Raw genomic sequence first — 112,857 nt, 5'->3', positions numbered from 1 at the left:
CACACTATGTAAAGAGCCGCGCACGTTCTCGGCTGCGCGCAGCTTAAATTCCGAGTTTTTAGCTTAATTTCCATCCACCAGCTGTCTAAAAACTCGGAATTTAAGCTGCGCAGAGTTTAAGAAGTGCGTGGCTGAAAACAGCTAGCCTGGTTAATAAACCAGACCGAATCAGCCGTTGGCAAAAAAAAGTTGCATACCGCGACAGTGTTGTGTGATATTAGTCTGGCTTATTAGCCAGGCTAGAAAACAGCCACCCTGCAAGCTCACAAGCTCTACAATGTGTCCCAACACAACACATTGTGAGCTTGTAGATCTGCTATTTTCTGTGAAGGTTTTCCCCACAATATTGATGCTGGGGTTTAAGTGGTTAGTTATAAGCCCTCATTGATAACATTTTACTGAAAATGATGTTGTATATAAATAACCACATTTGGTAGAACTTCTATTTGTTATCTGATGATATGAACTTATAGTGGAGCAGAGGGAACACACTGTGTGTTATCTGATGATATGAACTTATAGTGGAGCAGAGGGAACACACTGTGTGTTATCTGATGATATGAACTTATAGTGGAGCAGAGGGAACATGTTATCTGATGATATGAACTTATAGTGGAGCAGAGGGAACACACTGTGTGTTATCTGATGATATGAACTTATAGTGGAGCAGAGGGAACACGCTGTGTGACGATAAAACAAGCAAAAATAAAGTGCATTTTGAAACTACCATGCAAGTTCTAAGTAACTTGAATGTGCACTATGGTATGATTGAACCATTGTTTGATGGTGGAAAAACATTTATGGTGTAATAGTACTGAGAAAACTGTTTCACTGTTGCACCTTTCTTCGTCCTTTTTTTTCTTTCCAAACTTGACTACGGTAGCGGTGGTCTCAAAAACAACTTTGACAGGAAAAGACTCGCTCGCCGTATAGAAAATAGAAGTAAAACTCCTTAAACTGAGACTTAGGAAAATATTTTTTCTTTATTTTATCATGCTCATAAAGTGCTCTGTGCTCAAAGTGCAATTAAAAAGCAAACGTTTCGGTCCGAGGACCTTCGTCAGTGCTATATGTACTGACTCAGTTTAAGGAGTTTTACTTCTATTTTCTATACGGTGAGCGAGTCTTTTCCTGTCAAAGTTTCCCTGGTGTAATAGTAACCAACATAATTATATAATATTAACATGATACTCACCAATCTCTTGTAGTCAGACGATCAGAGATCTCTGCCTACTTAAACAGTACATTGTGGGAAATCTAAATTCAATAAATCGGTGGAAACAATTGGGAAACTAAATGAATCACAATAGCATCACATAACCAATAGAAAGACTTTAGAGCGGTCTTCCATATTGGGACAGGATCAGGATTGGTTTCCAAAGCATAGGGCGTAGGATGGATGGTTGGTGAGGATTTCTGGTGGTACTCCAGCAGCGCCCACATTGAATGTACACCAGATGTATCCGTATACAATGTCTGATCTATGCAAGACTAGATATTCCCCTGTCCTTTGCTCTGTCTGTGACCTTATGGGCCTACTGTAGATCCTATGGGCCTACTGTAGATCTACTTCAGACTCACATCTCCAGTGCATAAATGTGTCATATTGTACAGATATGAAGAGATTCATAAGAAACATTCCATTCATCTGTCACATGACATGCCAACTTTGTATACTTTTTCTTTTAACGAGTACCGCCAGTTATTAGTGCAAATAAAGACAGGAGAAAATAGTTTGGGTTCTGTTCAGTGCATTTGAATATTTTTAGTTCTTTCACAATATGAAGAAATGAAGACCAAATTCTTCCAGTTTTTTTTAGTCTTTACCACAATACAAGTGCAGTGCTTAGTAACTAATTACTGGGTTACTAAATTAAAATAAATATTTTTTCTTCAAAACACGTTTTGCTACTTCTGTGGGGAGGGTGATAATTGTCACTGCACGTAAAGCCACAGGCTGGGGCAACACCTGTCAGGCTGGGCTCCTCACTGGCACTGCACGTAAAGCCACAGGCTGGGGCAACACCTGTCAGGCTGGGCTCCTCACTGGCACTGCACGTAAAGCGACAGGCTGGGGCAACACCTGTCAGGCGGGGCTCCTCACTGGCACTGCACGTAAAGCCACAGGCTGGGGCAACACCTGTCAGGCGGGGCTCCTCACTGGCACTGCACGTAAAGCGACAGGCTGGGGCAACACCTGTCAGGCGGGGCTCCTCACTGGCACTGCACGTAAAGCCACAGGCTGGGGCAACACCTGTCAGGCTGGGCTCCTCACTGGCACTGCACGTAAAGCGACAGGCTGGGGCAACACCTGTCAGGCTGGGCTCCTCACTGGCACTGCACGTAAAGCCACAGGCTGGGGCAACACCTGTCAGGCGGGGCTCCTCACTGGCACTGCACGTAAAGCCACAGGCTGGGGCAACACCTGTCAGGCTGGGCTCCTCACTGGCACTGCACGTAAAGCCACAGGCTGGGGCAACACCTGTCAGGCTCCTCACTGGCACTGCTAGACCACCAACTATATTTAAGATTAATAAGCTAGTGTTTTCTGTCATGAGACCTTTGATCCCTTCTTAGAGAATTTGCTCTCCATATTTCTCTCTCGCTCTCTGGTTGGCAAACCGTGGCATTCTCCATCTCTAAGCCAGTACATTAACCAAATGAAGATTGTCTCAGGATCTTATTACCAAATGTTTTATTAGAAAACATTTTACAAGTAAACGCAAAGCAAATAAAGCAGATACAGAAATAACCTTGGGTGCGACCGGTTGGTAATCCTCCTGCGGTTTGTGTCCATGTACACTTACGACACTCACTCACCACTTGTAAAACTATAGGTATTTTAAACCAGTGTTCTAGAACTATGGCCACTATTGCCACAGCTATACCTCATGTTTCGTATCTTAATTTCAGGTGCAAAAGATACAGATACACCCGAATCTCAAAAACTCTTGTTCAAAAATAATAATGATTCTAAGCTAGACTGGTTCTTTCTGGAATGCATGAGTTTCAGGGATAACTAAGATGTCAGTGACATTGTTGTAGGCAATGGTCGCACACTGGCAGTCAAGTATTTCAATAAAACAATCATTCAATCTCATTGTTCCGATGTGGGTTTCTTGTAAAATATGACATATCTGTTCCCACAACATAACATAGCATGAATACCTTATCCCATTTTGGGCAGGAACCCCTTTTGGTGTTTTAAACATTATGTTGTAATTTAGCTATTAAAAAATAGCAGATCTACAAGCTCATAGCTTTTAGGTCTGCTATTTTTGAAAAATCATGAAAATATTTATTTCAGAAAACTGGAGGATTTAGAAGATTTTTTTTAAATTTCGACATCAAACTAGCCATTTACCGCTATGCTATGAAATGCCACTGAACATACTCGTAGAATGGAGCTATGCCAAACTTAATACAACTTAAAGTCTTATTGTCATTTGTCATGCTATATTCATAATATATTCTGATAACCATTACTATAGTGTTTGTTCTGTAATGTGTAACAGGGATCTCCCAGGCGGGTCATCACTATGCGATGGACGTTCAGTTTCCTGACCTGAATATGTATTTTCTGTTTTACTAAAGAGCTGGGGAGACACCTATTACTGAATACACTCTATAGTAATGATTACTATTGGAATACAGAGCTATGCAACACTTTATTAAACAAAGAAAATATCAGGTACACCTCCTTTAAACACTGCACAGTCCATTCTACTAGCCAAATAGAAGCTTATCCAAGTCTGGATATTCTCAGTTAACAGCATGTTCACACCAGCATGTTCACACCAAGGGTTGGGTAGCCTCGGAGACCCGGTTTTAAGGGTTGGGTATTTTTAGTTAGCAGTATGTTCAGTCCACACCAAAGGAACTGTAGCAGGCAATACTGCCAGATTGCATGGTAACTTCTAAAAAAGAAAAATGTGTTTGCGTGAGAAATAGAACAAGAGATGTTAGAAGTTGTCTGCCAGGTCCATGATTCTCTTCTGTTAGAAGTTGTCTGCCAGGTCCATGATTCTTTTCTGTTCAGCCTCTTTGAACTCCTGGGTTTTCCCATCTCCGATGCTCTCAGCGTACTCTGCAAAACACAACAGGTGACAGTTGATTAGCTCACCACTGGCCATGTTGAGTTTCAATCAAGAGGACGGGAGAGACATCAAAGCTGGTTTATTCTGTTCATATGTAAAGCAATAAGGAGCTTACTCATATTGAATGCGGGCAAACACATCCATTAACCCATCCAATGCTAGGTAACAATAGAGAGTATGCGCATGCTTAAAGTGAATGGCACATCGAGTGGCAAAGCAACAGGCAAAGTGAGTTTAACATTGTTTAATGTTGTTTCATGCAATCAGATAAGACTTTTCTGTTTGTATGTATGGGCTGTCAAGGCCAGAAAGTAGGCGTTCCTGCATAACTTCCTGGTTTGATGATGATGTCACACGCATACCCTCAATATGTGTAGGGTGTGTTTGGTATTCCAGTAACATTACCTCTCATGATGTGTCGAACCACTTTGACAGAGCCTCCTCTCAGATTGAGAATCTGGTGAACCCTCTGTTGCAGCTACACAAAGACACACACACACAAAAACAACCCCACATTAAACACATAGGATTTGATTGATTGAAGTTCCATCAGTATCAACTCAACATTTTTTGCAGAGCAAAACATGTATAACGTCTGACATGGTTTATGTACAGTACAATTGATGCACACAAAGTGAATACTGAATAGGTCTATGGTTTCCAATTTGAAAAACAAAATTCACAACTAGAAGAGAACAATGATTACCCAGCACTAAACTAAGCTCTTATGTTAGCCTGACACTCAGTCTGAATCTCATTACCATAACATATTTTCCTAATGGGCGTGGCTAGCGATTCAGGGCTGGAGCCAGGCTACTCTTATGTACCAATAATGTACAAACGCTGTGATGCTCGGTGTCAAGTCTGTACCCAAAACAAACGGAAAGATTACGTTTCAAAATGAAACGTGGGCTTACTGAACCATGTGTGCCTGTATGCCACAAGTATGCATGTACTTTGTGCGCACGTGCAGGTGTGTGGAGTACTGCATGTGTACAGTATGTGTGTGGAGTACTGCATGTGTACAGTATGTGTGTGGAGTACTGCATGTGTACAGTATGTGTGTGGAGTACTGCATGTGTACAGTAGGTGTGTGGAGTACTGCATGTGTACAGTATGTGTGTGGAGTACTGCATGTGTACAGTAGGTGTGTGGAGTACTGCATGTGTACAGTATGTGTGTGGAGTACTGCATGTGTACAGTATGTGTGTGGAGTACTGCATGTGTACAGTATGTGTGTAGAGTACTGCATGTGTACAGTATGTGTGTGGAGTACTGCATGTGTACAGTATGTGTGTATACCTGTGTGTGGAGTACTGCATGTGTACAGTATGTGTGTGGAGTACTGCATGTGTACAGTATGTGTGTGGAGTACTGCATGTGTACAGTATGTGTGTATACCTGTGTGTGGAGTACTGCATGTGTACAGTAGGTGTACAGTATGTGTGTATACCTGTGTTAGGTGTACAGTATGTGTACAGTATGTGTACAGTATGTGTGTATACCTGTGTTATCCCAGAGTTGCTTATCTCTACCATAATGTAGCAGAGCAGCTGCAGAACAAACAGGCCAGCGTCCAAACGACGAAGATAAAAGTCGTCCTCCAGCTGGTCGTCCAAGATCTCTCCACGTCGCACCATATCCTACACACATGCTAAAAGTTGTCAGTATACCAAGAACACCCACTTACACCCCCCCCCACACACACACACACACACACACTTACATGTTTCTCTCCTTCTATTCTCTTGTCAGCCTGTGTAACAGCCTCTAGGTACTTAAAATGCAACTCCATCAGTCGATCAACCTGGGGATGGAGAGAAGGGTGGGGGGGGGGGGGGGGGACAGCAATGTATGATTTATTAACCATTTAAGCTCCATTTATTTTCCTATAGTGGAAATAGCCAATCGACAATCTTTATGTGTCGTGATGTGACACATTGTGAGCTTGTAAACTGGCTATTTGCAATTTATATAGTGGATATATAGTTTACTACATACTTAAACTTAAAGGAGAATTCCATACTAAAAGGCTTTGTTACCTTTCTTTGTAGTTGTTACGTCCCCACCAAAGAGGTCCAGGTGTTATTTTGTGCAAAAGCTCCTTATTGGCTATTTCCCCTACCATAAGCCCTAAATGAATTGCATTAAATTGAATGGGGCAATTTGCTTATTTCCATCGCTCAAAATTATTATTTTCTTGTATATATCCTCTCTTCATAATAGCCCTATTCAATTCAATGCAATTCATTGAGGGCTTATGGTAGGGGAGATGGCCAATAAGGAGTTTTTGCACAAAAAAACACCTGGACCTCTTTGGTGGGGACGCAACGACTACAAAGAAAGGTAAGAAAGCCTTCTAGCATGGAATTCTCCTTTAAAGGAGAAACGCCCATAGGCATGCACACAAACATGCACACAAACAGCTACCCGGACAGGAGTTTACTGCTTGAAGTCATGAAGCAGATCCAACGGAGAAACTGACCTTTTCACAGTCGTTCTCAGTAAACTTGTTGAGAAGTCGCGTTCTCTGTTGAGACTTGAGGTTTCTCAGCATGGAGGCGATGATGGAGCAGACATGTTCTAGACACAACATACAAGAAGAAATTCATTTGACAAACTGTGGCCATCCTCATCAAGACCACCTGATCAAACCTGGACCATTTCTCAAATATTGAACTCAAATACTACTAAAGTGTCAGTGCAGTGCAATGACACTTTAGTAGAGGTTTGGATTGAGCATTTACCTTACAAGATAGAAATCGGAATAGAATTGGTTAGAAATCTATCATAAAAACCTGTGAAACAGCTCTGTCACAATTTTATCAAGAAAACAAATGCAAATCAAGTATAAAATCACAAAACCCATTACTGTCTTTTTTGTGAAAAATAAATGCAGTAGGGTGGGTTTTGTGTCGGATGTTGTTATATATTGGCAGAATCTGATTGGTTTGCAATCATTTATGTGTTAAAGAAGTGACTTTGAGAAGTTTGAGAGCTACTTGACTGTGCAATGTTAAGTCAATGAGGAGACAATGTTTTGGAATATCAATTTCTAATCAACGGAGCAATAGAGAAAGACATCAGGCCAAGGTAACGACACAACCAAAACTTCTACCAAAGTGTTATTGCGCTTTAAAGATATGCTCAAAGACATTATTATTCCAAACAAGCAACGCCAACATACTGATAGACTAAAATGTTGAAGTTCGTTAATGCACCAAAAGACATTAAAATTACGTTCTTATCATATCCTGCGTTATGTTGAGAAAAACTCGGCGGCACTATATAATAATCTCGGCGGCAAATAATTCATACTATATGAATTAGTTGATTCAACTAATTACACAATAGTCAAAGTAAATGTAAAAGTGTGTCTTTGCAACTTTGGCCTTCAATGTGTCCATTAGTCTTCATGTCTTTGCGCTAGCAAATCATCCTTGTATATGTTGACTAACCCTCGTGCTCCTTCTCGGTCATGCCAGCCTTTTTCATCTTCTTCGGTGTCTTCATGAAGAGGGGAAAGATGGTTCTGAGGCCAAGGATGTCTACAAATTTATGGCAGTTGTCAGCCCCCTCTGCTCCAATCATTCCATGGTCAAGGACCTTCAGAGCGCTAGTCCGAGAGATTTTCTTTTCACTGGGAAATGAGGAAATGTTTTTTTTTGGTTATAATTGTCAGAGACAATTATAACCAAAAGAATGTCCTTATTCTGAGCCTATTTTGTTGTAGCCCACAATAAAACTTCTAGGTCCTCTTACCGGAGCATGAGATTCATGAGCTGAAGACCCTCCCCCTTGAGAAAGCGGTCTCTATTGGCAGCGAGCATGAGGCAGGAACAAAGAGAGTCAAACAAATTCTCCATCATCTCCTGCTCCTCAGCTGTGGCTGGGTTGTGACGCTTAAACACCTGAGAAAGGGGAGTACAAGGTATCACGGTAAACATATTCTTAGGCTTTTTCGTGTGTATGCCGATGAAACGTGCGCAAAGATTCTGTTCTTCAAAGCGACTGTTGGTAAGTCTTAGACTGGTTTTAACACATTATGCCTGATGTAGATTCTGTTCTTCAAAGCGACTGTTGGTAAGTCTTAGACTGGTTTTAACACATTATGCCTGATGTATGGGCCTGTCGGAGACACGATGCACAACCAGGTATAGGTGATAAATTAGCCTGCTTATAATATAGTTAATGAACTCCTAAACAAGCAGAAGGTTAACGTTATGTTAACAAGGAACTTAAATCCCATTTAGTGTATTCTATATATAAACCGCAGTTTTATAACTCCTTTTATTTTTAATGGCATGGCTTTTAAAATGAACAAAAGGCTGTGCTGAAATCATAGCTAGTGTCAACTAGGAACTAGGGCTGTCAAATGATTAAAAATTTTAATCAGATTAATCACAGCTTCAAAATTAATTTAATCATGATTAATCACCATTCGAACTATGTCCAAAATATGCCATATTTTCCTGTATATTGTTGTGGAAATGTTAATATAAATGACAGAAAGCGGATATAAATTCGTTTTTTAATGTTTTTTGTTTTTCTAATGCATTTATATATGATGTGAGCATTTGTAGGCCTAGCCTACACTTTGAGTTAAATTAACACTGGCTTTTGGCCATGTAGACTGGGGTCCCCCATGAGGAAGTCACTAATGTTGCTCTGGAGAGGGAAGTCTGGAACACTCTGGTGGAGCTGTTGCCCTGCGACCCGACCACGGATAAGCGGTTGAAGATGGATGGATGGAGACTGGGGTCCCAGTCCAGAGATAAAAATCATAATGAAATGGCCTAGGCTACTTTCTATCAATTTAATTTGGGGGTCCTTGAAATTAAAATGGCTGAGAATCAATGGGTTAAACTGTAGACTATAGTTAATTCACAAAATACAATAACATGGCACATAACCATTTTTGAAACAGGGCTTGATTTAGAAAAGCCTATATTTTGCGCTAAAGTAAAATATTGAATAACATATAAATGTAGGTTTTAAGGCTAGAATGGCATTGTAGAGAAGTGGACTATAGTGAGAGACGAGATTTAATTGTCTCTCTTACATTGCGGGACTGCAGGACTGCAGGACTCTGGAGTTAGTTGTGAATGATCAGCTTCAGTCAGTGTTTTGGTTCGTACCTGGAGTTGTGCATTATCTGCGCTGTGCACAGCAGCACAGGAGAACTGTCTTTATATCCATGGTCGTTTTCAGTTGCTTTCCATGCGCGACACAAAAGTACCATGTGTTTGTTTTGGTAATAGCCTACTGCAGGCGCAGCCATGCTGATTCACGTAATCGCGTTGGACAAAACGAAACCAGGCGGACCAACGTTAATGGCTTAATGCACGTAGGACCCGCATTTTCAAACTGTCCACAAGTTGCGACGGACCCGACGGTACTATAAAATGTTGTGAGGGATTCTTGCAGCGCGCTGCGTCTGAGCCTGATAGCTACACACAGTACACAGCACTAGTAGTGTGCGTGTGTGCATGCGTGCGGAGGAAGAAGACTGGAGGAGGTGTGTGTGTGTGTGTGTGTGTGTGTGTGACTGTGTGTAGCCTAATGATGATCCAAAGGGGCTTTGCTAGGCACTGTAGGCAGACAAAGTAACGCAACAGAGTTACAGAATCAAACCACTTGGCAACCCATTGAACCCAACAACAATACACAAGCTACAGTGTATCTCTCTAGTGTTGTTCAATCATGACTGTGCGCTACACAGTGACAGATTTGTTATGCACTGGACGTTCCTGAGCCGCGCACACGGGCGCACGTTAGGGGCTTATACTCTAAGGTTAGGGGGAACACTGCGCATGCGTTAATTGCGTTAAATATTTTAACGCAATTAATTAACGCAATTAATTAACGCCGTTAACGCGTTATTATTGACAGCATTACTAGGAACCTCAGTTCACTGAGTAACATAAGTGAGTGTCTCACTATGTGAATGTGCAACCAACCACTGCGTAAATACATTTTAGAAGAAACCCATTTTATATACGTGTATATTTATATACATGTATATACTACATATATAACTTACAGAGAGTTGCTGCAGTAACACATCGATGCCATCCATCTCTCCTAACAATTCTCTGGTGCCTAAGAGGGAGAAAGACAGAGGGAGACGGAGTGAGAGAGAGAGTACAGACAGAGTGAGAGAGAGAGAGAGTACCAGAAGAGTACAACAAAGAGAGAGTACCAGAAGAGTACAGAAGGAGTGAGAGAGAGAGTACCAGAAGAGTACAGAAGGAGTGAGAGAGAGAGTACCAGAAGAGTACAACAAAAGGGCGGAAAAGTAAGAAAGAAGAATGCAAAGAAACCGGAGCAAGATTGGATGTAGATTGTAGAATAGGAGACATCAGCAGAGCTCGGAGGGAAAAGAAAAATGCACTTTATATCGGAGACGACGGAGAGACTGCAATAGAATAAAATGAGAGGGAGGGGAGAAAGAGAGAGATGTCTCGACCAATATGAGCCATTATCTGACTTCAGCCATCAGTAATGGCTATTATGCAACCTTTATGTCCCAATTTGTATTCCTATTCTATCCCTATTTTGGGCATATCATAATAGCCGATTTTTCCCCTATATTCAGCTATTAGATTTTCGTCTTACAAAAACATTCAATTCCCATCGACAATGAATCGAGAATTCACGTCATATGTGGACGAGCAAATCGACATGCTAAGAAAAAGATCACACCCGTGTGAAGTGAGGGGCGCTCGATGATAAGAGCGCCCCTCACTTCACACGGGTGTGATTTTTTTCTTTTCTTTTAAACATAACAGAACATTTAAAAATGTACAAAAATAGCATATGTACAAGCACGGCACGAAGTGACGCGACGTGAGCTTGTATATCTACTATTTTTGAGAACCACGGTTCTAAAACACTGTTCTAAATCCCAAGTGTTCTCTGTAAAAGCTGTATTTAACCCATTCTGACCTGAGATCAGATTCTATAAATGTCTTCTACATCCTGACAGTTTTCTGAAAAAGCTATGTTTCTATGTCAGTGGTTCTTCGATTTTTCAAAAATAGCAGACCTACAAGCTCGTAGCGCGCCACTCGGTGGCGCGCTATGAGCTTGTAGATCTGCTATTTTTCAATAGCTAAAGCATAACATAATGCTATAAACACCAAAAGGGGTTCCCGCCACAACATGGGATAAATTATACAGCTCAAATCTAAAATGACACAGATGACGAGTGAAGGGGCAAAAGGAAGAATGCAGAGGAAAGAAATGAACAGGATGACGTGAGAGAAAACAGAGGGAGTGGATGTATTTTCACTATTTTGTTACGTGAGAACAGTCAGTAGAAGACTCACTGTCGTTGTTCTGCAGCAAGATTGCCAATATTTCACTGCAGTACAACTTGTTAGCATCAAATGGCATCTTTGCCTGAGTGAGGGAAAGAAAGGGGAAGATTAAATCATTTTAATTACTGTACATCTCGTCCATAAAACATACTTATTTCATTACAGAGATTGGGTGCGTCATGTAGTTCTAGTGGTATACGGTATCGTCACTGATTAAACTAAATTATGAATAATATAGACCTCATTTGGAAATGTAGCAATAAATTAATATGTAAACCTGTAGCTTGTGGTTGGGCAGATTTATTATAAAAAAATGCTCATGAATACAGAACCAACGTATATGAAATAGGACAGAAGCTAGTGTGAGGCCCAAAAATACAAAACTGAGGAATTTCTGTGACTGTGACACAGTCTCACATTTATGACTGTGTCTGACTGATATAATTATTAACATAAATAATTCACCTTGATTCTCTTGAGCAGCCACTGCATGAGTCCCTGTTGAGCTGCCTCTGTACACAGGCCTGGTCTGAACTCTGCCATGTTCTCTATGATGGCTGGTGGGTAGAAAGAAACAACACAGTTACTTAATGGACCTACATTCACGGAAGGCGTAGATTAGAATATCTAAACAGAGAGTGGTGAGCAGGAGAACACCACCCAAATCCTGTTACACAGACATGAAGAATACCCAGACCAACAAAGAGTTGCCATTCCATTTGCTTAATTTTCTGTAAGGGCAAAACATTAAGACGAGAAACGTCTTAATGAGGGTGAAAATGAAACATGTTTGCAATTGGCCACATGGCGGGGACTATAATAAAGGTTAAACTATAAAGTTTAAACTTCTATGCACTTTAAAAGATCGTAACTCTCACATCGTAGAAGCATCTGTGCATTTATGCCAGAAATAATGCCTTTATAAGGGGGGGGGGGGGGGGGGGGGGGGGTCGACTGACACGCCTAGTATTTCATTTTCAATGAGAGGCGTGCGTTTATTTTGGACGTGCGGAGAAGTTCAGGAGGCGATTACAGTTACACAAGTGTATTTTCATGGGCTCTGTCCCGTGAAATTGTCATGTACGTGCTCGTTTCATGAGAGCTGGATTGTCATACTACGTGCCCTGCACCCCTCATGAGCAGACCTGTGTGCTGATCCAGGTGTCATGCTACGTGCCCTGCACCCCTCATGAGCAGACCTGTGTGCTGATCCAGGCGTCATACTACGTGCCCCACGGCCCTCATGAGCAGACCTGTGTGCTGATCCAGGCGTCATACTACGTGCCCCACGGCCCTCATGAGCAGACCTGTGTGCTGATCCAGGCGTCATGCTACGTGCCCCACGGCCCTCATGAGCAGACCTGTGTGCTGATCCAGGCGTCATGCTACGTGCCCCGCACCCCTCATGAGCAGACCTGTGTGCTGATCCAGGCGTCATGCTACGTGCCCCGCACCCCTCATGAGCAGACCTGTAGTGTGTGCTGATCCAGGCGTCATGCTACGTGCCCCACGGCCCTCATGAGCAGACCTGTGTGCTGATCCAGGCGTCATACTACGTGCCCCGCACCCCTCATGAGCAGACCTGTGTACTGATCCAGGCGTCATACTACGTGCCCCGCACCCCTCATGAGCAGACCTGTGTGCTGATCCAGGCATCATGCTACGTGCCCCGCACCCCTCATGAGCAGACCTGTGTGCTGATCCAGGCGTCATGCTACGTGCCCCGCACCCCTCATGAGCAGACCTGTGTGCTGATCCAGGCGTCATGCTACGTGCCCCACACCCCTCATGAGCAGACCTGTGTGCTGATCCAGGCGTCATACTACGTGCCCCGCACCCCTCATGAGCAGACCTGTGTGCTGATCCAGGCGACAATGCCTGTGTCACTTGCTCTCTGTCTGAAAGGACCAATTATGGAGGGTCACAGTAGCAACAACACAGGCGTACAAATGGTACCGCTGCAAAATATAGTGAGAGTTGGGATTAGGGATGGGTATCGTTAGGATTTTTGTGAGTCCGGTACCGATTCCGGTTCTGCTTATCGATTCCGGTTCTTAACGGTTCCCTATTTCGGTTCCAAAATGGTATAAAATAACTTAAATAAGAGGTCAAATATTTATTTAACAAAAAAGCTCAATGTCAATTTAAGACATGTATATTTGAATAGTAGTAACATCCTCTCCTTTATTGAGCCATGTGTGGATAATATAGTGATTATTTTAAATATAATATATCTATTCTGTATTTACCCAGGGCAGTGTTGTAGGCTACTTCTCTTACTACTAACTACTGACAATAACAAATAAAAGCATGTCTGAGATCTGTGTGTGTTGTACACACACAGACAGTGTGTTGTACACTCCGTCTGACTCCTCCTTCACCTAGTCGAGATGCATCATGACCTTACCCAGTGTGTTGTACACTCTGTCTGACTCCTCCTTCACCTGCTCATCATGACCTTACCCAGTGTGTTGTACACTCTGTCTGACTCCTCCTTCACCTGCTCATCATGACCTTACCCAGTGTGTTGTACACTCCGTCTGACTCCTCCTTCACCTGCTCATCATGACCTTACCCAGTGTGTTGTACACTCCGTCTGACTCCTCCTTCACCTGCTCATCATGACCTTACCCAGTGTGTTGTACACTCCGTCTGACTCCTCCTTACCTAGTTGAGATGCATCATGACCTTACCCAGTGTGTTGTACACTCCGTCTGACTCCTCCTTCACCTAGTTGAGATGCATCATGACCTTACCCAGTGTGTTGTACACTCCGTCTGACTCCTCCTTCACCTAGTTGAGATGCATCATGACCTTACCCAGTGTGTTGTACACTCTGTCTGACTCCTCCTTCAACTGCTCATCATGACCTTACCCAGTGTGTTGTACACTCCGTCTGACTCCTCCTTCACCTAGTTGAGATGCATCATGACCTTACCCAGTGTGTTGTACACTCCGTCTGACTCCTCCTTACCTAGTTGAGATGCATCATGACCTTACCCAGTGTGTTGTACACTCCGTCTGACTCCTCCTTACCTAGTTGAGATGCATCATGACCTTACCCAGTGTGTTGTACACTCCGTCTGACTCCTCCTTACCTAGTTGAGATGCATCATGACCTTACCCAGTGTGTTGTACACTCCGTCTGACTCCTCCTTACCTAGTTGAGATGCATCATGACCTTACCCAGTGTGTTGTACACTCCGTCTGACTCCTCCTTACCTAGTTGAGATGCATCATGACCTTACCCAGTGTGTTGTACACTCCGTCTGACTCCTCCTTACCTAGTTGAGATGCATCATGACCTTACCCAGTGTGTTGTACACTCCGTCTGACTCCTCCTTCACCTGCTCATCATGACCTTACCCAGTGTGTTGTACACTCCGTCTGACTCCTCCTTCACCTGCTCATCATGACCTTACCCAGTGTGTTGTACACTCTGTCTGACTCCTCCTTCACCTGCTCATCATGACCTTACCCAGTGTGTTGTACACTCCGTCTGACTCCTCCTTCACCTGCTCATCATGACCTTACCCAGTGTGTTGTACACTCCGTCTGACTCCTCCTTCACCTGCTCATCATGACCTTACCCAGTGTGTTGTACACTCCGTCTGACTCCTCCTTCACCTAGTTGAGATGCATCATGACCTTACCCAGTGTGTTGTACACTCCGTCTGACTCCTCCTTCACCTAGTTGAGATGCATCATCATGACCTTACCCAGTGTGTTGTACCCAAGAGGAGAATTAGCAAGAGAGACCACTTTGCTTTACTTCCTGTATCTGCGTGAGGTGGGCGGTAACATTATTAGGAGACAGGAAGAATGTTGGAGTCTATTCATTTCCAATGGGAGAGTGAACGTGAACACAGCTTCTGAACCATTCCTTAACTCCATGGTCACTGAACTAAATACTGGACCAAATCATCACAAGGCACACAATATTTACAAGATATTCATAGTAAAATGGCTTCTTTTAGCGAGACAAATCAGAAGAAAATCGACTTTGTTAATGACATTTCTTTATCCCAGCAACAAACTCTCGCGAGATTTGAGATGAGTCCGGAAGCCTCTCTCTGTCCATCTGCAATTTCACGGACAACACATAGGGGGCTCTGACCCCATATTTAAGATGATAATATGTGAATATTATAATGTGAAATGAATGGACATATTTAAAACGATTATAAATGATCCTTATGTGCCCAAATTAGAGCTGGCATACTTGGTCTGCATATTGAGACAGGCAGATATGTAGGCACGGTTGAGGAGGATAGATTATGTAGTCTGTGTGATCTAAAGGAAATTTGTATTGTCCATTCTACAACTCTATTAGGGAGAGACTTTTTAATGAGATAGATCCAAATCATGAATTGATATGGTTGGAGGACTTCGAGAAACTAAAACGACTATTTCAAAAGTACACCTTGTCAGTTGTTTTCAATGTACTTTGTTAAATGACTTGTCAGTGTTGTTGTCTTCTTCTTCTATCAGGTTTCATGGCGGTCGGCAAACCTAAATGGTGCATTACCGCCACCTACTAGACTGAGTGTGGAAACAGTGTTGTTGTCAGGGGGGGAGGATGGAGGTCGGGGAGAAGCAAACCACGCCTACCATATTTAGGAGACCATTTGTAGGCTTTGTGTACCATTTAGCCTCTAGTGGATCCAATGAAGATGGCCCATCTTCATACATAAACCATCTTTGGTTGTACACTCTGTCTGACTCCTCCTTCACCTGCTCATCATGACCTTACCCAGTGTGTTGTACACTCTGTCTGACTCCTCCTTCAACTGCTCATCATGACCTTACCCAGTGTGTTGTACACTCCGTCTGACTCCTCCTTCACCTGCTCATCATGACCTTACCCAGTGTGTTGTACACTCCGTCTGACTCCTCCTTACCTAGTTGAGATGCATCATGACCTTACCCAGTGTGTTGTACACTCCGTCTGACTCCTCCTTACCTAGTTGAGATGCATCATGACCTTACCCAGTGTGTTGTACACTCCGTCTGACTCCTCCTTCACCTAGTTGAGATGCATCATGACCTTACCCAGTGTGTTGTACACTCTGTCTGACTCCTCCTTCACCTGCTCATCATGACCTTACCCAGTGTGTTGTACACTCCGTCTGACTCCTCCTTCACCACCTCATCTAAGCGCTCCATGTTCTGGACCAGTAATGCCACCACCTGACCCTCCAACTACAGAAGAGATGCCCAAACAGAAACCATTAAGCAAGGGAAGAGGAATGTAACTTTAAATACAAGACAGAAGGTTAAGGCCTGACTCACACGTGCACAACAGATTGATGTATAGCTGATGCATGAGACTTGTTTACTGATGCAAGCTCGCAATTCATTTCCAATGGGAGTCACATGGTTTGACACAACATTTTTGTTGTATGAGGGGGAGGGGGGCAGTCGAAACTCAGCCGAAAGCCGTACAACAAAACTGTTGTGTCAAACCATGTGACTTCCATTGGAAATGCATTGGGGCAAGATGTAAACAAACCCTTTGTTTACATCTAGCATGCATCAATGTTGTATGCTAGATCGAAAGGTGTGAGTGAAGCCTTAGACAATAATTTATACCATTAGATATTTCAATTCTCATCAATCTGATAAATGGGAATTGTTCTTTACATATTGAGTGTGTTCCTGCTATATAGTGATAATATCCATTTATATTTATATACCATATTTGAATTAATTGCAACCAGTGTCAGAAGTGGACCAGGTGAAATTGTCAGCAATTGTAAGAAGCCTGATATTCAGTCAAACAGCAACACATCACATTCTGATACGAGTGGGTGGATTGAAAGTTGTGTACTAGAGCAAGACTGATATCGGTCATCATTTGACTTTTTTGATGACATCGGTATCTGCAATAATGCGTGCCATGCTTTGAGACTGTTGGTTTGTCCTGAATGCATTTGTATCCACAAATCTGTTAAATAAAACTCTCTTAAAGGGTAAGACCACTTTCTTTTTAGGTTTGAGTTGTGTAGTTACCTTGCCATGATGTAACTCCACATGTGGACAAGAAATTAAAAAAAATGTTCCAGTGATCAGAATTGATAATTCAAAATATGCTCCTCATTGATTTACATTGTATGCTAAAACACTCTCAAAGTCACTCTTTTAGTACGTAAACAAACACAAACAAAGTTGATTCAAACAATATAGAGCATCACCAAAACTCATGGGGGGTTTTTTTTTCATAAAAATGTTAACTTCCTGTTGATTTGTCCATTTTATTGGGAAGAAAACCCGGACTGGATCCGTGGATCGGGGATCCAGATCTTCAAATAGTAAAATCAACAGGAAGTTAACATTTTTATGAAAAAATAAAACCACATGAATTTTGGTGAAGCTCCATATTGTCTGAATCAACTTTGTTTGTGTTTGTTTACGTACTAAAAGAGTGACTTTGAGAGTGTTTTAGCATACAATGTAAATCAATGAGGAGCATATTTTGAATTATCAATTCTGATCACTGGAACATTTTTTTAAATTTCTTGTCCACATGTGGAGTTACATCATGGCAAGGTAACTACACAACTCAAACCTAAAAAGAAAGTGGTCTTACCCTTTAAGTTAAGATACGATCTGTACTGCAAGCTTGAATTTTCCTTGACAGGGATAAATGCAGAGGACAAAATGCATTCAAAGTAGATGCAAAGATACATTGACAAAGAAATACCCCAAAGCAAACGACACAAAAAACAGCATTAATAATAACCACTCATAAATGCAAGTGCAACACTCACCAGTGTGTCTATGAGTACCTCAGCCCCCTCCTCGCTTTCATTGAGCGTATCAATATCCGTCAGTTCCTGGAGCAGGTCCACCACTGCTATGGCAATATGTAAGACCAGCTATTAAGGACAATGACTAGTTGCTGTACTTCTTCTTCCTAGAAATGGACATTAAAGCATTTCTGTCCCCTACATATTATAAGCAGTAGTATAAAATTAAATTAACCCATTCTGGGCGGGAACCCCTTTTGGTGTTAGCATTAGGTTATGCTTTAGCTATTGAAAAATAGCAGATCTACAAGCTCATAGCAGGTCTGCTATTTTTGAAACATCGAAGAACGACCGACATAGAAACATAGCTTTTTCAGAAAACTGTCAGGATGTAGAAGACATTTTTAGAATCTGATCTCAGGTCAAAATGGGTTAAAGCATTTCTGTCCCCTACATATTATAAGCAGTAGTATAAAATTAAATTAATACATGGAATTATTTGTATTAAAGACAGTGAGGATATCAGAGTTCTCGTGGCTGAGGAGACCCAGTAAGGAATGGACAGCATTGAGTTCCACCAGTAGATGGTACAGGTCTGGCATGGTGGCGATCACGTGCATCTCCTGGAGGATGTCATTCAGGTCCAGCTCCGTTTCCATGAACCTAGAGCAGAGAACATGCCACATTAACACCTTGTAGATTATAATTGCAATTTATAATGGATTTAACATCATCTTGTAGATCTGCTATTGTTGAAGAATCTTGAAAAACCGTTTTGTGCAGATATTTGAATACATTTTTTAAGCGATTTTTTAAAACTCAAATCCTTGCTTCTGTTGGTCCCTGGGCCTGGAATCAAATATTTTTGATGTGGGGGGTCTGCGGCCAAATTACAAATGATCTCAGGGGTCCAACTGTAATTGTCATTATCAACCAGTAGGTGTCCTACTGACACCCCCTGGTCTAAATCATGTCTCAATGGAAGAAGAGTATAGTAGGGAGACCACCTCGAACCACTGTGGATGTACTAGTTATATGGTATTATTACATGGCTTGGTTGAATGCTTGATTCTGATTGGTCAATCGCTTAATTCAGCGGTGAATTATGTGTCGATAATGACCGCTGCCTAATCAAACCCTCTGAGCACCAGCTGCGCCCTCTGATTTACTGCGGTTTCCAACATGACAGCCATGTAAACACACACACACACACACACACACACACTAGTGACACACAATGTAATTTACAGCTAAACATTGCTCTTAAAAAAAAATTTGAAAACATTTGAGCGAGAAATAGACGAAGCAGGACCCGAAAATGGATTCTATTTGATCAACTCACTTCCTTGTTTTCCGACAGTCCTGCAGCTGCAGACGCAGCCAGCGCGAACTTATGGAATACTTTTTTTGTTGTGTTTTGGGTCAATGTATTAATTTATGTTAGTTAGCCATGTAATTCACCTTCAGGGAGTGTAACCACCTCGGCTTCGCCTCGGTGGTTAAACTCCCTGTCGGTGAATTATCTCCCGATAATGACCACCTAGCCAGATATTATCCCGCTTATTACATGGCTAACTAACATAAATTAATACATTGACCCAAAACACAACAAAAAAAGTATTCCACCTAGCCAGATATTACTTAACAAACTCTACCATAAGATCAGTTAAAACATTGAATTCATTCAAACTAGTCCCAGATGCTACTTACATACATGCAAATAGCATAGACTGGTGCTTCAACATGTGCATTTAGGAAATACATTCTGCAGATATCTTCAAAAGACTGAGTCAATAGTCAACTCACTTCTCTGGGTTGTCTGGAAACTTAATCCTCAATTCTTGATTTTTGTATGACCTTTTCTCAAAGGTCAGGATCATTTTCTTCACTGAACTCTCGTCGACTGGCTCTGCCTGTTCATTTCATAGAACAAGTGGAGAAAGAGGAAAAGACAAAAACAAGATAACAGTTACTACTAGAACACCAAATATGGTGGGCAACCTTTTCAGATTAAATTGATTAGTATGCTGATTGATGAACTTAAATAACACAAAAACATTTTGCAACCGACTCAAGTTTCTCATCCCCATCATCACCCACCTCAGGTTCCTCGTCATCCTGCTCCATCAGCTTGTCCAGGATCCTCCTCTTGTCTCCATTCATCTCGTCTGTGTTGTCAGTCTCTCCTCCTGCTCCTCCTTTCGCCTCCCCACTGAACCTGCTAAGTCCCTTCCTCCCTCCCCTGGTCTCCTCCTCTCCTCCATCCTCGTCCCTGGGACGCTTTGCTCCTCTATCAGGCTGCAAAGGTGAAAGGAATGGACAAAAAACAAGATGAATACAGACAACAAGCTGATCAGACGTCTGCGTCCAGACTCCCCAGTCTTGACAAATATATGTTAAACAATGAAATGTCCTGGTTTTCAGTGCGTCACTATCAAATTGTCCCCATTTTCACTAAGCCTTAAAGAAATAGTCCCAATCCCGATGAAAATGCCCGGTGAAAATAACAAAGAAATTCAAAATGTCACAACATTTCTAAAACAGCGGACACTTTGAGCTTGTAGATGGGCTAGGTCTCCATCTCGTGGAAAAGAGAATATTTCACTGAATACACGTTTTCTGTCACAACTTTCAAATGGAAATGATACAACAAGTAACGTAAGTATGAATGACTTCTACATGCACAGTACATCAATATCTGTATCAGACCTTCAACATCTTGTTTATGCCCAAAATTATTGGATAAATAAAGAGGTTTTGTAGCAATTTGTCACAATAGTAGAAATATTGAACCTTTATTGGCTAAAAATAAAGGTTTATATGCTTTACATTATTACTTAAGACATTTTATTTATTTACTTACATTTTGGGGGGAAACCCCAATTTTACATGACAAGAGTTGACTCCATGTTAGAGCATGTATTATTGCGTGGCAATGTAGTTTGCCAATGAGATTAATTCCTCCATGAAACTGTATTGGGTGTTCTATGGCTGTATATGAATTTGGAATACAATTTCTATGTATGGAATATCAGCCATTCTAGGGTCAGAGTAGCCCGTCTCCGGACCCCCGGGTTGAGTTCCTTTTAACGTAGGGTTCCGAGAGGGGCTAGGGTCAGAGTAGCCTTGGAATGCTTGGATCAAGACTATTATAGATGTGAAATGAAATGAAATGATTACTATATTTACCCAGGGTATCTGGGCTAAGCTCAAGAACTTGTTTCCAGCCAGGCCCTGCTCATAGAACATTTCATCGTAGTGGTTCAATGCCTTGTTCAAGGGCACTTCAGCGGTGGTAATTTTAACGTGTCGGACCGCTGATTCGAACTGGCGACCTTCCGGTATCAAAACCGATCCGCAATCCGTTCGGCCACCGCTGCATTTGGTATAGTCTGACTTTTACTAGACTCGATCAAATACATCTATGATAGTAAGTCTTGATCAAAGGCTAGCGATTGAATGATTTAAATAAAATACTGTATTAACAGTTTGCAAATATAGGCTACAGTATAGCCCTAGCTCTGATCCATAGCTCTAATGCGTTGCATTTAGAGCTATGGATCAGTATTAGCCCTAAATAAGCGCTTGTTTGTTTCCAATGGGTCAAGTCAGTCAGAGTCAAGTCAGAGTAACTTGTTATGATTAGAATTACACGTTTAATATTACACGATAGTACATAATGTAAATGTGTGTAGGTGATATATATTTTGTTAAATAGCTCTGTACTTTTTATTTATATCGCTACTGCTACTACAACAGTGTTGCTTTGCTTTCCAAAAGCAAAAATAAAAGATTAAGCACGTTATCTTGTAGATCAGTTCCCTTACTCCCTTTGGCCAGCGACAGTCCAACATTATTTAACCACTGTATGCATCCTCACGACTCACGAGGATGAAGTTGGTAAACTACATTTATTCAAATGAATGCAATGCATGTCGCCTGAGCCTCGCTAAGCTAGTCGCTATCCGTTGTCATAATAACACTGGAAACATATTCACCTGATAGTTCAGGAGTTCACCAACGTCCATCTTTTTTGCTTGTTTTTCTAGTTTAAATCTTTCCTGAAACTGAAAAAGTAGTTTGAACCAAACGTCATGGACACATGAATTAAATGAGATGTGAACTGTGTGCAGATCAACATTAAACACCAGCGGGGAGAGCTTGCTTCAAAAACGTTTTGCCGTAAAGCGTCTTGTTGCACAGTCGTACTTCTTCTCATAGATATATATAAGAAAGCTAGATGGCTCACCCGTGCTCTGGCCAATGGATAGCGACGTTCCTACGTGGCGGCCATCTTACCTCGGGGCCACATAACTCTGGCCCAATCTCAATTGCATCCCTCAAGCCCTGAGCCCTGAACCCTCATTGACTTTAGTGACGTCAGCTGTAAGTGCTTGAGGGTGAGCGGCTGCAAGGGCTCCAAATTGTTGTGAAAGGAATGCATAGAGGACAGCACTTTGAAGATATGAGTCCGCCATTCATGACACTTTGCATCACTTCCTGCCTACTGTACATGCTTGGCCTATTTATGTCTATCATGTCTATTTTAGTATTTAAGCTGGTCATTTTATTATTAGTTTCATAAATACACTTTCCTGTGTGATAGGGGTTGTAATATTCATATATAATAATATTCATTATAAATTGCATTCCCAGATTCTTTTACTTTGCTCATTAGTCATTTCTCATCATGTTTCCCTTATTATTATTATTGTTATTAAATATATAGCCTATCCTTCCATTCTGTCTCCCTTTGAGAACAGTGAGAAAGCACTATTGTGTTTGTTGACATTCTAACCCCGATACACAACTAATTTGCATACTTAAATGATTGACGTTCGGAGGATCCCCCTCATTCCCCTGGTAACGCTATGAACTGTGGGTAATGTCTTTGCCAAAGTCAGCATCGATGCTGACTTTGGCAAAGGGTGCATAAAGGGGCGGGGCTGAGCCCTCACTGACTTACCCATTTCAAATGGGACATCCCTCAAGCCCTCGCAGACTTCACATGAACGTGCAGCTAAATCAGTGAGGGCTCATTGAGTCAGCAAGGGAGTGGATTGGGATTGGGCCATTGTGTCTATGGGGCATGTACTCTTAAGGCACATACCGTATGCTTAGCCTATAGCCTGTAAACTGCATCATGGGTGCACGGGTTCAATTCGGCCTTCGATGTGTGTACTCCCCATCTGCTGTCCTATCTTCACTGTACTATCCAAAATATAGGCAGATTTATTCATTTTTTATTAAAGAGAAAAGAAAGAGACAGTCACATCGCAATCCTCATAATTTCATCACTACCGGTAATATCAAGGTTGGTAACAGGGAAAATAAATGTTCAAAGTTTCCCTACACAAACACAATTGCAAATGTCTTCAGTGTGCATGATAGATTATAGTAAGTAAGCAAATAAGTAAGTACATTGTAATTCTAAAGCACACATGTAAAACAATAATATATTTGTGTTTTTTTAATGAATAAAAACAGTACTATAACATGAAAGTATTCGTATAAATGCATGGTAGGGAAATGTTTTCATGGCAAGGACTGTAACATTTACACTTATTAGCCCACAGACCCCCATTTGAAAAGTATGAAAGACCCCAGTTTGACATGCAGCACAGAAAGTATGGGCAGTCACACAGGTATTCCCAAATGTATGTACAGTGTGGGTAATGTGATGTAATAGATCATATTATTGATATATGTATTTTGAGGAAGGATTGCTTTAATATAGTGGTGAATAGACTTGTTCACTGGAAATGGAAAAACAGTAGGCCTACATTATAGTCATACATAGAACTGAAAGTCTCAAACAGTCGTCGTGTAGTAATTGCATTTATGTATGTATATAGTTTGATGCGTGCACGTGTGCGTTGCGAAAGTAGTTGCGTATGGAAGCTTTTTGGGGACTTAATTCAACTTGTATTTTTAGGTCTCGTCACTTGTGTTTTAAACCTCGCAAAATACACGTCGCAAATGTATTCACTGCTTCACTTGTGTTTTCACTGCTTCACTTGTGTTTTCACTGCTTCACTTGTGTATTCACTGCTTCACTTGTGTTTTCACTGCTTCACTTGTGTATTCACTGCTTCACTTGTGTTTTCACTGCTTCACTTGTGTTTTCACTGCTTCACTTGTGTATTCACTGCTTCACTTGTGTTTTCACTGCTTCACTTGTGTATTCACTGCTTCACTTGTGTTTTCACTGCTTCACTTGTGTTTTCACTGCTTCACTTGTGTATTCACTGCTTCACTTGTGTTTTCACTGCTTCACTTGTGTTTTCACTGCTTCACTTGTGTTTTCACTGCTTCACTTGTGTATTCACTGCTTCACTTGTGTATTCACTGCTTCACTTGTGTTTTCACTGCTTCACTTGTCTGCAAATTACAACTCGCAAAGACTTGCACGCCTTCACTTGTGTTTTATAGTGTTCGCAAACAACGTAATTATTTATTTATAATTTACACATTGTGTCGATTCAAGGGGCTGTCCCTTCAATACAAATCTGAATCTTGTGTCTACAAAATGAGTTGTCTGAGATCCAGATTTATGTTAATTATTATAACATATTTTGCCAAGAAATGTTTTCTGTTATTTTGGAAAAATGACTCTAGTCTCCGCCCACTTTTAAGATGTTTCAAGATCAGATATATCAACTTCTTCCACTGGAAGAGTTACGACTTCTCCGTTCACTTCATGGGGCCAGACCAATGGCGGCTCTTCTACATAGACTTCTATTGGCGAATAGTGGCAAAGGCCTGAACTGAAAGTTTACAGAATGCATTGGAGTCTATGGGCTTTATAGTGACAAACGAGTTACATGAACCTCGTGACCGGGCTGTTTTCTGCCCCTCAATGTCGTAACTCTGTCTTACTCTATGGCTCTGATCCGACCGACCTCGATCCAGGCATGGATGTGACTTCTTCGGGACAGTATAGACGTTTTTTCCAGAACTCTTCCCTACTCTGGTAGACAGCGAGTGTGGAGAAGACGCTCATGTCTCTTCATACTGTCTGACCGAGTGAAGCCAATGTCGCACTGGCCACAGTGGAATGGTTTTCCTCCGGTGTGGATATGCTGGTGTTTCTTTAGACTGTCTAACCGATCGAAGGTCTTTTCACACTGCTCACAAAGGAACGGTCTCTCCCCGGTGTGGACACGTTGGTGTGTCCTCAGGTGGGTCGACTGATTGAACGTCTTGTCGCACTGTTTACAGTGAAAGGGTTTTTCTCCGGTGTGGAGTCGATGGTGGGTCTTCAGGTGACTCAAAGAACTGAAGCTCTTGTCGCACTTTTCACAGTGTAAGGGTTTTTCCCCGGTGTGGAGACGCTGGTGCTGCTTCAGACCGTCCAACCGGATGAAGGTCTTTTCACACTGCGTACAGACGAATGGTTTCTCTCCGGTGTGGATACGCTGGTGTTTCTTTAGACTATCTAACCGATCGAAGGTATTTTCACAATGCTCACAGAGGAACGGTCTCTCCCCAGTGTGGACACGCTGGTGCGTCTTCAGGTGGCTCAATCGACTGAAACTCTTGTCGTAGTGTTTACAGATGTGAGTTTTCTTTTCTGTCCTGTATGTCAGCTGATGCGTTAGTTGTACTTGCCCTCCTGGCTGAGTAAAAGTTTTGGTAGAATGCTCATCGCCATCAGATTGTGGTTCATCTGTGTCTCCTTTTTGTCTCTTGCTAGTTACAGGGCTGGTGTTTTGCTGACAGGCTGCTGAGGGGATCTGTCCATTTCTCAACATTTGCTGGTAGACGTTATTGTGGCTCCTCTTGGTGTGTTTATGGAGGAAGATCTCAGATGTGAAGCCGTACGGACACTCCGAACAGGATAAGACCTTATTGTGGCTCCTCTTCGTGTGTTTATGGAGGAAGATCTCAGATGTGAAGCCGTACGGACACTCCGAACAGGATAAGACCTTGATGTGAAGCCGTACGGACACTCCGAACAGGATAAGATCTCAGATGTGAAGCCGTACGGACACTCCCAACAGGATAAGACCTTGGGATTCTGGGGAGATTGGGATATCACTCCTTCCACGAGTGTAGGTCTGGTATTTAATTTACAAAAGGTTTGAGTTTCATCGGTATATGAAACCTTGGAAATGGTATTTCTCTTGATATTTTACATTGCAATCTGTGTGGTCCGCTGTTAAGTGGACCCACAGTTGCATCATCAGTATGACATCAGTCATACCCAAATATGGAGTTCCATGTCAGCTTATGGAGCTCAGACTGGCCCCAAAGAACTCTGACCGGGGATATCGGGTAACCATGGCAACCTGACAACAATGTCAAGTCAACATGTCAACAAGCATGGATTGTGTGAGGCCTTTTTAACAACTATACCGAGTACGGCAGTGCCCTTCAGTCCTTCACGCATATCAGGAACGATGCAAGTTAGGAACAGACCTTTATACAACACGTCTTATATTATTTGACGAAATTAAGTACCCCGATTATATTAGAGTGGAAAACCATCTAACAAGGAGTATTTGTATTTGTTATATTTTATAGTTGCACGCTCTGCTCGCGCACAAGTAGGCCATTCATGGCCAACGATAGAGTGCATTTCTAGTTGTAACTGTACTGCATCATTTTGACTTTTAGAAGCCTGCACTTATGGCAGAGTCACTTTCAGTCATTACAGATTCACTGCCACTATATACGTTACGAGCAACCCGATCTCACAGGAATAGTAAGAGTTGCCGCGTCGAGTGTTGCAAAGTTTGGTAGAGCCGACTCAGCCCCTTCCGAGTTGTTCCAGAATAGTTCCAGAATAGTAAATAAAGTAAAACCAGTGTGTTATTGTATAAAATAAAACCTGTGACAAGATGCATTTATATTGGCCACATGCCGTCTCACGCCTGGCTTAAACAAACAGTAAAAGTCCATAGACTTGGCTGCCATGACGTAAAAAGCCAGGCATTGGACAGGCTAGTGCCCCTTGCGGCCTCAACTAGAAATTCTTGTTGTGAAAGCAATTGAGGACCTCATTGTAAAGTACTCTGGCATGTCTACCAAATCCATGCAGTTTTAACATAATTATGTTAAAACTATGTTTCAAGTTTCAATTCAATCGTGTGGCCCTCCATTCACTTTATCAAAGTCAGTTTGGCCCTCTGGAAATAAATACTGGCCACCCCTGCTCTATACCATTTTACAGCAATACCCCCTACAGTCAGATTAGGTGTACTTAAATATGGGTACATTGATTGATTGATTGAAGAATTTATTAACAGTTTGCAGAATTACAGTACATTTCAAGCACAAACTCAATACAAAGGCTGTTAACTGTGAGTGGACGACCCAATTAAGCATTACACTTGTTTCCAACAGGGTCCACCATGTTCAAATCATCAAAACATTTAGAGACGTACAAATAGACACTTCTATAGACAGAACAGGAATTCATCAAAAAGGAGGTAAAAAGGGAAAAGAAATATATACAGTGAGGGGAAAAAAGGGGGGGGGCGGGGGGGGGGATTCAGATTTTACGGGGGCCAGTTTCGAATTGCAGCCATCCGTAGGTGCCCTTTGAGAGCGGTTTTGAAGGAGTCAAGGGATTCGCATGTCTTAATGACAGTTGGTAGGGCGTTCCACATTTTGGTGGCATAGGAGCGAAAAGAATTTAGTCCCTTGTTTGTGCCGAATCTGGGTTGTACATGGTTCGTTGCACTCCCTCTGGTGTTGTGGGTGTGGACTTCGTTAACATTAAGGAAGTATCTAGACAGGTACATGGGTATCTTGGTGGTGTATCGAATCTTGTGGACCAGACCCATTGCAAGATGCTGTGTTTTTGTTGACCAGTGAGGAGATCCTGTAGAGGAATCTTGTTCTATGGTTGACTTTTTTGATTACGTTGGTGGCCATTTTATCACCGGAAAGATTAGCCTCCAGGATGGAACCTAGGTAGGTAATTTCATCTTTACGTGTGATAACATTGTCACCCACTCTAACCAAGAAGCCATTTGCCTTGCTGAGATTACTAATAGAGCCAAAGAGAATGGATTCAGTTTTTCCCAGGTGTAAAGATAGTTTGTTATCAGCGAGCCAGGTGCAGATTCTACCGAGTTCAGAGCTGAGGGCATTTTCAACCTGCAGTTTGTCCCTGTCCGAGACCAGCAGTGCTGAGTCATCTGCGAACAGGAACAAGTTGCAGTCACAGGCTGAAGTCATGTCGTTTACATATATTAGGAACAGTAGAGGCCCTAGTATGCTTCCTTGTGGAACGCCACAGCTCACTGGGAGGGGGGGGGACAGTGTTCCGTTCACTTCCACCATCTGTTCTCTCCCCTCCAGGTAGGATTGCATCCAGCTCACTGATGTGAGCTTGGTACAAGAAATAATCCAACAACAACATCTGTGGAAAATCCTTGATGTTGCAATATGAAACAGTCCAATGAGTCAACTGGTAGAGAGTCCTAGTTAAAGTGTAACCATAGACACATTCCAGTGGGAGTGCCTCCCCTTTATAAGTGAAGTCTGGCATCTCTGTTCATAATATAGGCTCAGAGACACTTTGTGCTCAAGACTCATTTAATTCGACTACCACAATGATATTGTTACCTGTGCTCGGCATGGCCCTGCTTGGCCTGGCGTGTGTGTCTCATGCTCAGAATGGCGCAGAGCCAGCGTCCACATGCTCGGCCTGCTCCTGTGGGTCAGAGGTGAATGTCTACACAGAGCTGAGGGACCTGCGAGCACTGGTGGGCGAGCTGAGCACTAAACTCACCACCACACAGGAACTACTACAGCAGCAGAGTGCAGCTGTGGCTGAGCTCCAGAGAGAGAATACAGGTGCAGCATACAATACTTCTTCCATTACCTTCCAGATATTTGTAATTATGGGTTACTTTTCTTAGCAATTATTCCATTGATTACTTTTTTATTTAATCAAATAATTTAATTTAATCAAATAATCGATCAATTTTAGCTGTGTGTCTTTTTTTTAAATCGCTAATCAATTTTAGATTGTGTGCTTTGTATCAGATAATAGCTTGCTGTAGTGTGTGTTGGTTCTGCATATTTGTAAGACGACAAACGGGGTACACTGCAAAATTGCATCGTCCCATTGCGACATGTTTCGACTTTGTAGATCGGCTAATTGTGGTATGAAGGTTCCAAATGACTGATGCCAGACTGATAATGTGGATTCACTCACACGTCGCTCCACGGTATCAGTCTGGACTTCGGCCTATATAGGCAGAGAGTATGAGAAATCAGAAAATGAGTTCCGCTTTTCACTAGTTGTACGGACGGACAGCAGTTGAAACGCAGTCACTAATCCGACCCGATCATTTTCTGATTACCGATAGTTAATAGTTATCAGTCTGGCTAATGCCAGGCATGCCAGAACTATGAGGAAGTATAGGCTACTGTATGTATACATGCAGGACTTAAGTTGTTAAATCTGTAACTGGTTTGTTTTGTAACACCAGTGTCACTTGAGACTGAGAGCTTCATTCCATTGATCACACTTTCCACTAGCGTTATAAGGCATTGGTTCTCAAAGTGGGGTCCGGGGACCTCCAGGGGTCCTTGAGGGGGTCCTCCAGGGGACCTCCAGGGGTCCTTGAGGGGGTCCTCAGCAAAACTAGTTAATATACCATAGCAACAAAATCAGTTGAACCACTTTAACCCACTATAAATTGGCTGTTTGAAAATAGCCGATCTACAAGCTCAAAAGTAGTCGCAAATTCTCGCAATGTGATCTGCTATTTTCCAAAATATCTTATTTTATTTTAATATATATTTTCCATTGGGTATCCAGTCTATCCACTGGCAACCACTTCCTTGACATAAAAAGTTTGAGAACAATCCTGGTCTCTAAAACTACCTCCCCCTGGCCAGACGGGGCGGGGCGCCTGATGGAGGGGAAATGAACTCCCCCCCCCCCCCCCCCCCCCCAGGTTGGCAGAGGAAGTGTAGCACCCAGGATTACATTAGATAATTGGCACTGGGTGAAAAAACTGGGTTGCAAAATCGTGGGATAAAAATTAAAAAAAAAAAGAAAAGTTTGAGAACCACTGTTATAACAATCTGGGATCCCAGTGGCAAAACAAATGAAAAACAGCCCCCTCTTTTTAGCCTTTGAATTTGAGTCAACCCCTCTGTCCCCTTTGAGTCAACAGTTTGTCTCGACTCTCTCTCGACTACTGTTATAAGGACATAATAAGCCCAAGGCGTAAACCTGTCAGGATGACAAAGGTGTTCTGCTACACTACAGAGCGTCTAAAGGTGGCCTTCTCAAAGGGATTTGTTCTGCTCCACTACAGAGCGTCCAAAGGTGGCCTTCTCAGCTGCCCTGTTGTCCAGTGAGGACAAAGACTATGGCCTCATCAACACTGAAACAAACCTGGTTTTTGGTAAAGTGCTAACCAACGTAGGCAACACCTATAACCCAATTACAGGTAAGATACTGTATCTACCGTTTAGTGCAATGCAATTGTATGAAACATTATGAAAATTCACATGTCTTTCATTTTGTCTCTTCACACACACACACACACACACACACACACACACACACACACACACACACACACACACACACACACACACACACACACACACACACACACACACACACACACACACACACACACACACACACACACACACACACACACACACACACACACACACACACACACACACACACACACACACACACACACCACCTGTGAAGGGAGTGTACTATTTCAGATTTACAGGATATGCTTTTGCCAGCCAGGATATGGGCCTGAGCATATTCAAAGGAAATGAGCGGATGATGTCGGCGTACGAGTACAAATCCAGCGGTGACACGACTGACGTCATCTCTAATGGAGTCACACTGCTGCTGGAAGTGGGCGATGTGATCTACATGCGCCTGTGGGTCAACTCGTGGGTCCGCATCGACAGCAGATACGACTACAGCTCCTTCAGCGGTTTTCTCCTGTTTGATCGCTTCACATAAATGTAAATGATGCTGAAACCTTCATATCATAACAACATGCCATGCGCTCCTCACTAGTGGTATTACAATGAATCATAAATTGATGATTTTATCCAAGGCGTTAAGCCTGGGAAGATCTTTTTAACGATGCAAAGCTATAGTTCAGGCAGACATCTCGTGAGCACGCCTACCTGATCAGAGCGTCTATTTAAACTTCTCTGCCTACCTGCTCATTCCTGGCTTCTCTCCTGCTGTGCGGCCGTGCGCCGCTGCTGCTGTCTCCCTGCCTCGCTCGCTGCTAACCTGCTGCTCATGATGTTTTTGCTAATCCCAGCATCGCCTCCCCAGCATCCACCTGTAGGCTCCGTTTCTAGATCCCCCTGCATGGGGGTCTTATTCATTCCCTGTAATTCTATTTGGCTAATAACCTAACTAAAATGTTAAAGGGAATGCATAGGGACAGAACCCTGGCGCCAATCTATGCTTCATATATCTATACTAAATATATATTCTAAATTCATTCTAAAGAGTTGTCTGACTGAATTCCATTTTGTTAGGCTAGTTCTACTAAAAGAAAAACAGCACAGTGATTGCTTGTACCTTAGATCTTACATTATATGAATTTTGTTGGGATATTTATATGATATACGATATAATAAATTCACTATGACTCCAAGATTTTAGTTTTATATTTAATGAAAAATATATACAGATACAATATTATATAAACAAGATTGATTATGCCCCTAATGACTGGCTGGTCACAGTTTGTGTAAGCAATTTGTTGTAGAAGCATTACCGAATATTTTCAATATTTGTATTTTTTACATTTTGTAAGAAAAAAAAGGGTTGCCACTCTTCCGGTTTCCATTCGAGTAACTGTTGCACGCCTACAATAAAGTCCTATTGTCATGTGAATCACATCAATGTTGTGTCATAAACTAGTTGCCTCTGCAGTCAGTGTAGGGACAGCGGACGACTCTGTCTACTGACTGAACAGTATAGGGGTCTTTAAGGCAAAGTGTCTGTTGGGTGCTCCCAGAGGTAGGCCTCAACAGAGGGGGCAGTCTCTGTTGGGTGCTCCCAGAGGTAGGCCTCAACAGAGGGGGCAGTCTCTCACTTCGGCCTTCATCCACAGTATCTGCTATGCATCTCAACTGGAGCATTGCCCGGCCGACAGCACACGTACAAAGATGTGAAGGGGGGCATTAGGATGTTCTCAGAGGTACCCCCCCCCCCCCCCACACACACACACACACACACACTGTGGTCCTGTGTCTCGCAGATGACCATGCGGGTACCGTCAAGGCCATCTTAAGAACGAGGAGGCCTCATTCTCCAGGCTCGCTGCACCGCACAAGGCTGATCCCCAAAAGGAGGTTTGCTAAGATGCTAAGATGGCAGGCTCAGAGGCGTGGCAGTTGCTCTGGAGGCCCCTAGGTCATGGGAGGTGTTTGTCAAGGACCCCCGCTGGGCTCCATCGGGCGTCTCACAGCTCCATGATGTTTGGAGACAGCTGATGTCACACTGGAGAGTCGGCAGGTTGTCCTTAGACTTACTGAAGTACTTTGAGCCTACAGAGAGGAGTGGAACAAAGGATCAATTGCAGAATAATGTTGAACTGGATCTAATTCAGTGGTTCTCAAAGTGTGGTCCGATTACCCACAGGTGTTAATATAAATCAGTTCATATAGAAAATGAATAAAATCTGCACATCCAGTCGAGTAAGAGTCTTTGTTTAATGATCAAAGTGCTCCGCAGCAGCAGTCATACCAGACAGACAAACGCGTTTTGGCGCACAGGCCTTCGTCAGTGTCAACATTTTGACACTGACGAAGGCCTGCGCGCCGAAATGACTGCTGCTGCGGAGCACTTTGATCATTAAACAAAGACTCTTACTCGACTGGATGTGCGGATTTTATTCATTTTCTATATGTTCATTTTGAATCTGCACCCAGCACACGCCTGAAACTATATGAAACTGTCCGAGTAGAGCGGGCCTTTTCCCCTGAAGTGAACTATAAATCAGTTCAGCCACTAATACGCTGGCTATTTGAAAATGGCCGATCTACAAGCTCAACGTGAGCTTGAAAGTTGTGATAATTTGAGATAATGTTAAACAGTGAATATTTGTGAAACATTTTAACGTCACAAATCTTGTGCGTACACAGATATTTTCAGGCGGTTTGCGGCCAAATACATATTCATTTGAGGATCCATGACATGAAAAGTTTGAGAACCATTGCTCTAATTTTATCAAAGCCAAAAACTCAGTTGGCTTAGCCAAAAGAGTTCTTTACAGAGATACTCACTCTTGGACTCCCTTAGGCTGAAGTCTTTAGTCGTTGGTGGCGAGAAAACCGCTAGATCTCTCCTGAGTGGCATAGAAATGACAAATTGTGCAAGTCAGAGATTATCAAACTGTTTGTCTGCATCATTCCCCAATTTAGAAAGATATAAAATTGAACAGGGTATGCATTATGAAATCTGCAGCATTATTGCCTACCTGTTCAACATACAGGGCGGTCAGCTCAGATTCTGATAATGGCTGGAAATCAGACATTGCACTTTCTTCACAGCTGGGACTTGAGACTTCCTTTGGAAAACAAAGAAACAAAACAACACTTCATCTTACTGCTACACTGAATAGAAAAACCTTTACATGTGTCAAATCAACGTCATCAGTTACCTGTTCACTTTGATATGGACTCTCTTCTCCGGATTCTGTGTCTGTCGTTACCATCTCCGAGAGACCACTTTGACTGCTGCTGGAACTGGCATCACTGTCTGCCTGGATAGCAGAAGACAGGATTCAGACACATTTTTACCAATACATTTCCAAAACCTTTCCAGAATATTTAACCCAATTTCTAGGCCTATATTAATATAACAATCATTCAGCGCAATAGTTATTTGTTATATCTCAGACAGGCAGTGTAGCCAAATTAATAATATCCTACATCCTATCCTAGGGCATAGGATCACGCTGCAGCATTTTTGTCATGTACCCGCCCATTTGGCAGAAAACAACGTATGTTACATTTACATTTCACTAGTAAGAGACCACACCTTCTGCTTAAAGTTTAACGTTTTTTTATTGAACAAAAGGGGATGGGCGAGTATTGAATGGGGAACACAGGTAGGGTGGGGGAAATAGTCTCGGGAGCGGACGCCATCGATGCTCGCTCGGGGAGCGGTCGTCTCTGCTCCGATACTGCCCCGGGTTCCTGGAAGAGATGGAGAAAAGAGTAGGAAGGGGGATAATGAGGAGGTAGGGGTGGATGGGGAGACTATTCAAGACCACGGAAATAGTAAGTAAGTGACAGCTCGCAGGTGTGTTTATAGTGTGGTGATTGTGACGGGGATTGGCCGAATGATAATAGAAGGCAAGTGATGTTGATAAGGAGGTACTGTAGTGAGCAGGGAGGACCGTGATAAGCAGAAGGAGGTACTGTAGTTGTAAGATCACAACTATAACTAGAAAAAGTGCCCTTCTGGGCACAGGTCTCCACCAGGAGGATAGGACTGTGTGAGATGTTTGGCAAAATGTTTAGGATTAATATAAACATGTTTTTGAAGCATTTTGTTCCAAAAATGTGTTTTGCAAAAATCTACCTGTTGGTGGCGCTATAACAGGCCAATGTGAAAAGGGTGGGATATATTCCTCAGCCTAGTAAGAAAATGTGTGAAAGATTTCACGGAAATTGCATGCTGCGTTCATGATTTGAGGCTTTTGTTCAAAACGGGGCAATCTTGCAAACTGTGAAAGCCAATTATAGCCAATTAGGATGGAATATGAAATATCGGACAGATCCGACTTGAGCACATGACCATAGAGATACTGTGTAACGATTTGTGAGATTTTTGGACAGAATCTGGAGGAGTAATATCAAAAAATGTGTTTTACAAAAGTGGGCCTCCTGGTGGCGCTATAAAAGGCAGATGCGGAAAATGCAGGTCAAAGGTTTGTCCTTGGCCTCTAGGGAGTGTGCATGCAACGTATCACGCAGATCGGTGCAGTTTTAGGTAAACAATGTGAAAAGCTGCCTCATGGTGGCGCTATAACAGGCCGTTCTGAAAAATGTGGGGCAGAGGTTCATCGTTGGCATCCAGGGAGTGTGTGTGCAAAGTTTGGCATTGATCGGGCCAACGGTGCCGGAGATTAGCTGGTAACGGACGGACGGAAGGACGGACGGACGGACGGACGGAAGGACACACACACACACACGGACGGAGTGCAAAACATACTCTCTCCCCATGCCTTCGGCCTGGTGGAGACAACAATAGAACATCACAACAATGTGTGAGAGAGAGAGAGAGAGAGAGAGAAGAGACAGAGAGAGTTCCCCCATTCAACAATTTCACATTTCTTTGTTTACAAACCTTCTGGCCACTGCTTTCATCTGTCAAACCTTCTTCGACGGGGCACTGTTCATCTGTGGTCTGGCATCCACTGTCGTCTTTCCACTGCAGAAGCTTTGTGTCCCATTCTTTCCTTCCATGCATCTCCTTCAGTTTAGACATAGACTGACGGTAGGACATGCAGACTCCAATTCTTGTAAGTTGCTGAATGCACATTTTCTTGACCCCTCCATGTCTGAGTAGAAACGTGTTGCGGTACATTGGGGCACTCATGGCAATGTCCCGTGACCTTAAGAGGGTTGCACCAGCCATCGCCATGGTGCAGGCTTGCGTTTTCCTCTGGTGTTTCTGTCGTGATTTGAGCCCCTGTAACCGTAGAGTTTCATTGTAGACGGTGCCAGCACATTCTAAGAACTTTAAAAAAATGGGTGCGTTGGCCCTCCACTCAGCTATCAAAGTGTCCCACTTGAAGTCGGTCAGAGCTTGCGGATTTGTTCGCCTTAATATAGAGTTGAACAATGGACTACACAGTGTCTTACACTCTTTCTTCAACAGTTCAAGAACTTTATCCACCGTTGCATCCAGCATGCCAGGTACCGCCATCATTACCTTTGGGAGGCGTTCATGCTTCCCTCTAAGAAGAAGTTCTCCCATCTTTTCCAACGGCCCACGTAGGATCCGGCTGGCAGAACTGTTCTGAGTAGTCCTTTGAACCTGTGGAATTAGTTACGGCAGCTTATTAGGGAAAACAAGTTCAAGACTATAGGGTTTAATTAAAGGAGTTTCATGCTAGAAGGCTTTCTTACCTTTCGTTGTAGTTGTTAGGTGTGGTCCAGGTGTTATTTTGCGCAAAAACGCATTATTGGCTTGGAAAATACATTTCCCCTACCCCACCATAAGCCCTCAATGGGGCGCTGGGTTTTAGTGCTAATTCTAATTTGCTTATTTCCATCGCTCGAAAATCATTTTTTTGTATTAATGCTCTCTTCATAATGTCAACACTATGTGTAGCGTCACACTTTACTCCATAGTAACTCCGTTGCTGTTTTTGCGAAGTCTCGTCTATCACAAGACAGCTTGTGATAGAAGATTTATACACATTTTTTGAGCGATGGAAATAAGCGAATTAGCACAAAAACCCAGCGCCCCATTGAGAGCTTATGGTGGGGTAGGGGAAATAATGGCCAATAATGCGTTTTTGCACGAAATAACACCTGTACCACTTTGGTGCGGACCCAACAACGAAAGGTAAGAAAGCCTTCTAGCATGAAATTCTCCTTTAAGTAAACTATTGCACATTTTATATATTTATTGAATATATATAGTACATATTTTTCAACAAGTACCTTGATTATTTTTCTGTCGATGTATCGTTGCCTTCGCTGCATACTTGATGGTCTCAGCACAGAGGGACGTATTTTGGGTGAGGTATTCTGTGTGGAGGTGCTTTGGATGGACTGAGGGACAGCAGCACGTGTTGGGATGGGTTTAACCATGTTGTGGACGGTCAACGGCAGCACAGACGCTGTTGGAATGGGTTTAACCATGTTGTGGACGGTCAACGGCAGCACAGACGCTGTTGGAATGGGTGGCGTGGATTTGCGCGGCTCTTGGCGATCCATGGAGAGTCTTTGTACAGCAGACTAAGAAAAGTAAATTATTAAGTTTGATTAAATGAAATAAAATTTGTATTCACAGTTTGTAGAATGGGTACAGTTCAAATGAAAGTAGAGGTCGATACAAAAAGGAGGATAAAACCAGAAAAAGCACTAAGACTTGTTTACGTAAGTAATCAATTCATGCAGATGTCCTTTTGTCCACTCTAGCATTCGGGGATAGGGATGGGACGTTAATCGTTATCGTTTATCATGATAAAAAAAACGCTCGCAATAATCGTATTGCAGAAATTTCAAATTATCGTAAGATGGTCCTCCATCTGATGAATTTGCTTATGTTGAGCTGCAAATTCAGTACCACTCATAAACCCTTGATAAAACGGACCGGTAAAGAGCACATTTGCTATACTCTTATTTCAATCTACACAAATCGTTTCGCCAAAAATAGCAGATCTACAAGCTCACAACACTCTGCATTGCAACGCGTTGCATTTTGAGCTTGTAGATAGACTACTTTGGCGAACATTTCCCCCCAGAATAGGGATGCTGGGGGCTCAAGAAAGTGTTATCGCGATAATATAGTTAATCACAATTCGTTTTGCCACAATAATGTACAGTAATTTCCATATCGTTCCATTCCTAGAAAGGTATTGGCCTGTCTGTTGTGTAACTGTAAACAACATGCTACACCCCCTGAGGGGTCTTAGGATAATGACCCTTTTCTTCGTTTCCAAAAGGCTGGCATGGACACCACACACTCATTTACACATAAGAAGGGTCATTATCAGCACAAGTATGTGGTATATATTGTACAATGGAACATATGAATGTCACATTTTGAATACAGACTAACCTTTACAGAGCCAAGAGAAAAGGGTACAGCAGCTATAAGCTTTCCAGTCTGTTTCTGGGATGCTGGTTGAGACACCAATGGCAAGACTGGTTCTGGGATGGGTGGCATCACTGCAGATGAAGCTGCTTCTATACTCTGAAAATGACGCCATTGGTATTAACATTTAAAGGACCACTTCACCACTTTTCAACATCTCTTCATATAATTGGTCCTCACTAATATTCATGATAAAACACAGTTTTTTCCTACTCAGTCTGTGTCTCATAGGAGGGCTTTGGGCAGTTCGGACACCCGTCCTCCAGTGACATCATCATTAGGCAGATTAGGCAGAAGTCAAATAATTACAAAGAAGAAAAACAACAAAAAAAGTGTTGTAACCTGCCGTTTTTTTCCTCTTTCTAATTATTTGTTCGGCCCAAAAAATTGTGTTTGTTGTCATGATTTGTCCGCGGCGTAAACGTCTTTTAAAAAAGTCCCCCCATTCTGTGTTTCCTAGAACTGTAAGTATGAAAAAAATCATTAACATGGTGAAACACATCTTGATGACATCATCAAGATGTGTTTCACCATGTCAATGGTTTTTTTCAGATCTCCAGTTCTAGGAAACACAGAATGGGGAGACTTTTTTTTATTATTTCCACACAACAGCTCTAAGGTATATTAATGACATAGTAAAATGTTGAAAATGAGTGGAATGCCCCTTTAAATAAATACTTTCTGAAATGTCTATGAGGAAAATAAACGGAGAATCATTTCCTGGTCCATGGTAGGGGGCGGGACTGCGACGCTCTATTGACCCTGCTGTTTACAGACGGCACTTTTTTTTCATACTACAGAATACATTGTATAGTTGTACGTCGTACATGTTAAAAAATAAAACAGCCATAATAAATCAGATAGCACGTTACCCTTCTTTTTCTGTCAGGTGATGCAGGTGGACTTGGATTCTCACTCTTGATATGGACTGTCCCACAACGCTCTGGGATGGGTGGCATGTCTGCAGATGAAGATGCTTCTATACTCTGGAAATAATAATAATGAATTGCAATTTTATAGCACTTTTCCAAGTTCTCAAAGCACTGGTTAATTCATTCATACATTGGGAGGTGAAGCGGCGAACAGTCGACGCCAGCGTCCTCACTTCCCACATTCACACACCAATGGTGGCGAGCTCACACCAACCAACTCATTGGAGTCAATGTAGGGTTCAGTGTCTTGCCCAAGGACACTTCGACATGTGGACAGGAGGAGCCGGGATTCGAACCGCCGACCCAGGGATCATTGGACGACCTGCTCTACCTCCTGAGCCACAGCCGCCCTGACAATGACCTGAAAATGACATGCCATTGGTATTAACATTAACCATAAGGCTAGAAAATACAGTTTACATACTGTTACAAGGTTAGTCTGTACACTTACTTACACGTATGTCGTGTGACTTCTAGCAAAAACATTTGTTACAAGTAAAAGTCTGTAATTAAAAATGCACTTGAGTAAAAGTACAAAGATATTGGCATAAAGATGTACTTAAAGTACCAAAAGTAAATGTACTCATTATGCAGAATGTCCCATTTCAACATTTCAAACGTCTAATGCGACACATTGCGAGCTTGTAGATCGGCTATTTTCAAATGGTCGAAATGTAGGGCTGAAGTGGTTAATGTATGTTTTGTAAAAAATAGTAACTAAAGTTTTCAAATAGTGAGTAAAAAGTACAATGTTTGCCTCTGAAATGTAGTGGAGTAGAAGACGTAAAAGTACAGATAATTTTAAAGAATCCAGTTCAGTAAAGTAAAAGTACAGTACTAAAGTAAATGTCTTGTTACTTTACGTTTACAATTTACATGTTATTTTAAGAACAGAGGGTTTAATGGTGATGCTCACGTCTTATTGGTTTTGTGTTGTATGGTATTGTGTGCAGCTGGTCCTTCCAAGAGAAAATAAATTAAAACCCCACCTGCTTCCTACATCCTCTCCACACCACAACAAGCTTTTTTCGACTACAAAAACATGCACCATGCTTTGTAGTGGTAATGTATTTCAAAACATAAATACAAAACCTATGCTATGGTCAGTTGACTTGTGTCGCTGTTGTTCAAGCTAATCGATTCTGACATTTTAAATCTGTCGGAATCGATCAAATACATCTATGTAGGCCAGCCCCGAAACATGACTGTCATGAACGTCATGTGAACCATGGCTCACACGATTGATTGATTGATTTATTAACAGTTTGCAGAAATACAGTACATTTCAAGTACAACTCAAAACATTTAGAGACGTACGAATATACACAACTATATAGTCAAAAAGAAATCATCATAGGAGGTAAAAAGGGAAAAGAAATATATACAGCGAGGGGAAACATGGGTGGGTGGTGGATTCAGGTTTTTACGGGGGCCAGTTTCGAATTGCAGCCGTCCGTAGGTGCCCTTTGAGAGCAGTTTTGAAGGAGTCAAGGGATTCGCATGTCTTAATGACTGTTGGTAGGGCGTTCCACATTTTGGTGGAACGACGGAATAAACAGAAAAAAACAGATGGCGCCACTTACTGTTGTCCGTATTCGTTTACCGTCAGGATAACTTTGATTTTCACGTTTGACATAGACTATCTTACAACGTTTGCGTCCCGCAGTATTTTTGTCACATAGTTCCCTGACCAAATGTGCGATGTTTTCCAGATTGACTCTGGCGCGATCATACTTCTCCAGTAACTGTTTGCAATGTAAGCAAATCGAATGTGCATAGACGGAGACTCCATCTCCCATAACAACAGGTACTTCTGTTATAGCTTCCAAAAGAGCCTTCAGTCCCAGATTTAAGAACAAATTAAACACTTGTCCCGGCTTTCGACCAAACTTTAAATCCTCTCCACAAACTCTACAGATGAGTGTCCATTCCACCGTTTCCACGGGGGCCGCCATGTTGGATGAGGCTTGTTGTTGTTGCCGCCGGAACTTGCCGCGTGTTCTTCTTCTTCTTCTTCTTCTTAGACATCCGGCAAGAAGAAGTACGACCATAGATATATAAAGACTTTAGGCGGAGTTTCTGACGTCGTTCACCCGGCGGCCATCTTACTTCGGGGCTACAGTACAGTATGTTCAATGGCAGCTCAAACAAAAACAGTCATAACTCGCTCAAATATTGACGGATTTACAAACGGGTTGGTTTATTACAAACGTTCTCGACGTGGCTATGATTCAGGACGCTTATCTACTTAATTTGTTTTTTTTATATGAACGTCGTATAAAAGCATATAAGTATGCGGACGTCTCTGACGTTTATAACAAACCAAACCGTTTGAAAATAGGTTGAAAATTGAGCAAGCTGTGGTTATTTAACCCATAGGCCAGGGGTCTTCAAACCTTTTCAGAGCTGCGAGAGATGAAGAAGGAACCCCCACTACATTGTGGCAGTGGTGGCCGAACGGATTGCGGAGTGGTCTTGACTCTTGATACCGGAAGGTCGCCAGTTCGAATCAGCGGTCCGACACGTTAAAATTACCACCGCTGAAGTGCCCTTGAACAAGGCATTGAACCACTACGATGAAATGTTCTATGAGCAGGGCCTGGCTGGAAACAAGTTCTTGAGCTTAGCCCAGATACCCTGGGTAAATATAGTAATCATTTCATTTCATTTCACATATTCTATAAATTGTGTTGCAGATTAAACGTTTTCATAGCTTTATACTTGTTTGACACACAACACTGTTACACACAATAAAAAAAAAAAAAGTTTGCCATAGATTGTGTTAATATGTGGGATTCATGATAATGTGTATTTAAAACACTCTACAATAGTCAACTTGACCGTTGGCTCTGAAATGCACTGCTCTTTTTCCCCTCTACACCAGCTTATGGTATTGACTCAATTGTTGTCTTTGTTATTTTCGTTTTTATTAACAATTGTATGTTGTACTTCCAGGAAGACTATATAGTGACTGTAGTTGACAACTACAGTATGGACTAAATAACCTTGCGTGTTTAGTGTGGTTTCTCTCACCCCTACTCAAGCCAAAACGGACTCTGTCAAGGCCTTAACCCATTTTGGGCGGGAACCCCTTTTGGTGTTTTAAGCATTATGTTGTAGCTTACTTTAGCTGTTGAAAAATAGCAGATCTACAAGCTCATAGCGCGGCACCGAGTGCCACGCTATGAGCTTGTAGGTCTGCTATTTTTGAAAAATCCTGAAAATGTGGCCCAAATATTTTCTTTCAGAGCGAACATTTTTAACTCAAATCTATGCTTCTGGAACAACATATTTTCAGCTGGGGGTTGTGTGTGTGTGTGTGTGTGTCTGTTCTTTTTTTTTGCAAAACCTTAATACAAATATTAAATACATAAATAACAGACCTGCAGTAACCCACCAGGTTTGGACATGACCAAAACATATGAGTCCAATCTGTTGATGCTGATGGTATGTTCTCCATAGTCTCGCTGTACTATAGGGCAGTGGTTTATATTCTCCATAGTCTAGCTGTACTATAGGGCAGTGGTTTATATTCTCCATAGTCTCGCTGTACTATAGGGCAGTGGTTTATATTCTCCATAGTCTCGCTGTACTATAGGGCAGTGGTTTATATTCTCCATAGTCTCGTTGTACTATAGGGCAGTGGTTTATATTCTCCATAGTCTCGTTGTACTATAGGGCAGTGGTTTATATTCTCCATAGTCTCGCTGTACTATAGGGCAGTGGTTTATATTCTCCATAGTCTCGTTGTACTATAGGGCAGTGGTTTATATTCTCCATAGTCTCGCTGTACTATAGGGCAGTGGTTTATATTCTCCATAGTCTCGCTGTACTATAGGGCAGTGGTTTATATTCTCCATAGTCTCGCTGTACTATAGGGCAGTGGTTTATATTCTCCATAGTCTCGCTGTACTATAGGGCAGTGGTTTATATTCTCCATAGTCTCGTTGTACTATAGGGCAGTGGTTTATATTCTCCATAGTCTCGTTGTACTATAGGGCAGTGGTTTATATTCTCCATAGTCTAGCTGTACTATAGGGCAGTGGTTTATATTCTCCATAGTCTAGCTGTACTATAGGGCAGTGGTTTATATTCTCCATAGTCTAGCTGTACTATAGGGCAGTGGTTTATATTCTCCATAGTCTAGCTGTACTATAGGGCAGTGGTTTATATTCTCCATAGTCTCGTTGTACTATAGGGCAGTGGTTTATATTCTCCATAGTCTAGCTGTACTATAGGGCAGTGGTTTATATTCTCCATAGTCTCGCTGTACTATAGGGCAGTGGTTTATATTCTCCATAGTCTAGTTGTACTATAGGGCAGTGGTTTATATTCTCCATAGTCTAGTTGTACTATAGGGCAGTGGTTTATATTCTCCATAGTCTCGCTGTACTATAGGGCAGTGGTTTATATTCTCCATAGTCTCGCTGTACTATAGGGCAGTGGTTTATATTCTCCATAGTCTAGTTGTACTATAGGGCAGTGGTTTATATTCTCCATAGTCTCGCTGTACTATAGGGCAGTGGTTTATATTCTCCATAGTCTCGCTGTACTATAGGGCAGTGGTTTTCAACCTTTTTCATGTCAAGGCCCATTACTTTTTGGGCAATTGAGCCACCACAATTTGATGAGATTGAGCCTCTCGGAACCAGAATGTAAGATTTTGTCCACAATTCCATGCTGTATTTGATGTTGGTATACCATTAGGAGAGAACAGGAAAGACAATTCTTCTACATTCTCTAATTGTGTCGACTTTCTTGTAAATTTAGTAATGCAGATGTTTAACAATAATGTAACTCTTGAGAGCTTAAAATGAAATCAAATTTTGTTTCATTTTATGCTCTCAAGAGTTAAAGATCTATAAGGGTCCATTTGGTTACTCTCTATCATTTAGCTGGGGACCACCTGGAACCCCCTCAAGGACCACTGGTATCACTAATATGTATGGCATGGTGTAGTACAGTTGAGTTTGGGTTTTGCACCCCAGCCTACTGACAGGAAATATGCTGAGCTGTGTATCGGACGGTTATTCTATTGAAACCACATGGTTTCATGGAAATCATCCACCCACATTTCTTATCTCTTTACACAACTAATAAAGTAAAATTATTGAAGTAATTAAACAGGGGAGTAAAGTATGCCACTCAGTCACACATACCAGATCTAATTGTGAAAGTACAACAGAGGTTAACGTTATGCGACAACGACCGATTGTGTCATCGGTAGACTTTTTGTTTTTAAATTTGTGTATGATTTTTAATATTTCTTTTGTTTGTTTACACCCCCAATGAATATAATAGAATAGACTTTATTTGCCATTTGCACAAGTGAATAGGAAAGGTTGGAGCGCAGCTCCCAGGGTCGGCATTAAAAAAGGGAGGGACAGGTGAGAATAGAAACATAGAGCATACAATCCTAGAATAAATAAGTGCTTCATAGTCTATACCTAAAAACAATGTATAACATACTTGCATGTTCTGTCTCACACAAACTATAAGAATGCATGGAGCACAACTCAGTTAGGCTACAAATGATGATATATTCATCGAGAACAAAGAGTTCAATCTCTGTCTTGTCTGTCTTGTCTGTTGTGACCTTGAAGATTGGCTATTTTCATGCTATTTTCACACATGGAAAAGTATAAATAAGTAAGTAATAGGCTATAATATGGCAAAGTATAACAGTGATTGAGTGGTTAATTATTATCATCATCATCATCTATCAAAAAGAACAGTTTGAATGTCTTAATGTGGACGGCCAACATCCACGGTGATAAAGAACAGTTTGAATGTCTTAATGTGGACGGCCAACATCCACGGTGATAAAGAACAGTTTGAATGTCTTAATGTGGACGGCCAACATCCACAGTGATAAAGAACAGTTTGAATGTCTTAATGTGGACGGCCAACATCCACGGTGATAAAGAACAGTTTGAATGTCTTAATGTGGACGGCCAACATCCACGGTGATAAAGAACAGTTTGAATGTCTTAATGTGGACGGCCAACATCCACGGTGATAAAGAACAGTTTGAATGTCTTAATGTGGACGGCCAACATCCACTGTGATAAAGAACAGTTTGAATGTCTTAATGTGGACGGCCAACATCCACTGTGATAAAGAACAGTTTGAATGTCTTAATGTGGACGGCCAACATCCACTGTGATAAAGAACAGTTTGAATGTCTTAATGTGGACGGCCAACATCCACTGTGATAAAGAACAGTTTGAATGTCTTAATGTGGACGGCCAACATCCACTGTGATAAAGAACAGTTTGAATGTCTTAATGTGGACGGCCAACATCCACTGTGATAAAGAACAGTTTGAATGTCTTAATGTGGACGGCCAACATCCACTGTGATAAAGAACAGTTTGAATGTCTTAATGTGGACGGCCAACATCCACGGTGATAAAGAACAGTTTGAATGTCTTAATGTGGACGGCCAACATCCACGGTGATAAAGAACAGTTTGAATGTCTTAATGTGGACGGCCAACATCCACTGTGATAAAGAACAGTTTGAATGTCTTAATGTGGACGGCCAACATCCACTGTGATAAAGAACAGTTTGAATGTCTTAATGTGGACGGCCAACATCCACTGTGATAAAGAACAGTTTGAATGTCTTAATGTGGACGGCCAACATCCACGGTGATAAAGAACAGTTTGAATGTCTTAATGTGGACGGCCAACATCCACTGTGATAAAGAACAGTTTGAATGTCTTAATGTGGACGGCCAACATCCACGGTGATAAAGAACAGTTTGAATGTCTTAATGTGGACGGCCAACATCCACTGTGATAAAGAACAGTTTGAATGTCTTAATGTGGACGGCCAACATCCACGGTGATAAAGAACAGTTTGAATGTCTTAATGTGGACGGCCAACAGCCACGGTGATAAAGAACAGTTTGAATGTCTTAATGTGGACGGCCAACAGCCACGGTGATAAAGAACAGTTTGAATGTCTTAATGTGGACGGCCAACATCCACTGTGATAAATGTGTACAGCGGGTCCTTGTCAACGTGGCTGATGGTGTATGTGAGGGAGCTGAGGCCGTCCTCGTCCATGGTCAACGCTGTCCTAGAGAGCATGTCCAATGCGTGGGGATTTGGCTCATTATGCAAGTCTCCTTCGTGCTTTATCATCTTGTATCTCCCCGTCACCATGTCGGGCCGAGAGATATTTTGGAATTTGATGACGGTTCTCTGGTAGAGATCATCATCTTCACCGCCCCAACCCCAGAATTCATTCGAGAAGCCATTAATGACCAAGTACTGCTCTATCGACATGGACACGACCCCTCCAAAGTTGTTTGGTGAGGGCAACGCAAACTTAAATTTGTCAATGGCCACAGAAAAGTGTCTGGGCTTATTAAAGCAGGTATAGATGTTACGGTCATTCATAGGGATTAAGTCCACATCAGAGAAGACAACGCAGGTATAACTGTACTCTTTCATTGCCCTGATAAAGCCTACATTCATCAATTTGGCCCTATTGAATGTCCCCTCGCCGTCCTGATTAATGACGTACACTCCGTAGTCCAGCTGTTGCCGCTGTAGAATGGGATGGAGGTAGTAGAGCCACTGGATGAGGTGCTGATGTCGATTGCGAAATGGAATGATGATCGCCACCTGACAGAAACATAATGTTAATGTTATACATTATGGTACAAACTGGTTGGTACCATGGTACACACTATGGGACACATATTCAGGTAGTTACTGCCTATACTGGCATACGACACATATTGGTCCAGTGTTTTACAAGAGTGTCCCTGGACAGGCAGACAGGGGAACAGACCTTCATTTCCGAGGCACCACATTTTTCGAAACCAGGCGCGCGCGCGCACACACACACACACACACACACACACACACACACACACACACACACACACACACACACACACACACACACACACACACACACACACACACACACACACACACACACACACACACACACACACTCTGAAAGAGGAGCTAATAATGCACTACAGTGTGGGGAAGCCTGGAAGATCAGACAAGAAATGTCTACTTTAAAATACAGGACGAATAGGGGTTTAGTAATCCAATCTTTTTGTCTAGCATCCTCTAAGTAAACAAACCTCCCAATGGAGAAAACAAAGTAGGGTGCGTGACGTTTTCAATTTTGGAAACATTTGTATTAGGCATTCATTTCTCATTTACAAGCTTGTCTTTATCCCATGAGGAACATCCACCTTTATTATTTAATCACAATGTCGTCTGCATTTCCTCAGTGTGATTAAAGCAGTCCTTTCAGTAAAGAAAAGCTTCACTCATATAGTCAGTTGTGTGTGTGCCATGTGCCATATGGTGAGAAAAATAATTTATTTCTCGACCGGATGAGATGGAGAAATACATAATTATTCTCACCATATGACCACTCCAGGGTTTGTCTGTAGTTTTGTGTATTTGGTTGGTAATCCAAGAAGACTTAGCTCTTTAGGTAAATGACATGTCTGTATCAATAACTGTGTTAACTGCTCTGAGAGCATGGACCTGGAGAAATGTGTCAAATCAATAATTGACAGAAAAACTGTAATTAGATTTGTTAAACAGCATTGATTACACGGAGAACAAGCCAATACCAAACTTCAAGTCGTCCATTAATCTACAAACCTTATGAGGCGAAATACAGTCTGGTGGTTTGTATCGTCCTCCCTCCAGCAGAGAAGGCTTCATCTCTGCTCTCACAGCCTCCATGGTCCTGTTCCAGTTGAACTCCACGTGAAGTGGACCCACCAGGTGAGGAGAGGTCCCAGGACAGGATGCCAGAGTCTTTTGTACTTCAGACTCGGTTGTTGGGGTTTTTGTCGTCTGGGTTTTAGCTAACTCATCTCCTGTCATCATCTGAATGACACTGATGTGTCTGGAAAACAGCCATAAACCAAGTAATATCACTAACTGAAGCACTATTATGATTCCTATTGCCAGTTTCATCTGCATCTTTCCTTGAAGAAAGTGACAATGATTTGAAGATATAACAGCCTCTCTCTCTCTCTCTCTCTCTCAGAATGCAATGGTGAACATGCAGGCGTGGCAACACCTGCGCAGTGTGGTGTGTGTGTGTGTGTGTGTGTGTGTGTGTGTGTGTGTGTGTGTGCGCGCGTGTGTCACCTCCTTTCACCCACAGCCAAAAAGGAGGAAGCTCAAAGTCTAGACATTAAAGTGCATGACAGTGAATTACACCTTTAATGAGCCTAACGATATGCTGTTGGAGGACAAGCATAAAAAGCTTTTTTTTGTACAGTACTGACTACAGTATGTGGACCATGGTGACATTGATCAATTCTTGATAAAATAGCTTCTAATATATTATTTAGGCCCCAAAATCTATACATTAAGGCAACCGGCCGGTTCTACGTGCTGCACAAGGTGCCCTTTTTTCACTTGAGCACCTGCCCCTCAAAATGTCTGCGCACGCCACTGACCCCTGACCCCTGCCCCTCTAAATGTCTGTGCACGCCACTGACCCCTGACCCTCTAAATGTCTGTGCACGCCACTGACCCCTGCCCCTCTAAATGTCTGTGCACGCCACTGACCCCTGACCCTCTAAATGTCTGCGCACGCCACTGACCCCTGCCCCTCTAAATGTCTGTGCACGCCACTGATCCCTGCCCCTCTAAATGTCTGTGCACGCCACTGACCCCTGCCCCTCTAAATGTCTGTGCACGCCACTGACCCCTGACCCTCTAAATGTCTGTGCACGCCACTGACCCCTGACCCCTGCCCCTCTAAATGTCTGTGCACGCCACTGACCCCTGACCCTCTAAATGTCTGTGCACGCCACTGCATCCAGTCCTAGTATTTCAGAAATAACAGACCTCCCTCCAACCAGGCTTGGTTATCTGAACTGACTTGTATATTACACATGGAGAAAATGTGTTATGTTATGATGGATAATTCAAGCAAGTTCCATGCGATTTGGCAGCAATTCTTAGAACACATTGCTCAAATGTCTCACTGATCCCACTTAGCATTTAGTCTGCATGCAGCATCTGTGTGTCCTCCACGTTCCATGATATATTCTAGTCTCTGTAACTCATTGATTTGAAATCATGCCCTGTTCTCTTTTTTATTGTTTATGCTTTTTTTTTTTTTTTCTCTCTCTCTTTTTCTTTTCAATTCCTTTGTCTGTTCTTTTTTTTTGCAAAACCTTAATACAAATATTAAATCACTCATTCTTGAGATAAGGGACAACCTTTTTCAAATCAGATTTCTTTTTTAAGAAACATTAAACTAAAATGGATGTATTTGTAGACACAGGTCTCAACTACCAATCTTGAGAAGGAACAGGTTTTCCATGTAACATTTTTTTCTAAAATGGGACATTTATGCACTTGATTCATAAACAAACTGATTCATGTCAACTCTGTCAGACACACTAAAATCCCTTTTATTTTAATTTTATAATTTCAACAATAATATAAAGTCCTCAGTTATCTTATAATGGCTTTCAGTAGTCAAGTTAAGTAATACAATTAATTTAATATTGTTTTGTTCCAATATCACACTATTATGAAATATCCCATTTCTCAAATCCTTCATTTGCATAAAACCATGTAAAAAAAGAAAGAAAAAAGCATCATTACATAGTATTTCATTTGGTGTTTCAATACAAAAGCACAAAATATTTGACATCGAATCATCTATTTCTTTGGAAATTAACTAAAACATCACGTGACAAGCATCTGACGGAGTTGACAAGTTGAACTGATTTAGGTTCTAGACCACCTAGGATCTTGATTCTGGTGACTAATCCCACATTTTCAAGGATGAGGAATACAGTGGTACTATTTAGATTTGCCCTGTGACCATGGCAGCCATTTTTCAAAATGGCCGCCACCTGCTGTTATTTTACAATAACTCAAGTTCTACACCACCTAGGATCTTGATTCTGGTGACTAATCATACATTTTCAAGGATGTGGGATACATTGGTACTATTTAGATTTGTCCTGTGACCATGGTAGACATTTTTCAAAATGGCCGCCAACGTTCTGTTATTTCATAATAACTTAAGTTCTACACCACCTAGGATCTTGATTCTGGTGACTAATCCTACATTTTCAAGGATGGGGAATACAGTAGTACTATTTAGATTTATCCTGTGACCATGGCAGCCATTTAAAAAAATGGCGGACCTGCTATTATTTTACCAATTAGTCAGGGAATATTATCAGAATAATGTCAAATCTGTGAATAGAGGGTATGCATGTGACATCATCATCAAACCAGGAAGTTATGCAGGAACGCCTACTGAGTGGCAAAAAAATACTTTCTGGCCTTGACAGCACATACATCCACACAGAAAAGTCTTATCTGATTGCATTAAACAACATTAAACAATGTTAAACTCACTTTGCCTGTTGCTTTGCCACTCGATTTGCCACTCGATGTGCCATTCACTTTAAGCATGTGCATACTCTATACATTTCTTACCAAGAATTTTCTTCACCAATGTGTTTGTAAAGGTGTCTACTAACATATCCCACATTGGTTTCTATTGAACCACCCTAGGGGAATTTTTGACAGCTGCTGAAAGTTGGGTACCATCAACAACCAATATAAGGCTAAATGTTCTAAATTTCATTATGCTTTAAGTAGCATGTGGCATGTCAAACTAGGGGGTTTTCATGATTCTGAATCCATTCCAAGCATTAGTTTTGCACGAAAAACACTCCTTTGGTTAAATGGTAAATGGTGCATTTATATAGTGCCTTTATCCAAGGCGCTTTACATAGATTGTGCATTACATTCACCCATTCACACACATTCATACACCGATTGCGGCGGAAGCCATGCAAGGTACCAACCAGCACATCGGGAGCAATTTGGGGTTCAGTGTCTTGCCCAAGGACACTTCGACATGTAGACAGGAGGAGCCGGGATTCGAACCGCCGACCCATGGATCATTGGATGACCTGCTCTAACTCTTGAGCCGCCCCGCTAAAAACGGCCATAGCCATCATCACAGATGTGATGAGGTCAGCACATTTGGGCAAGTGGCTATGGCCAAACTATAGGGTCTATGGCCAAACTAGGGGTCAAACGCCCAAATGTGCTGACCTCATCCCATTTGTGATGACGGCTATGGCCGTTTTCAGCCCAAGGAGTGTTTTTCGTGCATAGCTAATGCTTGGAATGCATTCAGAATCATGAAAACCCCCTAGTTTGACATGTCACATGCTACTGAAAGCATAATGAACATTTTGCCTTACCGGTACTAGGTTGTTGATGGTACCCCAACTTTCAGCAGCTGTCAAAAGTTCCCCTAGGGTGGTTGGTCGGGGGCCATGCAGTTAGTGTTACATCATTTTTTGGGGTCCTTGACATGAAAATGTTTGAGAACGACTGACATAGAAACATGGGTTTTTCAGAAAACTGTCAGGATTTAGAAGATATTTGTAGAATCGTCCTCAGTTAATAGGGATCCAGTGAACAAAAAATAATCTTGTCTTAAGCTACTATGGAAATAGATGACATACATGATGTGTTCACTTTGATAATAAGATCAGGAAACAAATTAGTCAAGGACGGGTCATTTCTTATTCAAAACATTTGAAATAAGCAGGAACAGTGGGGCTGGTTCTCCTCCCAAATTTGTTTTTGCTATATAATATCAGCAAATCCTTGACCGCAGCTGAGCCCTGCAGTATCACTGATGGTAATGGTCTATGGTAATTCTGTCACCAGTTGAACCAGTATAAATTATGGTCTATGGAAATTCTCTGTCTGGAACAATGTTATATAAATTAATATAAATGATGCATCCTTGAATGGCCGGATTGGCTGCATCCACACCAAGATGTTCTTCGTTTGAAAACACAGCACGCAGCGCTAGTAACCTTTGCACCATGTGCACTTCCTGTACCATTCACACTACTCTGGCCTTTTCAAACCCCTTAAAATGGAGACATTGGATAGCACTTCTTCTGGACCTGTTTTGTTGTGAAAACTACAACATTGCAAAGGAGACAGAAACATTTTGAAACACAGAGCGTTGCGTAGTGAGCTGGTAGATCTATAGGGCTAGGGCAATGGATCATTTTAAATGTCTTCGTACCAATAGGGCTAGGGCAATGGATCATTTTAAATGTCTTCGTACCAATAGGGCTAGGGCAATGGATCATTTTAAATGTCTTCGTACCAATAGGGCTAGGGCAATGGATCATTTTAAATGTCTTCGTACCAATAGGGCTAGGGCAATGGATCATTTTAAATGTCTTCGTACCAATAGGGCTAGGGCAATGGATCATTTTAAATGTCTTCGTACCAATAGGGCTAGGGCAATGGATCATTTTAAATGTCTTCGTACCAATAGGGCTAGGGCAATGGATCATTTTAAATGTCTTCGTACCAATAGGGCTAGGGCAATGGATCATTTTAAATGTCTTCGTACCAATAGGGCTAGGGCAATGGATCATTTTAAATGTCTTCGTACCAATAGGGCTAGGGCAATGGATCATTTTAAATGTCTTCGTACCAATAGGGCTAGGGCAATGGATCATTTTAAATGTCTTCGTACCAATAGGGCTAGGGCAATGGATCATTTTAAATGTCTTCGTACCAATAGGGCTAGGGCAATGGATCATTTTAAATGTATTCGTACCAATAGGGCTAGGGCAATGGATCATTTTAAATGTCTTCGTACCAATAGGGCTAGGGCAATGGATCATTTTAAATGTCTTCGTACCAATAGGGCTAGGGCAATGGATCATTTTAAATGTCTTCGTACCAATAGGGCTAGGGCAATGGATCATTTTAAATGTCTTCGTACCAATAGGGCTAGGGCAATGGATCATTTTAAATGTCTTCGTACCAATAGGGCTAGGGCAATGGATCATTTTAAATGTCTTCGTACCAATAGGGCTAGGGCAATGGATCATTTTAAATGTCTTCGTACCAATAGGGCTAGGGCAATGGATCATTTTAAATGTCTTCGTACCAATAGGGCTAGGGCAATGGATCATTTTAAATGTCTTCGTACCAATAGGGCTAGGGCAATGGATCATTTTAAATGTCTTCGTACCAATAGGGCTAGGGCAATGGATCATTTTAAATGTCTTCGTACCAATAGGGCTAGGGCAATGGATCATTTTAAATGTCTTCGTACCAATAGGGCTAGGGCAATGGATCATTTTAAATGTCTTCGTACCAATAGGGCTAGGGCAATGGATCATTTTAAATGCTTCGTACCAATAGGGCTAGGGCAATGGATCATTTTAAATGCTTCGTACCAATAGGGCTGGGGCAATGGATCATTTTAAATGTCTTCGTACCAATAGGGCTGGGGCAATGGATCCTTTCGTCTTCGTACCAATAGGGCTAGGGCAATGGTTAGGGTTAGGGTTAGGGCAATGGTTAGGGTTAGGGCAATGGATAGATAATTTGAAATGCTGGAAAGTTTACATGAATAATAAAAAAAATAAAATGCACCCATGTTATAATTTGATATTCTCATGTTATACATTTTAGAATGAAGTGTCTGGTGCTGGGAGTCTGGTGCAATGCACGGGTCCTGGCGGTACTCCTGGTGAGAGCAGGAGTGGAACTGGTGAGACGTAGGAGGGGCTCAGGCCCACATGCCAGAATTGTACCTCCCAGACCCGGCAGAGTAGTTCCGGAGTGGATCCAACGGATTGTGTGGCCCTGGTCTTTCCCTATAGTGGGTCTGATCGAGGGTAGCTATACTGGGACGTAAGTCGGGACTTGATCACCCCGGCTGGGTCACCCGAGTGAGGGGTATGATGATGTATTTTCGCTAAATCTGTTCCTATAGGCTGTGAGGTCAGAAGTGAAATAAGTCTACTCTGGTAAACTCACCCAAACTACAAGGACTTATATCATCAATGGATAGTTTACTTTATAATATCAAGTACTTACAAATATAAATTGATGATATAAACTATCATCAATACACATTGAATTTGACAGCGGCTTCCAGACCAGAACAATGCAATTAGAGCCGGTTTGAACTTTGAAGCCGGTTTAACTAAATGCGAGACATTTACAATGTACATTTAGTTAAATATTACACAAAGTACAGTCAATACAGTATGTACAACTAGCCACTTCCTCCAGTCGTGATGTCATTACTGTACAATTCCAATCTGCAGTTACCTTTTCAGAAATTCTGTCCTTTTAGTTTCCATATATTTATATAAAAGGCTAAAAGCAACTGATATTGCTGTATAGATGTGTCAAAGTCTGAGAAAATCTGAATTTGTCCTTTACCTGCTGCTTTACCTTTAAAGCTACAATCCATAAATTTCATATCCTACCTGGGATTGGACCCCAGGATTGGACTCCAGGTCGCCTGAGCAGCACCAACATGACTACTGTTGAGCTGTTTTTTTGGCAAATCAAAATAGCAAATATAAGACTTCCGGTGGACGATCTCTTCAAAATAAGAGTACGCTCTAGAGTATTGAAAAAAAGATTAATTTGCATCTCCCGGACGCGTGCGTATGTCACACTAGTCGAAACATAGCAGGGATTTTTGTCCAGCGTCCACTTTAGTCTGGAAATGGGAAGTTTTTTGACCTCTGACCTGGTGCCAATTTTTGTTTTACACCTCTGCTGCTTAGCGGAGGGTGTGGTGTTGTAGAGGAGGTCTCCCCGGACGCGTGCATATGTCACACTAGTCGAAACATAGCAGGGATTTTTGTCCAGCGTCCACTTTATTCCACTTTAGTCTGGAAATGGGATATTTTTTTACCTCGCTGTATGGCATGCAATTATTTGTTTTACACCTCTGCTGCTTAGCAGACGGTGTGGTGTTGTAGAGGAGGTCTCCCCGGACATGTGCATATGTCACACTAGTCGATACATAGAAGGGATTTTTGTCCAGCATCCACTTTATTAAGTCCATGCACTCCAGTGAATGGACTTGGGCATTTATCCATTTAGATAACTTTTTTACGTTATTTAATTACTTATTTTTACACAGAAACATAATGTGTGTCTTCACAATAACTGTAATGTAATAATAATACTAATAATGTAATGTAATAATTATTTAATTAACGACGCTTTTATTCTGAAAGCAACCGGATGTCTTAAATTTGCTAGCTCTCAAACAGGAAGTTCTAGATGTGCCAAAAAGACGGAGCCGTACTTTAGTGGTCCTACACGACCACAGGATGTACTGTACAGTACATTTAGAGTACTTTAGTGGTCCTACACGACCACAGGATGTACAGTACAGTACATTTAGAGTACTTTAGTGGTCCTACACGACCACAGGATGTACAGTACAGTACATTTAGAGTACTTTAGTGGTCCTACACGACCACAGGATGTACAGTACAGTACATTTAGAGTACTTTAGTGGTCCTACACGACCACAGGATGTACAGTACAGTACATTTAGAGTACTTTAGTGGTCCTACACGACCACAGGATGTACAGTACAGTACATTTAGAGTACTTTAGTGGTCCTACACGACCACAGGATGTACAGTACAGTACATTTAGAGTACTTTAGTGGTCCTACATGACCACAGGATGTACAGTACAGTACATTTAGAGTACTTTAGTGGTCCTACACGACCACAGGATGTACAGTACAGTACATTTAGAGTACTTTAGTGGTCCTACACGACCACAGGATGTACAGTACAGTACATTTAGAGTACTTTAGTGGTCCTACACGACCACAGGATGTACTGTACAGTACATTTAGAGTACTTTAGTGGTCCTACACGACCACAGGATGTACAGTACAGTACATTTAGAGTACTTTAGTGGTCCTACACGACCACAGGATGTACAGTACAGTACATTTAGAGTACTTTAGTGGTCCTACACGACCACAGGATGTACAGTACATTTAGAGTACTTTAGTGGTCCTAGACGACCACAGGATGTACAGTACAGTACATTTAGAGTACTTTAGTGGTCCTACACGACCACAGGATGTACAGTACAGTACATTTAGAGTACTTTAGTGGTCCTAGACGACCACAGGATGTACTGTACAGTACATTTAGAGTACTTTAGTGGTCCTACACGACCACAGGATGTACAGTACAGTACATTTAGAGTACTTTAGTGGTCCTACACGACCACAGGATGTACAGTACAGTACATTTAGAGTACTTTAGTGGTCCTACACGACCACAGGATGTACAGTACAGTACATTTAGAGTACTTTAGTGGTCCTACACGACCACAGGATGTACAGTACAGTACATTTAGAGTACTTTAGTGGTCCTACACGACCACAGGATGTACAGTACAGTACATTTAGAGTACTTTAGTGGTCCTACACGACCACAGGATGTACAGTACAGTACATTTAGAGTACTTTAGTGGTCCTACACGACCACAGGATGTACAGTACAGTACATTTAGAGTACTTTAGTGGTCCTACACGACCACAGGATGTACAGTACAGTACATTTAGAGTACTTTAGTGGTCCTACACGACCACAGGATGTACAGTACAGTACATTTAGAGTACTTTAGTGGTCCTACACGACCACAGGATGTACTGTACAGTACATTTAGAGTACTTTAGTGGTCCTACACGACCACAGGATGTACAGTACAGTACATTTAGAGTACTTTAGTGGTCCTACACGACCACAGGATGTACAGTACAGTACATTTAGAGTACTTTAGTGGTCCTACACGACCACAGGATGTACAGTACATTTAGAGTACTTTAGTGGTCCTACACGACCACAGGATGTACAGTACAGTACATTTAGAGTACTTTAGTGGTCCTACACGACCACAGGATGTACAGTACATTTAGAGTACTTTAGTGGTCCTACACGACCACAGGATGTACAGTACAGTACATTTAGAGTACTTTAGTGGTCCTACACGACCACAGGATGTACTGTACAGTACATTTAGAGTACTTTAGTGGTCCTACACGACCACAGGATGTACAGTACAGTACATTTAGAGTACTTTAGTGGTCCTACACGACCACAGGATGTACAGTACATTTAGAGTACTTTAGTGGTCCTACACGACCACAGGATGTACAGTACAGTACATTTAGAGTACTTTAGTGGTCCTACACGACCACAGGATGTACAGTACAGTACATTTAGAGTACTTTAGTGGTCCTACACGACCACAGGATGTACAGTACAGTACATTTAGAGTACTTTAGTGGTCCTACACGACCACAGGATGTACAGTACAGTACATTTAGAGTACTTTAGTGGTCCTACACGACCACAGGATGTACAGTACAGTACATTTAGAGTACTTTAGTGGTCCTACACGACCACAGGATGTACAGTACATTTAGAGTACTTTAGTGGTCCTACACGACCACAGGATGTACAGTACAGTACATTTAGAGTACTTTAGTGGTCCTACACGACCACAGGATGTACAGTACAGTACATTTAGAGTACTTTAGTGGTCCTACACGACCACAGGATGTACTGTACAGTACATTTAGAGTACTTTAGTGGTCCTACACGACCACAGGATGTACAGTACAGTACATTTAGAGTACTTTAGTGGTCCTACACGACCACAGGATGTACAGTACAGTACATTTAGAGTACTTTAGTGGTCCTACACGACCACAGGATGTACAGTACAGTACATTTAGAGTACTTTAGTGGTCCTACACGACCACAGGATGTACAGTACAGTACATTTAGAGTACTTTAGTGGTCCTACACGACCACAGGATGTACAGTACAGTACATTTAGAGTACTTTAGTGGTCCTACACGACCACAGGATGTACAGTACAGTACATTTAGAGTACTTTAGTGGTCCTACACGACCACAGGATGTACAGTACAGTACATTTAGAGTACTTTAGTGGTCCTACACGACCACAGGATGTACAGTACAGTACATTTAGAGTACTTTAGTGGTCCTACACGACCACAGGATGTACAGTACAGTACATTTAGAGTACTTTAGTGGTCCTACACGACCACAGGATGTACTGTACAGTACATTTAGAGTACTTTAGTGGTCCTACACGACCACAGGATGTACAGTACAGTACATTTAGAGTACTTTAGTGGTCCTACACGACCACAGGATGTACAGTACAGTACATTTAGAGTACTTTAGTGGTCCTACACGACCACAGGATGTACTGTACAGTACATTTAGAGTACTTTAGTGGTCCTACACGACCACAGGATGTACAGTACAGTACATTTAGAGTACTTTAGTGGTCCTACACGACCACAGGATGTACAGTACATTTAGAGTACTTTAGTGGTCCTACACGACCACAGGATGTACTGTACAGTACATTTAGAGTACTTTAGTGGTCCTACACGACCACAGGATGTACAGTACAGTACATTTAGAGTACTTTAGTGGTCCTACACGACCACAGGATGTACTGTACAGTACATTTAGAGTACTTTAGTGGTCCTACACGACCACAGGATGTACAGTACATTTAGAGTACTTTAGTGGTCCTACACGACCACAGGATGTACAGTACATTTAGAGTACTTTAGTGGTCCTACACGACCACAGGATGTACTGTACAGTACATTTAGAGTACTTTAGTGGTCCTACACGACCACAGGATGTACAGTACAGTACATTTAGAGTACTTTAGTGGTCCTACACGACCACAGGATGTACAGTACATTTAGAGTACTTTAGTGGTCCTACACGACCACAGGATGTACTGTACAGTACATTTAGAGTACTTTAGTGGTCCTACACGACCACAGGATGTACAGTACAGTACATTTAGAGTACTTTAGTGGTCCTACACGACCACAGGATGTACAGTACAGTACATTTAGAGTACTTTAGTGGTCCTACACGACCACAGGATGTACAGTACAGTACAGTACATTTAGAGTACTTTAGTGGTCCTACACGACCACAGGATGTACTGTACAGTACATTTAGAGTACTTTAGTGGTCCTACACGACCACAGGATGTACTGTACAGTACATTTAGAGTACTTTAGTGGTCCTACACGACCACAGGATGTACAGTACATTTAGAGTACTTTAGTGGTCCTACACGACCACAGGATGTACAGTACATTTAGAGTACTTTAGTGGTCCTACACGACCACAGGATGTACTGTACAGTACATTTAGAGTACTTTAGTGGTCCTACACGACCACAGGATGTACAGTACATTTAGAGTACTTTAGTGGTCCTACACGACCACAGGATGTACAGTACAGTACATTTAGAGTACTTTAGTGGTCCTACACGACCACAGGATGTACAGTACAGTACATTTAGAGTACTTTAGTGGTCCTACACGACCACAGGATGTACTGTACAGTACATTTAGAGTACTTTAGTGGTCCTACACGACCACAGGATGTACAGTACAGTACATTTAGAGTACTTTAGTGGTCCTACACGACCACAGGATGTACAGTACAGTACATTTAGAGTACTTTAGTGGTCCTACACGACCACAGGATGTACAGTACAGTACATTTAGAGTACTTTAGTGGTCCTACACGACCACAGGATGTACAGTACAGTACATTTAGAGTACTTTAGTGGTCCTACACGACCACAGGATGTACAGTACAGTACATTTAGAGTACTTTAGTGGTCCTACACGACCACAGGATGTACAGTACATTTAGAGTACTTTAGTGGTCCTACACGACCACAGGATGTACTGTACTGTACATTTAGAGTACTTTAGTGGTCCTACACGACCACAGGATGTACAGTACAGTACATTTAGAGTACTTTAGTGGTCCTACACGACCACAGGATGTACAGTACAGTACATTTAGAGTACTTTAGTGGTCCTACACGACCACAGGATGTACAGTACATTTAGAGTACTTTAGTGGTCCTACACGACCACAGGATGTACAGTACATTTAGAGTACTTTAGTGGTCCTACACGACCACAGGATGTACAGTACAGTACATTTAGAGTACTTTAGTGGTCCTACACGACCACAGGATGTACAGTACAGTACATTTAGAGTACTTTAGTGGTCCTACACGACCACAGGATGTACTGTACTGTACATTTAGAGTACTTTAGTGGTCCTACACGACCACAGGATGTACAGTACAGTACATTTAGAGTACTTTAGTGGTCCTACACGACCACAGGATGTACAGTACAGTACATTTAGAGTACTTTAGTGGTCCTACACGACCACAGGATGTACAGTACAGTACATTTAGAGTACTTTAGTGGTCCTACACGACCACAGGATGTACTGTACTGTACATTTAGAGTACTTTAGTGGTCCTACACGACCACAGGATGTACAGTACAGTACATTTAGAGTACTTTAGTGGTCCTACACGACCACAGGATGTACTGTACAGTACATTTAGAGTACTTTAGTGGTCCTACACGACCACAGGATGTACAGTACAGTACATTTAGAGTACTTTAGTGGTCCTACACGACCACAGGATGTACTGTACAGTACATTTAGAGTACTTTAGTGGTCCTACACGACCACAGGATGTACAGTACAGTACATTTAGAGTACTTTAGTGGTCCTACACGACCACAGGATGTACAGTACAGTACATTTAGAGTACTTTAGTGGTCCTACACGACCACAGGATGTACAGTACATTTAGAGTACTTTAGTGGTCCTACACGACCACAGGATGTACTGTACAGTACATTTAGAGTACTTTAGTGGTCCTACACGACCACAGGATGTACAGTACAGTACATTTAGAGTACTTTAGTGGTCCTACACGACCACAGGATGTACAGTACATTTAGAGTACTTTAGTGGTCCTACACGACCACAGGATGTACAGTACATTTAGAGTACTTTAGTGGTCCTACACGACCACAGGATGTACAGTACAGTACATTTAGAGTACTTTAGTGGTCCTACACGACCACAGGATGTACAGTACAGTACATTTAGAGTACTTTAGTGGTCCTACACGACCACAGGATGTACAGTACAGTACATTTAGAGTACTTTAGTGGTCCTACACGACCACAGGATGTACAGTACATTTAGAGTACTTTAGTGGTCCTACACGACCACAGGATGTACTGTACAGTACATTTAGAGTACTTTAGTGGTCCTACACGACCACAGGATGTACAGTACAGTACATTTAGAGTACTTTAGTGGTCCTACACGACCACAGGATGTACAGTACAGTACATTTAGAGTACTTTAGTGGTCCTACACGACCACAGGATGTACAGTACATTTAGAGTACTTTAGTGGTCCTACACGACCACAGGATGTACTGTACAGTACATTTAGAGTACTTTAGTGGTCCTACACGACCACAGGATGTACAATACAGTACATTTAGAGTACTTTAGTGGTCCTACACGACCACAGGATGTACTGTACTGTACATTTAGAGTACTTTAGTGGTCCTACACGACCACAGGATGTACTGTACAGTACATTTAGAGTACTTTAGTGGTCCTACACGACCACAGGATGTACAATACAGTACATTTAGAGTACTTTAGTGGTCCTACACGACCACAGGATGTACAGTACATTTCTAGAAGAGCAGGGAGACAAAAGAACCTCACCATACAGATTTGTAAAAAGTAATGTTTTATTTAAAAACAAATTATAATTATGGAGTACAGCTTTAATATACAGTATGTATAGATATATTGGCTATCTGGCATTGGTAGGTTAAGCACTCACTCATTCATTCGTTGCATCTTTAATCATGCCATTATCTAATGAGGTGGACTGACTGTCAGGTAAGCTAAACTCTTCCCGCAGTAGTTTCATCAGGTTGTCTGTGTACTCGTCCCGCTGCTGACCAATCCCGTTCAGGTGTACAGGTGGAAGGTCGGGGTGGTTTGGCTCATAGGAGAGTGGACAGTGCAACTCGCAGAGCGTGAACCAGAGAGCGTCTGGGTCCACTTGGATCAAATGCTGGAAAACACTGACGACGGAAGACAAAGAGAGCATGTTAGGCACATCCTTAGGGCTGCAGCAGTTAATGAAACTAATGTATTGTATTCCTGTGGCACCATTGATTCTAGTGTGTTCTATGTTCTTACCTCAAGCAGGCCTCTTGCAGTCTGACGGGTTGTCTACAGCTCAGGTAGGGCAGGCAGGCCTCACACACAGAGTCTAGGTCTGTCTCACCTGAGCAGGATTAAAACAGCTCTATCACCAAACTATAGATTACGACAGACTGACGTCAAATGAAGTCAGGAGATTTTTTTGCACGTTGTTGTTGCTCTGTGGACATCTGGGAGCCTGTTCATTGTGTATGTTTCATTATGTTTTTTCAACCACTCCATTGAACAGCAATGAGTGTCCCTTAGTTTGTATGTAAGTCGCTCTGGATTAAGAGCGTCTGCTAAATGCCTAAATTGTAAATTGTAAATTGTAAATTGTATGTATGTATGTATGTATGTGTGTATGTTTTTATCAGTACAGTACAGTACAGCATTCCTGTGAGTCTGGAAGTTCCGGGGACCCCCACACGGAGTTACACCGCTCACTTCACACAGGTGTGATTTTTTTCTTTCTTTTTTTTTTTTGCAAAACAAATTGCTCTAAAATCTAAATAGAATAGTTTCATTAACTGCTGCACCCCTGTACCTGTGTGTGTGTGTGTGTACAGTATGTGTGTTTGTGTGTTCTCCTACCTAAGTTAAGTGACAGACACAGGGATCCGAGGCCCTGCAGTACTGCGAGCTGTAGTTTGTAGGCCAGGGTGTGTGTGTAGACGGGAGTGGCCCTGGCACTGACCGCAGCCTGTCTGCTCAGTGAGGACGTCAGCCTGGGCAGAACCTCTTTGGACACTCTCCTGCGCAAGAAGTCACCGCAGGTCTCACCCAGCACAAACAGCACCTAGCCGGGATATTCAAGTACACTCACTAAAAAAAAAGTGTAACCAAATGGCATTCCCTCAATCATTTATGAAGATTTTTTTTTATTTCATTTTTGCCATTTTATGCTTTTTTGAGTGGTGTAAACCACTCCTACAACTGGCTTTGTTGAGTGGTGTAAACCACTCCTACAACTGGCTTTGTTAGTTTACGTGTCTGTCCGTACCAAAGAAAATGAGCATGGTTGCTATGGTCACACAGTTCACACGGGTGGATTTCATTACGTCAGACATTACGTCAGACCACAGTTGATCAGTCTATATAAGACCTTACACCACTCAGTTCACACGGGTGTGATTTTTAGTTTACGTGTCTGTCTGTCTGTTCGTACCAAATGAGCACGGTTGCTATGGTCACCCAGTTCACACGGGTGTGGTTTCATTACGTCAGACCACAGCTGATCAGTCTATATAAGACCTTACACCACTCAGTTCACACGGGTGTGATTTTTAAATATATTAAAAGGAGTCTGATTCAAACCCGCAACTAACAAGGGGCATAATAATCAGTGCACCAATTGGTGGAGCCACCCCAACACACACGCATTCATAAATCTTTAATATATGTATAGCATAGTATAGTATATATGTATAGTTTATATATGTATAGTTTAATTATATATATTTTCTACTGTTACGTTCTTAGCTTACGCTCGTTTCATGATAAATGCTTTTTATATATGTGATATCCCATGCTTTTTTTGTTCTTGCTTAATGTAAGTCGCCCTGGATTAAGAGCGTCTGCTAAATGCCTAAATTGTAAATTGTTTAAACCTGAATAATCATTCAATCTGGAATCTTAAGCACACATTAAAAAAATATTTGATATGATATTTTTTCAATACAGCCAATTGCCAAATGCCAAACTGTATGTACATCAGCCACCGGCACCTACTAATAAAAGCAAGCTGACGGCTAGCTTACTGCATTATCTTTTGACCTGGCCTGAATGTTTAAAGCCAAATCAAATAAATAATACAAAATAGATAAGTGGACATAAAACAAGACACAACTGGCCACGGCGGGTGTATTTGGTTCCATAATGTACACTCTGAGTTAAATGGACACCAGGATGTTACATATAAAGTATATAAAGTGTATTTGGTTCCATAATGTACACTCTCTGAGTTAAATGGACACCAGGATGTTACATATAAAGTATATAAAGTGTATTTGGTTCCATATGTACTCTCTGAGTTAAATGGACACCAGGATGTTACATAATAAAGTATATAAAGTGTATTTGGTTCCATATGTACTCTCTGAGTTAAATGGACACCAGGATGTTACATATAAAGTATATAAAGTGTATTTGGTTCCATAATGTACACTCTCTGAGTTAAATGGACACCAGGATGTTACATATAAAGTATATAAAGTGTATTTGGTTCCATATGTACTCTCTGAGTTAAATGGACACCAGGATGTTACATATAAAGTATATAAAGTGTATTTGGTTCCATAATGTACTCTCTGAGTTAAATGGACACCAGGATGTTACATATAAAGTATATAAAGTGTATTTGGTTCCATATGTACACTCTCTGAGTTAAATGGACACCAGGATGTTACATATAAAGTATATAAAGTGTATTTGGTTCCATAATGTACTCTCTGAGTTAAATGGACACCAGGATGTTACATATAAAGTATATAAAGTGTATTTGGTTCCATAATGTACTCTCTGAGTTAAATGGACACCAGGATGTTACATATAAAGTATATAAAGTGTATTTGGTTCCATATGTACTCTCTGAGTTAAATGGACACCAGGATGTTACATATAAAGTATATAAAGTGTATTTGGTTCCATAATGTACACTCTCTGAGTTAAATGGACACCAGGATGTTACATATAAAGTATATAAAGTGTATTTGGTTCCATATGTACACTCTCTGAGTTAAATGGACACCAGGATGTTACATATAAAGTATATAAAGTGTATTTGGTTCCATAATGTACACTCTCTGAGTTAAATGGACACCAGGATGTTACATATAAAGTATATAAAGTGTATTTGGTTCCATAATGTACACTCTCTGAGTTAAATGGACACCAGGATGTTACATAATAAAGTACGTACCCTAAAGGCTCTGAGGACCGCCAGCGGGTCATCAGCGGTCAGTCTCTGTAGGAGTGCAGGCCAGCAGCGATGCACCATGGGAAGCAGTTCGTTTTCCCTCTCGCTCAGTACATGAACACACAGCTCCAACACATCCAACACCTGAACACAGATATATACAGTACATGAACACACAGCTCCAACACATCCAACACCTGAACACAGATATATACAGTACATGAACACACAGCTCCAACACATCCAACACCTGAACACAGATATATACAGTACATGAACACACAGCTCCAACACATCCAACACCTGAACACAGATATATACAGTACATGAACACACAGCTCCAACACATCCAACACCTGAACACAGATAGATACAGTACTACATGAACACACAGCTCCAACACATCCAACACCTGAACACAGATAGATACAGTACATGAACACACAGCTCCAACACATCCAACACCTGAACACAGATAGATACAGTACATGAACACACAGCTCCAACACATCCAACACCTGAACACAGATATATACAGTACATGAACACACAGCTCAAACACATCCAACACCTGAACACAGATATATACAGTACATGAACACACAGCTCCAACACATCCAACACCTGAACACAGATAGATACAGTACATGAACACACAGCTCCAACACATCCAACACCTGAACACAGATAGATACAGTACATGAACACACAGCTCCAACACATCCAACACCTGAACACAGATATATCCAGCATAGTCAACTTCACCCCTGCCAGGTTATGTTACAGGAAGGTCTAGTTAATACAACTCTCCGTTGGTTAAACGTTTATAAAATCTACAGACATACATAACCACTTCCACCCTGGTATCCACTATCCATCATTTAGGCACTTATGTTGTTCACAAAAATAGCAGAAATGTGACAGATCAGCTGTTTTTCGGTGTATGACACGAACATGCAACTAAGCCTAAATCAGGCTTTATGGTCTGACTATAGAGTGAGGTAATGTAGGCTGTCGGAAGGTGTAGGTTGTACAAAGTAACCATTGTCAAAGTGTATATACTGTACACACACACACACACACACACACACACACACACACACACACACACACACACACACACACACACACACACACACACACACACACACACACACACACACACACACACACACACACACACACACACACACACACACACACACACACACACACTTTTTTTTTGCAACTGAATGGCTGGAAAATGGAAATGAAGAGTATTGAAGAGTACACATATACACCTTCCCTAATGATTATATCTGGTTTCAGTATTTATTTATGGTGTATTGTCTCTATTATTAAGGTTATTGTAGCAGTCAATTTATATTGGGGGTCGGGAGGGGGCGGGGCGGCGGTCCCGAGACACTACCAAAGCAAGCATCTCCGGGGGTCCCCGGCCAAAAACGTTGAGAACCCCTGGTCTAGAGTACCTTTAGTCTGAGTGGTTGGCTGGGGTGTGACAGCAGGTGGATGCAGCGCTCCATAATGTCCTTGGTGATCTGAAGGTGGGAGGGGAGTTCTTCTTTCACATCTGGACCCTCGTCTTCCTCCTCAACCTGGGGGGCGGGGGGTATCACTGGAACCACAGCAACTGGACAGTGAACTGCCATACTTGCAAGATACTTTAAAAATGTATTTAGCTAAGCTAATACTTACTCTTCATAAATACAAACAAAATATCTCTTTCAAAGAGATGTAAGTAACTAGCTACAACACTAAGTGTAATAAATGAAAAAAATCTTTCATGGATTATTTTCATATGGTATTACATAGAATAAGAAAAGTTAAGTTGTTATTCCCAAGACAAGTGTGACACCAAGTGGACAACTTCCGTATTACTGTATCCATCATAGGATATATGTATGAAAAGGTGCTAAGCACATTATTATTATTATTTTCATCATCACATACAGTGTCATACTGTACAATGAAATCACATTACCTGGATCTTCTGTGTCGTCGTCCTCTGCAGCCATACCCTCAGCCAGCTCCTTCTGTTTGCAGTAGTCCAGCAGGAACTGACGGACATTCAGTGCTTCGGGAGAAGTCGTTTTGTTGCGGTTACATTCACTTTTACCACCATGGCTAGACGGGAACCAACTCACTGTAGAGAAACAAAATATTGGCCGGATATCAGGTTATACCTACCCATTGGTTAGAGTGGGTGACAATGTTATCACACGTAAAGATGAAATTACCTACCTAGGTTCCATCCTGGTGGCTAATCTTTCCGGTGATAAAATGGCCACCAACGTAATCAAAAAAGTCAACCATAGAACAAGATTCCTCTACAGGATCTCCTCACTGGTCAACAAAAACACCTTGAAGACCTTAACAGGAGCCCTTGTACAGGGTTTCTTTGACTATGCATGCACCTCCTGGTACCACAGCACCTCAAAGGCCCTTAAAACCAGGCTCCAGTCTTCCCAAAACAAACTGGTCAGGCTCCTACTTGATCTAGCCCCCCGAACCCACCTCACCCCTGCCCACTTCGACAGGCTGGAATGGCTTAGGGTCGACGACAGAGTACAGCAACTTGCAATGGGTCTGGTCCACAAGATTCGATACACCACCAAGATACCCATGTACCTGTCTAGATACTTCCTTAATGTTAACGAAGTCCACACCCACAACACCAGAGGGAGTGCAACGAACCATGTACAACCCAGATTCGGCACAAACAAGGGACTAAATTCTTTTCGCTCCTATGCCACCAAAATGTGGAACGCCCTACCAACTGTCATTAAGACATGCGAATCCCTTGACTCCTTCAAAACCGCTCTCAAAGGGCACCTACGGATGGCTGCAATTCGAAACTGGCCCCCGTAAAATCTGAATCCCCCCCCCCCGCCCCCCCCCCTTTTTTCCCCTCACTGTATATATTTCTTTTCCCTTTTTACCTCCTTTTTGATGAATTCCTGTTCTGTCTATAGAAGTGTCTATTTGTACGTCTCTAAATGTTTTGATGATTTGAACATGGTGGACCCTGTTGGAAACAAGTGTAATGCTTAATTGGGTCGTCCACTCACAGTTAACAGCCTTTGTATTGAGTTTGTGCTTGAAATGTACTGTAATTCTGCAAACTGTTAATAAATTCTTCAATCAATCAATCAATCAATCATTGTACATTTAGTTAGAGATGTAGTACATCAGGTTATACCTACACATTGTACATTTAGTTAGAGATGTAGTACATCAGGTTATACCTACCCATTGTACATTTAGTTAGAGATGTAGTACATCAGGTTATACCTACCCATTGTACATTTAGTTAGAGATGTAGTACATCAGGTTATACCTACCCATTGTACATTTAGTTAGAGATGTAGTATATCAGGTTATACCTACCCATTGTACATTTAGTTAGAGATGTAGTACATCAGGTTATACCTACCCAATGTACATTTAGTTAGAGATGTAGTACATCAGGTTATACCTACCCATTGTACATTTAGTTAGAGATGTAGTACATCAGGTTATACCTACCCATTGTACATTTAGTTAGAGATGTAGTACATCAGGTTATACCTACCCATTGTACATTTAGTTAGAGATGTAGTACATCAGGTTATACCTACCCATTGTACATTTAGTTAGAGATGTAGTACATCAGGTTATACCTACCCATTGTACATTTAGTTAGAGATGTAGTACATCAGGTTATACCTACACATTGTACATTTAGTTAGAGATGTAGTACATCAGGTTATACCTACACATTGTACATTTAGTTAGAGATGTAGTACATCAGGTTATACCTACACATTGTACATTTAGTTAGAGATGTAGTACATCAGGTTATACCTACACATTGTACATTTAGTTAGAGATGTAGTACATCAGGTTATACCTACACATTGTACATTTAGTTAGAGATGTAGTACATCAGGTTATACCTACACATTGTACATTTAGTTAGAGATGTAGTATATCAGGTTATACCTACACATTGTACATTTAGTTAGAGATGTAGTATATCAGGTTATACCTACCCATTGTACATTTAGTTAGAGATGTAGTACATCAGGTTATACCTACCCATTGTACATTTAGTTAGAGATGTAGTATATCAGGTTATACCTACCCATTGTACATTTAGTTAGAGATGTAGTACATCAGGTTATACCTACCCATTGTACATTTAGTTAGAGATGTAGTACATCAGGTTATACCTACCCATTGTACATTTAGTTAGAGATGTAGTATATCAGGTTATACCTACCCATTGTACATTTAGTTAGAGATGTAGTACATCAGGTTATACCTACCCATTGTACATTTAGTTAGAGATGTAGTACATCAGGTTATACCTACCCATTGTACATTTAGTTAGAGATGTAGTATATCAGGTTATACCTACCCATTGTACATTTAGTTAGAGATGTAGTATATCAGGTTATACCTACCCATTGTACATTTAGTTAGAGATGTAGTACATCAGGTTATACCTACACATTGTACATTTAGTTAGAGATGTAGTACATCAGGTTATACCTACACATTGTACATTTAGTTAGAGATGTAGTACATCAGGTTATACCTACACATTGTACATTTAGTTAGAGATGTAGTACATCAGGTTATACCTACCCATTGTACATTTAGTTAGAGATGTAGTACATCAGGTTATACCTACACATTGTACATTTAGTTAGAGATGTAGTATATCAGGTTATACCTACACATTGTACATTTAGTTAGAGATGTAGTACATCAGGTTATACCTACCCATTGTACATTTAGTTAGAGATGTAGTACATCAGGTTATACCTACCCATTGTACATTTAGTTAGAGATGTAGTACATCAGGTTATACCTACCCATTGTACATTTAGTTAGAGATGTAGTATATCAGGTTATACCTACCCATTGTACATTTAGTTAGAGATGTAGTACATCAGGTTATACCTACCCATTGTACATTTAGTTAGAGATGTAGTACATCAGGTTATACCTACCCATTGTACATTTAGTTAGAGATGTAGTATATCAGGTTATACCTACCCATTGTACATTTAGTTAGAGATGTAGTACATCAGGTTATACCTACCCATTGTACATTTAGTTAGAGATGTAGTACATCAGGTTATACCTACCCATTGTACATTTAGTTAGAGATGTAGTATATCAGGTTATACCTACCCATTGTACATTTAGTTAGAGATGTAGTATATCAGGTTATACCTACCCATTGTACATTTAGTTAGAGATGTAGTACATCAGGTTATACCTACACATTGTACATTTAGTTAGAGATGTAGTACATCAGGTTATACCTACACATTGTACATTTAGTTAGAGATGTAGTACATCAGGTTATACCTACACATTGTACATTTAGTTAGAGATGTAGTACATCAGGTTATACCTACCCATTGTACATTTAGTTAGAGATGTAGTACATCAGGTTATACCTACACATTGTACATTTAGTTAGAGATGTAGTATATCAGGTTATACCTACACATTGTACATTTAGTTAGAGATGTAGTACATCAGGTTATACCTACCCATTGTACATTTAGTTAGAGATGTAGTACATCAGGTTATACCTACCCATTGTACATTTAGTTAGAGATGTAGTATGGCTGAGCAAATGACCTAATTCACCAATAAGATGTTTATTTCAACAAGCATAACAATTATAGTGTTGAAGCTCACCCAAGGCCTTCATGACAGAGTGCAGTATAGAGCAGAAGAGTGGAGCTGTGTGGTTGTAGCTGAGATCCAGCGCAACGAGAACATCCTGGATCACATCACCAACTAGTGGCAGCAGGCTGGGGTTGGAATGGGCCAGCATGACTGTTAACACCCGGGGAGCCTGAGGAGCGGGGGTGAGGTGAGGAGAGGAGAGGCGAGTTTGCGTGTAGTCTTTAAAACAACAAATTGCAAAGGGCATTCATGACAAATACATGAGATCTAAAATATCGTTGGAATTTTGCGACAGTACAGTACAGTACAGTACAGTACAGTACAGTACAGTACAGTCTGTATAGTATGAGTAGTACAGTACAGTACGGGGGGTATACGTGACCATACCTCTGTTACAAACATTTATTTTATTTATATGTTTATTTAACAGGGACAATACAAAAAACAATGTATCAAGTTATAAAACATGAAAACGTTGCATTATAATATAGGGTCACTAAAATGCCATGATGTTGACAGCCATACCTGCATGTTACAGCCCTAACATGATGTTGACAGCCCTAACATGATGTTGACAGCCCTAACATGATGTTGACAGCCCTACCTGCATGTTGACAGCCCTACCTGCATGTTGACAGCCATACCTGCATGTTACAGCCCTACCATGATGTTGACAGCCCTACCATGATGTTGACAGCCCTACCTGCATGTTGACAGCCCTACCTGCATGTTGACAGCCCTACCTGCATGTTGACAGCCCTACCTGCATGTTGACAGCCCTACCTGCATGTTGACAGCCCTACCTGCATGTTGACAGCCCTACCATGTTGACAGCCCTACCATGTTGACAGCCCTACCATGTTGACAGCCCTACCTGCATGTTGACAGCCCTACCTGCATGTTGACAGCCCTACCATGTTGACAGCCCTACCATGTTGACAGCCCTACCATGTTGACAGCCCTACCATGTTGACAGCCCTACCTGCATGTTGACAGCCCTACCTGCATGTTGACAGCCCTACCTGCATGTTGACAGCCCTACCTGCATGTTGACAGCCCTACCTGCATGTTGACAGCCCTACCTGCATGTTGACAGCCCTACCTGCATGTTGACAGCCCTACCATGTTGACAGCCCTACCATGTTGACAGCCCTACCATGTTGACAGCCCTACCATGATGTTGACAGCCCTACCTGCATGTTGACAGCCCTACCTGCATGTTGACAGCCCTACCTGCATGTTGACAGCCCTACCTGCATGTTGACAGCCCTACCTGCATGTTGACAGCCCTACCTGCATGTTGACAGCCCTACCTGCATGTTGACAGCCCTACCTGCATGTTGACAGCCCTACCATGATGTTGACAGCCCTACCATGATGTTGACAGCCCTAACATGATGTTGACAGCCCTACCTGCATGTTGACAGCCCTACCTGTATGTTGACAGCCCTAACATGTTGACAGCCCTAACATGTTGACAGCCCTACCATGATGTTGACAGCCCTACCATGATGTTGACAGCCCTACTATGATGTTGACAGCCCTACTATGATGTTGACAGCCCTACTATGATGTTGACAGCCCTACCTGCATGTTGACAGCCCTACCATGATGTTGACAGCCCTACCTGCATGTTGACAGCCCTACTTGCATGTTGACAGCCCTACCATGATGTTGACAGCCCTACCATGATGTTGACAGCCCTACCTGCGGATGCAGGCTGAGTCTCCTCAGGTTCAGGGACACGTGGCAGAGCAGGTAGTCGGCGTTGTCGTTGATAAGCTCCCTCAGCGAGCCGTAGCCACACGCGTCGCTGACGCCCCACATGGAGTCCAACGCCGCCTGGCTGACCAGCAGGCTCTCGTCCCCGGCCTTCTCCAGCACGTGGTACAGAGACGTCATCAGCAGCGAGCGGAAGTCGCGCCCCAGGGCCCGGGCGAAGCACGCAACGCCCTCCAGCTGGACGCACAGCTGCCAAATGTTGCCGTTGAGATGGTGGACGGCGGACTGTGCGGGCGAGGTGGAGAGGGACGAGGGGACGAGCTCCATGTTGGATACGGACGGAAGCATGAATGGACAGTGAGGCTGTAGGAGGAGGGAGAGAGGGAGAGAATAAAAAGAGAAGTTAGCATATTCAAAGATTCAAGATTTATTATGGTTACGTCTACATACCGGTAGTATATAAGAGTAAACATCATTTCATTTTGGTTACTCACATTTTTGTAGCGATAATAAACAAAGATAAAGGATGAAATAATTATTATAAGATGTCAAATTGTACGCTGATCCTCACACAGACAGGATTGGACAGGACACTAGATGCACTGGCATCTTTACTGTTATGTAGTCTAGACATCATTGAAACTAGCTCTCTGTCGGGAGAGACATAAGCATAACACGTACGTATTGTTGCTTTAAGTTAATATATGTGTGCCCATATGAAACACTTTCAACCTGGCATCCATATTTTGGGTATGACATTACAGGCAAACATTTTCAGAAGAGGAGGGGACCAAGTATATATCCCTGGGGAACCCCCGGTCAACAACCTCCATTACCTGGTCCTTTGTGTCTCCGTCATCGTCCTCTGTGACAGTACGCAGGTTCCAGTTATTCAGACTGGTGTATTCTTCTAGGACAGACACCACTGCTGCTCTGAGCTCCTCCAGGCTGCAGGGAGGACAGCGCTCTGCCCCTGTGGGCCCTGCGGCCCCTGTGGGCCCTGCGGCGCCGCTGGCAGCACCCATGATGATCTGGTTCAGCACCATGGCCGCCTGCTTCCTGTACACTGAAGACTCTCCGTACAAATCCAGGAAGTGATCGGTCAACAGGTAAATGTCGCCATAGCAACCTGAGGGGTGGATGGATGGAACCAATGAACATTCAGGATTAGAGGCCAACCAATGCAAGATTTTTAACCGATACCCGATTTAGAGAGTCCTACACCACCACCAATTACATAATACAGATGTTTTGACTGAGATTTTGAAGAAAAATAATAATAAAAAGTAAAAACTAATACAAAGTGCTAAATCTTGAATATCAATTTGATCAACTTAGATTTGATTCGTTTCTATTCGAGAACATTTAGCTTATAAGCAAAAAAAATAAATTGTATTGTATTTGAGTGATAACATATAGTTTATATTAAACTTTAATATACAAAAATAATATTTGACTTTAGTTCATTATACAATGAATGAGATGAACCATTAAATATAAAACACACATAAACTGAACTTTTTATTTTATTTGACCACATAGCAGATTTACAAGCTCAACATAGGGATGCCAGGTTGATGACGGTTAAGCATTGTGACACATTGGCTGCATTATAAATGCAGATAACTATGTCGTCAAAAAAGCCAAATAATGATGATACCTAAGGTTCGACAGAGCTCCATGAGTGCAGAGAAGATCTTTTCATCTCTGAAGTACAGAAAGTTCTTCTTCTGGCTGCATGCAGTGGAGGGGTGTTGGGACCTGGAGGAACCGTCTATAGAAACAGCAGAACTCCTCTCCTCCACGATGCGGACATTCATAACATCTAGCTCCAGCACCTGGAGTAGAACAGTGTTTTAATGCTGATTCTAAAACGGATAGTTCCATTATTTGATTTTTTTTGGCCTCAAAGAAATGTTTAACACAAAGAATATCAAGCAAACGTGATGCCATGGCTACCGTTACCTGCATTAGGGCTTTGGAAATCCTCTGGAGATGTGCGGCCGAGTTCAGCACCACACTGACCGTGGGACCCAGGACTTTTAAGTAACCCAGAAACACATTGAGGACGAACAGCTTCTTATGATCGTCTGATGTCCTCATCAGCCTGGGCAGAGAGGAGGCCAACACGTGCAGGTTCTCTGACAGAACATCGGTGAACATTCCATCACCACCACCACCACCAGACCTCTGGATCCTCTCTGACACCGACCTCAGAACACTAGAACACCTGTAGGTGAGGTGACGCCACAGGAGAAGGGGAAGAGTGGAGGAGCGGAGAGAGGTGTGTAAATGATCTGTTTTTGTCAAAGTAAGTGTTAAATAGCTCTATATTCTGAGAGTAATCATTGCTATAGAATGATTGATCAGTAAGAGGGGTATCGCCGTCACTACAGCTCTTTAGTAAACAAAAGACATTTTCAGGCCATCAAACGAGAGAACTCCTACAGGATAAACAAGTGAAATTGTATTGTCACCGTATGGAACATACAACAAAAGTTAGTTATTCTATAGACAGCTATATAATGATGTACTAAATCGATTAGATCTAATATAATCTGGCATTGAACAGGCTCCATTCTCAAATACGTCAAATAAATGACTCGCCTCTCTCTGATCCTGGTGTCCTCGTCATTCACGGAGCCCACCAGAACCTCCAGCAGTGGTCCGACACACTCCCCCAGTGACTGGCTGCAGCGGGCCAGCACGTGGTCAGCCAGTTCTACCAGCTCCAGTCGCACCCTCCAGTGCTGGTGGGCCGACACGCAGGATATGATGTTCTTCAGCTGTACGGCCAGTCTGTGCGAGGTGCTCTTCACCCAGTCCTGGGTGCGCTGCACCACCAGCTTACTGCTCTGTCCCAACCCGGGAGACAGCGGTCCCACCGCGTCACACTTCTCAAGCTGACAATCTTCCATGACAAGTCCCACTGCTCTGGACCACATCTACATGAAATGAACAAATTAGAATTATGTTTTGTAATTGTACATTTCACTTCAAAATCACACACCTTATTTGAATGACTAAACCGTCGTTTTAACCAATCTGTATAGTAGAACATGTTAATACAATGTAACTAGTGTTTGAAAAATGTTGAATACTTTTAGATTTTTTTTTTTTTTTAAATCAAAGTTTCTTTATTTAATTTTCAAGTCAGATATGAGTCAAATAGTCAAATAGCATACAAAAGATTTTTACCCCTCCCTCCCCCCAGAGTTCCCACTCTGAAAGCCACAACCCCCGGTATCTTGTACCATACTTTTAGAATTTTAAACACAAATCTTCTCTTCTGGGGGGGGGCTGCGGCCAAATACATGTCAATTTGGTTCGTTTCAGAAGAACTACTGATTTAGAAGGGGTTTGTAGAATCGGCCTCAGGTCTTAATGGTAATGAGTTAAATGAAAAGTATGCACCTTGAGGGCCCTGACTGTGACTGCTTGGCCCTGCTTCAAATCTCCCATGATAATCCTGCTCAGAGTTATGGTGATGCCGGGCAGGAATGAAGCCATGGTGCTGCCCAGAGCGCGCCGCTCCTCCGTGGAGGGGATGTTGTGGTCCTGAGAGCAGTCACACTGCAGGGTCAACGCCTGGAGGCACTTCAGCGCAGCTGTCTGGATGCTCCTCGACTTGTCCTGCTCCGCCAGAGCAAGGAGCAGAGACACCGCGGCGCCCAGGCCTGGCAGTAGGCAAACCAATAGATTTAATCGATTATTGTAATAATATAATTGTGGAAAAAGAAACTCACTACTTCTACAGTAGAGGTAGAGGTTATTTTAGCTCTTTTTGGCAACACAGTTGTATGGCTTGAGTGGTTAATCAGACTAATTTAATTAGTTGATTAAAAACATGAATTACGATATTTTACATTGATGATGATGATCCAATATTCAACATTAATGGATAGTTGGAGCTCTACCTACCTACCAGGCAGCATGACAGGCTCATTAATGGATAGTGGAGCCCTACCTACCAGGCAGCATGACAGGCTCATTAATGGATAGTTGGAGCTCTACCTACCAGGCAGCATGACAGGCTCATTAATGGATAGTGGAGCCCTTCCTACCAGGCAGCATGACAGGCTCATTAATGGATAGTTGGAGCCCTACCTACCAGGCAGCATGACAGGCTCATTAATGGATAGTTGGAGCCCTTCCTACCTGGCAGCATGACAGGCTCATTAATGGATAGTTGGAGCCCTACCTACCAGGCAGCATGACAGGCTCATTAATGGATAGTGGAGCCCTACCTACCAGGCAGCATGACAGGCTCATTAATGGATAGTGGAGCCCTACCTACCAGGCAGCATGACAGGCTCATTAATGGATAGTGGAGCCCTTCCTACCAGGCAGCATGACAGGCTCATTAATGGATAGTGGAGCCCTACCTACCAGGCAGCATGACAGGCTCATTAATGGATAGATGGAGCCCTTCCTACCTGGCAGCATGACAGGCTCATTAATGGATAGTTGGAGCCCTACCTACCAGGCAGCATGACAGGCTCATTAATGGATAGTGGAGCCCTTCCTACCAGGCAGCATGACAGGCTCATTAATGGATAGTTGGAGCCCTTCCTACCTGGCAGCATGACAGGCTCATTAATGGATAGTTGGAGCCCTTCCTACCAGGCAGCATGACAGGCTCATTAATGGATAGTTGGAGCCCTTCCTACCTGGCAGCATGACAGGCTCATTAATGGATAGTTGGAGCCCTTCCTACCAGGCAGCATGACAGGCTCATTAATGGATAGTTGGAGCCCTTCCTACCAGGCAGCATGACAGGCTCATTAATGGATAGTTGGAGCCCTACCTACCAGGCAGCATGACAGGCTCATTAATGGATAGTTGGAGCCCTTCCTACCTGGCAGCATGACAGGCTCATTAATGGATAGTTGGAGCCCTACCTACCAGGCAGCATGAAAGGCTCATTAATGGATAGTGGAGCCCTTCCTACCAGGCAGCATGACAGGCTCATTAATGGATAGTTGGAGCCCTTCCTACCAGGCAGCATGACAGGCTCATTAATGGATAGTTGGAGCCCTTCCTACCTGGCAGCATGACAGGCTCATTAATGGATAGTTGGAGCCCTTCCTACCAGGCAGCATGACAGGCTCATTAATGGATAGTTGGAGCCCTTCCTACCTGGCAGCATGACAGGCTCATTAATGGATAGTTGGAGCCCTTCCTACCTGGCAGCATGACAGGCTCATTAATGGATAGTTGGAGCCCTACCTACCAGGCAGCATGACAGGCTCATTAATGGATAGTGGAGCCCTTCCTACCTGGCAGCATGACAGGCTCATTAATGGATAGTTGGAGCCCTACCTACCAGGCAGCATGACAGGCTCATTAATGGATAGTGGAGCCCTTCCTACCAGGCAGCATGACAGGCTCATTAATGGATAGTTGGAGCTCTACCTACCAGGCAGCATGACAGGCTCATTAATGGATAGTTGGAGCCCTTCCTACCAGGCAGCATGACAGGCTCATTAATGGATAGATGGAGCCCTTCCTACCAGGCAGCATGACAGGCTCATTAATGGATAGTGGAGCCCTACCTACCAGGCAGCATGACAGGCTCATTAATGGATAGTTGGAGCCCTACCTACCAGGCAGCATGACAGGCTCATTAATGGATAGTTGGAGCCCTACCTACCAGGCAGCATGACAGGCTCATTAATGGATAGTTGGAGCCCTACCTACCAGGCAGCATGACAGGCTCATTAATGGATAGTTGGAGCCCTTCCTACCTGGCAGCATGACAGGCTCATTAATGGATAGTTGGAGCCCTTCCTACCAGGCAGCATGACAGGCTCATTAATGGATAGATGGAGCCCTACCTACCAGGCAGCATGACAGGCTCATTAATGGATAGTTGGAGCCCTTCCTACCTGGCAGCATGACAGGCTCATTAATGGATAGTTGGAGCCCTTCCTACCTGGCAGCATGACAGGCTCATTAATGGATAGTTGGAGCCCTTCCTACCTGGCAGCATGACAGGCTCATTAATGGATAGTTGGAGCCCTTCCTACCTGGCAGCATGACAGGCTCATTAATGGATAGTTGGAGCCCTTCCTACCTGGCAGCATGACAGGCTCATTAATGGATAGTTGGAGCCCTTCCTACCAGGCAGCATGACAGGCTCATTAATGGATAGTTGGAGCCCTTCCTACCAGGCAGCATGACAGGCTCATTCATGGATAGTTGGAGCCCTTCCTACCAGGCAGCATGACAGGCTCATTAATGGATAGTTGGAGCCCTTCCTACCTGGCAGCATGACAGGCTCAAAGAGCCTGAACGTTATATCTCCGTACGCCGCGTGAAGCAGCGCGTCCAGGCAACGCAGCGCGGCCACTTTCAGCTCCTCGGACACGGCGGCGGGTTTCCCCGGATCGGTGGGACAGCAGACGCAGAGGCAGAGCTCAGACAGGACGTCGCGGAGCGTCTCCCAGCTCCGCACGCACGTGTTCTCCAGAACGTAGCACATGGTCTCGGCCACGGCCTCCACCAGGCCCTCCCTCTTGGGCCCGGGGACCTTCAGGCATGGAATGAAGCAAAAATAAAATCTCATGAAGTTTATTGATGATGTTTAGGTATCGGTGAACTGAAATTCCTGAACAGATTATATGTATATTAATATGTCTGGGTCCCCACCTACTCACTCAGGGTTGACTTCCTGAACAGATTATATGTATATCAATATGTCTGGGTCCCCACCTACTCACTCAGTCAGGGTTGACTTCCTTAACAGATTATAATGTATATTAATATGTCTGGGTCCCCACCTACTCACTCAGGGTTGACTTCCTGAACAGATTATATGTATATCAATATGTCTGGGTCCCCACCTACTCACTCAGGGTTGACTTCCTGAACAGATTATATGTATATCAATATGTCTGGGTCCCCACCTACTCACTCAGGGTTGACTTCCTGAACAGATGATATGTATATTATTAATATGTCTGGGTCCCCACCTACTCACTCAGGGTTGACTTCCTGAACAGATTATATGTATATTAATATGTCTGGGTCCCCACCTACTCACTCAGGGTTGACTTCCTGAACAGATTATATGTATATTAATATGTCTGGGTCCCCACCTACTCACTCAGGTTTGACGTGTCACACCTGCAGTGACGGGAGGGGCACCAAAATGTGGTGTTTTGATTGGATAATGGGGGCACTCCCTTATTATAAAAGTACAAACTTTTGTGTATTGTTCACATGACCTGATGAAGATCAAATAGATCGAAACGTTGTCAGAATTCTCAATAAAGAACGTCCTTCTTGTACCTGTGGTGTGCGGGCTCCATCAAATATCTACTGATGTTTAGGTATCATCATGTTGTTACTGTTCCACAATCTACATACAGCCACAACCAGTTGAAGAAATCACAGATTGACGCTTTAACCTTTGCTTCTTTTTCTTTCTTTCTCTGAGACCATTCATGTTTATGGAGAAGATGCTTCTAATTTCTAAATATGTATTCTGTTGCTAGTTTGATCACTTCAAATACTCTTTAATCTAATCTAATCTAATCACTGAAAATAGCCAATCTAAAAGCTCACAACAGTGTTGTGAACTTGTAGATCTTCTATTTTGGTACGCAATATGCTTTCCATATGACTGAAATCAGTTCATCCATGCCTTGAGGACGAAGCGCAGGGGGAACAGGACGTAGTCCTGCAGCTGCTGTAACGTGGCATCATCAACGTCTCTCAGCTGGGCTCCCAATGTCTGCACGTTGGTCAGTGTGGGCTCACGGGTCAGGAGGACGCAGGCCGGACGCAGGTAGGCGAAGGCAATCTTTGGGTCGTTTATCTGAGCCATGGATGAGGCTGATGATGGTGACATTACGGGACACTGAGAGGACAGAAAGACAGAGACACCCAAAGGGGTAAAGCAGGAAGGACTATGTTTATCATTCCACAGGTCTGGTCTGTAGAACTGTCTCTATGACACCCGACTATAGCCAGTGACATCACCATCATTTAAAAACAAGATGAAAACAAATCTTCTCGTTAGAAGAACAAGGGCTTATTATATAAATTGCAGTGTGCTAACTTTCCAGGAAGAGAAAGGCTGTCGTTTCCTTTCTATTAGCTTGGAACAAGGGGGCAGGCAGACTTTCCAACGTTGAAGCTCTGGGTCCTAGTGGTAGGAGGAGGGACTACAGGCGGACCCGTGGATTCATGACCGGGAAACCCTGTGCAGCTGGGCTTTAACGTTGAGCGCTCGGTTGCCCTACGTCACTCAGGACCTCAAAGTTGAGGTCCTGGGAGGGACTTCCGGCAGTCTTCCGGGTGCTTCAAAACGCCACTGAGCAACTTCCACTGACATGAATAGCTGGGGGGGCGGAGCTTCGCGCCAGTTCAGTCTCTATTATATATATACTCTATGGCTTGGAATCATTAATGTAACTGTCCGTAGCGTAGCCCACCAAGAGGCGGAGTGGGTAGACGGAAATGTCTTTGTCATCGTATATTGAGGATCAGAGAGGACCAGTTACTAGTCCAGTCATCGTATATTGAGGATCAGAGAGGACCAGTTACTAGTCCAGTCATCGTATATTGAGGATCAGAGAGGACCAGTTACTAGTCCAGTCATCGTATATTGAGGATTAGAGAGGACCAGTTACTAGTCCAGTCATCGTATATTGAGGATTAGAGAGGACCAGTTACTAGTCCAGTCATCGTATATTGAGGATTAGAGAGGACCAGTTACTAGTCCAGTCATCGTATATTGAGGATTAGAGAGGACCAGTTACTAGTCCAGTCATCGTATATTGAGGATTAGAGGACCAGTTACTAGTCCAGTCATCGTATATTGAGGATCAGAGAGGACCAGTTACTAGTCCAGTCATCGTATATTGAGGATCAGAGAGGACCAGTTACTAGTCCAGTCATCGTATATTGAGGATTAGAGGACCAGTTACTAGTCCAGTCATCGTATATTGAGGATCAGAGAGGACCAGTTACTAGTCCAGTCATCGTATATTGAGGATTAGAGGACCAGTTACTAGTCCAGTCATCGTATATTGAGGATTAGAGAGGACCAGTTACTAGTCCAGTCATCGTATATTGAGGATCAGAGAGGACCAGTTACTAGTCCAGTCATCGTATATTGAGGATTAGAGGACCAGTTACTAGTCCAGTCATCGTATATTGAGGATCAGAGAGGACCAGTTACTAGTCCAGTCATCGTATATTGAGGATTAGAGAGGACCAGTTACTAGTCCAGTCATCGTATATTGAGGATCAGAGAGGACCAGTTACTAGTCCAGTCATCGTATATGGAGGATTAGAGGACCAGTTACTAGTCCAGTCATCGTATATTGAGGATCAGAGAGGACCAGTTACTAGTCCAGTCATCGTATATTGAGGATCAGAGAGGACCAGTTACTAGTCCAGTCATCCTATATTGAGGATCAGAGAGGACCAGTTACTAGTCCAGTCATCCTATATTGAGGATTAGAGAGGACCAGTTACTAGTCCAGTCATCGTATATTGAGGATCAGAGAGGACCAGTTACTAGTCCAGTCATCGTATATGGAGGATTAGAGGACCAGTTACTAGTCCAGTCATCGTATATTGAGGATTAGAGGACCAGTTACTAGTCCAGTCATCGTATATTGAGGATCAGAGAGGACCAGTTACTAGTCCAGTCATCGTATATTGAGGATTAGAGAGGACCAGTTACTAGTCCAGTCATCGTATATTGAGGATTAGAGGACCAGTTACTAGTCCAGTCATCGTATATTGAGGATTAGAGGACCAGTTACTAGTCCAGTCATCGTATATTGAGGATTAGAGAGGACCAGTTACTAGTCCAGTCATCGTATATTGAGGATTAGAGGACCAGTTACTAGTCCAGTCATCGTATATTGAGGATCAGAGAGGACCAGTTACTAGTCCAGTCATCGTATATTGAGGATTAGAGAGGACCAGTTACTAGTCCAGTCATCGTATATTGAGGATCAGATAGGACCAGTTACTAGTCCAGTCATCGTATATGGAGGATTAGAGGACCAGTTACTAGTCCAGTCATCGTATATTGAGGATTAGAGGACCAGTTACTAGTCCAGTCATCGTATATTGAGGATCAGAGAGGACCAGTTACTAGTCCAGTCATCGTATATTGAGGATTAGAGGACCAGTTACTAGTCCAGTCATCGTATATTGAGGATTAGAGGACCAGTTACTAGTCCAGTCATCGTATATTGAGGATTAGAGAGGACCAGTTACTAGTATTTAAACGTTTAACACGTTTAAATAGAGTAGAAATACCACAATGTAAAAAATACTAAACGTCCTGCAGTGCATATAACTTAATTAAGTCAAAGAATAAAAGTCTTGGCATCAAAATGTAGTAAAATAATGTTATTGACTATAACTATTGATCATTCCAGACGTAAAAACTGATGATAATGATGAATGCATTCATCACTTTAATGTAGTTGGTCAAGTGGAGCTCAATTTAATGACTTTATAATAGCTGTATATCATAAAGATAGCCATGTGATAGCCAAGATACCCATATACCCTAGCCGCAATTTGCAACTCTAGATTTTTTTATAATGGGATGAATCTAGAGTTGCAATACCCTCCATTGACTCCCCACTCATCATTTTGCGTTTGCGATCTGCTCGTCTTAAACGACGTTAAACTCACCAACATTGCAGCTGTAGTCCAAGCTTGAATTATTCTCTTTCAATCTGCAAAGCTTGTTTTTCATAAAAATCCCCCGTAGACATGTTATGAGCTACTTTATGTCAAGAAGAAGAAATGTTGGAGTTTGGAAGCGCTCGTTTGTATTAAGGGGTCGCGCTGCTGCCTCCTGCATTATGTGCAAATGCGAAACAGATGCATGCAGGGACGTTCAGGGACTTACGACGAGCGCTTCCAAACTCCAGCACTTAGAAAAAGAATCACTTGCACAGAATGTCTTGACAGAAAGTAGCTCATAACATGTCTACGGGGGATTTTTATGAAAAACAAGCTCGGCAGATTGAAAGAGAATAATTCAAGCTTGGACTACAGCTGCAATGTTGGTGAGTTTAACGTCGTTTAAGACGAGCAGATCGCAAACGCAAAATGATGAGTGCTGAGTCAATGGAGGGTATTGCAACTCTAGATTCATCCCATTATAAAAAAATCTAGAGTTGCAAATTGCGGCTAGGTATACCCTAGCTCTGGTCCATAGCTCTAATGCGTTGCTCATTAGAGCTATGGACCAGAGCTATACCCTACCGTATCTTGACCTATAAAACCAGTTTGATCAAAACCAGTTCGATCAATCAGTGATGATGACAGCTTGCAAAGGCACATCAAAGAAGCAGAAGATGTAGCCTGACTATCATGTATTTATCGATTTTGACATTTATTAGTAAAAGTCACACTCGATAAAATACATCTAGTCTTGATCCAAGGCTACAGAAGAGAATGTATCAGTACAAAGAAACTAATCATGTATAATGCCAATGCTACTTTACACAACGTAACTACGTACTTTGTATTTACGTAAATGTAAAATATACTAATATAGTCATCAATCCAACACAAAACGAGCTAGTTTGGTTACCTTCACATGGTCATCAACAACAGAATAATAACAAAACAATGCTGCACATCCTTAGATGCTGCACATCACATTGCTGCCATACTAGTTAGTTACGTCAAAACTACGCGCCGTGTCGTCATAACGTCGCGTCCGTCACCAGGCTGTGGTTCCTTGAGGTTTCTAATCTCTGAACTGTAGTGAGATCCGGTCTAGAGCCCGCCTATTCTAAAGGTTCCGTTTCCTGTTTGTGCTGCACCGTTTTCCTCCTCATATACAATAAATTAATGAATAAAGTTATACTAGATCATGAACATGTCGATTTACGTATTCCAGGAAGGAAGTACTCGAAGAAACTCGTTGGATTTGTGACATTATTGCATCTTGATCTTAGGAACAATAACATGAACCGGATCTGCAACCAGGTCTGCCCCAGTATATCATACTAGGTTGAACACACACTGTCCTGAAAAACGCTTGAATTTCCCTGCCATGGATAGACGGGTCGGGAGGACGGGTCGGGTGGAAAGAATAGAATGATCAAAGGTTGGTTAATTAACATGGTTATATTTAGTTAATTACAACGACGCTGAAGCCCGACGTGTGCTTCGTAGTACGACGGTGTCGCTTGCTGAAAAAGAACAGATCTAAATCTGTTGATTCTGTTCCAATAAGCGACAGCCCTACACACACTGTGTCCTCTGGAACGTCAACATCAACACAATTAACAGCACATTCGCTGTAACAATTATGTGTTCAATTAACTGAGGTTATTTATTTTACCTATTATATGTTATCTAGCTTTAGCTGCTATAACTCATATTGGTTTGGAAGAAGCTTAGAAGTAGATGTTTGTACAAAAAGTAATGGAATCAAACGACACCAAACGTAATATGCATGCTCATTAATTTCAGGAGTATAGTGCATTAATGTATAATCATAACAGAGAATGTTGAAGCTGATGATGATGATGATGATTATTATTATTGTGCTGAATATAGTATTAGTGGATGCTTTGTGAATTTGTATTTATGTGTAAGTAGTAACTAGTAACTAAAGCTATCAAATGAAATGTAGTGATGAAATGACTGTGAGATCCGATCCTGAAGATGAGCACAGGCTCCAAACATCATTTTGGCCAGTGATTCCCAAACCTTTTTCATGTCAAGGACCCCCAAATTGACACTAATCAGCCCGCATTAGACCCCCATTAGAAAAGATATGCCAGGGACCCCCATAAGAGAAGGTTTTTACAGCTCTAGCAGTGATTCTCAACCCGTTTTATTTCAAGGAAACTGGGGGGGGGCCCAGTTTGACATGCAATAGTCTATGGACCCCCATTTAATGGCATTTCTATCTCGGGGAACCAAATTAATATTGTAAAATCAATGTTAATTTAACTCTGAGAGTGTACAAAATGGAACCAAATGGACCCGTCGGGGTCCATTTGTACACTCAGAGTTACAGACCCATAAGGGTCCATTTGGTTCTAAACTATTATTTAGCTGGGTACCCCCTGGAACTCCCTCAAGGACCCCTGGGGGTCCCCGAACCCCACTTTGGGAACCACTGGTCTAGGCCACATACATGTGCACACACAAGGTAGCTACAGAGTGCAGATTCCATTTGTGGAGTAGAAGTAGACCCATAAAAGTATGAAATAATCAAGTAAAGTACGTCAAAATGGTACTTTATTACAGTACTTGAGTAAGTCACATAGCTTTCCACCACTGCTTAATAGCCTATAGTTTGACTATGTGAACGATATTTCCAAAACCATTGAATTAAACGTCAGCATAGAATACATTGTTTTTATTTTAAACTCTTTAGATCAGGGGTTTTCAACAGGTGGTCTGTGGAAGAATTGCAAGTGGTCGGATGTGGTCCCTGACCATTCATTTAGTAATGTAGGATTTGTTGATTTAAAAAAACCAAAATGCTTTCCACTAGTTGAGAAACGGTGAACTGAATGACCTGGTGACCTATGATGAGTCCATCCATGTAGTCATTTACTGACCAGTTGGAGGTCAAGAAATGAAACAGAAAAAGGGAGTTGGAATCTCAAGAGGGGGAAGTGCACCGGATTGTCTGGTTGAGTCATTATTATTAGGAAATGATTAGTAGTAAATGGACCATTGGTTGAGAAACAGTGGAATGTATACGCATGGGATGCATAGCAAGTGTTGCATGCACTAATCTTGGCCCAAACCCCCATGCAACACAACAGTGGTTGGGTGGTGGTCCCTCATTCACAATCAGTTGAAAACCCCTGCTTTAGATACATTTCCCAGTCATACTACTGGGCACCTAATTGTGCCAAATGAATAAATACATTTAAATGTCTTTGTATTATTTAATCAAAATGTTTTCTTCCTGTAAACGTGCTTAAATAGGCTTACATCCAGCCATCAATCAATCTTCAACTGTGATTCTCCAAATGTTGTTTCAAGTGGACTTCAAATGTCGTCGTGTGTGTGTCATTTTTTTTGGGTTCCAGGTACTCAACATTGACAAACAGTCTAGGGGAGGGGTGACGTTATGGATGAAGCAACACTGGAGGCGGCCATCGCCGCTTACAGCGCCCAGCTGCAGCAGGTGGAGACGGTCCTCTCTGCAGGCACAGACCCTTCTCAACAGTCAGACCTGCTCCAGCTGAAGGAGGACCTTTCTCAGCTCATAGAGCTCACCGAAGCGTCCTTGATGTCTGTCAAAAAGAGTCAACTTCTAGCCAGTCTTGAGAGTGGTGAGCTTAGAGTGGGAGCCGCAGGGGCATCGCCGGGCGGCACGGCAGACAGCTTGACCCCAGAGTTCAGTGCTTTCTACTCTGAGCTTGGGGCGGTTTCTGGGAACGGTTTAGACGCTACAGAGAGGCATAGTGGGAGAGAGGGCGGCGATGTGAACGGAGAGGAGGAAGATGAGGAGGAAGAAGAGGAAGACAATATGAGTGGTACCAAGGTCAGGGCACCCTACCGGACATCGTGGGGTACACTGGAGTATCACAATGCCATGGTGGTGGGGATAGAGCCCCCGGACGGGGACGAGGCACAAGTGAGGGTGTTGTACATCTACCCCACCCAGAAATCAATGAAACCATGTCCATACTTTCTAGAGGAGAAATGTCGTTTTCCGGATAATTGCAGGTACAGTATGTGTTCTCTTAGCTTTGTTTTTGTTTTCAAAGAACTGTAAAAATGTATCTTTGGAAGTTAAAGCAGTGTTTGCCAGAATAGTTCATCCTAGCCATCCTTTTCTTTTCTCTTTTTTTTTTTTACCTCAACACGAAATGTCTCCCCCAAAAATAGGCAATCTACAAGCTATTCTATTCTGCCATATCTTCACCCTAGAATAGGGATGCTAGGGTTCATGTGGTTAAATCTTAAGTTTAGTTGTGTTTTTATGATTTTGTAGAAAATAGTCCTTTTGCCTACGAGATTAACCTGATGAAGGTTGTGAGACCGAAACGTCGTAACTCAGTAGCCTATAAACTACTGTTATATAAGTGCAGGACCTCCTTTTTCTTGTGTTTTTATGTGTCTCATTTGTATGTGTCTCATTATTTTTGTGTGTCCCATTTTATTGTAGATCACATCATAGTGTTTTTACGAAACGTCGTAACTCAGTAGCCTATAAACTACTGTTATATATGTGCAGGACCTCCTTTTTCTTGTGTTTTTATGTGTCTCATTTTTATGTGTCTCATTATTTTTGTGTGTCCCATTTTATTGTAGATCACATCATAGTGTTTTTATGTTTCGTAGGTTCTCGCACGGTGAGGTGGTCCATATGTTGGAACTAAGAGACTTCCTGGAGTTGGACCTCACTAGCCTCCAAGACGGCTCGGCCTGCTTGGCCCGTCATGAGGATGGCATCTGGTACCCAGCCAAAATAACAGGTTACTCCACTGATAATCAACTTCACAGCGATTTGATGGAAACATTGTAGGGCTGCAACTATCAATTATTTCCATAACAGTTATTCTGTCGAATAAGAAGCTTAGCGTCGGCGATATGGACAAAATAGAACATTAACATTTTCAGTTCACCCAATACATTCATTGATATCGATAATGTGACGAATATTGTCACACTATATCAATGACCTTTTTAAAGCACCAATAATTACTCATGTGGACATAATAACCAAAATAAATAACCAAACTTTCAGCTACAACGGTCTAATAAGTTCAGAACATTCACACTCACACAAGGAATTTGTGTGTTTTGTGTGTTTGTATTTAATTAATTGAAATGCTTCCTGCTTCATTCACATGTAGAGATTGACAACGGTTTCTACACGGTGAAGTTTGATTCCGTCCTGCTGAAGGATGCTGTGCGTGAGGCCGATGGGATTATACCTCCTCTGAGAGAAGACGACCCCATCTCCTCTGACTCTGACGACTCTGCAGACGGAGATGTAGCTTATGCTAAAGGTAGGTGTAACTATTTTATCAGTCACAGTGACCTTTAACCCATTTTTGGCGGGAACCCCTTTTGGTGTTAGCATTATGTTATGCTTTAGCTATTGAAAAATAGCAGATCTACAAGCTCATAGCGCGCCACCGAGTGGCGCGCTACAAGCTTGTAGGTCTGCTATTTTTGAAAAATCGAAGAACGACTGACATAGAAACAGCTTTTTCAGAAAACTGTCAGGATGTAGAAGACATTTTTAGAATCTGATCTCAGGTCAAAATGGGTTAACACAGGGCTGCCAAGTTTCAGAAAATGCCAAGAGTGAGAAAAAATTGGCCTTTTTTAATGTCGATTTGGCCTTTTTTAACATTGATTTAGACTCTAAATCAATGTTAAAAAAGGCCAATTTTAGAGGAATACAGACATCCCACCCTAGAGTGGTGCAGCTCCGTGTGGGGGCCCCCGGGGGGGGGGGGGGGGGGGGGGAGTTTCAGACCCACAGGATAGAGCCCAGGGTGCCGGGCCGGTTCCTGCGAGCCGTCCCGCGTCCGAAACGGTAGAGAAATGACAGAGTTACCATGTGGGGGGCCCACTACTGTACTGTACTGTACTGTACTGTACTGTACTGTACTGTACTGGCACACCCGAAATCATCATATATACAGTTAATATGTGCATGTGTGTTTGTGTTTGGTTGCGCACAGGTGGTGAAAAACAACCACGCTGTTTTCGTGCTCAGACCCAGCCAGCCAGCAAGCCACACACATAGTGCTCAGACCCAGCCAGCAAGCCACACACATAGTTCTCAGACCCAGCCAGCCAGCCAGCAAGCCACACACATAGTGCTCAGACCCAGCCAGCCAGCAAGCCACACACATAGTTCTCAGACCCAGCCAGCCAGCCAGCAAGCCACACACATAGTGCTCAGACCCAGCCAGCCAGCAATCCACACACATAGGTCCTCATTCACAACGGGGTTTACGCTCATAAAGTGACGTTACGTGAGCGGAGCGTGAGCGGACAGGCATTTACGTGGATTCCCACATTACGTGGGAATTCATGAACTTGAACGTGAACTTGACGGTGACGTGGGTTGGTCGGAAATTCCGCTGAAAGCTGCGCCACCTCTCATGGTCGTGTACGGCTTGCGTAGATGTATTAAGAAGGCTTTAGTCTTCATGCTGAATCAATTAAAAGTCCCCAAACCTCAGATAAAATATGTAGGCAAGGCATGTGTCCCCAACATTGGTCGCACATAAAAAAAATGATATATATAATATAAGCCAAGTATCACTTGTATGCCTAAATGCATGCATTCTAGAGGCAGGTTAGCCTAGAGTCCCATACAGAAACTGCCCCTGCAAGCCCGACACCTTTTTTATTTATTTATTAGGATATTTCTAGCATGCGCGATTGAGCTGCTCACTTGACAGCTTTCTACTCGCAGTGCAACGCGCTAGCTTGTAGATCGGCTCTCGCAGTCTCGCGGACTCGCTGCATGTTAAAAAACAAACTCACAATTATAATAAGAACATACACTTATCTACATTCTGCACTGTACGAATCCAACGTTGTTTAGTGTAGTAATGTCTGCAGTATAGGCCTATTGAAATTGTTTTGTTACGGAGCTCCTTTGAGTCAGTCTGACTGTCGGTGTGAGGGGGGGGGGGGATTAGCCCTATATAAAAAATAGAAGACCACATTAGCCTATTTGAATGAATGGCATCAGCGTGTTTGAAAGTCGGCCAGTCATATCATAGTTTTAAGCCAGCTCACCTCCACTCGCGCTTGTTCACAAACATGACGGACAGACAGACAAGAAAGGCTGTTGATGATTATTATTATTGCCACTGTAACTCGCTGATCAGCATGTTGACAAAGACTCAGCCAATTAAAGTTTCACGTAGGCCTAAATGCCTTTGCTGCAAGCACCTATCTGCCTCCATTTGCGTCGTGGTATTAATTTATAATAATGTATATTGATCACATGCGGACGCCACACAGAATAGCCAACTCTAACCTGCAGCTGAGGAAACATACAACGTAGTTGGATCGGATGAAATAGCCTATAGCCTTTAGTCCAAAAACGAATTAATCCCACATGAAAAAAAAGAAAGAAAATATGTCCTGTGTCCATGCATGTCCATATATTTGCTTTCCAAATCCGACGGGATTGCAGGAAATCAATCACCGCAGTAGACTAATCAATAGGGCCTTTTATCATTGCCGAGTTTTAATATAGCATTTGGTCGTGTGGTGAACAGTACAAATTAACTTCTTTCTCATTATGTGAAAGTAACTGTAACATCAGTTAATTAACTTATTAACGTTCTGACATTTAACAAGGAGTGAAGTAATGCGTGCCAAGTTGGCAAGTTTCGTTTATAATTATATACATATAACTCGCGCTGTTTGCTTGAAGATCTGTCCGTGCAGAGACCCGCCTGTCAAAATTAACTGCTCTACAAGCTCATCGCGGCTGTTGCAGGCTATGATGACGTATTTCGATATTTCCTGTTGCCTTATATGGTGTGGGATGGGCGTTCTAACCAGGCGACACCAGGCGAATCGCTTGGGAAAAATGCGGAAAGGCTACACTCTGCGATCCGCACAAATTAAGTGATTACACCAGCTTCCCTGAATACGACGGGAGCAAATCGCAGCGTGATCGGACAGAGAAATACGATGATATTTAGTATCTGTTTACGCATACGTTACACTGCGGTGTATTTCTCCTTTGTGAATGAGGACCATAGTGCTCAGACCCAGCCAGCCACACACATAGCTCCGTAAGGGAGTGGTTGCACCACTCAAAAAATCTTCAAAAAACTGAAGAGGCTACTGGGGATTGGAGAACCTGATTTGGACATGATCTGATGCAGGACAATGTCACTATGACAGAAAGAGAAGATGGGTCTGGCCACATTCATTCACCCCATAATCTCAGTGGAAATTGGGGAATATGTTGTGAAATAAAAAGTCAGAAACCTGGAATTTGGGAAAATGCCTTATTTTTAATTTCCCCATGCCCACACATCTGTGGTCTCTCTCTCTCTCTCCCTCTCTGAACAGAACTATAACGACAAGTTGCGATGCGGCCCCTCCCCCTTCACACACACACACACACACGACTTTGTCCCTATAATGTGCGTAGGCTACTGGCGCCGTTCCTCATATCACGCAAGAGACGCCACACACCAGTATAGAAGAGAGATAGTCACTTGTGACTTACTCACTTAATGTTGTAACTTGTGGAGGCTATATTGTCTTCCATGAAAAATATTTCGAAGCGATGTTAAACTCTGCATGGCTCATTTCCATGCGTCACAGTCAGGGACCCTGCTGACGATTTGGTGGTCCACTGCCTGTTACCCTTCTACTGCATATAACAGCGCTGCATGATCTCCTGCAGATCGGCTATCTTTGCCGTTTGTGAGGACGCACACATGGGTGCGCGTTATTACGCGGCGGAGCCGCGGAGAAAATTGTTATTATGATAGCCGGCTTGGCTTTTTTGGCACATTTTATGCCCCCCTCGGCGTGCGTATTGTGCGTGCGTGAGAAATGAGAGGTGTGGCTTGGTGCGTGGTAAAAGGTCAAATTGCGTGACTCTCACTCTCAAAGCGTGAGACTTGGCAGCCCTGGTTAACACCCTATGACTACCATACACTAGATTCTTCTAAGACTGACTAAATAATCAGTAATGGGTTTTCTCAGTGGAGTGCTGGACCCAAAACCCTAACCCAGTATACATATCAAAAGTAAGATTTGAAAAAAGATCCCCCAAAGTTAGCACATCCAACATTTCAAATCAATTGATTTCCATTTCCTTTTTATTGGCACACACACACCAAGAAACAAACACTTACGCGTTTCGGCTATGAGCGTTTATCAGATGCTCTGCCGAAGGCTCATAGCTAACTCTGATTGCAAGTTAGAGTTTTTAATCACAGACTATATAGGATTTTGCATCGAAGCTGATGATGTAAAATGTTTTGTGAGGAAATAATAAATGCAGTTACATCTGGAACTGGCCATGATAAGTGTTTTGCAGCGCAAAATTCTATTGTAAAATAAAATTGTACCTTTTTTGTGCATGTGTGTACTGTGTGTGTAGCCTACCTGTCCATGAGAAAATGGGGCTGCTACTGTATGCTATAATATGTATATTATTAACATTTATTTAAGACACAAATCATGTACTAATATATTCAGCCCTCTTACCCAACAGTTATTGACTCTACTGCTGAAGACTCCAGTGCAACTTTCAGCAGTTCTCATTTCGGTGGCTGGGAGGCACATACCAGAGGCATTGGCTCCAAACTTATGCTCCAAATGGGCTATGAGTATGGTAAAGGTACGTACAGATAGAATGGGCTATGAGTACGGTAAAGGTAAGTACAAACAGAAATGTTAACACCTTGGAGGCGCAGGACGGAGATCACCGTCAAGTTCAAGTGCACGGTCATGTGCCCGAGTCAAATCTGTGCTATGAAAACTGATCGCATCGCTCTACAGCCTAGAGGTGCTTGTTGCGCAATCCTCGGTGTTGCACAACAGTGACACGTCATCACAAATGTTCCCTGCCTGTTTAGCGGACGACAACGAAAATCTTAAAACATTCATAACTCGCGATCTAAATCATCCCGTCTAATTATGAAAAAAGATCCTGTGTTTGACGGCCCTCCGCTGTCCAGTCGCTAGTCGCGATAGATTTATTCTTACCTCCCGTTGTTGTCGATCGACTCTAGAGTGGTGTGGCTATTGTTAGCTGCTACACACACATTCACAACAACATCCGGTCCGTCGGTAAAAGTGGTCCGGGCGCTATAAACGATCGGCACATTTTATTAATGGATTAAATAGGCCCGGGCCCTCAAGGTGTTAATTTTCAGTTAGACTGACCCTAGAGTTGTTTTATTCTTTTTCAATGGATGTTCAGACTGCCACCATGGACAGGCAGTCGCACATTGTGATGACTCCATCAAAGGTGCTACTGTAGCAGCTAGATGGTTTGAGGTACAGTAGGCTCATGCAAATGTATACATCCAGCGTCTGTTTTATGTGCATATTCAGGAATCACTGTCAAGGTTTATCCCTCTTTTAACAGTTTTTCTTACTTACGCCTGCTACCCCTTCTGGGGCATAGGCCGTCAACAAGTGATCTCCAGGCATCTCTGTCTTGGGCTGTTCTCTCCAGCTGGCTCCAGGTCAAAAACAGTTTTTCTGGGAAGTTGTAATACCTCTGTTCTGCTGATTAAATACATAACCCCACATCAAAATAAATATTATGTTATGTTGTGGCCAAGCCCTTCAAAATAAAAGTTTAACATACAATGTAAAGCCCCCTTTCACATACCATCAGCTTCAGCTGAGGGTCCTTCATGGTGCACACAGGTATTATCATTGTAGGTGGTCTCATTCATAACTGTATAACCACGTGTGAAATAGGTGTGTATCTCTGCACCAGTTCAACCAAGACAAATTCCTACATATTAATTGACTGTCGTCCAAGTGACTGGTTGGACAAAAGCCTCATTCATGAACAAACAAGTTATGTGTTCCTTTTTTGTTTTCGCAGGTTTGGGGAAGAAGCAAGAGGGTCGCGTAGAACCAGTGACAGCCATGGTGTTGCCCAAAGGCCAGTCTCTGGACATGTGCAGTGAGCTCACCCAAAGACGGACTCGGAGCAGGAGGGCCAAAGACGGCGATGCAACGCAACACAAAGCAAGAAAGAGAAAGCCGCGGCCCAGGACCACCAGGGGGCGCAGTAGTGTCTTTGACTTCCTCAACCAACGACTGGGAGACGGGGGGAGAGAGTCGGCTGCCAGCGGAGCTCCCTGTCCTGCGTCGTCGCGGGCCGGGGTGGACGCCAGCGGAGCTCCCTGTCCTGCGTCGTCGCGGGGTGGACGGGGTCGCGGCGTGGACGCCTACCAGGGAGGAAAGAGCATAAAGCGAAGCTTAAATGTTAAACTGTTCAAGGCGGCTGAAAAGGTCACTCAGACAGAGAGGGAGATCAAAGGGCTAATGGAGGCGCTGAGTAGACGAGCAGGGAGGTCAGTACTCTTTACATTTACTGTAAACTTACTGTAATGTACTTTACAGTAATCTCTCATAAAAACGGGAGCTCATAGCTCATAGCATGTCGCAATGTTAAGCCCAACACACACCGTCTGTGAAGCGGGTGCGCAGCGACGCGGCACAGTATTGCCGCGCGTCATAGCCGCACAGCAACACCCACAGGACGCAGCGCGCTACCGTGCGGCTGGCCAGCCACGCCCACGGATTCCCGGATGGAAGCCGTGCGGCAACACCTGGAAAATAGAACAGCGGCGTATCGGAGCGTCAGGCGAGGCGTCTGACGCCGCCGGTGTGGGATAGGTTCATTGAAAATAACGGAGGCGGCTGTTTTGACGCGCGGCGTTCACAGACGGTGTGTGTTGGGCTTAACATGATGTGGGCTTGTAGCTTGTGCGGCTATTTTTTATTGTTTTTAAAGTGAAAGTGGTTAAATCTGTCTGTGGGTTTTATAAATATTTAACTAATGAAATGAGCTTGTGACTAAATTATAACTACATTGGATCCATTGATGCACAGGTTTTTTTTCACCATTTCCTGAAAAGTAACTGTTTTGAACTTACAAGGTTTCCAACTTTCCACATGACAGCGACGATAGTCAATAACATCTCCCCAAGCCATGTCGTTATTCCCGACCCCTTAATATTCCGACCTCACATAATTATAACACTATCCCAAACCCTAACCCCAGTCTTAACCGGCCACGTAGGTCGCTAACCCTAACCTCAGTCTTAACCGGCCACGTAGGTCTGTAACCCTAACCTCAGTCTTAACCGGCCACGTAGGTCGCTAACCCTAACCTCAGGTCGCCCCTACAGACTGTAGGAGTTTTAAAGTTGTCCGCGAGTCATCAGATGGTTATGTAGTTCACACTACAGGAGTCTGTTTTTGAAATGGACTGTCATTATATCTTTGGCTTGCACACTAAACGATTGATCCCCAACTAGGGATAACACACTGCAAGACTTCACCAAGATGCCATCCAGACCCGATACATACAGTAATGCATCATTTGTGTTTTATTCCAATTCATTTTGACATCCCATGTATGTGGAGGATGCCGTGAATCGTGATACAAGCGCGAGACCGACACAGGACCGCCCCGCTCTCTCTCTCTGCGTGCACACACACAAGAATAGGCTATACAAGGCGAAATGTTACATCTTGATTTTCATAATTCTCTGTCTCTCTCGCACACACACACACACACACACACACACACACAGCGCACAAGGTCCAAACGTTTGAAGAGTTGATTCCGATGTGGTTTATCAACATTATTCAAGTGAAATGCGTAACAGCAATATTGGGCTAATATAACTACCCATATGTATGACACAGGGATTTACCCAAGGAATAAAGTTTAGATAAAGTTTAGACGGGAAGACGTCGACGAGCGCTCTTATCGGCGCTGGATCTTCTCGCAGCTCCTTTCACACACAGCGAGCAAAACCTTGGCGATCAAAGCCCGATCTTGCGTCAGATCGGGAGTTTTGTCGGCGAGCGCCAAAAATGCTCCCCGACAGCATAATTGGAGCAAATATCGTGCAGTGTGTACGAGCCCTAACCTAACCTCAGTCTTAACTGGCCACGTAGGTCAGACTAACGGGAAGTCTGACTTATGGGCTGTGCCCATTTACTCACTCTTGTTTCTTTGGAGTTTCTCATCCCTCTGTATGGTTTCTACACAGGGATGCATCTATGGTCACTCATCTGGAGGAGAAGCTGTGTGCGGCCCGTGGTTTACTGGCACAGCAAAAAGCCCAAGAGACATCCATCCAGAATGAGCACAAGAAGGCCGACACACACAAGAAAATGACCTTTTGACTGTTCTCAAGCACAAACTCTGCAATCAACTTAATCTCGTGTCTATTGTTTAATTGTCTTTTGGTATATTGTTTTATTATTAACATCACTCACCAATGTCTACCTTCAGTATGATTTCAGAGAGTGGACCGGCACCACTTCTTGTATCTCGGGGTCTTGTTCATGAGTGAGGGGAGGACGGAGAATGAGATCAGCCTGAGAATCGGAGCGGCAGGGGCGGTATTGCAGTCGCTGTACCGCACTGTTGTGACAAAAAGAGAGTTGAGCCAGAAAGCAAAGCTCTCTGTCTACCGAGCAATCTTCGTTCCTACTCTCACCTATGGTCATGAAGTGTGGGTCATGACCGAAATAATAAGGTCGCGAATACAAGCAGCCAAAATTAGTTTTCTTCGACGGGTGGCTGGCATCTCCCTTAGAGATGGGGTGAGAAGTTCAGTCACACGAGACATAGCTTCTTCGCCTGGAAGGGAGCCAGCTTAGGTGGTTCTGGCATCTGATTAGGATGCCTCTCGGGCGTCTCCCTAGGGAGGTCCTCGAGGCACGTCCCACTGGGAGGAGACCCCGGGGCAGACCAAGGCGCAGTTGGAGGAAACACATCGACTCACTAGCCTTGGAATGTCTCGGGATCCCCCAGGAGGAAGTCACTAATGTTTCTCTGGAGAGGGAAGTCTGGAACACTGGTGGAGCTGTTGCCCCCGCGACCCGACTACAGATAAGCGGTTGAAGATGGATGGATATTTTTTTCTTTTGTTTTTTTCTTTTTAAATGTCAAAGCTCTATATTCTGCGTAATCATTTCTATAGAGTGTATTATTTCTCCAGATCTTTCGTGAACAGAAAATGGATTTTAAGATCATCTACATACAACTTTGATCAGTACTTCCAAAACACGCAAAAAGGTCATGCCTTCTATCAGGTTGAGAGACTGATAGATCTTTAAAGGGTCATGCCTTCTATCAGGTTGAGAGACTGATAGATCTTTAAAGGGTCATGCCTTCTATCAGGTTGAGAGACTGATAGATCTAAAGGGTCATGCCTTCTATCAGGTTGAGAGACTGATAGATCTTTAAAGGGTCATGCCTTCTATGAGGTTGAGAGACTGATAGATCTTTAAAGGGTCATGCCTTCTATCAGGTTGAGAGACTGATAGATCTAAAGGGTCATGCCTTCTATCAGGTTGAGAGACAGATAGATCTTTAAAGGGTCATGCCTTCTATGAGGTTGAGAGACTGATAGATCTTTACTCAAGATGAAGCTGGAGACGGGGGAACAAGCACGCTGTGATGATTGCTATCGGAATATAGAGCAATTGAACACTTATTTTAACAAAATATTACACTTCACCACATTTAATGTTTTTTATTTTATTTTTAAGCAAATTTAGCTTTGTAGAGAGACTCAAGGAGCATGTGGTTGTGCACTAACTGGCACACCTACACTTAATGTTTTTAATAAATGTTCAAAGAAATGTTTGTGAACCGTTTTAAACATTGACACATGTCACTTTGCCAGCTGTTCTTGATAAGCGACACCATTATACCAGCTCATTATATGTAGCAAGGTTCATGTTCATCGACAAGGTGGAACCCAAGATAATGAAGCTAATTCCAAAAACTAAACTGGAACTTACATATGGACTGATGGAATTCTAAAATGCATTATTTGAGATGTCTAATAATGATTTTATACTTTTACACCATTCACTAGTGCAGAAAACATGCTTTGTAGATGATCTTCTGATCTCAGTCAACTTTTTGCATTGGTGAAAAATGCACAAATATTTTTCAGTCAGTACCATTACATCAGCCATCTCCATATTTGGGCAACGTACGTTTTAACACAATTTTACTTCTGTTAGCCATGGCCTTCATCACAACACATACATAGACATGGTCTTCATCACAACACATACATAGACTTCTGTTAGCCATGGCCTTCATCACAACACATACATAGCCATGGCCTTCATCACAACACATACATAGACATGGTCTTCATCACAACACATACATAGACTTCTGTTAGCCATGGCCTTCATCACAACACATACATAGACATGGCCTTCATCACAACACATACATAGCCATGGCCTTCATCACAACACATACATAGACATGGTCTTCATCACAACACATACATAGACATGGTCTTCATCACAACACATACATAGACATGGTCTTCATCACAACACATACATAGACATGGCCTTCACAACACATACATAGACATGGTCTTCATCACAACACATACATAGACATGGTCTTCATCACAACACATACATAGACATGGCCTTCACAACACATACATAGACATGGCCTTCATCACAACACATACATAGACATGGTCTTCATCACAACACATACATAGACATGGTCTTCATCACAACACATACATAGACATGGCCTTCACAACACATACATAGACATGGTCTTCATCACAACACATACATAGACATGGCCTTCATCACAACACATACATAGACATGGCCTTCATCACAACACATACATAGACATGGTCTTCATCACAACACATACATAGACATGGTCTTCATCACAACACATACATAGACATGGTCTTCATCACAACACATACATAGACATGGCCTTCATCACAACACATACATAGACATGGTCTTCATCACAACACATACATAGACATGGTCTTCATCACAACACATACATAGACATGGCCTTCATCACAACACATACATAGCCATGGCCTTCATCACAACACATACATAGACATGGTCTTCATCACAACACATACATGGCCTTCATCACAACACATACATGGCCTTCATCACAACACATACATAGACATGGCCTTCATCACAACACATACATAGACATGGTCTTCATCACAACACATACATAGACATGGTCTTCATCACAACACATACATAGACATGGCCTTCATCACAACACATACATAGACATGGTCTTCATCACAACACATACATAGACATGGTCTTCATCACAACACATACATAGACATGGCCTTCATCACAACACATACATAGACTTCTGTTAGCCATGGTCTTCATCACAACACATACATAGACTTCTGTTAGCCATGGCCTTCATCACAACACATACATAGACATGGTCTTCATCACAACACATACATAGACATGGCCTTCATCACAACACATACATAGACATGGTCTTCATCACAACACATACATAGACATGGTCTTCATCACAACACATACATAGACATGGCCTTCATCACAACACATACATAGACATGGTCTTCATCACAACACATACATAGACATGGTCTTCATCACAACACATACATAGACATGGTCTTCATCACAACACATACATAGACATGGCCTTCATCACAACACATACATAGACATGACCTTCATCACAACACATACATGGTCTTCATCACAACACATACATAGACATGGCCTTCATCACAACACATACATAGACATGGTCTTCATCACAACACATACATAGACATGGCCTTCATCACAACACATACATAGACATGGTCTTCATCACAACACATACATAGACATGGCCTTCATCACAACACATACATAGACATGGCCTTCATCACAACACATACATAGACACGGCCTTCATCACAACACATACATAGACATGGTCTTCATCACAACACATACATAGACATGGTCTTCATCACAACACATATATAGACATGGTCTTCATCACAACACATACATAGACATGGTCTTCATCACAACACATACATAGACATGGCCTTCATCACAACACATACATAGCCATGGCCTTCATCACAACACATACATAGACATGGTCTTCATCACAACACATACATGGCCTTCATCACAACACATACATGGCCTTCATCACAACACATACATAGACATGGCCTTCATCACAACACATACATAGACATGGTCTTCATCACAACACATACATAGACATGGCCTTCATCACAACACATACATAGACATGGTCTTCATCACAACACATACATAGACATGGTCTTCATCACAACACATACATAGACATGGCCTTCATCACAACACATACATAGACATGGCCTTCATCACAACACATACATAGACATGGCCTTCATCACAACACATACATATACATGGCCTTCATCACAGCACATACATAGACATGGTCTTCATCACAACACATACATAGACATGGTCTTCATCATCACAACACATACATAGACACGGCCTTCATCACAGCACATACATATACATGGTCTTCATCACAACACATACATAGACATGGCCTTCATCACAACACATACATAGACATGGCCTTCATCACAGCACATACATAGACATGGTCTTCATCACAACACATACATAGACATGGTCTTCATCACAACACATACATAGACATGGCCTTCATCACAACACATACATAGACATGGCCTTCATCACAACACATACATAGACATGGTCTTCATCACAACACATACATAGACATGGTCTTCATCACAGCACATACATAGACATGGTCTTCATCACAACACATACATAGACATGGTCTTCATCACAACACATACATAGACATGGCCTTCATCACAACACATACATAGACATGACCTTCATCACAACACATACATGGTCTTCATCACAACACATACATAGACATGGCCTTCATCACAACACATACATAGACATGGTCTTCATCACAACACATACATAGACATGGCCTTCATCACAACACATACATAGACATGGCCTTCATCACAACACATACATAGACATGACCTTCATCACAACACATACATGGTCTTCATCACAACACATATATAGACATGGTCTTCATCACAACACATACATAGACATGGTCTTCATCACAACACATACATAGACATGGCCTTCATCACAACACATACATAGCCATGGCCTTCATCACAACACATACATAGACATGGTCTTCATCACAACACATACATGGCCTTCATCACAACACATACATGGCCTTCATCACAACACATACATAGACATGGCCTTCATCACAACACATACATAGACATGGTCTTCATCACAACACATACATAGACATGGCCTTCATCACAACACATACATAGACATGGTCTTCATCACAACACATACATAGACATGGTCTTCATCACAACACATACATAGACATGGCCTTCATCACAACACATACATAGACATGGCCTTCATCACAACAACACATACATAGCCATGGTCTTCATCACAGCACATACATACATAGACATGGCCTTCATCACAACACATACATAGACACGGCCTTCATCACAACACATACATAGACATGGCCTCCATCACAACACATACATAGACATGGTCTTCATCACAACAACACATACATAGACATGGTCTTCATCACAACACATACATAGACATGGTCTTCATCACAACACATACATAGACATGGCCTTCATCACAACACATACATAGACATGGCCTTCATCACAACACATACATAGACATGGTCTTCATCACAACACATACATAGACATGGTCTTCATCACAACACATACATAGACATGGCCTCCATCACAACACATACATAGACATGGTCTTCATCACAACACATACATAGACATGGTCTTCATCACAACAACACATACATAGACATGGCCTTCATCACAACACATACATAGACATGGTCTTCATCACAACACATACATAGACATGGCCTTCATCACAACACATACATAGACATGGTCTTCATCACAACACATACATAGACAAACGGCAGACGTACCGGAAAATGCAAGTTTATTATTAGATGACCTGAATGGGATGAGGAGACTAGTGTGGAAATCTGACATGGGAAATGACCTGAAGTGGTTGGTTGTGGCTACAGTAGTGGGGGTGGGGTCAGTAGCCTACTGCTGTACATGGGCCAAGACATCACACTGTAAGCAGGAACAGGCCCTGGACATCCTTGATGTCACATGGGTGGACCCAGAGGTCTCCTGTGGGTCACAGACAAGGTCAGAGGGAGGCTGTCAGGGCACTGTGTGTCAGGAATCCGGACCGGAACTAGTAGCAAGCAAGATGGCACTGGGAGCCAACTCAAGGCAGAGCTAGGAGGGGAAAAAGGCACAAGTAACAGTAAATGCGTGACAGCGAAACTAACAACGCTGCAGAGCTTAAGATCCTGAGTCGTCTCAGTTCTCTGTTAGTGTTGCAATTCAATTATCACAATTAAAATAATTCTAATTGATTATTTTATAATCAAATTCAGTAAATTGATTAGTTGGATTAACCACAAAAGCCCTCTAATACTTTATTTTACAGCTGGTTAAGCTCACAACGCATAGTTAAATTTACTGCTGCACTCCTAGTCCTACCGAATGTAAAAAACTGAATTGGTGAATGGATGCTCCTCTACTGTGGATCTGACACCAGGGTCTCCCATAGCCCCTTTCGGAACCCTCGGTTACCTTTTCTGAATTTTGGACAGCGGTACCCTAGGTAGGGTCCCTCCTTAGTTATTCCACTCTCCATAGGATGCAGCTTTACCTACTGTCGGTTCACGGAGACCCGTGTGGTCGCATGAGTGTTTGTGAGATGTTTCAAAGATGCATACAGCAGCAGTAGGAGACAGCTTTTTTAAAGTTTTGGCTTCTCTAAAATTCTCTCTTCCTCACTTCCCATAATCCCGCACCAAGGCTGGCTAGCTGCATGTCCTAGTTACTGCCTCTGATTGGCCGACCGCATACATGCAGGATGTTTTTAATCTCCCAAGCGGGTAGGCTACCTTCTCCTTGTATTAATATGTTTTTGTATGGATAGTTGTATCACCAGTGTATTTTAACAGCCTGCTCAGGAACTACACATGAATTTGCTTCTGACTTTGATTGATTGATTGAAAATTGTATTAACAGTTTGCAGAATTACAGTACATTTCAAGCACAAACTCAATACAAAGGCTGTTAACTGTGAGTGGACGACCCAATTAAGCATTACACTTGTTTACAACAGGGTCCACCATGTTCAAATCATCAAAACATTTAGAGACGTACAAATAGACACTTCTATATAGTCAAAGAACAGTAGGCTACAGGAATTCATCATAATGGAGGTAAAAGGGGAAAAGAAACATATACAGTGAGGGGGGGGAAAAGGCGTGGGGGGGGGATTCAGATTTTACGGGGGCCAGTTTCGAATTGCAGCTGTCCGTAGGTGCCCTTTGAGAGCGGTTTTGAAGGAGTCAAGGGATTCGCATGTCTTAATGACTGTTGGTAGGGCGTTCCACATTTTGGTGGCATAGGAGCGAAAATAATTTAGTCCCTTGTTTGTGCCGAATCTGGGTTGAACATGATTCGTTGCACTCCCTCTGGTGTTGTGGGTGTGGACTTCGTTAACATTAAGGAAGTATCTACACAGGTACATGGGTATCTTGGTGGCGTATCGAATCTTGTGGACCAGACCCATTGCAAGATGCTGTACTCTGTCGCCGACCCTAACTCATTTAAGTGGATGTAAACATTGTTGATTAATGTGCAGACTCTAGTCACTGGTAAATAGCCTAAGTGCAGAATGGCTCATCAGAGTCATCACTAGTTGTTACAAAGCACCGCATGTTTCCAATTGTCTATTCTCAACATTTTAAAAGTACGAGGTCCTACCGAGATTTGAACTCGGATCGCTGGATTCAAAGTCCAGAGTGCTAACCATTACACCATAGGACCGGATGGTACCGGCGGCGAGGTATGTTTAATTTTAAAAACGACAATGTACGTTCTGTTTTGTATGAGTGAACTACATGCATGGCTCGATAGTATACCGATTGTGCTGTAGTGAAGCGAGTGAAATGTGCTACACGGCACCATTTTTAAGCTGAGTAACTTGTTCAAATTAGCGTTAACTAATGCTAATTTACAAACAACCATGCATGCAGACGAAATTACTTTCAAGTTTGAGTTACAAAATGGGGGCTGAATGCGTGTCTTTTGTTACAACACCATTACGCGACGTCTGTTGTTAACTTGTGATGTATCTGAACCATGAGAGCCCCGGAGAAAAGTTGTGACACACGGCAGACAGCAGATCAGAGATGAGGTTGTTTATTTCGCAAGTACACAGCGCAGCAATGCATACAGGTTAAATGCTCACGCCAGCCAGAGATGGCCTGACGTGCATCCACATGGCTCGCGCCCGACTGACAAAGAGTCCCATCTTGGTCAACCTTTTAAGCAGTTTACATGAGTGTAGGGTGTCAACAGACATTTTAGTGACAAGTCCTTTGATCAATCAGTCTGTTCCTTCATGTCAACAAACTCCTTTGTCACACAAATAGCCACAGGAAGGCACATAGCAATGGCATGGCCCTCACCACATGGGACTGGGTGTGTGAGCTTGGAGTGGAAGACAGTCAGACACCCTACAGACACCTCCAAATGAAAGTCCAAGATGAGCACAGTAGCACACATTACTAAGAATTATGAATTCCAGATTCATCATAACCCCCCTTATGACCGTCCAAAAGACTGTCATACTAAAATATGGAATCATAATTCTTACCACCCCCCTTGATCCTCAGCTGGACGGTACATTCAAGACACCTAGAAACAGCAGCATTACAGTAGGACTTTCCCCAAAATGGTTTACAGACATTTAAGATCACAGCTTGTCATAAATGATTACATTACATTACATTTCATCCTCGATGTGCTTTTAGGACTCTCTCTGTGTTACTTTAATCTTAGGCTAAAACATAAAAAAATAAACACTTACAACATTCACTTCATGACCCCTTAGGTCATGAACGGACCATCGTCGAGACCTGACCACCTCTTTGTGATTCACACCCACGGAAACAACATATAAAAAACTACATTTTAGCTTAAAAACCACAGTAAAAATCCCCTTTACACCTCGATCATCTTCGCTGTCTGTAATTCAAATCATTTTTCTGACAAATACCTAATCCCAAACAAAGAATAATGGTTAAATGATTAGTACAAATAATAACTGACATTTAACAGACGTTGCCGCTTTCAGGAAATTTAGGACGTGCAATAACATATACGTTTATAATGCTTTAGATAAAACTCTGCTCTACTAGGGTAGTACATAATAAATGACGCTGGACCCCAGCTAAACAGTAATAAGAAAAGATAAAAATACATTAACAGGCCAGAGTTTAAGCAATATTTAACTAATATTCTCTACACGTCTCGAGGAAATTACCTAATTGTTTCATAAGTAGGCTACTCATGACTCAACTTATCTAATTATACGACGAAAACATACACCAACATAATGCCTATTAATTCATGTTGAAAACAAACACGACGCACAATTTGTAATCAGAGAGAAGGGAAGTTCATCTTCGCCTCTGATATATGGACAAAGGAAAATCTTCTGTATGCTGCATTCCGTTACCTCAATGTTCGCCAGGCCACGGATCAAGTTGTGAAAAAGTTCACACTGTTTTCGCTGTCCTCATCATCATCTCATCTCCCCCCTCCCAACTCAGAACTCATCAGAGTTGGGAAGAAAAAGGCCGCTGCGTAACTTCATCACAGACGCCTCGTAGACGACCGTAAGGCCCTCAGCTTGTGTCGGTCAGCCGGCCAAGGAAAGTGAAAACCACCGCCGCGCCATGCGTCGAGTGGTCGCCCCTCCCCCGGGGAACCATGGGGTCCCCGCCGCCGCGCTGCGCTGCGTCCCATCACCTCGTCGCCCACCGCCAGCGCGCTGATGCAAAGACGATGGTCCCCGCCAACCGCAGCCGCACACCGCTCACCGTCTCCCCGCCGTCGATGCGACCGCTCCTGTCCATCCTCCCGCAGGGCAGGGTCGTGAGGCAGCCTGTAGCCGGCGAAGGCCTCCATCTCCATGTAGACGCACTGAACGCTGGATCACACGTCCCCGTCGTTGCTCACAAAAACTCCCCACCTCGAATTAGACTGAATAAAAAAGCCGCCGGTCCTGTTTGTCTGGCACATAAAAAATGTCCAATGACAACGGATTTCGGACACCATCTGATGTATCTGAACCATGAGAGCCCCGGAGAAAAGTTGTGACACACGGCAGACAGCAGATCAGAGATGAGGTTGTTTATTTCGCAAGTACACAGCGCAGCAATGCATACAGGTTAAATGCTCACGCCAGCCAGAGATGGCCTGACGTGCATCCACATGGCTCGCGCCCGACTGACAAAGAGTCCCATCTTGGTCAACCTTTTAAGCAGTTTACATGAGTGTAGGGTGTCAACAGACATTTTAGTGACAAGTCCTTTGATCAATCAGTCTGTTCCTTCATGTCAACAAACTCCTTTGTCACACAAATAGCCACAGGAAGGCACATAGCAATGGCATGGCCCTCACCACATGGGACTGGGTGTGTGAGCTTGGAGTGGAAGACAGTCAGACACCCTACAGACACCTCCAAATGAAAGTCCAAGATGAGCACAGTAGCACACATTACTAAGAATTATGAATTCCAGATTCATCACTTGTTATCTTTTCAGTAAAAAATAATGAATCATGAACCTTCTCTGAACATAACAACGCATCGCCTTGTGGCCGCTGTGTTAACAGAGAACCACCACGTGGGGGCAGCAAAGCCACAACAGTCTGTGTGAAGACAGATGTGACAATGCAGTGCTGATTGGATAGTCATAATAGTGGCGATCCTCTGGTGGTGATAAAGTTCCTCATGGTTATTTACATGCAGGATTGTTTATCACAGTTTATTTTTACTTCATGTTTTTGTTTATGTAATAAAACCGAGGAAAAAGCGGAGGCAGACACAATTTAAAGTTTTTAGGTGATAAACCCACACATCCTTTTCACCAGGGACTCTTTTCAGCCATACCTGTCAAATCAATCTGCACACTCATTAAAATACAACATTAAAATGCTACCATAACAACATAACTGACAGAGAAATGGAGGTGGCATAAAGTTCACTGTGTTGAATTACCTTCTCAAGCAGGTTTCAAGTCTCTGCAGGTTGATTTACATACCGTGCTGAAATGGAACCAGTGACTTCCTGGAGGGTATGAAAAACCCTTTTAGGATGGTTGTTTCACAGCAGCAGTTAAGAGGATATACATGTATTACATGATGAACACAGTATAAGCCACATGAGTATAATTTGATCAGTATCAGATAGTCAAATTATTTCTAGGCCTACGTAGCTTATGTACCTTACAGTACACAAGATATAACAAAAAATCACACCTGTGTGAACTGAGTGGTGCAACCACCCCCCCCCCCCCCCCCCTCTCTCTCTCTCTGTCTCTGTCTCTCATTAGCAGGCAACAGTGCAGCACTATCTCTCTCTCTCTGTTTCTGGCACAACAGCACCACTTTTGCCCCTACTGGTACTCATAGTCACACACAAGTCCTGGACCGGAAGTAGGCAGAAATGCATTGGACTTTAATGATCTTAAATCCCTTTATTTTAGATTGTTTTGTAGTAATAGCACAACATAAACATTAAAGAGACTTTAGTTACTGTACAATACTTAAAAACAGTTGTCATGTTGCACACATGCTTAAAATAGCTCTTATTTGCGCCACCCTAGTTGAAAACAATGTATTTCCAACTCCAGCTTGCAGTGGCGGAAGGTTCCAGCAGTGGGTGCCCCCCCGCCCCGCATGGCTGCCACATGACGTAGGCCTACATGTCTGAAAGCCAGACGTTGGAGTGCACCTCAATTAAAGCACACCTTGAACCTAGCTCGTTTGAATGTAATTGTCCTACTCACTTTAGAGTAGACTATGAGTGTGACGTCTCTTGAAAATTCAATGTGCTTATTGTCTCCACCAGCAGAAGGCATGCCGAGAGTATGTTTTGCACACACGTGTGTGTGTGTGTGTGTGTGTGTGTGTGTGTGTGTGTGTGTGTGTGTGTGTGTGTGTGTGTGTGTGTGTGTGTGTGTGTGTGTGTGTGTGTGTGTGTGTGTGTGTGTGTGTGTGTGTGACCAAACATTATGAATAGGCTACACTGTAATGTGTTATATATTTATTTGTATTGCCCTGTTATACAACCACCAGTCTACAGATTATTGCAAAAAAACAAAAACATTTTTATATTACTCCCACACATTTTGTCCAAATATCACAACGCTATTCTCCTGGTGGAGACCTGTGCCCCGAGGGGCACTTTTTATAGTTTTATTTCTGTAATCTTTACAACATATGAATGATTTATTTTAAATCATTCACATGTTGTAAAGATTACAGAAATCAAAAGCAATGGCTTTGATTTAATAAGTTCTGGATGTCAAGCACACAGTGCTTGAAACTTGTGGCATCGTGAAATGTTGTGAGCTTGTCAAGCTTTCAATTATTTCAAGGCCCTCCCTCAGCGAGCCCCACGTGAGTGGCATCCTTTGCCTCCCCCACCACACACACACACACACACACACGCGCGCTCAGTCATCACAATCCTCCCATCACCCCACCCCCACCCCACTTTATTGTCTGTAAATATATCTGTTATTGCTTTTAGTGTTGTTGCTGTTATGTAGGCTGTGGCTAATGTATAATTGTGAGTCATGATGATGAATTGTACACAATGGGCCACAATGGAAACAAGCCACCTGTGGCTTGTATTTTTTTGTTGTTTTTGAGTGGTGTAAACCACTCCTACAACTGGCTTTGTTAGTTTACGTGTCTGTCTGTCTGTCTGTCCGTACCAAAAAAATCACACCCGTGTGAACTGAGTGGTGTAAGGTTTTATATAGCATGATCAGCTGTGGTCTGACGTAATGTCTGACGTAATGAAATAAGGTAAGGTATTATGTAGCCTGATCAGCTCTGATCTGACGTAATGAAATCACACCCGGATGTGATTTCACAACTGGCTTTTTCTGTGCAGAGAAAATGACCATGGTTGCTACGGTCATCCAGTTCACCCGGGTGTGATTTAATTACGTCAGAAATTATTTTGAACATAGCAACCATGGTCATTTTTTTCTGCACACAAAAGCCAGTTGTAGGAGTGGTTTACACCACTCAAAAATGAGCATGGTTGCTATGGTCACCCAGTTCACACGGGTGTGATTTCATTACGTCAGACATTACGTCAGACCACAGCTGATCAGTCTATATAAGACCTTACACCACTCAGTTCACACAGGTGTGATTTTTACTTTTAAGGGGCGCTAGCCCCTTCTATAAATAGCTTTTGTCCTCACACGTCTCAAGAGTTGCCATTGACCCCGGTAAGAGAATTCCAGGTCAAATGTCCGCAAATGTTTGTCCCCGCCCGTCTCAAGTTTTGCCATTGACGACTTTGAGAGTTTGTGTAAACACAAACATTGAAGATGAAAGTGAGGATGCAGATTGTGATTGGTCGGAGTACTTGCGTGCTCTGCTTGCGCACAAGTAGGCCATACTTAAGTAGGCCTACTTTTACACCCCATATACAACCTTGAAACATACATTAGTTATACGTCACCAAGGATGGTGGCCCCCTGGAGGACACCGACATACATACAACATACATACATACATACATATCATACATACATACATACATACATACATACATACATACATACATACATACATACATACATACATACATACAACATACATACATATCATACATACATACATACATACATACATACATACATACATACATACATACATACCCCTTACTGACCTTATAGGCTTGCCTTATACCAACCTTGAAACGTACTTTAGTTATGTCATCAAGAACAGTGGTCCCTTATTGGCCGGTGGAGTACACCGACGTACATACATACCCAGCCGATCCCTTATTGGCCGGTGAAGTACACCGACATACATACATACATACATACATACATACATACATACATACATACATACATACACACACACACACACACACACACACACACACACACACACACACACACACACACACACACAGACCAGAGTCAAGATATGACCAGAATATCTTGAATTTGGGACATTGCCTATAGGCTAGTGCCTATACGGTTCTCAATGGGCACAAAGTGCATAAGGCATTTCGTGCTATCCTTTTAGCATAGCTTTGTACTGTATTTCCGCCGGAAATCTTCCGGACTGTTTGCAAACAATCAATACTCTGGTGTGATAAACAACAGAGCCTATAGCCACATTAAGGCCCTATTCTGGGCATGGCATCACAGGCGAACATTCTGGGGAAACAGCCAGACATTGTATAAAAGTACATAGAGTTTAAGTGGTTCATTTAACCAGGTCCATTTAAATGAACATTCAGAATTGTACTGTTTACACGCTGCATGTGGCTCTATGCCAGCTCCCTCCATCCATAGCTTAAGTAGGAGGAACTCTGCTGTCTCACAGCTTAGGCTGTACCAACAGCTTATCTCTCTCTCTCTCTCTCTGTGTGTCTCTCTCTCTCTATCTCTCTCTCTCTCTCTGTGTGTGTCTCTCTCTCTCTCTGTCTCTCTGTGTGTGTGTGTCTCTCTCGATCTGTCTCTCTCTCTCTTTCACGCACGCACGCACGCACTCACGCACGCACACACGCACACACTGGCACACACACACACTGGCACACACACAGCCTTGTCATCACAATCCTCCCAACACGTGAGCGCACCACTCCCACTTGACCCGTTGCACTGCCTCCTTAGTATTCAAGACCACGCACGCACGCACGCACACACACACACACACACACACACATACATACATGCACTTTGCACAACATGCTGCATTAGGCACAAGCATGTGCAAATTACGCATACATACACATTCAGATACACGTCGCTGCGTGACCAAGGATGGGTGGTGGATCAATATGTGCCTTAAAGACTCACCAATAGAAATGCAGGAACGTGACCATCTGATGGGATGTAAGCTTGTCTGCTTAAGCCGTGCTGCTTAGTCACCGCAACATGCCGCAGACAGGGCCTATAGGTCAAAGTTCAAACCAACAAACACACTAATCCCATTGTTGGGGAACAGAGAATAAGCATTATTTCATTTCAACTCAACAAGCCGATCGATCATTTCCCTTGGGTAAAATGTCAGTACTGTGATGTCAGGCATGTCCAGACAGACTCACAGATACAGACAATTTAAATAGTAAATGATAAATGGTGCATTTATATAGCGCCTTTATCCAAGGCACTTTACAGAGATTGTGCATTACATTCACCCATTCACACACACATTCATACACCGATGGCAGCGGAAACCATGCAAGGCACCAACTAGCACATCAGGAGCAATTAGGGGTTCAGTGTCTTGCTCAAGGACACTTCGACAGAAACTCTGCGGGAGCCCGGGTTCGAACTGGCAACCTTACGGTTACCATCCAGGCACTCTACCCCTGAGCCACCGCCGCCCCCAATTTACAGATAACATTATAGATTAGCAGAACGACATAAAGGGTCCTCAGAGTACTACAGGGGGTCCTCAGAGTACTACAGGGGGTCCTCAGAGTTACTACAGGGGGTCCTCAGAGTTACTACAGGGGGTCCTCAGAGTTACTACAGGGGGTCCTCAGAGTACTACAGGGGGTCCTCAGAGTTACTACGGGGGGTCCTCAGAGTTACTACAGGGGGTCCTCAGAGTTACTACAGGGGGTCCTCAGAGTTACTACGGGGGGTCCTCAGAGTTACTACAGGGGGTCCTCAGAGTTACTACAGGAGGTCCTCAGAGTTACTACAGGGGGTCCTCAGAGTACTACAGGAGGTCCTCAGAGTTACTACAGGGGGTCCTCAGAGTACTACAGGGGGTCCTCAGAGTTACTACGGGGGGTCCTCAGAGTTACTACAGGGGGTCCTCAGAGTTACTACAGGGGGTCCTCAGAGTTACTACGGGGGGTCCTCAGAGTTACTACAGGGGGTCCTCAGAGTTACTACAGGGGGTCCTCAGAGTTACTACAGGGGGTCCTCAGAGTTACTACAGGGGGTCCTCAGAGTTACTACAGGGTCCTCAGAGTTACTACAGGGGGTCCTCAGAGTTACTACAGGGGGTCCTCAGAGTTACTACAGGGTCCTCAGAGTTACTACAGGGGGTCCTCAGAGTTACTACAGGGGGTCCTCAGAGTTACTACAGGAGGTCCTCAGAGTTACTACGGGGGGTCCTCAGAGTTACTACAGGGGGTCCTCAGAGTTACTACAGGGGGTCCTCAGAGTTACTACAGGGGGTCCTCAGAGTTACTACAGGGGGTCCTCAGAGTTACTACAGGGGGTCCTCAGAGTTACTACAGGGGGTCCTCAGAGTTACTACAGGGGGTCCTCAGAGTTACTACAGGGTCCTCAGAGTTACTACAGGGGGTCCTCAGAGTTACTACAGGGGGTCCTCAGAGTTACTACGGGGGGTCCTCAGAGTTACTACAGGGGGTCCTCAGAGTTACTACGGGGGGTCCTCAGAGTTACTACAGGGGGTCCTCAGAGTTACTACAGGGGGTCCTCAGAGTTACTACAGGGGGTCCTCAGAGTTACTACGGGGGGTCCTCAGAGTTACTACAGGGGGTCCTCAGAGTTACTACGGGGGGTCCTCAGAGTTACTACGGGGGGTCCTCAGAGTTACTACAGGGGGTCCTCAGAGTTACTACAGGGGGTCCTCAGAGTTACTACGGGGGGTCCTCAGAGTTACTACGGGGGGTCCTCAGGGTTTCTACAGGGGGTCCTCAGGGTTTCTACAGGGGGTCCTCAGAGTTACTACAGGGGGTCCTCAGAGTTACTACAGGGGGGGGGGGGTCCTCAGAGTTACTACAGGGGGGGGGGGTCCTCAGAGTTACTACGGGGGGTCCTCAGAGTTACTACAGGGGGTCCTCAGAGTTACTACA

The 112,857-nt window shown here is 42.8% G+C and overlaps 6 protein-coding genes across 12 annotated transcripts; 2 read left to right on the top strand and 4 right to left on the bottom strand.

The window, feature by feature from the left end:
- Nucleotides 1-3,649: 3,649 nt before the first annotated feature.
- ctnnbl1 (catenin, beta like 1) lies at nucleotides 3,650-22,354 on the bottom strand. Of its 3 annotated transcripts, none has more exons than XM_079518067.1 (17): nucleotides 22,167-22,354; nucleotides 20,269-20,466; nucleotides 19,975-20,081; nucleotides 18,692-18,831; nucleotides 18,190-18,287; nucleotides 16,568-16,621; nucleotides 16,229-16,268; nucleotides 11,885-11,976; nucleotides 11,429-11,501; nucleotides 10,141-10,199; nucleotides 7,860-8,008; nucleotides 7,556-7,737; nucleotides 6,583-6,680; nucleotides 5,824-5,904; nucleotides 5,603-5,740; nucleotides 4,503-4,575; nucleotides 3,650-4,087 (listed from the first exon to the last, which is right to left on the bottom strand). In XM_079518067.1, the coding sequence occupies exons 1-17, from the start codon at nucleotides 22,194-22,196 to the stop codon at nucleotides 3,999-4,001; spliced, it is 1,701 nt and encodes a 566-aa protein (XP_079374193.1). In that variant the 5' UTR covers nucleotides 22,197-22,354; the 3' UTR covers nucleotides 3,650-3,998. The 3 variants fall into 3 exon arrangements, with proteins under 3 accessions (XP_079374193.1, XP_079374192.1, XP_079374191.1); XM_079518066.1 differs by lacking the exon at nucleotides 16,229-16,268 and adding an exon at nucleotides 13,939-13,978; XM_079518065.1 differs by lacking the exon at nucleotides 16,229-16,268 and having other exon boundaries at nucleotides 16,528-16,621.
- A 6,363-nt stretch (nucleotides 22,355-28,717) lies between these two features.
- Nucleotides 28,718-31,138, top strand: LOC306914784 (cerebellin-4-like; the record flags this gene model as incomplete). Its single annotated transcript, XM_079491983.1, has 3 exons — nucleotides 28,718-28,977; nucleotides 30,456-30,590; nucleotides 30,855-31,138. The coding sequence occupies exons 1-3, from the start codon at nucleotides 28,734-28,736 to the stop codon at nucleotides 31,136-31,138; spliced, it is 663 nt and encodes a 220-aa protein (XP_079348109.1). The 5' UTR covers nucleotides 28,718-28,733.
- Nucleotides 31,139-31,795: 657 nt separating this feature from the next.
- On the bottom strand, nucleotides 31,796-40,915 carry LOC306938095 (uncharacterized protein). The gene is made up of 9 exons (XM_079522110.1): nucleotides 40,500-40,915; nucleotides 38,857-38,970; nucleotides 37,949-38,083; nucleotides 36,826-37,122; nucleotides 35,501-36,193; nucleotides 33,807-33,908; nucleotides 33,624-33,713; nucleotides 33,430-33,491; nucleotides 31,796-32,691 (listed from the first exon to the last, which is right to left on the bottom strand). The coding sequence occupies exons 1-8, from the start codon at nucleotides 40,869-40,871 to the stop codon at nucleotides 33,456-33,458; spliced, it is 1,839 nt and encodes a 612-aa protein (XP_079378236.1). The 5' UTR covers nucleotides 40,872-40,915; the 3' UTR covers nucleotides 31,796-32,691; nucleotides 33,430-33,455.
- Nucleotides 40,916-45,886: 4,971 nt separating this feature from the next.
- On the bottom strand, nucleotides 45,887-47,750 carry LOC306914776 (beta-1,4-galactosyltransferase 1-like; the record flags this gene model as incomplete). Its single annotated transcript, XM_079491969.1, has 2 exons — nucleotides 47,564-47,750; nucleotides 45,887-46,552 (listed from the first exon to the last, which is right to left on the bottom strand). The coding sequence occupies exons 1-2, from the start codon at nucleotides 47,645-47,647 to the stop codon at nucleotides 45,887-45,889; spliced, it is 750 nt and encodes a 249-aa protein (XP_079348095.1). The 5' UTR covers nucleotides 47,648-47,750.
- Nucleotides 47,751-61,440: 13,690 nt separating this feature from the next.
- On the bottom strand, nucleotides 61,441-83,962 carry tti1 (TELO2 interacting protein 1). Of its 2 annotated transcripts, XM_079522997.1 has the most exons (16): nucleotides 83,837-83,962; nucleotides 79,904-80,119; nucleotides 78,520-78,787; nucleotides 75,670-75,932; nucleotides 74,863-75,200; nucleotides 74,221-74,485; nucleotides 73,916-74,093; nucleotides 73,092-73,384; nucleotides 72,241-72,618; nucleotides 70,543-70,702; nucleotides 66,824-66,985; nucleotides 66,312-66,457; nucleotides 64,846-64,986; nucleotides 62,520-62,724; nucleotides 61,923-62,010; nucleotides 61,441-61,804 (listed from the first exon to the last, which is right to left on the bottom strand). In XM_079522997.1, exons 2-16 carry the CDS (start codon nucleotides 80,108-80,110, stop codon nucleotides 61,558-61,560), a joined length of 3,339 nt encoding a protein of 1,112 aa, XP_079379123.1. In that variant the 5' UTR covers nucleotides 80,111-80,119; nucleotides 83,837-83,962; the 3' UTR covers nucleotides 61,441-61,557. The 2 variants fall into 2 exon arrangements, with proteins under 2 accessions (XP_079379123.1, XP_079379124.1); XM_079522998.1 differs by lacking the exons at nucleotides 78,520-78,787; nucleotides 79,904-80,119; nucleotides 83,837-83,962 and adding an exon at nucleotides 76,414-76,427.
- Nucleotides 83,963-84,284: 322 nt separating this feature from the next.
- Nucleotides 84,285-97,781, top strand: zgpat (zinc finger, CCCH-type with G patch domain). 4 transcript variants are annotated; one of them, XR_013788575.1, is made up of 8 exons: nucleotides 84,285-84,358; nucleotides 86,310-86,952; nucleotides 87,571-87,704; nucleotides 88,086-88,241; nucleotides 92,453-92,578; nucleotides 93,803-94,277; nucleotides 95,991-97,171; nucleotides 97,260-97,781. XR_013788575.1 is itself a non-coding variant. In XM_079490380.1 (7 exons), the coding sequence occupies exons 2-7, from the start codon at nucleotides 86,351-86,353 to the stop codon at nucleotides 96,124-96,126; spliced, it is 1,629 nt and encodes a 542-aa protein (XP_079346506.1). In that variant the 5' UTR covers nucleotides 84,285-84,358; nucleotides 86,310-86,350; the 3' UTR covers nucleotides 96,127-97,780. The 4 variants fall into 4 exon arrangements, 1 of the variants encoding a protein (XP_079346506.1); XR_013788576.1 differs by having other exon boundaries at nucleotides 97,216-97,781; XR_013788577.1 differs by having other exon boundaries at nucleotides 95,991-97,041; nucleotides 97,346-97,779.
- Nucleotides 97,782-112,857: the final 15,076 nt, after the last annotated feature.

This window comes from Electrona antarctica (genome assembly GCF_951216825.1).
Source record: "Electrona antarctica genome assembly, chromosome: 2".
Lineage (NCBI taxonomy): Eukaryota > Metazoa > Chordata > Actinopteri > Myctophiformes > Myctophidae > Electrona > Electrona antarctica.
This window is presented reverse-complemented; position numbering and strand designations above follow the sequence as displayed.

Coding starts and splice junctions, on each gene's coding strand:
- ctnnbl1 (XM_079518065.1), bottom strand. CDS start 22,196: ATGGACGTTGGTGAACTCCTGAACTATCAG. Junction 5,905..6,582: donor CTGAGAACGACTGTGAAAAG/GTCAGTTTCTCC, acceptor CTCCATCCCCAG/GTTGATCGACTGATGGAGTT. Junction 4,576..5,602: donor GCAACTCTGGGATAACACAG/GTATACACACAT, acceptor GTCTTTGTGTAG/CTGCAACAGAGGGTTCACCA.
- tti1 (XM_079522997.1), bottom strand. CDS start 80,110: ATGTCACCATCATCAGCCTCATCCATGGCTCAGATAAACGACCCAAAG. Junction 75,933..78,519: donor TGAGCCTGTCATGCTGCCAG/GTAGGAAGGGCT, acceptor GCCTACTGCCAG/GCCTGGGCGCCGCGGTGTCT. Junction 74,486..74,862: donor GACACCAGGATCAGAGAGAG/GCGAGTCATTTA, acceptor CCTCACCTACAG/GTGTTCTAGTGTTCTGAGGT.
- zgpat (XM_079490380.1), top strand. CDS start 86,351: ATGGATGAAGCAACACTGGAGGCGGCCATCGCCGCTTACAGCGCCCAG. Junction 87,705..88,085: donor GTACCCAGCCAAAATAACAG/GTTACTCCACTG, acceptor ATTCACATGTAG/AGATTGACAACGGTTTCTAC. Junction 92,579..93,802: donor GGGCTATGAGTATGGTAAAG/GTACGTACAGAT, acceptor TTGTTTTCGCAG/GTTTGGGGAAGAAGCAAGAG.
- LOC306938095 (XM_079522110.1), bottom strand. CDS start 40,871: ATGGCGGCCCCCGTGGAAACGGTGGAATGGACACTCATCTGTAGAGTT. Junction 38,971..40,499: donor GTAAACGAATACGGACAACA/GTAAGTGGCGCC, acceptor TATTATTTCCAG/AGTATAGAAGCATCTTCATC. Junction 38,084..38,856: donor CACCTGACAGAAAAAGAAGG/GTAACGTGCTAT, acceptor CGTCATTTTCAG/AGTATAGAAGCAGCTTCATC.